Here is a 144,179-nt window from a genome sequence, read left to right on the forward strand (position 1 = left end):
GGGGTACTTTTCTTTGTTCAAAACAAACTTTCAGACCTTCAAGGTTATTTTTTAATCATATGATCTCTACCCTCCAGAAATTTATAATGTAGGTTACAGCCTAATTGGAAAAGCATAATGGTTAAATGATAAATTAAAATAATCCAGAGAAATCAAAAGCTGAATATGGGTAGATGTCGAGCAGCGGCGTTGAAAAATGAAACAGGCATATGCTCTTTATGAATTTAAAGGAAACACCAATTCTGAGGACCAAATGAGTGAAGAGAAACATCAGAGAGGAGGCAAGAGGAGGGGAGATTGCTAGCTGGACCTTGGATTATGGGTAGACTTGGTTAGAAAGGGAAGAGAGAATATTTCCTGGAGGTGGAACAGACAGATGAGGCAACGCCATGGAAGGGGATGCACTGGGAGGGTAGCCGACCTGCATGGAATATGTCAGACTAGAGAAGACAGGGGAAAACACATTTTCCTTACTTCTGAATGACCTGCTTTGGTCTCCTGTAAATATTTAACTTTATACCTTCCATTTCATGTTTCTGTTTTTTTAAGTCTTGGAAAGCACTGTTCATGGTCATCAAGGCAAGAGGACAAAATTACCCTAAGGAAGTGTCATTCCTGCCACCATGCTAACCAGCAGGATTGGATAAACTGACTCCTTGAGATTTTACAAACTGACTTGCAAGCACCATGATCTGAACTGGTGCGCTTAGCAACTAAAGTCTTTTCTAAATGATCAAATTTAATGAAAATATGGAGTGAACTTCCCTTTTTCCTCCCTACAGGGAGAGATTTTAAATAATTGTGTCCAAGATTAATTTACTGAAGGTTTTAGAAAATATTCTGGGATCTCAATTTTAAGGCTTGGTAGACACATTTTCTGAGGGTTTTGTGTACCTGTGGTACTTACAGATCCAACTCGCCTAGTCTGATTTCAAAAGATAAGTTTCTAAAGCACACATAAAGATTTCCACCATCAAGGTTGGGAAGCAGAAGCTTTGGTAATATGCAATACAGTGTTACGATTCCATCTACGTGAAAAGGTGTAAGTTAAAGGTGAGTTAGCGTTCTCCTCAACTCTACAGCATCACTTGGAAATACAGCAACACAAATAAGCAGGAAGTATATGAATCACGTGGCTGTGACATCATCGTCTGGCCTAACTGATTCAGTACCCATTGATGAGCATCACCCCTAAGCCAGGCACAGCGCTGGGAGCTAAAGACACAAAAGTGACCGAGGCAGCTGCGGTCTCTGTCCTCACTTGCTGGATAACGTGAGAGATTCACAAGTGAAACTTTACTAAACAGTGCCTCCTGTTTAGGGACAGACAAAAATCATTTTTGGCTTATCCCCCAAACTCTGGGAAATGGCCAAATCAGGAGTAAGTCTCTAATGCTCAACAGCAAAGCAGGTTCTCATTTTAAAGCACCGACGATGCCCCACAGGTGGAAGATAACAAAAGCATTTTGTTGGTAATTTCACTGACTAGTTTTTATGGTTCTGGTTGACATTTGTAAAATTTCAATTATATATCAGAGAGTTTTGCTTAGTTTTTTTTTAACGAACTCAAGATGTCAACCCTTCCTTGAGAGATTTGTAACAAATCAGCAGAGGCACTAAGAAGAGGAAGAAGGGCAAAAGCTGAGTAGAAGGAGGACACGAGTGATAGCTTGGTTTGCCTCTGATGTCACTGCACAGTTTCCAGATTTTGATCAGTCGCAATTGCCAGGGAGAAAGACAGGAGGGAAAACTAGATGAGAACAGGCCAGGAAAAGGAGTCCTGAGCTGACACAGATGAAGAAAGTAAACATCTAGAGCTTCAAAAATAAGAATGAAGCAGTTTCTGAGGAAAAGCCCCTGGCAAGAAACCATCCCAAAGTGGGAGGATTAGAAGGTTTAAAATGATGAGTGATTTCAGGGTGACGATAAAAGATCACTAGATAGAATATAACTTATGAACCTAACTTCATAAGGCTTCTACAATGGCAACAAAGATTTCTTTTCTTTTGGAAAAGGTAAATACTGACAATTTCTTTTAGTGCAAAGCCTTACTATCACTATTCACCCAGTTCTCCTGGGCTGAGAGGACCCTGTCTTAGAGGCAGATGACGGCTAAAGCATCTGGTTATCAGACACCTTTTTGCCTCATCTCTGCTGTTACATTAACCTCAAGACTACGGATGCAAAGATGGCAAATGGGGACAGTTACCCAGAGCAGGACTGTGAGACTCATGAAGGCGCCCTGCTCTCTGCTTTGGAGCCAGTTGAGCCAAGGTAGGCCATGGAACCTAGCAGCTCTTTGGGGGTTCATCCTCTCCACTCACAGTGGGTTTATACCCTTCCTCCACTCTTTTCCTTTTCTGGGGGAGGGGGACACTCGGGGATGGCATTATATACTTAATCATTACCGTTTACTTCTATTCCTTTTTGCTGTTCATATCACAACCAGAACTAACTGCATAATTTGCAGGGTCCAGTGCAAAATGAAAAATGTGAGTCCTCTTGTTCAAAAAGCAGGAAAAATTTGCTGTTAAAGGCACTACATTGTTTTCTCTTTCTTCTGTGTTCCCTCTCTTGGTGTGTCATAGAGCTTTTAATCTGCTTTTCGTGTTCTAAGTAAAACATAATTAATACTTTAAGCTACGAACATGGATGTTACCATTCATCTTTACATTGCACAAATACCAGTTCTGAATGCAATCATAAGAGCATTAACTCGTACGGGAAATCACCAAATTTACACAATTTGTATTTTGCAGCTTGTACACACATATGTACTTTGTTGTTACCAGAACAGTGAAAATGCTTCAAAGAATTAACTCAAAATTTCACTTCTTTTATTATTATTATTATTTTGTAGCCACACCATGCAGCTTTCAGGATCTTTGTTCCCCGACCAGAGGCTGAACCCGGGACCTTGGCAGTGAAAGCGCAGAGTCCTAACCACTGGACCGCCAGCGAAGTCCCTAAATTTCACTTCTTGATTCACACACTCTCTACATTTGGTTTACTAAGAGTAAGAGAAGGTGAAGGAACTCTACCGTTCCTTCTACGTCATCATTTTCAAAGTCGTTGGCTAACGCAAAGTAGTAACACAAATAAGAAGGGATATAAGAGGGTTATATATGGGGCCCTGTGAGACTGCAGAGAGTGCCTGCCCGCGATGTTGTTCCTGACCACAACCATACACAGTGTAGTTGTCAAGGGTGGTTACAGAACCAAGTTTAACGGGAGGTCATACAAAACCTTCCCTAAAACCTAACCCATCATGTTCCTAAAAACCATGGCGTTGCTAAAGAACATCTTTTAGTAAATTAGAAAATTCTTTAGATATTTTTATGTGACTTTTTTAAAGTAATTGCTCTGATTTCAATTCAAATGGCATGAAAGTAGTATATTAGTTCATTTTGTTTGTTTATAGATATTTTGTTTCCAGGAGTTTTACCAAACTTTTGGGCTGTAGCCAGATAAAAGCTATACTTGGGCTGACTCCCAGTTCTGAAGATTGTGGACCCAAGCCCAAATTTCAAGGTCAAGGACTAGAGACTGTTTGGCTGCTTGGAACATTAGAATTGAAAAGAGGGCCCCAGTGACCTCAACATTGAAGAGAGAAATTTTTAAGTCCATTGATTTGTAGCACCTCATTTCCTACCATTTTGAGCTTTCACAAGAGGAATCCATTAGATTTTTGGGATGGAAAAAATAAGATCCATTGCATGTAGAAGTTGATCTTTTTAAATCTCTGATTAACTATGAAGGCAATAAAGCCAGCAAGTCAAGGGTAAAGGGAAGATTAAATGATCTAGATCTACTAAGGAAATCTGGCCATAGAACTAAAGAGTAGATCATCATGAACTTGTATGTTTTGTAAATGACTATAGAGTTAATGCCAGTGCCATGACTCTGAGAATCATACTGTCTTGTATTTCATGAGTGTTTGTCACAGCAGTAATACCTCTTGAGTTATTGAGTCATCTTCTCTCATTTGGCCTAAGACTCTAGAAAAATGACCATACTATTCCCAGTGTCTCTGAAAGACAAGAGAAAAATAGCACTCATCTATATGAAGGGTGAGACTAAAAATTCAAACGGATAAGAATGATTACACACAAGGCACAGATGTGGGCAACGATAAAGCCAAAAGTAAATCCTGAGTTTCCTGCCCACCAAACCTATGCTCTCCATTCAAATACATTTTGGTCTGTACTTAGGTGGTTTTCTCTGTGGTCTTAAGTGGATTTTTACAAGGTCTGCAGAGTTTCTACATGCTGTTACATATGTTTTAGTAATGCTGATGTTAAGTTTTGCATGTGCTTTATTTTATTCCCCTAGTAGTCTTAAAAGTAGGACAAGAATTATTTAAAGGGGAAAAGAGATTATTATTTCAGTTTAAGAGTCCCAGTAGAACAGGGAAAACTTGGAAAGTGCAAAGAGTTCTAGATTCCTATTAAGTGTGACTCAAAAGCCACCCTCGGTTTTACACTATCTCTATCTACGATTTTACTTCTTCTTAGCATTTTTTTCAGACTTGCACAGCAGCTAATCCTCAGAAAGGAAAAGCCACACATGAAATTTAAACTCCAACACTTTGGCTACAATTCTTATAGGAAAACACCTTCCCCCTCTCCATGACTCTACTAAACTGACTACATGGAACAAAGTTCTCCCATGAATATTCACCTTTGGATAGAATCCAAGCATTAACTAAGAAATATATAGAAAATCAGGTGTGATCAGAAATAGATTATCTAGAATATGCTTTTGTGGTCCTTAGAAGCAACACTTCATGGAAGGAAACATATTATGGGGGGAGGAGGAATCCTAATAACATCACATCTAAATTTAGTTACCTAATTCTAGTAAATATCAAGGTATGCACAACGTGTACATCTATTCTATGAACAGGACTAGATTTTACGTTTCATTTTATGCAAAAAGGGGTCAGATATTCCAAGGGCTCCTCAAATTTTTCGCCCAAATAGAAATAAAAAATCAGAACTGTATGTATTTTATTTTCTTCCCAAATAAGAATAAAAAACAAGACTCTTATTTTCTCCCTGAATAAGAAATAAAGTCAACATTTTCTCCCTAAATTCTAACTAAGAAGAGAAAGACAAAAACTTACAGACAAAAGGTGTACAGAACCCCTTTTGTGGTCTAAGTCATGAAACCCTAAAATGTTCAAGTCTGAAAAAGTCAAGATCAGTGGATTTCACATATTTATTATTTTTTTTACTTAGAGCCCTAGCATATCTCCAAGGCCATATTGTAGAACAAAGGAAAGACTGTGGTATACAGCTGCCAGCTCACTTACTCCCATTTCAACTGCATAAGTTTTCCTTTTTATCAGTGTTATCTGGGAATCTAAAAAATTATGATAGAAGAAAGAATTTTGCCCCTAAGAAAACTGAAAACCGTTGATACAATAAATTCCCTCATTTTTTTAGGTAAATAAATTGAGACCAAGAGAGGCAAAAGTGACTTTTCATTATCATTTTGCTAGTCAACATAGTACTACAGATAAGTCTAGAAGCCTCAATGACCCACCAGCGATAGTATTTATACACATAAACTCGTGATGTCTGAAAAGCTATTGTCCAATTTCATGCACTACTTCTTCCTTCCTAATGTTCCATTTGCTTATTTCTCCTTCTGGTTGCTAAAGCAGACTGTTAGTCTACCCAGTGTCAGGTATTCCCTCTTCTTTAATAACAGAACCCTAATTTTATTCCAGAACATAATATGCCCAGTTCAAACACTACATTTCACAGCCTCCTCTGCATTTAGAGGTGACTATGCTACTGAGTTCCGGCCAGGGAGATGAAAGCAGAATTATCGTGTGGACCAGCTGAGAAGTCTCTTTAAAGAGAGTCAGCTCAGCTTCGAGCTGGGTCTTTTTACCCTTCCTCCTCTCTTCCTTTGGGAGGTCTGGGGTACAGACTCGATAGCTGAAGCCTGTAGTGGCAGGACAGGCACAGAAGGTGCTTTAATTTCAGATGATTTCTTGAGGCCTCTCACCAGCACTCTCTTATTTAGGAAAGTAAACCTTTGCGTGTTGAAGCCACTTTTGATTTCCACACATACCATATGCCTTTTCTCTGCTTGTGTTTTCCAGAAAACAACTGGTCTTTTTCTTTGCACTCATTATAAATACAAATGACTTCTCTATTTCATTCCTTCAGAGTCTCAGGCCTTGCAAGATAACCGAGTAATATTTTCAACGACTGACAATTAACATTTGCCCTTCCATATAGTATTTATCAAGGACACTCAGCATTTTGATGTAGAACCAGTCTCTTTAGTAGGGTTCAGAATTTTGAACAGAATGTAACTAACTGGACAGACATTTTTACGCTGGTGGGGGGCATGTTTCTTTTCCCCTTGGACTTCACCTTGCAGATAGCCTTCTGCTGAAAGGTTCTCTGTTTGAAAGCACAGGCTCCGGGAAAACCCAATTGCTTCCCTTTGAAATTGTTAGAAACTTTGAAATTCTACCAAGTGTTCAAGGCGTTTAGTGAAAATGATTTCCTTTCGTGTTTTTAGCACCTACCTAAATTTAGAGAATAACCTGTGCTTTCAAAACTTGAAATATACATACAGAAACTCTTAAAGTCATTGGATCTATCAATAAATATACTGTGTACAAAAGATACCTCTGATTTCAGAATCCTTGAGACACGGAGTGTTAGAGCTGACCATCCTTTGGGGAGTGGGGAGCACCTCTTCATCTCTCTTGTGTGTTAGTGGGCAGAACAGAAGTAGGACCTCAGCGCTATGCTGACTTCACTCTTCTTTCCCTCTCAGCACAGAGCACCTGCTTTCAAGGGTAAGAAAGACATATTGGGTATGTGTCAATAGAAAATAAAGGAAAACGAAAAACTAGGGTAAAGTCTACATCCCACACTGGCTTTTGACCTTTACGAACCTTCTAATTGCGATGACCTTTATTGCTTCACGTCATTCTGGGGGCATTCCATAAAAGAAGGAAGAGAAGGAATGTTCTCAGCTACCAGCAGTTAGTCCTTCCTGAGTCTAATTTCTCAGTGCGTCTATCATCTTATGAAAGAAACAGCTGACCCTTATAAAGGGAAGAATGACTTCCAGTTGCTATTTTGAAGGTCACTTTTTCTGGTCATTGGTTGGTGTCTACGTAGCCTAGACATGGTAGGTTTTTCCACAGCAGTGCTTGCAGAACACAAGAGGAGGAGCCTTTCTGTTCATTTCTCCCATCAGCTCTACCACCTTGAGGCATCTGGTTTTTCTCTTCATCCTCTCTCTCTCATCCTTTCTCGGATAAATAAACAGCCTGTGAGTACATAGGCAAAAAAAAAAAAAAAAAAGGTAAAGGTAGATACAGATATTAAAGTATCTGCATCATTTATAATAATGTACAATACATATATACAACCATACATAATTTTGTGTAAATGCAGAGGTAGATATAGATATTATAATATTTAATATTTGTTTTCCCTTTTTTACTCTAAGCCCCTTCAGGACAGAGAACTGATGAAATTTTTCTTTGTATCTGTTATACAGCACAGTGTCTGGCACCTACTTAGAGCAAGTTTCCATCATGAACACTGAGATTTTTTTTAATCCCTTAGTAGGTTTTGACACTCACTTTATCAGTTTTGTACTAGAGCTGAGTTCTTGCTGATTTATGCTGCGTGTTAAATTTATGTCAGGAAACCAAGAAACACGATCCATTCATCCAAAAGCCAACGATATCTACCGTGTCCCAGGTATGAGAGATTAAGACTTCACCCTTCAATATTCTTACAGGCTGGTAAAATCTGGGCAGCATTTTCCTCACGCATACAATTCTGGAGGTTCTAAGGACAGACTCCACAGTCACTAAGCTGTCTCATGAAGAGCAAGAGAACCCCCTGGAACAGAGGACTCACGTTGAAGCCAGAGCGAGCAATAAGATGGAATCAACAAAGGGGCTTCATTGATGAAAGCCCGTAACTATCTCCATGAGAACTTTGAACCTGTTCTGCTCAGCAACAGGGAAGCATGGACGATTTTTAAACATGGAAGTGACAGAATGCAAGTGGTACTTCAGGAAAGTGAAACTAGCAATGGGGTACAGGATCAATACGCAACAGAAAGTCACTGTGGGCAGAGACCAGTTTGTTGATGATTTCTGGTGTCAGGACCTGTGGTGAATTTGGAGTTGAAAGAAATGCAAATTCATTTCTTCAGACAATAGTTATTAAGCACCTTATTGAGGTCAGACTTGACATTAAGAATTGAGAATACATCTATGTTTCTGCCTTCCAGAGCATACATAGCAGTGGAAAGTACGGCAGGGTGTGAGTGTGAGACAGAAAGAGCAAGAGAGAGAGACAGAGACAGAGAGACATACATAGAGAGAGGGCAATATTTAGTGTAAGAAATGGAGAAGGAAATTGGGAAAGCAAATTTAGTATAAAAGATACAAACCTTACCAATAAGTTGCTCAATCTCACTAGAAATCAGAGAAATGTGTATTAAAACCATAATGAGAGACCATTAGATTGGCCAACATGTTAATGGGTTGACAATAGCAGATATTAGCAAGGATGTGAAAAATAGAAACTCTAATACATTGCCATCTGAGTATGTATTAGTGTAACCACTTTCAAGAACAATTTGACAACTTCTTACAAATTTAAAAGTATACATTCTTTAACCAAAATGAAAACCATGTACCTATCAACAGGAGAATGCAAAAACAAATAAAATTCTAAGCAGAAATGTAAATGAATGGACTGGAACTATATTTATCAAGGTGGATGAATCTTTCAAACATAATGTTGAATGGAAAAAGCAAGTTACAGAAAAAGATATGCAGAATATGCTTTATATAAAGTTTATAAACATTCGAGTTGATACTGTGCATTAATTTTACAAAGAAATGCTTGAGAATAAGAACATGTGGTTTAGGATAGAGACTTCTTTGAGGGGCGTGGGGAGATAATATTGGGGGTAGTATAGACAGGCTTCAAATTTATGGATCATTTTTTATTTCTTATGCTGCATAATGGATTGTGAGAGTTCACTGTGTTACTTTTATATCTTTCTGTGTACCTTACATACTTTTAAATAAATTTTAACAACTTTACCCATAATATGACATGCACATCACAGACCCCCTGCGACAGTCTAATACTGAGGAACTGGCTCAGAAAATTCCGGCCCTGCATGACAAATCTCCTTATTATTCAAGAAACATGGCTTGTTACTGGATATTCTGAAATTTCCAGGGAATTACTAGAACTTCCAAGAACTGCCACTCGGAGAACAGAATGAGGCTTTCTGATGTAAGGATATATTTGGGAAGTGTCTAAGAAATGGTCTACTTCTTGACCACATCTATAATCAGGAGTACCTAGGCAAGATACTGACTCTGATGATGCATGCTGGTGTCCTGTCTATAAACTGGCAAAGATATCATTAAACCTATTTAGGAACTTAACATAGGTGCAAGTATTTTACTTCCTGACAAAATAATGATGACGGATGGATCCGAGGCTTCCCTAGAGTGCCTCAGAGTCTCTAGAGATGGGGCTTTCACCATCAAAGAATGCTCTTCGCTGCCCCACTCCAAGATCAATACAAAGTCCAGCCTTGGATTTCACATTAGGTGGCCCCTTTCAGGCTCCCAGGCTCCCCTTCATGTACAAAATGGCTGTGTGGTCTTCTGGATGGTATCTCCCTCCAAGGACAGAGTCGGGTTTCCTATTAATTTATAAAATAGTCAAACTGTATTCTCAGCTGAAATTCCCAGCCCTGGGTGAGTCACACTGAAGATCCTGTTGAAGCCAGTCTGAGCTGCCTTCTCACGTTCACGGCCACAGAAAAATTAAGGGCTTAACATTTGGAATCTGACCCGCACTTTAGATGCATCCAGTGGACCTATGGGTCCCTGATCAGCTGAGGGTTTACTGCAGTGCTCTCTTGTTTTAATTAGAAACTACTGAAATCCACCCAAGAAGTACAACTGAAAACGAGTCTGGAGTTAAAATAAAATCAGAATTTTTGTGTTTTTCAGTGCGGGAGGCAAGTCAGGGACATTAGAGCCACTCAGTAAGCACTGAATAAATCATGTTCCCTCCTCTGGTGCAGAGGGACCCAGCACTTCCTCTCCTCGGCCCAGCTGATGGACCTCTATAAAAATCTTCACAGGCACTTAGGTCCCCGCAGGAACTGTGCTAGGATGAAATCATGGAGGGGCTGAGGACAGCAACCCCTCGCCCCATTCCCATGGCAACTGTCAATCTCACAGGAAGAGAAGAGATGTCTAGGGTTTGAGATTTCTCTTAGAATGCCTCCTGGGATGGAAATGCCTTATTAAATTTCAGAGATTCAAGTACTGAGACTCAGGGAGAAGGTCTGCTCTTCGATTGTAGGGAAGTGTGCCATTTTCCCCTTATTGGGCAACAAACCTTGGCCAACTGGTGGAATTTATTGGTTGGCATATTTTGCTCAAAATAATACAGAATTCTTCACATGAGTAGTGTTTCTCAGTAATGAAGTGGCCTATCGCGGAAATTCAAGCATTCTCTGACATTGTTGTAATTTAAGCAGAGGACAGATGTCTAATAAGCAACAGAGATACAGGCAAACAAAACAAAACAAACAAAAGCTCCAAACCGACTGAAGTGAGTGAGGTCCCTGACAACCCTGAGATTATACCTAGATTCCCCATAAATCTTGAGTTGAATCTACTAGGATTCACGACTGATGTTAGTATCCATTCAGGCAGACCAATCCTAGAAGAAACAAACTGAATACATGGGAAGTTCGGAGAACTCAAGAAGTGACACAGGGTATATAGAAAAGCAGGGGATATGGAACAGGGGTTGTGTGGAATCTGATTTTGTCTTTGTTAGTAGGTGTCTGAGCCACTTTGAACTAGTTATTTGAACACTCAAGCCTCGGTTGCTTCATGTTGTGTAAAATGAGGAGACTGGACCAGATGTTTTCAAGTACCTCTCCTTACTCTTGGAATCTAGGACTCACATCCTTAACAAGATTGACAGGAGAGAGCTACAGAGCCATGTCATGAAGAGAAGTTCAGCATTTCTAGTTTCTGAAGATTAGCCTCAACTAAAGAAGGTTTGGGGTAGAGGTAAATGATAACTGAAGTGACGAATTTTTCCACTATCTTCTTGTATTCTCCCTTTCTTTGCGTTCAACTCAGGATTTTCCGGAGAGGGATGAGGTATAGACACATAAGTGAATAACTATCAGTTAGTAAAAGTCTTCCCATCTATATTTTAGCCCATATAACATAGAATAGATCAGAATATTCTGAGGAGCATAAATTGCCCATGTCCTCATGTCTTCATAATCCATCATCCAACATGATGGTAAACAATAGCTGACAGCAGTTAAGTAGGGTCAGGAGACCTGGTGTTGTATGTAGGTGATCAAACCTTTCTTCTGAGGCTAAGTACCTTTCATATTTTCTTCAAAGACCAAACGACTGTTTCCGAGTCCATAGTTCTAGCAGGGGCACACTCATCGAGTTTAATCACCCCTCTAGAAAGAAGCTGTATTAAAAGAATAAAATGTTTCTGCCAATGTTACAATGTCACAAAATCCCAGAAGTCGTCAAAGTTCAGGAAGGGTCACATTCTGGTCACACAGGATAAATATGAAATTGGCTTCATTTCGTATCATTAAAACCTATGATAAGAAACTCAAAGATGACATGTATGAAGCATATTTGACAAATGAAAGTTTTATATTTCCAGTACCTTCAATATTTTTTGTCATTATTGAACTTAACACCATATGTGATATCTGAAATGAGAAATTGAGCCAATTCGGTACTGTCATTTTTATTTTATAATTAGGAATGGCGTATAATATATGGGCATTTGTGCCTTTTTTTTTTTTAAAGAGCCTGTAATTTTGAGCCAAACATAACCCCTAATTAGTACAGATTTGAGTTAACTCAGCAGCTTGTGAGTTAAGGAGGAAAAACTCAATGTCAAATGCCATTTCTTTTTTTTTTTTTTTTTTTTTTCAAATGCCATTTCTTAATTTAACAAACGTGAAATGTTTCTCCCCTCCGGTGGTGATCTCTGGGATTTCCTGGTACTTACATTTCACCTCAAAGAATTCCCACACCCCACACAAAAATCAGCATTACCTTTAATATTTCCAATATTATAAACCTTCTCTCGGGGAAATCTAGTTAGCTTTAGAAATCTAAATGTCTTCCAATATATTCATCTTTGAAGTAATGGGGAAAGACTTGTAAATCACTAAGCAACAAACACTATTTTTCATTTGCAATAAGTTTATGAGAGCAAATATTGTAGGCAAACTCTTTAAAATAACTCTTAAAAAAATAAGTTTGCTACCATACATTTTTTAAGTTTAGAAAAGACAATACCGTTCAAAATCCTTTTATTCTCCTTTATGTAGCTACATAGCCTCACTGTATATATTCATCTTAAAGATGCCTTTTGTTCTTTTTCTTTCCTTCCTTCTTAAACGCTTATCCTGGGTAGCAGCGGAGATGCTTTTATTTCCACCTACTCCTCCCACTGAGACACTTACTCTCCTCGTCATAAGGAAATAAGAGAAATTTCATTCACTGGAGATTGATCTCCAGCAAGGAGGGAGATTAAACTGTGGGTTATCATTCAATAATGGAAGATTCCTTTTATAGGTCATCAGAATACAAAATAAAACAATGCTGAGTGAGCCAATCTAAGCTCCACAAACTTAGAAAGTTTTTGTTTTGTTTTTTTGTTTGTTTTTTTTTTTTAACATCTTTATTGGAGTATAATTGCTTTACAATGGTATGTTAGTTTCAGCTTCACAACAAAATGAATCAGTCATATATATACATATATTCCCATATCTCCCCCCGCCTGCGTCTCCCTCCCTCCCACCCTCCCCATCCCACCCCTCCAGGCGGTCACAAAGCACCGAGCTGATCTCCCTGTGCTATGCGGCTGCTTCCCACTAGCTATCTACCTTACGTTTGGTAGTGTATATATGTCCATGCCTCTTTATCGCTTTGTCACCGTTTACCCTTCCCCCTCCCCATAGCCTCAAGTCCATTCTCTAGTAAGTCTGTGTCTTTATTCCTGTTTCACCCCTAGGTTTTTCATGACATTTTTTTTTTTTAATTCCATATATATGTGTTAGCATACGGTATTTGTCTCTCTCTTTCTGACTTACTTCACTCTGTATGACAGACTCTAGGTCTATCCACCTCATTACAAATAGCTCAATTTCGTCTCTTTTTATGGCTGAGTAATATTCCATTGTATATATGTGCCACATCTTCTTTATCCATTCATCCGATGATGGACACTTAGGTTGTTTCCATCTCCGGGCTATTGTAAATAGAGCTGCAATGAACATTTTGGTACATGACTCTTTTTGAATTATGGTTTTCTCAGGGTATATGCCCAGTAGTGGGATTGCTGGGTCATATGGTAGTTCTATTTGTAGCTTTTTAAGGAACCTCCATACTGTTCTCCACAGTGGCTGTATCAATTTACATTCCCACCAACAGTGTAAGAGGGTTCCCTTTTCTCCACACCCTCTCCAGCATTTATTGTTTCTAGATTTTTTGATGATGGCCATTCTGACTGGTGTGAGATGATATCTCATTGTAGTTTTGATTTGCATTTCTCTCATGATTAGTGATGTTGAGCATTCTTTCATGTGTTTGTTGGCACTCTGTATATCTTCTTTGGAGAAATGTCTATTTAGGTCTTCTGCCCATTTTTGGATTGGGTTGTTTGTTTTTTTGTTATTAAGCTGCATGAGCTGCTTATAAATTTTGGAGATCAATCCTTTGTCAGTTGCTTCATTTGCAAATATTTTCTCCCATTCTGAGGGTTGTCTTTTGGTCTTCTTTATGGTTTCCTTTGCTGCGCAAAAGCTTTTAAGTTTCATTAGGTCCCATTTGTTTACTCTTGTTTTTATTTCCATTTCTCTAGGAGGTGGGTCAAAAAGGACCTTGCTGTGATTTATGTCATAGAGTGTTCTGCCTATGTTTTCCTCTAAGAGTTTGATAGTTTCTGGCCTTACATTTAGGTCTTTAATCCATTTTGAGCTTATTTTTGTGTACGGTGTTAAGGAGTGATCTAATTTCATACTTTTACAGGTAGCTGTCCAGTTTTCCCAGCACCACTTATTGAATAGGCTGTCCTTTCTCCACTGTACATTTCTGCCTCCTTTGTCAAAGATAAGGTGACCATATGTGCGTGGGTTTATCTCTGGGCTTTCTATCCTGTTCCATTGATCTTTCTGTTTTTGTGCCAGTACCATACCGTCTTGATAACTGTAGCTTTGTAGTATAGTCTGAAGTCTGGGAGCCTGATTCCTCCAGTTCCTTCTTTCGTTCTCAAGATTGCTTTGGCTATTCGGGGTCTTTTGTGTTTCCATACAAATTGTGAAATTTTTTGTTCTAGTTCTGTGAAAAATGCCAGTGGTAGTTTGATAGGGATTGCATTGAATCTATAGATTGCTTTGGGTAGTAGAGTCATTTTCACAATGTTGATTCTTCCAATCCAAGAACATGGTATATCTCTCCATCTATTTGTATCATCTTTAATTTCTTTCATCAGTGTCTTATAATTTTCTGCATACAGGTCTTTTGTCTCCTTAGGTAGGTTTATTCCTAGATATTTTATTCTTTTTGTTGCAATGGTAAATGGGAGTGTTTTCTTGATTTCACTTTCAGATTTTTCATCATTAGTATATAGGAATGCCAGAGATTTCTGTGCATTAATTTTGTATCCTGCCACTTTACCAAATTCATTGATTAGTTCTAGTAGTTTTCTGGTAGCATCTTTAGGGTTCTCTATGTATAGGATCATGTCATCTGCAAACAGTGACAGCTTTACTTCTTCTTTTCCGATTTGGATTCCTTTTATTTCCTTTTCTTCTCTGATTGCTGTGGCTAAAACTTCCAAAACTATGTTGAATAAGAGTGGTGAGAGTGGGCAACCTTGTCTTGTTCCTGATCTTAGTGGAAATGCTTTCAGTTTTTCACCATTGAGGATGATGTTTGCTGTGGGCTTGTCATATATGGCCTTTATTATGTTGAGGAAAGTTCCCTCTATGCCTACTTTCTGCAGGGTTTTTATCATAAATGGGTGTTGAATTTTGTCAAAAGCTTTCTCTGCATCTATTGAGATGATCATATGGTTTTTCTCCTTCAGTTTGTTAATATGGTTTATCACATTGATAGATTTGCGTATATTGAAGAATCCTTGCATTCCTGGAATAAACCCCACTTGATCATGGTGTATGATCTTTTTAATGTGCTGTTGGATTCTGTTTGCTAGTATTTGGTTGAGGATTTTTGCATCTATGTTCATCAGTGATATTGGCCTGTAGTTTTCTTTCTTTGTGACATCCTTGTCTGGTTTTGGTATCAAGGTGATGGTGGCCTCGTAGAAGGAGTTTGGGAGTGTTCCTCCCTCTGCTATATTTTGGAAGAGTTTGAGAAGGATAGGTGTTAGCTCTTCTCTAAATGTTTGATAGAATTCGCCTGTGAAGCCATCTGGTCCTGGGCTTTTCTTTGTTGGAAGGTTTTTAATCACAGTTTCAATTTCAGTGCTTGTGATTGGTCTGTTCATATTTTCTATTTCTTCCTGATTCAGTCTTGGCAGGTTGTGCCTTTCTAAGAATTTGTCCATTTCTTCCAGATTGTCCATTTTATTGGCATAGAGTTGCTTGTAGTAATCTCTCATGATCTCTTTTATTTCTGCAGTGTCAGTTGTTACCTCTCCTTTTTCATTTCTAATTCTATTGATTTGGGTCTTCTCCCTTTTTTTCTTGATGAGTCTGGCTAGTGGTTTATCTATTTTGTTTATCTTCTCAAAGAACCAGCTTTTAGTTTTATTGATCTTTGCTATTGTTTCCTTCATTTCTTTTTCATTTATTTCTGATCTGATTTTTATGATTTCTTTCCTTCTGCTAGCTTTGGGGTTTTTTTGTTCTTCTTTCTCTAATTGCTTGAGGTGCAAGGTTAGGTTGTTTATTCGAGATGCTTCCTGCTTCTTAAGGTGGGCTTGTATTGCTATAAACTTCCCCCTTAGAACTGCTTTTGCTGCATCCCACAGGTTTTGGGTCGTTGTGTCTCCATTGTCATTTGTTTCTAGGTATTTTTTGATTTCCTCTTTGATTTCTTCAGTGATATCTTCATTATTAAGTAGTGTATTGTTTAGCCTCCATGTGTTTGTATTTTTTACAGATCTTTTCCTGTAATTGATATCTAGTCTCATGGCGTTGTGGTCAGAAAAGATACTTGATACAATTTCAATTTTCTTAAATTTACCAAGGCTTGATTTGTGACCCAAGATATGATCTATCCTGGAGAATGTTCCATGAGCACTTGAGAAAAATGTGTATTCTGTTGTTTTTGGATGGAATGTCCTATAAATATCAATTAACTCCATCTCGTTTAATGTATCATTTAAAGCTTGTGTTTCCTTATTTATTTTCATTTTGGATGATCTGTCCATGGGTGAAAGTGGGGTGTTAAAGTCCCCTACTATGAATGTGTTACTGTCGATTTCCCCTTTTATGGTTGTCAGTATTTGCCTTATGTATTGAGGTGCACCTATGTTGGGTGCATAAATATTTACAATTGTTATATCTTCCTCTTGGATTGATCCCTTGATCATTATGTAGTGTCCTTCTTTGTCTCTTCTAATAGTCTTTGTTTTAAAGTCTATTTTGTCTGATATGAGAATTGCTACTCCAGCTTTCTTTTGGTTTCCACTTGCATGAAATACCTTTTTCCATCCCCTTACTTTCAGTCTGTATGTGTCTCTAGGTCTGAAGTGGGTCTCTTGTAGACAGCAAATATATGGGTCTTGTTTTTGTATCCATTCAGCCAATCTGTGTCTTTTGGTGGGAGCATTTAGTCCATTTACATTTAAGGTAATTATCGATATGTGTGTTCCTATTCCCATTTTCTTCATTGTTTTGGGTTTGTTATTGTAGGTCCTTTCCTTCTTTTGTGTTTCTTGCCTAGAGAACTTCCTTTAGCAGTTGTTGTAGAGCTGGTTTGGTGGTGCTGAACTCTCTCAGCTTTTGCTTGTCTGTAAAGGTTTTAATTTCTCCATCAAATCTGAATGAGATCCTTGCTGGGTAGAGTAATCTTGGTTGCAGGTTTTTCTCCTTCAACACTTTCAATATGTCCTGCCACTCCCTTCTGGCTTGCAGAGTTTCTGCTGAAAGATCAGCTGTTAACCTTATGGGGATTCCCTTGTGTGTTATTTGTTGTTTTTCCCTTGCTGCTTTTAATATGTTTTCTTTGTATTTAATTTTTGACAGTTTGATTAATATGTGTCTTGGCGTATTTCTCCTTGGATTTATCCTGTATGGGACTCTCTGTGCTTCCTGGACTTGATTAACTATTTCCTTTCCCATATTAGGGAAGTTTTCAACTATAATCTCTTCAAATATTTTCTCAGTCCCTTTCTTTTTCTCTTCTTCTTCTGGAACCCCTATAATTCGAATGTTGGTGCGTTTAATGTTGTCCCAGAGGTCTCTGAGACTGTCCTCAGTTCTTTTCATTCTTTTTTCTTTATTCTGCTCTGCAGTAGTTATTTCCACTATTTTATCTTCCAGGTCACTTATCCGTTCTTCTGCCTCAGTTATTCTGCTATTGATCCCATCTAGAGTACTTTTAATTTCATTTATTGTGTTGTTCATCGTTGCTTGTTTCATCTTTAGTTCTTCTAGGTCCTTGTTAACTGATTCTTGCAATTTGTCCATTCTATTGTCCATTCTATCTCCAAGATTTCGGATCAACCTTACTATCATTATTCTGAATTCTTTTTCAGGTAGACTGCCTATTTCCTCTTCATTTGTTAGGTCTGGTGGGTTTTTATCTTGCTCCTTCATCTGCTGTGTGTTTTTCTGTCTTTTCATTTTGCTTATCTTACTGTGTTTGGGGTCTCCTTTTTTTTTTTTTGCAGGCTGAAGGTTCGTAGTTCCTGTTGTTTTTTGAGTCTGTCCCCAGTGGCTAAGGTTGGTTCAGTGGGTTGTGTAGGCTTCCTGGTGGAGGGTACTAGTGCCTGTGTTCTGGTGTATGAGGCTGGATCTTGTCTTTCTGGTGGGCAGGTCCACGTCTGGTGGTGTGTTTTGGGGTGTCTGTAGACTTATTATGATTTTGGGCAGCCTCTCTGCTAATGGGTGGGGTTGTGTTCCTGTCTTGCTAGTTGTTTGGCATAGGATGTCCAGCACTGTAGCTTGCTGGTCGTTGAGTGAAGCTGGGTGCTGGCGTTGAGATGGAGATCTCTGGGAGATTTTTGCTGTTTGATATTATGTGCAGCTGGGAGGCCTCTTGTGGACCAGTGTCCTGAAGTTGGCTCTCCCACCTCAGAGGCACAGCACTGAGTCCTGGCTGCAGCACCAAGAGCCTTTCATCCACAGGGCTCCTTAATTTGGGATGATTCGTTGTCTATTCAGGTATTCCACAGATGCAGGGTATATCAAGTTGATTGTGGAGCTTTAATCCGCTGCTTCTGAGGCTGCTGGAAGAGATTTCCCTTTCTCTTCTTTGTTCTCACAGCTCCCAGGGGCTCAGCTTTGGATTTGGCCCCGCCTGTGCGTGTAGGTCGCCGGAGGGCGTCTGTTCTTTGCTCAGACAGGACGGGGTTAAAGGAGCCGCTGATTCGGAGGCTCTGGCTCACCCAGGCCGGGGGGTAGGGAGGGTCACGGAGTGCAGGGTGGGCCTGCAGCGTCAGAGGCCGGCGTGACGCTGCAGCCTGAGGCGCGCCGTGCGCTCTCCCGGGGGAGCCGTCCCCGGATCCCGGGACCCCGGCAGCGGCGGGCTGCACAGGCTCCCCGGAAGGGCGTGTGGCTAGTGACCTGCGCTCGCACACAGGCCTCCTGGCGGCGGCAGCAGCGGCCTTAGCGTCCCATGTCCGTCTCTGGGCTCCGCACTCTTAGCCGCGGCTCGCGCCCGTCTCCGGAGCTCTCCCAAGCAGCGTTCCCAATCCCCCCTCCTCGTGCACCAGGAAACAAAGAGGGACGTAAAAGTCTCTTGCCTCTTCGGCAGGTCCAGACCCCTCCCCAGACTCTCTCCCGGCCAGCCGCGGCGCACCACCCGGCGCTCCGACAAAAGCCGGAGCCTCAGCTCCCAGTCCCGCCCGCCCCGGCGGGCGAGCAGACAAGCCTCTCGGCTGGTAAGTGCCGGTCGGCCCGATCCTCTGCGCTGGAATCTCTCCGCTTTGCCCTCCGCACCCCTGTTGCTGTGCTCTCCTCCGCGGCTCCCAAGCTCCCCCACTCCGCCTCCCGAAGTCTCCACCCGCGAAGGGGCTCCTAGTGTGTGGACACTTTTCCTCCTTCACAGCTCTCTCCCGCTGGTGCAGGACCCGTCCCTATTCTTTTGTCTCTGTTTAGTTTTTTCTTTTGCCCTAACCAGGTACGTGGGGGGTTCCTTGCCTTTTGGGAGGTCTGAGGTCTTCTGCCAGCGTTCAGTAGGTGCTCCGTAGGAGTTGTTCCACGCGTAGATGTATTTCTGGTGTATCTGTGGAGAGGAAGGTGATCTCCGCGTCTTACTCTTCCGCCATCTTCAACAAAAAATCGTTTTGTTTTGTTTTAAAAAGCCCCAGCCTCTCCAATCTGCTCACCCTCCAAGCATCCCATTCTCTCACTCTGAAAGCACCTATTGCCCTATGCTCTTTCTTAAGCCTTGATAAAAACCTAAAATTGTATTTTGGGGTGTATCTTGGGGTGTAAATGATAACAACACAAAGCATTTATTGTCTGAAAGGCCATTGGTATGTAATGGGTGGCGGGGGTGGGGGGGGGAGCTTTGTGTTACAGACTATCTGAGAATATCTAGTACAGCCACAGGTGGGGTGATTTGCCAGAGAACTGAGCCTTTTCATGCCTCTCTCCTCCGACCATAAAAGCTACCTATGCATGAGGCCAGCCCAGAACTGTATTTCTTTTCACCACAAGAGACAAGGTTCAAGGTTCAAGGTCTGATCACTTATTTACTATAATGTATTGATTTCATCTAAGTAGGAGGGAGGGGGAAGTTGAAAAAAATGAGAGATTTGAGCGACAGGGAGAAGATCCCTTGGTACAGCAGCATTCAAAGACCCTTCCAGCCAGTACAATAAAGACACCTAGTTTAGGTTGCGAACTACCATTCTGTGGAGCATCTTCTGAACTCCTGGTGTGTGATCGTGTCACGGTCTGTAAAGCTATCCCAAAGTTAATTTGGGGAGAAAGAGAACAACCTCTCAATCATCTGCTTCTCATATTCTTGTTTCACTTAGAGCTGGAAGCCCGTGAGTGATCGATCAGTCTGGAATATGAGGATTCATATTAACAATTTCATGGGGTTATAGCAACTGTTACTTTCTGTCCTCTTTGCCATGTACAATCTCCTAATGGTTTTAGTGATTGAGGAACTTAATATGCATGGCCAACAAGTGACAAAGAATGGAAACTTGTTGTGTTTTCTAGAAAGGTAGAGCAGGAAAATCCTTTGATTCTTTGATGGTTCCTGAAGGAAATTCTTTTCCCTACCTCAACCAGTTGTCAAGTTCCAAGCAAATGTAAAGATAAGGTCCTTTAGCCCTGTCCTGGTCTCAGCTAACTGGATGTGCTCTGTGGTTGCTGATGTGTAACTGGTCTGAGGTTTAGAGATAGAGTTGTCCCTGAAACCCTGATCACAGAAGCAGATGACCAATATGCTGACCTTTGTGTCTACATGTCAGGAGGAGACCTGTACTCCAGAGGTCAGGCCAAGGATGGTTGGTCACTTGGAGTAAGTAAGTGGAAAGAAGGAATGCTTATCATTTTATCCCTCCTGGAGAGGAAGCCAAGGACACATGCTTTCTATGACTAAGAGAACTAGGTCCAGGAAAAGACCAGGTTGCTTCGGAGTTGTTAATCTCAGGGAGCAAGAAAATTCTGTAACATTCCAAGAAAAGAAGATGAACGCGGTGCACTGGAGCTTCCTAACAGGACTGAGGTGTCTTTCCATTTCAGAGGCAGTCCTAAAATCCCCCGGCACTGCTTCCTCATTTGACCTTTCATGATTTGAGGCCTTAAAGCCACAAAGCTAAACTAAAATCCCTAAATACTTGGGCACAAGAGGATTTTTATCCTAAAGTCCATAGTTTTCTGGTTTTTGTTGGCTTAGCCTTATGCATAAAATATCTGGAACACATTTTTGATCATTTATAATTTACTCTAAAGGTCCAGGGCTAAAGCAACAGCAATTGCTCTTTGGGGGATTATTTTATGCATTGGAGCCTGGAAAATTAAGAACCTCTTTAAATTGAATTTAGTAAAATAAAGTGTCCAAAAGCAGTGGCTTTTAGGATCTTCTATGGTCTTATCATTTATAGGCTGATACAAAATCCAAATTACTATTACATATATAAAGCACAAGCATGAATTTATGAATAAATTTTATCCCAAGTTTTCAAAGAATTATCAGAAGTCCATTTATGTTTTCTTCAAGCTGCAGCTTGGTCATCTAGTCCAGAAAAGTTTATAATTCTTGTCCTCACTGTTTGTTTTCCTCTGCGTACTCCTGCATCACTCACTGATGTATGAATATTTGGGGCTGGAAATGGGAATCATGCCAGCTATTTTAAGTATTGTAGAAAGGGGTTTAATACAGAGTTTGGGGGTGCTCACAGAACTGTTGTAAGAGTTCGCAGAATGGGCTTTAGGCCGAGGATCTAGGACTCCCTCCAACAAGAATTCCTAACTGGTCCATCAGAGGGAAAATCTACCACCATAACATTCACTGCACGGGACACCACGGCAATTGCTGGGCTCAATACCTATCTGTAGAGCTGGCATTCAGACCTTTGGAAAGCATCACTAGCACCCCTTCAAATGCCCTGTCCATACCCACAAAGTTGGTGAGCAGACACTGCCACGTGGCTGTAGAAAAACCCATTTTCACAACCTGGCTTGAAGCAAAAATAAGTGTAGCAGCAATAGGAAGGCTCCTATCCCACTTCTTCTTTCCAAATCTCATGGAATGCCTCAATCTGGAAAAATCTAACTTGCATCCAGAACTCTAGTTTTCGAAGAGGCTGGGAGAAGGTGTTTTTCACCTTCTCCACGTTATAGCACAGAAAAGCACACTAGCAGTAATTTAGAAGACATGACGAGTGTCTGCTCACCACAGCAACCATAAACACATATGCTACTATTAACTGCTGTTTTGTTTCCTACTCTCACATTTGTTTAATTTTTCTTTTCTTTTTTTTTTTGCGGACAAGAGCATGTATCAAACTCCTACATGCCTTATAATACATAGAGAAATTCATGCTCAATAAATATGTGTGAACTGATTGCTTCACCAAATAATCTTTTTTCTTTTCTTAAAAACGTGTCTTTGAATGTGTTTGTTAAGAAACTGGAATAACTTTCCCCCCTTAATAAGTAGTATATTTTTAGCACAGTTTATTTAATTGACTTTTTTTCTTGATGCCTGAAGATTTGCAGTAACTTGAAGGCATCGTTCTGAACATTTATAATCATTGTGCAGAAAGAATGACAGAGGACACAGCTGAAGGAAGACGACATCCAGGCTAATGTGCACTGACTTCAAACCGTGGCTATTTCAAGAAAAGGACATTGATCCAAATCATCTTGCCATATTTTATCTTTCTACTAAAAGCTGAATGCTGAACAAATCTGGGTATTTTATATAAATGAGTATAATTCCAGCTAATTTAAACTTAAGTTTAACACCCTAGTACCAACATATTAAACTTCTATTCCAGTATCGATTGTCTGTCTAGCAAAAATTTTCCCCAAACCTTGTCTCGCATAAGTGAGTAGGTTGTCTACGGTGGCCACTGGGAGAAATCCATGAACCAAAAAGTCTGAGTGCTATAAAAAAGAATCACACTATCAAAGATTTTTAAATTGGAAAGGATTCTTGGAGATTATTCTAACATGAATCCCAGAAAGATACTGTGACTTGCCCTGGGTCACACACCTGGTAAGTGAAAAACCCAGATCATAAAGCCATGACTTCCAATTAGCTCAATGCTCTTTCCACCATACAATGGATTACGCATCTGTTCTTTTTTAATAGAATTGAGTTTTCACTCCTGGAAAAAGAAAATGGCTAAAGTCTACATTCATATTACTAACCTTTGGAGGATTCAAGAATTGTCAAACCCATTAACATATATTTTTTCTTGGGATATTCCACAAAACACACACACACACACACACACACACATATTCACACTACCATCTGGCTGAAGCGGTGATTTCAATGCGGACATTAATGAAGGTGATAAAGTTGACAGAAGGAAAACTCTCAAACTCCCTCCAGCTATGAGTTTCTATGAATTATAGTCTATTCCTGTAATGATACACACAACAAACTAGTTCTCATATTCACATACTGTAGTGGATTTCTAACATTCGCTTTGACTTAAAAATTGGGATCGTTTTGGTGAATTCAGTGCAGTGTACAGTGATATGAGCTCTCTGGAAAGGTTATCAGCTCTGTCCACACTGATGAGGGAATTGGGGAAATGAGCGTCTTGAACATCATGCATTGGTAGTAAATATTATGCTGGCACAGCAAATTGCTTCCAGGAATTGAAATATCATAGACTCAGTTCTTCTGGGAAGAAAGGCCACACAGTAGCCTTGGGGAGGGGGATGGATGAAGAAGCCGAAAAGTCAGTTCATGGGAAAATTCCCACGACGAGCAAAATGAGATCTTCTAGTATCATCTTTCTAGTTTTTGGTGGGGTTTTTAATCTTATTTTCATTGAATTTTGTAATTGTTCATATCTGCAAAGTTAGAGTCCATACTGATCAATGAAACAGAAAACAATAATCAGATGATCCAATGACCTATAGAAAAGCAACTCCTCCCAAATGCCTTCTTTGCTCTCTCTCAGCATAATGTCTAAAATAATAAATGTTAGCAGCAAAATAAGGTCCTTCCTTCTCTCTCAGGAGAAAATCTGATAGCAAATATGTATCCTACAGCACTGTGCTTACTAAACAGCATAAGGAAAAGTCACTAAGAAAATGCCAATAACACCATACACAAAAATAAACTCAAAATGGATTTAAGACCTAAATGTAAGGCCAGATACTATAAATCTCTTAGAGGAAAACATAGGCAGAACAGTCTATGACATAAATCACAACAAGATCCTTTTTGACCCACCTCCTAGAGAAATGGATATAAAAACAAAAATAAACAAATGCGACCTAATGAAACTTCAAAGCTTTTGCACAGCAAAGGAAACCACAAACAAGACCAAAAGACAACCCTCAGAATGGGAGAAAATACTCGCAAATGAAGCAACTGACAAAGGATTAATCTCCAAAATATACAGGCAGCTCATGCAATCAATATCACAAAAACAAACAACCCAGTCCAAAAATGGGCAGACCTAAATAGACATTTCTCCAAAGAAGACATACAGATGGCCAAGAAGCACATGAAAAGCTGCTCAACTTCACTAATTATTAGAGGAATGCAAATCAAAACTACAGTGAGGTATCACCTCACACCAGTTAGACTGGCCATCAACAGAAAATCTACAAACAACAAATGCTGGAGAGGGTGTGGAGAAAAGGGAACTCTCTTGCACTGTTGGTGGGAATGTAAATTGATACAGCCACTATGGAGAAAAGTCTGGAGGTTCCTTAAAATACTAAAAATAGAACTACCATACAACCCAGCAATCCCACTACTGGGCATATACCCTGAGAAAACCATAATTCAAAGAGAGTCATGTACCACAATGTTCATTGCAGCTCTATTTACAATAGCCAGGACATGGAAGCAACCTAAGTGTCCATCGACAGATGAATGGATAAAGAAGATGTGGCACATATATACAATGGAATATTACTCAGCCATAAAAAGAAATGAAATTGAGTTATTTGTAGTGAGGTGGATGGACCTACAGACTGTCATACTTAGTGAAGTCAGAAAGAGAAAGACAAATACCATATGCTAACACATATATACGGAATCTAAGGAAAAAAAATGGTTCTGAAGAACCTAGGGGCAGGATAGGAATAAAGATGCAGATGTAGAGAATGGACTTGAGGACACGGGGAGGGGGAAGGGTAAGCTGGGATGAAGTGAGAGAGTGGCATGGACATATATACACTACCAAATGTAAAACAGATAGCTAGTGGGAAGCAGCCGCATAGCACAGGGAGATCAGCTCAGTGCTTTGTGACCACCTGGAGGGGTGGGATAGGGAGGGTGGGAGGGAGGGAGATGCAGGAGGGAGGAGATATGGGAACATATGACATGTATAACTGATTCACTCTGGTATAAAGCAGAAACTAACACACCATTGTAAAGCCATTATACTCCAATAAAGATGTAAAAAAAAAAAAAAGTTATGATGGTTTCTCTTTCCTCTCAAAGAGTCCATCAACTTTGGCAAGCTATATTTTCTACTCATACCCAGATATGGCAAACTCAAATCCCCTCCATTGGACACTGGAGAATAGCTGTCAATCTCTGCTCACCAAGGAAGAGCTTTTTCCCTCTGGAACTTAGTTCTTTTGACATGTGTGCATCCACAACCCTCCAAATTATCCAGTTTTTTCTAGTTGTTTTCATGGGAGCAATGTTTTGTCAGAAACTTCTACATTCTAACTGGAAATGGAAATGCTTTTTTCTTTAATATGGGGAGCTTTCAGAAGCATAGTTGAAAAGTCAATGCCAGATAGTTCTGGAGCAGACACTAGGCTTTGAGTATGCTCCTGTCTGCAAATATTGGAAGAAACACATTCAAGACTGATAAACATGGCTGTGCTATCTCTGCTAATGTGTCCTTTAGACCTTGTGACATGTAACTACAGTGGCAGAAAACAAAGTGGTCTATTGTAACAGCTTCTAACAAAGGCTGAATTTTGTTATAATTGAAAAGTAGGTACAGCACAGATCATCCTGATATCTTCTAATGGTCTGTATGTCCTTATTTAAGTCTGTGTGAACTCAGCTGAAGCAAGTCTCAGGATATTATTATTATTCATTTTTTGGTGTCAATTCTTTTTTCTAAATATTGCACTTGAATAATAAAACCTGCAAGACTTTGCTTACTAATATTTTATAAATCTCCATGTAAAATGATTCCTAGATATATGTTTCACTCATTCAACTTAAACGTTTTCATTAGGGTAGTGCTTCCAAAGAATGCTGCACGGAATGCTGATTCCCGCTGATGACCTATGGAAAAGGTTCCTTAGATAAATGTGTCTAAGAAATACTACATAGTGAATCCCCTTTTTTGATATTTTCAATGAACACTTGTATATTAAGGGATCTAAAGAGTTATGCAATAACCCTTTTTACTTTGTTTAATTTGGCATTTCCACACTCTATTACAAAATCTCTTTTTTTCAAGTAATATCTATTAATATTCCTTGAATCTGGTGTTCTGTGGAATACGCTCTGGAAAATGTTTTTCTAAGACAGTAATGAAGTTAATAAAGATTATGTCTACAAATTCTTTAACTTAATTAAGGGACAGGCAGTTCTGTTGTTTTACATATAATACAGACTAGAAATCTCTATGACTTTTGCAGAGAGTTGAGATAAGGTCCACAGAATTTGGACTTTTCTTCTGTAAATATTGTAGTGTTTCTGAATGCTATGAAACTCGTTAACAAGGCATAATTACCAGGCTTTATTAGAATAAGAAGTAAAACAAATATTTAATGTTATGGACTCCAAGCATTTTTTAAATAGATTTCAAATGGCAAAGTGGTCCTTTTAAGAAGCATATCAGTCTGCATATCTTCCCTTACATCTGAAATCATCTGTAGTTATTAATTCTGTATTTCCTGAGATTTTCTGATCCTCTTGGCAAGATCTTTATGTCTGACAATATAATCTTAAATAGAAGCTGGGGCTTTAATTTCTATGAAATTAGGCGGACAAGTCTTACTAGCTAGAGTTTATTTTTAGCTATTATAAATGTCAAACTTTATCCAGTCAAGAGAATTACTGGAGTGTTTCATTGTGGATTCCATGTACAATGATGATCCAACTCTGTGATGTCATCCAGGAAATTTCCAGTTTTTAGAAACACAGTACAACAATTCTCTCACCTGATGGTTGATTCTGTTGGTGAAACTTGAACCTCTGAGCACTACTGGATGGTGCAGACGTTTCTTCTGCCTGGAACTTTTCCCTTGAATATTCCTCTTGGTTAAATCCTGCTCATCCTTGAGGTTTCCATTTAAATGCTTCTTTTTCAGAAAGAACTTATATGACCTCCCTCCCTTAAGTGATTCAGATCAGAGACTACATCTGCTCTCTCTCACAGCAATCTATTCTTTTATAATTCTATATTTATTTGGGGTTGAAATATCTAATATCCTTCTTTCCCACTAGACTCTACAAGGACTCTATGAGGGCAGAGATTTTTGTCTGCTTTTGTTTTTGTTTTTTTCACCACAGTATAAACAACGCTAAGAACAGTTCTGACACATAATACTCAGTAAGTATTTGTTGGTTGAAAGAATGAAGTGTGCATTCAAGCATCCTTCAGTTTCATCATATATTTTAATCCCCACAGAAACACATTTGAACTGCCAGACCTATTCAAGAATATAGCACAGTTCTGTTCAGAGTCATCCTTTGCTTCAAGATAAAATGCAAGCTATTGGATTGACGGTTTGCGATTCCCAACAAGCAAGTTTATTGTCATAAAAACTTTCCACAAAGTAGTCGTTTTAAATACAAAGATTGACCTTCATGTTAAGGTGGTCACATTCAATTGCATACCCCAAAGATTTAAGAAATTTGGATTTCTCTTGTGCAAGTTTCTTATAACCAGATCCTTCCTGTGTCATTGAAAAGTATGTTGGTTAACAAGAAAAAGGTCATGGTGAGAGAGACACAATTTGTATTACCTCTGTGCCCTTAATTAGATTGATTGTCACAGGGTGGTCCTTATATATTTAGATAAAACCGTGAGAGCCCTTCCCCATAGCAAAGGATTATGCAGATTTTCAATCAAGGTCATCTTTCCATTTGCCTTCTAAGAGTCTGTAAATGATAGACTGAGTGCTGGTGGCTGTTCAGTGCGGCATGGCTGCAGTGATACCAGATGCTAAAACTTGCCTGGAGTGCTGTAAAAAATAGCATTACTAATCAGAAGAAATGGTAACACAGTTAATTTGTTCCAGCAAGGTAATGGAAAAACAAAGAAAGGGAATGACTGCTGAAGAAACGTTTTCCCTAATGTTTTTCCTCCTACTTCTTTCAGATGTCTAAGGTGGGAAGTCGTGTTTTTCACTGATGCTGAAGATTGGGGAGGTATGCAGGACAAAGCCAGTATGCCACTGAAGAAATGCTGAAAATAGTGCTAGAAGGTTGGAAAAGAGATTCTCTATTTAATCTTCCTTCCTCCTCCCCTTAATAGAACATACTAGATGGAAATACTCAGGACTGGGAAAAATTCAGCCCAAAGATAAGGGAAGGGGTCTGTTCTTGTCTACAAAAAGGGCTATCATGAAAGGAGAAAAAGTTTGACGTCTGTCACTGCCAGCAGAAGGAAGATGGCGCTAAGTAACGGTGGAAAAGAAGATTCTGAGCCTTCTCTCTTCTGTTTTCTTCCTCTTCCCTCTCTCCACACTTCATAACCACAGTTCATATCGGGGAAGCTATCAACTGTTCTATAAATTTGAAAATTATCTTCAGGATAAGTTATCCTTATTAAATTATTATTATTATTTTGTAGTGCAGCAGGTGTAAAGGCAAGATAAAATGCAAAACAAATTTTTTTCTTCATGGCTTAGGTCCACCAGGCTTGAACTGACATAAGCTGATTCGTGTGAGATAAATGTAAAGGGCAGACCTCTATAATGAATAATTAGCTAATCAGAATTTTTACAGCTGCAGGTTATCTAATCCAATGCCTTCATTTTACAGATGAGGATCAAGTCCTTGGCTCTACTCAAAGAACAGCAATAAAAGTTCTTGGCTGCTTTAAGAGACAACTCAAATGGCCTCTCATTACCTCTTGCATTAAATGCAAGCCAATGTTAGTACTGGATAGAGATTTAATGGAAGCCAGAAGTGTTTCTAAAGTGACTTCTTGGACGCTGGCGTGCTTATCTCAGAGGCCGCAGTTCTTACTTCCTGAGTTGGCATTTTCTAAGGATTATTTTATCTGGTATTTGCATTTGAGATCAAAGGAGGATAGTGATAAAACGCATTTAGAGCATCCTTATAAATACCTTACCCTGTAGCCCCTTTGAGTCCTAAGATAATCCTCATTAATTTTTCTTCGTTTTGAATATTTTATTAGGAAGGTTCTTTTTGAAAAGCAGAGGGTAATAGAGAGAAAAAGGAATGCTGAATTGTAAAAAAGGAAATCCATCAACATCTATTTAACACAAATATTCTCTAAAACACTTTAGGGCACCCTTTTGTATGTACTAAGTTAACTCATTTGGTTCTTTCAACAACTCCATGATGTAGGTGATATTCCATTTATAGATGAACTAAACTAAGACTAAGTGATGAAATAATAAGCAGTGACCAAGTGGTTGATAAATTCAGATCTTTTTTCAATTCTCCTTTTACTACATCATCGTTGAAGCTTGGAATATACTGAGTAAAAAAAAAGATGTGAAAATAGGAGATGTTACAGACAGAGACAAAAAGAAACATCCTGAGTAACTGCCTGTGGAAGGGTAAGGACGGAACTTAGAGCAAAATAATAGGACCATGTCGCCTGAATGATGTGCGCGTTTCTTTGTTTGTATGCTCAGAAAATTCTCCATCCAGTTGGAGAAACAACTGTTTTTTACTGTGTGTGTGGCTAGAGTTTGAGAGTTAACATCCACATTTAAGTAGGAGCTCACTAATTAAACCTATTAACTAATGAAGAGCCCAATTACAGCTCTGGGAGAGGAGCTGATCCTTTGTTAATTAGTCCTCAAATAAAATGTTTCCTCAGTGGCTGAATATTATATAACCTTATAACATCACAAGAAATGCACAATGGACTATTTTCCTCCACCCAGGAAAAATATATCCATCAAATATATTAGTTCTTGAATGGTTATTTAGAACTATAGGCATCCAACTAAAATTTAGCAGGCATGTTTAGTTAGGATTATGTTAGTTAAGTATATTATTAGAATTAAGTATAATGTTAGAATTACGTCAAGAGTAGCCATACAAGAGAGAAATGTATTTCTCTCATTTAAAAAGAACTAAATAAAGTAACAGGGACCAGATTTGCCTTCCCATCTGAAACAATTAAACAATTAGACATCATGTATTTGAAACAATAGTTTTCAGACACTGACATCGGGCAACACAGGACAGTAAGCCCTAAGGGAGGGGAAACAAACAAGATGTCTCAGTTTACTGACTGGATCGAGTTTCCAGGCTGCAGTGCAGGAGGGAAAACCAGGTGGAGCCCAGAAGTCTGGCCAAATTAAGAAGACAGAGTTAGGCTAAACCGGTGAGAATTCATAGAGCCAAATATCAGAGAGGAGAGAGGTACACAGAGGAAGAGCTCTGAAGATCTGCAGAGGATCCCCCTCAGACCTTCTGCTGAGCATTGCTCACTGCATGTGTGTGAGGGGGAAGAAAGAACCACCTGAAAAGAGAAGAGGGAACAACCTCTGGAACTTACACAGGGCCAGGAATAGTTTGTGTTCCTTCCAGAAAAAAAGGAAAAGTTGCAAATTCATGGGGCATTGAGTAAAGTACTCAGAAGGGCATTATCTCGGCTAGACTATAGGCTGCTCTGGTCCCACTTCACAAATATTAAAAGCAAGCCTCGTGACTTCCCTGGCAGTCCAGCGGTTAAGACTCCACGCTTCCACTGTAGGGGGCAAGGGTTCGATCCCTGGTTGGGGAACTAAGATGCTGCACACCGTGCAGCATGGCCAAAAAAATAGTAATGATAATATAAATAAATAAATAAATAAATGTCTCAAAAGGGTCAAACTATTTCCAAGCAACTTACCTACACTTACGGGAAAAAAAGCTCAAAAATATTTATAAGAATACAAAAGTATCCAGCACAATGTAAAATTCACAATGTCTGGTATCAAATAAAAAATTACAAGGCATACAAAAAGCAGAACAACATAACCTGTAATAAGGAGAAACAGCAATAGAAACAGATTCATAATTACATAGGTGATAAATCAGCAGATGAGAAGATAAAAATGGATATCGTAACTATATTCTATGTGTCAAGAAAGTAGTGTAATGCTTGAACATATTAAGTAGAGACATGGAAAATATAAAAAAGACCTAAATAAAACTTCTAGAGGTGAAACATACAATATCTAAAATAAAAAAAAAATACTCTGCATGGAATTAACAGTGGATTTCACACTGAAAAAGTAAAGATTAATAGGCAAAAAGACGTGCAATAAAAACCATTAAAAATGATAGAAAAAAGACTGAAAAAATAGACAGCTCTTCAATGACCTGTGTTACAATTTCAAACAGCCTAATATATATGTTACTCTGACTGAGTTTTCTCTGAATTAATTAAATTTTCCACTGCTGGGAAGAATGTGAAAGCTAGACATAAATTAAATTATAGAAAAATAAATAATAGGATATCCCTGGGGAGAAAAATTGTAGGCAGTCATCAGGGCTGATATGCTATTCCTTAGTGACAGGAATTCAGCCTCTTTTTATCTTGTATTTTGGCCATGCATGACTTCCGGTCCCCAAGGTCACCTCAAAGTCCAAGATGCCTGCTGGAACTCTAACAATTACTTCCACATTCCAGAAATCGGGAAAGAGGATACTTCCTGGAACTTGCACAAACTTCTGTTTATAACCAATTGTTAAGAACCAAGCCAAACATCAGAATGTAGCTACAAGGGATGCTGGGAAATGAAACGTTTATTTTGGTTGGTCACATACATAGTAAAAATCAAGGGTTCTGTTACTATGGTTCAAGTGGACAATGGACTTTGGAGGAACAATAAACACTGTCTCCCATACAGTGAAATGGAAAGAAAAATATCAAGCAAAAACTCGCAGGATTGAGATGGAGATGAATGGATAAGAAATATAAGAGGGAGAGTTTAGTAGATAAATATATGGGAACAACACGTACAGCTCATACAGTATAACAACTCATGGATTAGATTCTTCACAAAAGCAAGCAATATTATTTTTACTGTAAATATCAGGAATACTTTATTAGTGTCTAAACTGATTCTAAAAAAGACTGCTAGGTGCTGAGGAAAAGTGAAACTATAAATAATTCCTTCCCATACAGAATTTGTAATTTGGTTTTCCTGTAATAGTCAAGGTAATGCTATTCTCTCCCAGTTATTTAGTCAATCATTCATGTCAGCATGGACTCATGGATATTTATTTTATACTTTGGATTATAATCCAATATTTTGTACTTTAGATTATAATCCAATTTATCTTGTTCAAATTGTTCCAGCTTTGGCCATTGGGAGCTCTTTCAATTAGTTCCCATGTCCTTTAGACATATTCCCATCATTGTGGCTTGTTTCTTCTTAAACACTTTATTAATTTTCCACACTACAGTCAATTACTTTTTAATACCAGATATAGGTTTTTGCACTTAACGCCTGTTAAATTCTGTTCTCTTGGCATTAGTCTACAATTCTCACATGCTGAAATAATTTGGCTTTTTCTTCTTTCAATTTTCATTTTAATTATCTCTCCACATGTTGGTTCATCAGCAAATTTGATGTCTTTTCTGTGTTCATTTAAACACTCAAGACAAGACTAAGGACAGAACCCTGTGGCCTCCTACTAAAGACTACTCTCTCTCTCTCTCTCTCTCTCTCTCTCTCTCTCTATATATATATATATATATATACACACACACACACACACACACACACACACACACACACACACACACACACACTTACTTATATATATATTCTATTTTTTCCCTCCAGCTTTCCCCTGAAGCCTTAATTAGAACTCTTTGGGTGCCTTATTCATTCAGATAAAAATGGACTTTATAATATTATCTTCCACCTCAATTTCATCCTCTTATTTACAAGAACAAATAAAAGAACAGGAAGTCTAAGGGGAGAGTTTCATGTGAAGAATAATAATTATGAGATGGTTCACAGGTCAGAAGGAAAAGGAGAGATTCATTAGGAGGAGAGACTCCAGAATTTTATCTCTCCTAGGAAGGAAACAGTTATCAAGTTTGGAGGACAAAAAGCAAGGAATGAAAGATAAATTGGAGTCACCTCCACTTCTTCACAGAGACGGTGTGACATCGAACCAGAAGAGAAATGGTATAAAAATGTTTCAAGGTCACATTCGTTTCTATGATGGTAAGGAGTAGAGAAGAAAGGGGTCATGCTAGGAATCAGCAGATAACAAGAAAAGCAACCACAGTAGAGATAAGCATGTATGTGTAGTTTAAAAATAAATGAATATTGCAAGCCTTTAGCATCAAAAAACCTCCGGTTACTTCAATTTCAGCTTCCACTACTATGTTGCTTGCTTTCTGATGCTTCTGAACTAGTTACTGCCTGAAGAGAAAACAGCACTTCTTAAAACGAAAGCTGTACTCCTGGATTATAGAATCCAGTGAGAACACTATCAAGGAAAAAAAAAAAGGCAGAGGAGAGGAAGATGGGGGGAAGAGAGAAGTAGGTGGGGGAGATTAAGAGGTACAAAATCTCCACTTACAAAATAAATGAGTCACCGGGATGAAATGTGCATTGCAGGGAATATAGTCGATAGTTATGTAATATCTTTATATGGTAACTAGTCTTATGGTGGGGATCATTTTGAAACATACAGAAATACCAAATCACTGTGCTGTGTACCAGGAACTGACAAACACAGTGTTGAAGGTCAATCATACTTCAAAAACAAACCAACTCATAGAAAAAGAGATCGGATTTGTGGTTACCAGGGGGTGGGGAGAGGGGGAACTGGACAAAGGCAGTCAAAAGGTACAAACTTCCAGTTATAAGATAAATAAGTACTAGGGATATAATGCACAATGTGATAAATATAATTAACACTGCTGTGTGTTTCACATGAAAGTTAAGTAAATCCAGAGTTCTCATCACAAGGAAAAAATATTTTTTTTAATTTCTTTCATTTGTACCTTTATGACATGATGGAGGTTCACTAAACTTACTGTGGTCATCATCTCATGATGTACGTAAGTCAAATCACTATGCTGTACACCTTAAACTTATCCAGTGCTGTGTGCCAATTATATTTCCATAAAACTAGAAAAAACTGGGATTGCAAGGACTTCTGAGGTCTTAGAAATGCTTCTCAAAGTGAAGCCAGCAAATCCAATGTAGGACCTGAGACATTCCCCAGAATAAATGTTGAAGTTTAATCACTGTTCAAGTGTGTTCGTTCAATGTGCTTAGGGGGTGATAGGTACCACCCACAGAACGCCTCCTACTACACACAAACTCTTATGTTTTCTCTAATTCTCGTAACAGCCCTCCAGGAAAGGTGTATTCTTTCCACTGACAGGTTTGGAACTGAGTGTCAGAATGTTTAAGGAGCTTGTGCATGATGGTAAGTGACAGCAGCAAGAACAATACCCAGGTCAATCTGGAAGCAGAGCCCTGTCTGAATCCCCTACATTGCACAGTTTTAATCCCAACCCAGCAACCCTCCAGGGACCTCAAAGATACTGAACCACTGTTAACACAGGACAGGAAACTTTGTGTCAGAAATTGACGTGTTTACCCCTCTGAATGCCATGGGATATAAAAATGAGATTCTGAGCCTTATATCTCAGTGTCCAAATTCAGATACAGTAGGTTTTGACAACGTGGCTTTTTGCTCTTACTGCTACATGTGAGCTTGACGTCGTCATATGTGTTTATGCAGCTCAGAACTTTTGGAGTCATAGCTCGATAAATATGTATTGAGAATCATAATCTTTTATCTGACCCCTCAAAAAAAAGTTTAGGTCAAAAGAAGTGACTTAAGAGAAGACTGATGCAAAGTCATAGAAGCTGAGACTTAAAATTAACTTTTTGGCCAACGGCAAGGAACATTTATATCATCTTGCAGCAGGCCAGAAAACCCCAAGTTCATTCTCAGGGCAGCAATTTTTTTCCCTTTTTGCCCATGGCTCCTCTGCAAGCTATACTTGTATCTTCAAAGGTCTAGGTGATATTTCAATCTTTCATTGATCCCAAGCTAATTTATCGCTAATAAAAAAAATTAAGAGCCAGCATATAACATCAGATCTCACTCCTTCTAAATTTGCTGAAGGGGGATTTTGTGTGTTTCTCTTCCTTGCACCTGCTAGAGAATATTTACCTGACCGGTAAGACTCTGAAATCCTGGCTGATTAACATTCTAGAAGAAACTTGACAGAACTGCTGTTCCTGAAAATTTTCACTAGCACATTCTTCTGAGAAGATAGCATTCTTCAGTCTGCAGTCTGAGTTTTCTCCAGTCTCAGCAGTCTCTTGGCTTGGGGCCACTGTAAACTGGGAGGTCTTTTGTTTTCTCAACCTCAGTTAAAGTTGATGGGTTTAATTGTTATTGTTTCACTCAGAGCACAACTGTCTTTATTACCATTTGATGCAAGCTGTGTATCTTGCCACTCAGGGTTCCAAGGTAGTGATCTCAGGAAATTTCTTTGACTCTGTGCTGGACTGTTCGCTTCATGCTCTTGAATTCTAAGTGATGACATCTCAACTCACCTTGCAAAGCAAGAGTAGGAAGGTATGCAAAGGAGACACTAGGGGGCCTTGGAAATCCCTTGGTTCAAATTAGATTCTCAAAGTATGAGAACAGGTCTCCAGAGCCATTTCAGTTACATGTATGTCCCAGAATCTGAACTCCACTTAGAAATATATAGAGACAGAAGAGATGCAATCATTGAAGCATCAGACGGAGTCATGCCTGATCTGTAAAGCTGACCACTTGGAAATTCCTTTCCTTGTCCCTGGGCAGATGAAATCTCTTCTCCCTCACAGGCGGTTCCCTTATGACTCACCCACCCCCATCTTCAGAGGACCAACTGGAGGCAGTGACAGCACCACTGGTGATCACCAGCATCCTTTCTGGATCAGTGAGCCCAGTGTTGTTTGGTGCCTGTCCTTTGTCATCATCATATTGCAACGTGGCAGCTCAGCTGTTGGTGTTTCCGTGCCATGCCCTGGCAATCAGATTCAGCGATATGCTATTCAAACTCAAAGAATTCAAAACCAAATTCTAGAATCTGGCAATATCAATTCTGGTTTATTTTTTTCTGTGATTCGTAATAGTCCCCCTTTTAAAATTTGCTCCATCGTCCACAGCCCTAGGAGACTGGTATCTTCTCTTCCTTAAGGTCTTTATCAGAACTATCTTCTGCTCATCATTGCTCAAAATTGCACTCTGTGATATCTAACTATTGGGAAGAAATCTAGGATTTTTTCATCCATTTGGAAAAGAATTGGGATTCCTGTCCCATGGTGAATGGCATGGCTGGATGGGGACCAGTGTGGGGCTTCTGATGGGAGGGGCCCAGGGCAGGGCTCTTCTTGCCCAGATTGCAGGAAGATTGTATCTTATCTGGAGGTTAGAGAAAACACTAGCCCTCTGCTGTATCCTCATTAACTATGATATATTTAACTGAGATTTATATAAAACTACTTTGGTATCTCTTCTGCAATCCCTGGATCTGTTTGTGTTCCAAGCTGAGTAATTACCATGAACATAAATATTTCTGTCTGCTTTGGTAAGCTCTTACAAGTAGAAAGGAAGGCTTGAGTTCTATTAACCTGTAAGTCTGCCGTTGCACTGGCTAAGAAATATGTTTGAATAGATGCCATGGGGAAGTCTGACCCCCAGTGGCTGTTATCAGCTGCTGCATATCTTCAGAAAGTCAATGTGACAAGAGTTCAAAGCCAACAACAGAATAGTGTCTTGAAGCTGTACAGCAATATATGTTGTTGCTTGGTCTTTTGGAACATGTTTCATTAGGAAAAATTGACATGTAACCATTAGAAGAAAGTGTCAATAGACACAGTGAATCAGGTTTTTTAGCTTCCAGAAACACAAAAATAAATTGTTCATACAAAAGAATCAGTTTACGTTTGGGAATAATTTCTATTTCTATAGCCACCGTCTACCCACATGTTGTCACTCTGGCTTTCTTATCTCCACAAAATAAAGTTGGTCAGCTTTTTCAGACAGTGTTTCAAGGGTGGCCCCGTTTTCATGTTATCCTCCATTTTTTCAACTTTTTATTTTAAAAAGGATTAGAGGTTCACAGAAAGTCGCAAAAATATTAGAGAGGTCCCATGTACTTTCCACTCAATTTCTCCCTATGGTAACATCTTCCATGAACTATAGTACAATATCAAAACTAGGAAATTGATATTGTTACAATTCACATACCTTATTCAGATCTCACCAGTTTTACCTGTGTGTGTGTGTGTGTGTGTGTGTGTGTGTGTGTGTGTGTGTAGTTCTATGCAATTTTACCACAGTCAAGACAGAGAACTGTCCCATCACTACAAAAGATCTCCCTCGTGTTACCGTTTTAAAATCACATTCACTCTCCTCCACCAAACCCCATCCCTAACCCCTGGCAATCACTGATGTGTTCTCAATCTCTGTAATTCTGTCATTTTGAGAATATTATACAAATGGAATCATACATTATGTGAGCTTTTGAGATTGTGACTTTTTTCACTTAGCACAATTCCCTTGAAATCTAGCCGAGCTGTGGTGTATGTTAATCGTTTGTTCTTTTTATTGCTGAGTAGTGTTCCAAGGTATGGATGTGCCATGGTTTGTTCAAACCACTCACCCACTGAAGGATGTCTGGACTGTACCCGGTTTTGGCCTATTACCAATAAAGCTGCTATGAACATTCGTACGTAGGTCTTTGCGTAGATGTAAGTTTTCATTTCTTTGAGATAAAGACCCAGGAGTGATTGCTAAAATACCCAGGAGTGTGATTGCTAAATCATTGGGTTCGTGTACGTTTAATTTTTTAAGAAACTGCTAAACTACTTTCCCGAGTGGCTTTACAATTTTACACTCCCACCAGGAATATACGGGATCTATTTCCTTTACATCCTTGCCAGCATTTGGTATTGTCACTATGTTTCATTTCATTTTAGCTGCTCTAATAGATGTGTAGTTATCCCCATTTTAAAACAAAATAAGGTATCATTTGGTTCTTGCCATCAAAACAGCTGCCCCAAGAGAAAAGCACAGGTCAATCTATGAACAATGCACATTCAGTTGTCTGGATCATGTCCGTATTTCCTTGTGATTCAACAACTTCGCTAAATCCTATGACGATAAAAGTTTGAGGATGAGATGGACTTTCAAAACACAACAACTTTTGAGTAGACTGGTTGGGTTCCCTTTTAAAACCATTTTTCTCTGGCAAAGTCAGAAAACATGACAATTACTCAATTAATTGTGTTGAGTTAGGCAGTGACTATACTGGAAAATGTTTCTGGCAGCGATCTAGAAATTAAACATGCTATCCTCTTACTTCTGTGTTTGCTTCTTGGGTGTATTAATGTTTCATGAGTCCAACCTATCTTTTTTTCAGTATGTTTGACCACTAAGTATAGAAGGGAGAGTTCTGTCGACTTTCCCCATGGGGACTTAGTTATGCAGACTTCCTATTGGTGTGTATTACCTCATTACTACTCAATGAGTAATTATTACTTGAAGTAATTATTACTTCACTTCCTGGGTCCAGGGCTCAGTGAAGTTTATAAGCCTGGATCCCAACCTCTGTCTTCCCCCAGAATGGAGCTCAGTGGGTCAGCTCCCCTGGTTGTCTAGTGTTGGAGGTGAGAAGCATTATTGCTCTGGGATCTGTTTTTCTGAGAATATGATTTCACATTCTGAGAATATGATCAGCTTTGCATTCTGTGCTCAAAAATTCCCTTCAAATATATGGGGTCCAATGGAAATCCTCTGAGCCACATTTTAGCTTTTATGTATTTCAATTATGAGGAAGAGTGATCTGGGTAACATGAATGCAACCCAATCCAGCCAGTTGGAATAAAGCAGCACCATAAATTTACTAAGACACAGAGAAACAGCCTGCTGGGAAGAGAAAAAGGACTACAGACCTCAATCAATTTAAACTATCACCATTAGAAAGGTCTTCAAATCAAAGAGGACCCTAAATCATAAATGCCTACATTTATAGACTCTCATTTGCAAGAAGGAAGAAAAAAGGCATAGAGTGGAAAAACCAGTTGAAAACAAAACTCCTCCATAATCTCCCTAATTTGTCACATGTTTACTTTCAGGCTATTGAAAAGACACTATCTTTTGAGGAGGAACATACAGAAATGTGCTTTTTTCCAGAAACTGTTTTGGTGGAAATGTGTTGATAGACACCAATCCTAGGAGATGTTTCCTTCTGCCCTGCCAGCCTGATGGGGATGGTAAACAGGAGGTTTTTTTTTTAAATCCTTTGAATCTAAAAAGCTTGCAGTTTATTGATGCCTCTTAGTAGATACTGATGACTAACCATGGAAATATTTTGCCTCCTGGTCAGTTTGAACACTTGTCTTCCTTTTCTTGGCACGGGGCGGGAAGTTTTCCCCAGGACTATCACGAGTCTCAAATCTCAGGTCCACAGTTGTCTGTGGCATGTGTTTTTTGCCCAACTTTTATCAAAGAACAAAGTTCAAAGGACATCGGAATCTACAATTCAAACAGTCTCAGAGGAAGACAAAACAGGGCCAGTTTTAATGAGAGAGAACAATGGGGAAAAAATTCCAATGAACAGTGCTGTGTCTTTTTTCTAAGACTCCTTGTGAAATAATGTGAGCATTCTCAGAACGCGTTTTTCTTTCTCTTCTCTCGAGTTATGATCGAGACTTCATTTTGTGTTGCTGTAGGATGTGAAGGTCTCTGCTGTTTTCCCCCATCTTATTGTCACTTCATCTGTTAAGAAAGGTTCACAGTTTTTTTCCTAGGCTCTTACAGAAATCTAGAGTAAACGAGTTTTGTCTTCCGGTCTGTTGATGCCTTGTTTATCATTCGTCTCATTCTGGGGCTTCTATTCTTTAAAATCTTATATTATATGCAGATGACTTAAGATCATTCCAATAACTTAATGATAATATAGCCAGGATCCCTAAATTCAATTAACCACATCCTTTCTTTAGAGAAAAGCATTATTCATACCTCTACTTCCAGAGGAGGGATTATCTTAAAAATCATACTACTACTACTAATACCCACTAAAATTGAAGATCCCAATTACTTTCTTAGGTGCTAAAAGTTCTTAATTACAAGAAACCTCAGAGTGATACATGAGGAGTAAGAAAAGTCATAACACATTTTTTTTTAATTGAGAATTTTCCCCCACTATCTATGCCTTCTGCTCCTCCATACTTTAAGCACTGCTGTAATTACCAATTCTCTATAAACTCTATTTTCTATTTCTTTTACAGTTTTGGTCTAAAATGTTTTAAAAATCATTTTCAGGGGCATGCTACTGAAGGAGTGGATTTAGGTCATCAGAAAGTTGAAAGGGAATGCTACTTCCTTCATTGCTTCCGGATCAATCAATTACCGTCTTCCTCTTTCTGCATGTGTTCACCACGCCTCGGCTACTCTATTTTCTATCAGTCTTTTTAATCACCTCACGTTCTTCATTTTCTCATTTCAGCCTGGACTCTGTAGGCCAGCCCTTCAACCTTTTTCCATTATCCTTCCTCTGAACCTGCCCAGCAAAACTCCAACTATAGTCAATTCAACCATCTGCCTTCACTACTTCTACCCAGTTGGTGCAAAATCCCAAAAACAACGGGATCAGAGCAGAACTTTCTGAACTCTGGCTGTACATCAGAATCACCTAGGAAGCTTTTGAAAAATACTCTGCCCAAAACAATTAAATCAGCATCTCTTGGGTTGGAAACTGGGAATAAGTATTTTTTAAAGTTCTCCAGGTAATTCTATTAGAAGACAGTTGAGAATATGAAATTACACATCTAGGCAGTTGCCAGTCTTGGCTGGACCTTCTTTTTTTTTTTTTTAAATACATTTTTTAAAATAAATTTATTTTATTTATTTATTTTGGCTGCTTTGGTCTTCGTTCCTGTGCTTGGGCTTTTCTCTGGTTGCAGCGAGTGGGGGCTACTCTTCGTTGTGGTGCGCGGGCTTCTCATTGAGGTGGCTTCTCTTGTCGCAGAGCACGGGGTCTAGGTGTGTGGGCTTCAGTAGTTGTCGCACGTGGGCTCAGTAGTTGTGGTGCACGGGCTTAGTTGCTCCGCGGCATGTGGGATCCTCCCGGACCAGGGCTCGAACCCGTGTCCCCTGCATTGGCAGGCGGATTCTTAACCACTGCATCACCACAGAAGACCCTTGGCTGGATCTTCATCTTCATTTTCCTTCTCCTCTGCCCTAGTCCCTTTTATCTTTTGATCTCAACTTTCTCCCTTCACTTCCTTAAAATAACTGATATTAGAAATAGATGCCTTTGATTTTTTACGGAACAAATCATCTCAAAATTTGTATGGAGACACAAAAGACCCCGAATAGCCAAACAGTCTTGAGGGGAAAAAACGGAGCTGGAGGAATCAGACTCCCTGACCTTAGACTATACTACAAAGCTACAGTAATCAAGACAATATGGTACTGGCACAAAAACAGAAACATAGATCAATGGAACAAGATAGAAAGCCCAGAGAGAAACCCACGCACCTATGGTCAACTAATCTATGACAAAAGAGGCAAAGATACACAATGGAGAAAAGACAGTCTCTTCAATAAGTGGTGCTGGGAAAACTGGACAGCTACATGTAGAAGAATGAAATTAGAACACTCCCTAACACCATACACAAAAATAAACTCAAAATGGATTCGAGACCTAAATGTAAGACTGGACACTATAAAACTCTTAGAGGAAAACATAGGAAGAACACTCTTTGACATAAATCACAGCGAGATCTGTTTTGATCCACCTCCTAGAGTAATGGAAATAAAAACAAAATAAACAAATGGGACCTAATGAAACTTCAAAGCTTCTGCACAGCAAAGGAAACCATAAACAAGACCAAAAGACAACCCTCAGAATGGGAGAAAATATTTGCAAACAAATCAACAGACAAAGGATTAATCTCCAAAATACATAAACAGCTTACGCAGCTCAATATTAAAGAAACAAACAACCCAATCCAAAAATGTGCAGAAGACCTAAATAGACGTTTCTCCAAAGAAGACATACAGATGGCCAAGAAGCACATGAAAAGCTGCTCAACATCACTAATTATTAGAGAAATGCAAATCAAAACTACAATGAGGTATCACCTCACACCAGTTAGAATGGGCATCATCAGAAAATCTACAAACAACAAATGCTGGAGAGGGTGTGGAGAAAAGGGAACTATCTTGCGCTGTTGGTGGGAATGTAAATTGATACAGCCACTATGGAGAACAGTACGGAGGTTCCTTAAAAAACTAAAAATAGAATTACCATATGACCCAGCAATCTCACTACTGGGCACATACCCAGAGAAAACCATAATTCAAAAGGACACATGCACCCCAATGTTCATTGCAGCACTATTTACAATACCCAGGTCATGGAAGCAACCTAAATGCCCATCGACAGACAAATGGGTGGTACATATATACAATGGAATATTACTCAGCCATAAAAAGGAACGAAATTGAGTCATTTGTTGAGACATGGATGGATCTAGAGACTGTCACACAGAGTGAAGTCAGAATGAGAAAAACAAATATCGTATATTAACGCATGTATGTGGAACCTAGAAAAATGGTACAGATGAACCAGTCTGCAGGGCAGAAGTTGAGACACAGATGTAGAGAACAAACATATGGACACCAAGGGGGGAAAACCACGGTGGGGTGGGGATGGTGATGTGCTGAATTGGGCGATTGGGATTGACATGTATACACTGATGTGTATAAAACTGATGACTAATAAGAACCTGCAGTATAAAAAAACAAACAAAAGAAACAACTAATACTAAACTTTCTCTAGGTTATTTGTATGGAAATATGTTAATATAAATGTTTCAGACATTACATGAAATTTCTAAAAATCTTATATGTTCTGGTATAATATTATAAGTCATAATTCTAGTTATTACTTTAAAATGTATATCTCAGAAATAACTCAATTTCCTTGTCAATGGCATTATTATGAATTTTCATCAAATCTTTAACTGTGGTCATTTTTAAGTCTTTTGTTATTTACAGACAGTTCTGGGTGTTCTCTGATGCTTTTGCAAAAATGTTCCTGTAAAAGGGTTTCATCTTCAAGGAATTCATGGAAAAGACTCTGACAAGTACAGGTTTCTGGTAACTGACTATACTGCTGAACTGAATGAATAAGCATTTTCAGAACTCTAATGGAAAACTGATGAATTCATAAAAGTGCTAACAAAAGATCAAGATTAAAAAAAATTAACGCCATGGGACTGAGTGAACTGATGAAGATGATTATAATTTTTGTGACTTTCTGTTTGAATAATAATAAAAAAAAAATCCCACAAGGACACAGAGGCAAAAAATATATACATCAATTTTCACTGCAAAGTAAAGGAACTGTTACAGTGGAGGATTACTGGACTGAATGTCAATATTATGACATAGTATGAGTGTGTTTCGTGTTTGGTAATTGCAATCATTGTTGCTTCTGTTGTGGTCATCCATTTACAATGCTTGGTGTCAGTTTATTTATCTCTTGTAAAAATAAAATACAGTGTGTGTGTGTGTGTGTGTGTGTGTGTGTGTGTGTGTGTGTGTGTGTAAAAATAAATTAATTAATTAACTTTAAAAAAGGGGCTCCCCTGGTGGCGCAGTGGTTGAGAGTGCGCCTGCCGATGCAGGAGACACGGGTTTGTGCCCTGGTCTGGGAAGATCCCACATGCCGCGGAGCGGCTGGGCCCGTGAGCCATGGCCGCTGAGCCTGCGCGTCTGGAGCCTGTGCTCCACAACAGGAGAGGCCACAACGGTGAGAGGCCCGCGTACCGCAAAAAAAAAAAAAAAAAAAAAAAAAAAATATATATATATATATATATATATATATATATATATATATATATAAATATAAAAGATACAGGAAGGGCCACACTCCTTCCAAAGCTCTACAAGAAAATCCTTCTTTGCCTCTTCCAATTTTTGGTAGCTCTTGGAGTTCCCTGGCATGTTGTAGCATAAAAGCAATCTCTGCCTCCACCTTCACAATACCTTCTTTTTAATGTGCCTCTTTGTCTTCTTTTATGTCTCTTAAAGGATACTTGTTATTGGAGTTAGGGCCTGATCTAAATCCAGGATCGTGTCATCTTGAGATCTTTTACTTAATTACATTGGCAAAGACCCTATTTCCAAACAAGTTCACATTCACAGGTACTGGGGGTTAGGACTTGGACCTATCTTTTTGGGGCCACTATTCAACACACTACAGATGAATATATAAAATCCTTTGCTATCTTTTTACTTTCTTTTGAGTTTCTTAACTCCATCGTTTCCTGACATGAAGGGGGGCTGTTTAAAAGCTTGATGACAATTTCATTGTCTTTTCTTTGTGAGTTGATCTTTTTGCCTAGATGCCTAAATGATTCGTTTTCCTTTAAAATATAAATATTTTAGTAAAATATATCTCAGTGTTGAATGTTTTGTATCAGTTTCCCCATATATGTAGAATGCCGTTTCAATATGCAGTTTTAAAACTTTAATTAAAGCAGTTTTTCTTGAATTAAAAATTGTATTAATTAAAAAAGAAAAAAGAAAGAAATAGATGCCTTTGGGAGGAAATTCCAGCTATTCCCTGCTCCCAATCCAGACCCTACCAGCCTACTTGACTACATCTGTTTTCATCCCTAATCCTTACCTTTCAAGTCAGAGCAACAGGGAATATTTTTTTTAATTGAAGTATAGTTGATTAACAACATTGTGCCTATCTCTGCTGTATGGCAAAGTGACTCAGTTGTACACCTAAATACATTCTTTTTTTTAATATTCTTTCCCATTATGGTTTATCACAGGATATTGAATATAGTTCCCTGTGCTATATATTAGGACCTTGCTGTTTATCCATTCTAAATGTAATAGTTTGCATCTACCAACTCCAAACTCCCAGTCCATCCCTTTCCCTCCCCCTCTCCCCCTCCCTTGGCAACACAAGTCTGTTCTCTATGTCTGTGAGTCTGTTTCTGCTTTGTAGATAGGCTCATTTGTGCCATATTTTAGATTCCACATATAAGTGATATCATATGGTATTTGTCTTTCTCTTTCTGACTTACTTCAGTTAGTATGATAATCTCTAGTTGTATCCATGTTGCTGCAAATGGCATTATTTCATTCTTTTTTATGGCTGAGTAGTATTCTACTGTATATATGTACCACATCTTCTTTGTCCATTCATCTGTTGATGGACATTTAGGTTGTTTCCATGTTTTTTCTATTGTGAATAGTGCTGCTATGACCATAGGGGTGCATGTATCTTTTTGAATTATAGTTTTGTCTGGGTATATGCACAATAGTGGGATTGCTGGATCATATGGTAGTTCTATTTTGAGTTTTCTTAGGACCCTCCATACTGTCTTCCATAGTGGCTGCACCAACTTACATTCCCACCAACAATGTAGAAGGGTTCAACAGGAAGATCTTTTTCAGTCTCAAATAATCTCACTGCCTGTGCTCTGGCTCCCATCCCCACCTACCTCTCAGCATCCTTACTCCATCTCTTTCTTCCATATTATTCTAAATGTTCCATTTCTCCTTATCTTCGAGTTTTTTCCCATCAACATCTAAACATACTCAAATTATCACCTTTAAAATACTGCCTCATCCATGCATTGTCCTCTTCCTGTCCTCTTTTCCTTTTCAGCTGAGCTTACTGAATGACAATTTCTAAGTTTTCTCCATTTTATCATGCTCTATTCACTTCTCAAGCTATTGCAAACTTAGTTTCCAGCCTCAAATATGATTACATATTCTCTCTGAGGCAATAATTAACTCTTCATTGTTAAATCCGAAAGACATTTTCTATCCTTATCTTTCCTGGACTCTCAGCATTGTTTCAGCTCATTACTTAATTTTTTGATGCTTTCTTTGCCCTTGGCTTCTGCACATTTCCTTAACGGCGTCCTGTTTTGGCCTTTGGTTTCTCCTTTTCTCTCTCAACACGTTTTCCTTTTGTAGGTTAATTAAACCCCCTGGCTGCAGTTACTGTTTACATGCCGATGACTCCCAAGTCACCTACGCATCCCACAACTCTCTCCTGAACTCCGGAAAAGCTCTATTTGGAGACCTCAAAAGGGCTTCCAATTCTTAGCAAAAGTAGATTCTCTCCTCTTTACCAAAGTCTACTCTTTCACTGTTACCAATCTTAGTGAACAGATGGCCACTACCCAGCTGCAAAAGCCAGAAATAGTCTTACAATTCCACTTCCTAGAATCTAATCTTAGTGCTTTATGTCCCCGTGCCATCGTGTAGGCTCTTCTCATTTCTTAGATTACAGGAAGACCATCATGGTGGGCTCCCTACTTCTGGGCTGGCTCCTATCTAATTGTTTTTCCATACTCTTCATTTCCTGTTCCTCTTCTTCTGGACGTGAAGATGTTCATTTGGGTTCTACTGGGAAGAAAAAAAAAGGGGGTGAAAAACTAAAGGACACAGAAAGAGAGAGTTTGAAGTGATGATCCACAGGCCTTATCTAAATTGCAAAAGAAACAGAAACAAAAGGTCATAGACAGATTAGAAGCACAGGAAGGTCATTGTACTAGAGATTCTGAAGTTGAAGAACTAGTGAAAGAGTGAATGAGCTGGTCAGGAGAGGAATTAAATGAAGTGCTTTCTTTTCACTTTTTAGATAGACTTAATTCCTACTTTCACTAAAGCATCCCTAGGTGGAGTCTGAAACATTTCAACACAAACCTGCAAAGGAAGTAGATAATGAAGTCTGTGAAGAATGGTCTTGATAGTAATTGGGTCAACGCTTATGGTATGAGAACCAGGGCCAATGGGAGGAAACTGGATCCTTTCTTACTACTCTATGTCAAGCACAGATTAAACACAAAAAGAACACCACATTGTTTTCCAAAATATAGTCCTCATGTGAATATATTTATAGAGAGACAATCCTTAAACTTCTGGAGAGCATTTGCCTTTCAAAAAATCTTAGGTAGATTAAAAAAAAGTGATTGGAGTCTTTAACCTTTGTAACTGTGAGTGAAGTGGTAAAAACCCATGACCACTTGAGAAAAAGTTGAAAATCCAAGCGTATCTGCAGAATTTCTCCAATTTGAGGCTGGCCTACCTTTCCAGCTTCAACTCTCACCCCAGCTCCCTTTACTGCTGACAGCCCAGTGAGACTGAATTACTTTTAATTCCCCAAACACTATATTGTTTTCTCATTCATTTTGGTGCCTTTGACTTTGCTTTAACTTCCTTCCACCTCAACCCTCTGTTGAGCTTGCTGTGCCAGGAAAATGTAAGGAACAGAGGAAACTCTGATTGAATGCTTTGGAAATAAAAGACAAGGACTGGGGTAGAAACACTGCATGTAGTAAGGCACCACTTGTAATCAGTGTTGTGATTTCTTTTGTTTTATCAGAGAACAGATTGAGTTTTAATTAAAATGAAAGAGGGAGACTACCCAGAGGCATTTCCGTAGCCTTGGATTTACAGGTGTTAATCTGTTTCTGGGAGAGTCCAGAGCTATGACTGTGTGGACCCTGGCGTGAGTGGGATGCTGTGCTTCTGTGGTGGTTAGGGCCAGCCTGCCAGGGCACACGGTGCTGGCGTGGGGCCGCAGTTCTCCCTTCATACTACCCTTGGTTCACCCTCCTTGATTCTCAGCTCTGTTCAGGATACCAGGTTCCATCACAGGTTAATGCCCGTCAGTCCCACCATCTAAACAGAGATTGGACTGCTTCCTATATTCTGACCTTGCTATTGAATTTCCCACCTACTCTGAAAATTGCAGATACACATAGAAAATCCCAGATGTACTTTCCTAGGTAAAGAGATGTGGAATTGCCAGGTCGGTGGTTTTATAGATAAGTCGGAACAGTTTTTTTTAAAGTTGTACCAACTTACATTGCTACCTGCAGCTTCTGGGTTTCAACTACATCTTCAACACCTGTTACACCTGCCTGAAAACTAACCTTTGGTATTTCCACGAGTGCTCATCTGCTAGTCATGGATTACCTTGTTTTTGTTTGCTAAAAAATATTCTTATTTTCCTTCAAAAATTTTTTATGAAGGTAAACTTACATACAGATTTTAAAATACACAAGTCTTTAGTGAACAGTTTGAGAAGTTCTCGCAAGCGCGTGCACCCGTGTAGCCAGCGCCCCAGCTGAGGTCCACAGCATTGGCCTCACGCTACAAGTGTCTGCAGCCTCTCTCCAGGCTACCTTCCCCACCTCCATAACCCAAATGAACGGCCATGTGGATTTCAATACCCACAGATACCACTGAAAAAACGGAATAACAGCACACACCCTTCTGCGTCTGGCTTCTCTTGCTCAGCATGCTATTTCTGAGACTTGTCTATAATGTCACATGTATCCGTAATCTGTTCCTTTTTATCGCTGAATACCAGTCCACTGTGTGAATATACCACAATGTATTTATTCATTCTCCTCTTGATGGACATTTGGCTTACTCCCAATTTTTGCTATTATGAATAAAAATGCAATACATATCTTTGCACCAGTCTTTGGATGGACACGTGCTTTCACTGCTTTGGGGTAAATCACTAGAAGTGAAACTGCTGCCATAAGATAAATGTATGTTTAATTCTATAAAAGCAAATGCTAATAACTTTCTCGAGTTGTGCTGTTTTATATTCCCGCCATACTGTATGAGAGCACCAGTTGCTTTGCGTTCTTTTCAACAATTGAAATTTGTAGTCAATTTAAATTCAGAAATTCTAATCAGTATGTACTGGTAATCACTGTAGTTTTAATTTGCATTTCCATAATGACTAAAGATGTTGAGTATGTTTTACGTGTTCACTGACCATTTGTACGTCCTTTTTTTTTTTTTTGAAGGATCTATTTTCATATTTTTCTTACTTTTAATGAGTTGCTTGCTTTTTGTTATTTATTTGTAAAAGTTTTGATTTGTACAATCTCGATATGAGTTCCTTCTGTCATATGTCTATTTTGAATATTTTCTCCCCATCTGTGCCTTGCCTTTTCATTTTCTTAACAATATCTTTTGATGAACAAATGTTTATTAATTTTGATGAAATCCGATCTCTCAAGTGTTTCATTTATTGTTAGTGATGTCTATATTCTAAGCAATCTGTCTACTTCAATGTAGAAAAGATAATCTCCAGGAAGCAAAGAGCTTTATATTTTAAGCTTTTATATTTAGGTCTATAATCCATCTTCAGTTGAGATTTCTGTATACTGTGAAATACAGGTCAAGGTTCACTTTTTTTCTATAAAGATATCCACTTAAACAATAAGACTGATAATAAGATTTTTCTTTCCACACTAGAGAACAATAGCAACTTTGTCAAAAAATCTATGTGTGGATCTATTACTTGACTTTCCATTAGGTTCCTTTGGTCTACTTATCTATCCTTAAACCAGTACCATACTACCTTGATTATAGTACCTTTATATTAAATCACAAAATAAGGTAATGTGAGTATTCAAACATTGTTCCTGTTTTTCAAGATGCTTTGACTCTCCTAGGACCTTTAAATTTCCATATAAATGGTATTATCAAGAAGTCATATACTGCAGTTAGTTGCATTTATAGTTTCTAAATTTCACATTTAGGTCTATGGTTGCTTTTGAATTAACTTTATGTATGGATCAAAGTTTCTTTTTTCTTTTTTCCTTTTGGGTGATTAATTGTTGCTGCACCTTATGTTGAAAAGACTACGCTTTCTCCATTAAATTGCCTTCACATCTTGGTCAAAAATTAATTAATCAAGTGACATTAGCCACGTGATGTACTAGTAAACTACAGGCCCTCCTTCCCCCACAGAGACAAAAAGTTAACAACAATATATGAATCACAATACCTCTCTGAGAACTCTAGAGACCAGTTGAGAAGTTACAGCATCCAGGACACTGTAAACCAAGAATGGATTCCAACACAAGGAGTAGGAAACCTTGTGGCATTTGGCATGGTCATTCGTTCACCTCTCCCTTATGCAAAATTGCACGAGCAAGTGGGAGGAAACCTTCTGTACCAGGGCTCCTCCTTCAGGATGAGAACAGATGAGTGGATCATCAGTCTAACATTCTGGCTTCTCTGGGGGCTTCCCAAGTGACTAGTTTCTGTCTTGTCCAACTCATAGTGCTGAAGGGACCACTGCTAGAGTTTGGGAGCTGCTGAAAACAGATATGAGCAAGACACTGAAGTTGAGGGAGATGCCAGGGTGAGTAAGATAAAGTTTGAGAGGTCCTAGAACCTCCAACTGGGGTGATGGTGAAGATCTTTCCCTGTATGAAACCACTGAGCAAAGACTTGGAGAGGTGACTGTTTTTTCAAATGCCCCAAACCCAGAAAAAACTTAAGAGGCATACAAATAGGGAAACATTGGGTCAATCAAGGAACATAATAAAATTCCAAAAACTGACTCTGAAGAGACACAGATCTGTGAGCTGCCTGACAAAGGTTTAAAATAACTGTAAAGAGGGAAGATGTCACATGCCACAGAGCAACTAAGTCCATGTGCCACAACTACTGGGCCTGCGCTCTAGAGGCCATGAGCCACAACTACTGAGCCCGTGTGCCACAACTACTGAAGCCTGCACACCTTGAGCCCGTGCTCCGCAACAAGAGAAGCCACTGCAATGAGAAGCCCATGCACTGCAAGGAAGAGTAGCCCCCACCCACAGCAACTAGAGAAAGCCTGTGCACAGCAACAAAGACCCAATGCAGCCAAAAATAAATAAATTTATTAAAAAAAAGAAATAACTGTAAAGAACATAAAGTTGCTCAATGAAAACTATAAAACATTCCTGAAAGAAATTTAAAAAGACAAATAAATGGAAAGACATTCCATGTTTATGGACTGGAAGACTTAATACTGTTAAAAATGTCCCTACTACCCAAAGCAATCTATAGAGTCAATTCAATTCCTATCAAAATCCCAATGGCATTTTTTACAGAAATAAATTTATGCAAAAACTAATATTAAATCTCAAAGGACTCCAAATAGCCAAAACAATTTTGAAAAAGAAGAACAATGTTGGAGGACTCACACTTGATTTCAAAACATATGACAAAGCTACAGTAATCAAAACAGTCCGATACTGGCATAAAGATAGACAAATAGATCTGTGAAATAGAATAAAGAGTTCAGAAATATACCCTCATGTATACGGACAAATGATCTTTCATAAGGGTGCCAAGACCACTCAGTGGGGAAAAGACAGTCTCTTCAACAAATGGTGCTGGAAAAACTAGGCATCCACATGCAAAAGTATGAAGATGGACTCTTACATTATACCACATAGAAAAATTAACTCAAATACATTAAAGAACTGAACATAAGATGTAAAACTATAAAACCCATAAAATAAAACATAAGGGAAAAGCATGACATTGGACTTGGCAATGATTTCTTAGATATGACACGAAAAGCACAGGTAAAACAATCAAAAATAGACAAATGAGACTACATCAAACTTTAAAACTTTTATGAAAACGTCAGAGTTTGTTTTTTGTTGTTGTTGTTTTGTGTGTGGTGTTTGACTATAGTAGAGTGATTTTTTCCTAAAAGTTTTCTCTCTTGTTAGGCTGCCCCTTTTCTGGTCCTTTGGTTTTTACTGTCATTGGTTTCTGTGCTTCCCACTTCCCCCATGACTGTGGCATTTATTGGTTGCCAGTTTCTTCATCTTCAAGTATGGAGTATATGAGGCAAAAAGAAAAGCAATAAAACTCACTACCATTAATTCCTCATGTTCCAAAATCCTTAGCCAGTGTCTTCTCTCCACCTTTGAGTCATTATATGTTTGTTTCATATATAATGTGCAATTTTAAGCTGTACTTAGTCAGAGGAATAGGAAAAAGTATGTCTACTCCATCTTCACAGAAGTGGAAATACTTATGTTTTGGTCTTACAAAATTTTTTAGTTATTCTTGATCCTTTGAATTTTCATGAAAACTATAGAATCACCTTGTCAACTTCTAGGAAAAAAAATTCTGGGCTTTGATTGGCTTTACTCTGAATCTATAGATGAATTTGGGGACAACTGCCCTCTTAACAATATTAAGATTTGTTACCCATGATCACCAATAGAGCTCTCTTCATATTTGTGTCATTAGTTTTTCTCACCAATGTTTTGCAGCTTTCAGCATACAAATCTTACAATATTTTGTTAGATTTATACCTAAGTATTCCCTATTTTATTGATATTTTAAATAGTGCAGTTTTTTTTAATTCCAGTTTTTAACTTTGTATATGTCCCTTGTATCTTTCAAGTTGCTAAGTTCATTTATTAGTTTTCACATCTTTTATGTTGATTCCTTAGGTGTTCTACATAGATGATCCTGTTGTCTGTGAATCAAGACAGTTTTATTTCTTCTTTTCCAATCAGGATGTCTTTACTTTTTTCTTGCCTAACTGCACTGTTTAAAACCTGCAGTACAATGTTGAGTAGAAGATGTAAGAGTGAATATCTATGCCTTGCACCCAACAGTATAGATCAGGCATTCAGTTTTTTACCTTTATGTATGTTATGTAAGATTTTTTGTATGTGCTTATCTGTTTGAGGATACTCTCTTCTATTCTTCCCTTGTTGAGGATTTTTATCAACACGTTACACTGCAATAGATGCTAAATGAAATTCTTTAGGCTTATGAAGAATTATATTAGTTAGAAATTTGGATCCATAAAAAGAATCAATGGGTTTAGGAAATGGTAAATATTTAGGTATCTATATAATACACTGGGGGTTTTTTCCTCTTTCTAAATTATTTGAAACAAAAATTGATTTTTAAAGAAAAATAATATTGTGGCATGTATAAATATGTAGTAGGAAAGTATATGACAACAATAGCACAAAGGATTGGAGGGATGAAATAGGAAGAATGCTATCGTACATTTCCTACATTAAAATGAGCTGATACAGTATCAATCTATATAACATCAACATATGGCAAGCTGTAATAAACTAATAATAATAAATTAATACACTGCTTAATTAATATTAACTCATACACGGCCTTAACTAATAAATAATTTTTTTCCTTTAACTAATTCATTTCCGTAGGCTCAACTTTCTGTCTCTCAAGCACACAAACAGCCTTAGTACTTTCTGCCTAGAACATCATTCCTTTCAATTTGGAGCGTCAGGCTCCGTCTTGTCATTTAGGTCTCAGCAATAAGTTACTCCTCAGTGATGACTTTTTTCACAATTAAGCTACAAAGCTCTCCTTATGTATATTTTATATGTAAGATTATTTTTTTAATGTTTATTTTCTCCCTGGCACCACATTTGTTTAATACCTCCTCACTACTATTCATTGCTCTTTGCACCTCTGGCTCCTGGCACAATGCTTATACAGTTGTCTCCCCTTATGGGGTATACATTCCAAGACCCCCTGTGGATGCCTGAAACCACTGATAGTATCAAACCCTATATATACTATGTTTTTTTCCTGTACATACATACCTATGATCAAGTTTGTTATAAATTAAGCACAGTAAGAGATTAAAACTGATAACAAAATAGAACAATTATAACAATATACTGTAATAAAAGTTATGTGAATGTGATCTCTCTCCCTCAAAATATCCGATTGTACAAACTTGATGCCTTTTACATCTTAACTATGCACTTACCACGCATTGTAACCATAACTTGTGTAGTTTGAGGGGAAACAAAACTAGCACAAATTTCTTTTTCCTTCTTCACAATCTCATGGATAAAAGAATTGTTCTCACTGTAGATCTTGGCAACCTCAGCATACAACTTTTTTCTGTCCTTATTAAACCAAGAACTTTCACCTTTTCACTTAAAAGGAGCACTTTTCAGCTTCTCTTTGGCATATCTGAATTGCCAGCCTCACTACTCTTGTGCTTTAGGGCTGCTGAGTAAAACAGGGGTTACCTGAACACAAGCACTGTGATAGCGACAGTCCACAGTCAATCTGAACTGAGAAGGCTCAAGAGATTAATGCGGTACGCTGACAAAGGGATGATTCACATCCTGGGGGAATGGATCTGGACGTCAGGAGACTTCATCACACTGCTCAGAATGGCATCCAATTTAAAAGTTACGAATTGTTTATTTCTGGAATTTTTCATTTAACATTGTTGGACCATGGTTGACCACAGGTAAATGAAACCGAGGAAAGGGAAACCATGGATAAGGGGAGACAACTGTTCTTTATAAGCCCCAAAAGTCTTCATTTCATGAAATTGGGCATATGCACCTGGGGCAGAACCAAGCTACAGGCATAGTCTCTAAGGCCATCACTGGAATCTAGGCTCAAACTGACGGGGAAGCCGCAGTGACTGTTTTCTCCTCGGCAGCCATTACACTCACCTGGCAAATCAAGACTAGTTGACTTTCCATCTCTTCTCCATTAAGTACTTTTGGTGAAAATTAACAAGCAGTCACATGATCAAACTCTGTGCATCTACAAATGCAAAGAGAAGAAGAAAGAACCACATTAATTTATGAAACTTTAAGTAATTTACAGTTGGCTCTAGCTCAAAATTATAGCCTAAGGAAAGAGGTTAATTTCTCATAGCTTTTAGCAGAAGAATTTTCTCTTTTGTAAATTTAATTCACACTTTTCGTGTAGAGATGGCCTTTCCTGGACTTCCTACGGCAATCCCAATAGCGGTCATCTCTCCTACTCTCAAGCTATGTGTGCTAATTTATTTTTTCAGATAATATGGCCACTATACCTTTTGGCATTTTTCCATAATATTTCTTATATCTAAATTGCTTCCTGCTACTGTCCACCAAATAAATTGCCCCTTCTTTTCACTTTCTTTCAGACTCTGATTACTGTATTTCTAGATAACTTTAACTGAGATTTATTGCGCACTTAATCTGTACCAAGCTTCATATTTAGCTTGTACACACTTCAGGTCATTGAAAAATTTCATGAACAACTATGAGATCGGTTTGTTCATCTCTTACTTTAACGAATGAAAAACTTGGGTGAAAGGGTCTTAAGTAATATTCCTAAGGCTACATATCTAATGAACGACCAAGCTGGGACCCAAAGTCAGGTCAGTCTGTCTTTAGAATTTGCGATTGTAATCACTAAGTGATGCTATCTCATTCATCTGTACTTAATTTATTTTTTATTTAGCCTTACTCATTTCCCACCCCAAGTCCCACTTGAACTACATTCTCTGTGTCTTTTACTCTAAATATTTCCTTTGCACGGAGATTTCATATTTCGTTTTCAAAATTCTTTATAGATTCTCCTCCCTTTTTTATTTCTTATATTGCTTAGCTCTTTTTTAAAAAAGAGACTGTGCCTACACTTTTCTCTTTGCCATGTGCTATTTTAAAATAAGGCTCAGAACTCCAGGAAGTTCTGTGGGAGTTCAGCTGGAAATCAGAGTTTCCACAACACTGCAGATATTCTTTGCAAACCCCAGAATTCTCCAGAATGGTAGCCTTTCTTAGGTGTTCCTCCAGAAAAGATGTCCAGGTTACCTCAGTAAGAAATGAAGCCTTCAGACAAAGCTGTTTGGAATGTGGTAGCAGGCCTTGGTATATCCACAGATTTCTCTAGAATCTTGAGGAACCTTACTCCCCTCACATTCATCTCTTGTTAGCAAAAGATACTCAGTGAATTCGTACTTGAGGACATAAATGGCCCGAGGACAATCTGTTCAAAACTCTTCTGGACTGCTTGTCAACTTGTGTGCAATCCAGGGCAAGAGCCATGTCTACCAAAGGTGAATCATTAAGCCTGGGATGGCCAGCAGGAGATCTGAATTCTTGTCTTGGCTACTGTTAAAAATAGCTGACTATACCACAGGCAATTCCCTTCAGCAGCCTGGGATTCAGAACCCTATTCTCCAAAAGTAGATAAATGCTAGCAATTAAATGATTTCACATTATAATACAATCCAAAGTCTAGTAGAGACAAGTATTCTGGTGTGTCTGTGATGGTGACTCTAAACCTGTTATCTTTTTAAAAACGTTTCCATATAATTGGCCCAATAATCTGCTAATCGTGACACCTGTGAGTCATGGAGAAGCTGCTATGTAGGCGGGTTTAGGCCACCTACAGTTCGAGCCACAGGGCAGCTTTGATTTGTTCCGCTGCAGACGAATTCCTACAGCCAGCTTTGACATTGGCCAAGGAGGCACAGTCTGCTGCCTGCTGCACACACAAAATTCTTGATTTTTTGATGAGAAAGGGAGTATTCTTTATCTTGTTCTCTCCACTGTAGTACTGACAGGGGTTAGAGAGGACAGACAGACAGCTTGTGGGCTGAGCGCTGCAGATGGCTGTCCTCCAACGCAAACTCCTTCCCTTTCTCTGCCAAGCAGACCTCCGTAGGGACGCTGCTAGGCCATCCAAGGTTTAGCTCTACTGACATGGGACTGGAAACTGGACAAGAAATGGAAATGCACTGTGACTTCCTCTGTCCTCTTCTGCTCCTTGAGCCAAATAGCAAATCAAGCTTTGGTTTCAAGGGGAAAAAATATGAGACTGAAGGAAAGAGAAGGTGTTAGTTTCTTCACCCCATTTCCCCACGCCTGCTCACTTGCGGTCACTACCTTAGTTACATGGAACATCTGTTTCCAGGTAACCTGACAGATCTTGAGAATAGCACCTTGGAATTCTGTCTCTTTTGGGTCCTTCTGAAATGTTCTCACAGAGTAATGTGGTTGCTTTTTTTTTTTTTTTCAACAAAATGTTTCTCCTTTCTAATTCAATTCTCTCTTTAGTTTGCTATTGGAACCAGAGACAACAATAATTTCGTTGGAAATTGAATCAATTGAGAAGCACTGGGAATGACTATGGTTTTAACCTCAGGTTGGGTTTCTTGGAATTCTGGGCCAAGTCCCTTTCCCAGTTGCTCAGAGGAAGTTTCAACGGATGTCATTGGAAATTGTATGTGTGTACGTCTGTGTGTAATTTAGGTCACAGTGGGGCCTTAAGGATCCAGAAAAAACTCTTGTTTCTTCTAGCGACTACCTCACTCTTCATGCCCAGCTAATATTTGGATCCATGTGGTGCTGATGAACCAGGAAACCATTCCTATCTTTCTCAGCTTGAGATCACAAAGCTGTTCCCCTTATGGGGGAAATCAGAGAGATTTTTGTTCACACATCAATGTTTTACAGGCATAGACCTTTCCAAAATACTCTTTCACACATTCAGGATGCATATTTAGATAATCAGCTGATATAATTCAGAAGAAAGTATTTATTCACGCTTTATGATTTTTTTACTTCAAATTTTAAGGGAAAATGATTGGAGTTACCCTCATCTAAAAGGGCAAAAAACTCTTAGTATACAACAAAAACCACACTTTAATCCATTTCCTTTCATTTAACCAAATTCACAATTTATCTTGCTTCATTCCAACTAAGCTCTAGTATTTAATGACGGGAGAATAGATGAAGCTCCGTATTTTCCTAACTTCTCCCAAGCCCATTTTATAACCTGTCCTTTTGTCTTCTTTCAACACAACCGTGGTTAATTGTGCAAGTAATATCTTCAAGGATGTGATGAGAAACTAATTTCTCAAGGAGTACAAGTTAATACGTTCTACCTCTATCCTCTACCCTAGTTCTTTTTCTCTTCCTCTTATTTGTCTCTCTTCCTTGGACACATTCAATCTATTTTCTTTTCTTCTAGGCTCTCCTTTGAATTCTCATACAATGTTGGCAGCTCCCTAATGGCTTTCCTAGTCCCATGTAGACAAGATACAGAATAATTCCAAAGCTGTGGCTCTAGTCTCTTCCTCCTCCTTGAAGTGCAGTATGAAGCATAGGATGGACCTGGTAAATTTAATAACTGCTCTTGTTGGATTAAAAGATCCAACCTGACAGTACTGGGTCTGTAGTTTTCCATAAATCTTCCTCACTCCCAGTGACCCTTTTTAAATTTCTGAAATATTGATTACTATTTATACTCATCCACCCCCAAAATAAAAGCAAAATTCAAAAATCCTGAGCAACTTCATGGTTCTAAAGCAGCCACAAAACCCATCATTCTGACTCTTCTGTTTCTTTTCAGGCATTATTTGGCTCTTGTTCTAATTTAAAACTCTGGTTTGCATCCAAATCTTAGTGAAAATTAAGCCTTTTTGTTTGTTTGTTTTTTGGTTTTTGGTTTTTTTTGGCGGTATGCAGGCCTCTCACTGTTGTGGCCTCTCCCGTTGCGGAGCACAGGCTCCGGACGCGCAGGCTCAGCGGCCATGGCTCACAGGCCCAGCCGCTCCACGGCATGTGGGATCCTCCCGGACCGGGGCACGAACCCGTGTCCCCTGCATCGGCAGGCGGACTCTCAACCACTGCGCCACCAGGGAAGCCCAAGCCTTGTTTTTTTCTTTCTTCCATGTTAGGTTTTTTTGCAGAGTATAACTTATTCAGTCTGGCAGGTTTTTTTGTTTTGTTTTGTTTTTGAAAAATAATTTCCCTGCTCCTCTGGCCCACAAGCTCCCCTGCTCCCAACACACACAAAATGTAGAATTTGTTCACTGGACCCTGTCTCAGCAGAATCTGTCCTCTGTGTTCCCTGTCTCATTTTAGTAGCTCTTGATGCCTCCTCTGTTGTCTTGTGACTGCTCACTCTAGGTAAGTGGAGGGGCACCCAGAGTGGGAATGTACGGAATATCCAGTGTCTAGTCAAGATTCCTTCTCCAGAAATAGTGACCTTCTAGGTATTACCAACTTCATCTCAGAAGGCAGTGGTTCATCGATTCTGGCTGCTGAAAAAGATACACTCCCTGAATGCAGGAATTCCTACCTGCTTTGTTCACAGCATTTGGAACAGCACCTGGCACACTAGATTTTCAGTAAGTATTCTGTGAATGAATGAACTAGATATCCATGAATGAGGCATCCATTTATGAATTGAATTTTGTTTTTAATTCAAAGGAAAGTTCAGCAATTTTAGGTCAAAAGGCATTTTCATGCTGCAATATTTAACATTTTAAGTGTTCTCATTTTCATCACTAACAGAGATTATATAAGAACCAACCAACAATCAAGTAAAAAATTGATTGGGCTTAGCCAGCTGAGGAACAGAGAGAGACACTTCTGGAAGAACCATCATGATGGCTGCCCCAAAAGAATCCCAAGTTCTATTAAAATATGAATTGGTTGGTGATGACAATACTGGTAAACTATATTTTCAAAGTGTCATTTGACTCATGAGTTTGAGATGTAGTCACTTTGATTGTTGAAGTCTATCGCCCCATGTTTCATACCAACAATAGACTTTTTAAATTCAATGAATTAGACATACATTTGGTAGCCTGAGAAATGGCTATCTGATCCAAGCCCAGCAAGCCATTGTAATGTTTGATGTGACATCGAGAGTTACAAGTGTGCACCTAAGCGGCACAGAGATCTGGTAGGAATATATGAAAACATCCTCGCCTTATTGCATGGCAACATAGTGCGTATTAAGGACTGAGAAATTAAGGAAAAATCCATTGTCTTCTAATGAAAGAAGAATCTCCAGTAATAAGAGATTTCTGCCAGAAGTAACTACAACTTTGAGAAGCCTGTCCATTGGCTTGCTAGGAAACTAGCTGGCGATCCTGACTTGGAGTCTGTTGGCACGGGTGCTCTCACCCCACCAATCATAGTCATGGACTCAGTTTTGGAAGTTCAGTATGAGCACGGCTTAGAGGCTGCTCAGACTACTATTCTCCCAGAGAGAATGATACCCTGGGAGAAAAGGAAGCTGAAGTCCGAGGTCTAGTTTTATAGGCAACTGTCTTGTGATGTCCAGTAAGCAGTGTGGTTGTGACTTTATTACACAGCTAACCAGATATATCCTTCATCCTTATGATGCTAAATGAATGGGATTTGAAATGAATGTGGCAGTTTAAAAAAATACCTTTATATTTTACTTCCATACTTGGCTGTTTGGACTCCAGTTGTTTCTTTCCTGAGTTTCAAATATAAGACTGCTGTGGTCACAGCACACACAGAAACACACAAAAAAATCAGTGGGTTTGGACTTTTCTTCTGGAATTGGACCATATATAGGTAAATAAAATATCACCAGGGAAAACCCCTAAATGTCCACTAGGTTAATAAATTAGTAAACCATGTAACAACTGATTTAATATTTTACAGTACTCAAAATAGTGATTATTAAAAATTTTAAACAGCATGAGAAAATGCTTATGCTAAGTTAAGTCAGACACAAATTGAATATACATATAGTCACAACTGTAGTTCAAAAATAAATAAGCCTAATGGGAAATATATTTTAAAAAGTTAACATGATGAGATTATGGTTAGCTGTTTTTCTTTTTCTTTTTCAATATATTTTTAAATTCTGATAATTAATATATGTAATTATAATGAAGGAGAAAACCTTTTATTTCAATTGACAAAAAAATAAATCATCAAGTGTGTAAAAATACTTTGAAAATTAAAAAAAAGAACAATGCAAAATAGCACCTCATCATCAGATTGCTGGGAAATATTTGCAAATGTAAAAAGTTGATTATAATTTATCTACATCATGAAAAGCAATTAACAGTTAGATGACAAATGCATTGCTTTGTAATGATTCAACAGCAAAACGAATTCAAAATATACTTTTCAGTAATCAAATCAGCACAATTGTGAAAAATTGTTCATGTCCTTTTTTGGTTTGTTTCCCTCATATAAGCCTATATTCCTGTGCTTTTTGGCCATAGCTGCATAAACTAATTAATATTTCAGTGGGTCTATGTACTACCCTAACCACACACCTCCCCCACCCCCAATAGTTCCCTGGTCTGAATTAAAGTAATTATTCTATTGGAAAAATAGTTCCAATAGCTTAGCTCACTGGCCCTGGCCTGATTATTGTGATTATAAGCTATTAACTGAAATCAATGCTATTGGCCACATGCTGGCTTAGTTACACAGTATCCAAATTTTTTGCCTTCTATTTGCATCTATTTTTGCAAGGGAAAAGAAAAGAATAAATGATCCTAGTCTATATTTTTAAACTAACCAAATGTATTATTTTCCACAAAGTTTCCTTCATTACACAATATTTTAAAAATCTCTATCCTTGTTTCCTGTTCTTTATTGTTCCTTCCATTCACTCATTTACCCTGCAGGCATTTTTTAAAGTAAATTTTTTTGTTTTAGAATAGATTTAGATTTACAGAAAAAAAAAAAAAAAACCTGGGAAGATAATGCAAAGTTCCCACATATATCACAGCCTGTTTTCTTTATTATTTAATATTATTTCTCTATTCTTTAGTACGGTGCATTAGTTACAATTAATGAACTAATACAGATACATTATTATTAACTAGAGTCCATACTTCATTCGCATTTCCTCAGTTTTCACCTAATGCCCTTTCCTGCTCCAGGATCTCATCCAAGATACTACATTACATTTAATTGTAATATCTCCTTAGATCCCTCTCAGCTATGACAGTTTCTCAGACTTTTCTTGGTTTTGATGACCTTGAGAGTTTTGAGGAGTACTAACTAATCACGTATTTTGTAGAATTTTCCTCAATTGAGATTTGTCTGGTGTTTTTCTTACAATCAGACTGGAGTTATGTGTTTTAGGAGGAAGATCACAGAGGTGAAGGGCTATTCTCATCACATCATATCAAGGGCACATATTAACCCCATGACTTATCACCGCTGATTTTGATCACTGTTGATTTTGATCACTGTTGATCACTGAGGTAGCCTTGTAGGGGCTCTCCTCTGTAAAGTTACTTTACCCCCTTCCCATTCCATACTGTCCTCTTTGGAAAGAAACCGCTATCCACAGGCCATCCTTAAGGAATGGAGAGTTATGCCCCACTTAGTAGAGGGCAGAGCATCTACATAAATTATTATGAATGCTTTGGCATGGGAGATTTGTTGAGTCTCCCTATTAATTGATTCAATACTTTAGTTATATCAATATGGACTCTTGGATATTTATTTTATACTTTGAGTTACAATCTACTACTACTTAATTTTGTTGTTGAAATTGTTTCAGTTTGGGCCATTGGGAGATCTTTCCATTGGCTCTGGTGTCCCTTTGATATACCCTCATCCTTGTAGAGTTTTGGTTTTTGGGGGGATTGGGGTTTTCTTTTTTTGTTTGTTTTTTGCACTTCCTTACTTTTTGATACTAAAAGATGCCCCAGGTTCTTCATCATAGATATTTTCTGCCCCAGTCTTAGAATTAGCCATTTCTCTAAGGAGCCCTGTTTCTGTCTATTGTAGAGTGGTACTAAAAACCAAATCTGGGTGCTAGGTGTGCTCATTGCTCCTAGGGTGTTGTTGCCCCCAGACCCTCCCAGCTGACAGAGCAAGGAAATATGTGTGTTATACTAACCGGTGTGTGTGTGTGTATCACACCTCTATGTATTTCTATTTGCAACTATCTTCATCTATATTAAGCTAAACACGAGTTTATACCTGTGATTTCAATTCTAATCCATTACCATATGAATCATTCTAGCCTCCTCTCCTTGATTAGCTCAAACTCCCACCCCAATAGTAAGAAACCTGGATCTTCCCATCACCATCTGTTTACTTAATTGTTCAATTTCAGCATACATGCACAGTGGTGTCAGAATTGTTACACCATACCCAGGCACTTATTTTTAAGTGGAGTTTTCGGGGTTGCATGAATTTGAGCTGAATATTTTTTAAAATAATCTTCATTACTTAAATTTCATTATATTTACCTCATAACTTAAATGTCCCTATTAGCATAAGCCTATGATCAAGGATGATATTAGCAATGGAAAACATCATAAATAATTTTAGTTCACTCATCCCCCCCCAATTTGATTGAGATATAAAACTGAGTCTGGAGAGATGCATACTCAAGTTCACAAAGATAAGAAACAGTTATAAGTTAGTATTTGGTACAAAGATGTATGTGTTAAAATTGATGCTTGATACACTATCTTTAAATTTCTTTTGAAAGTTCATAAAGATACATGAAAAGGCAAGAAATTGCAACTCTGCTGGAAAGTAATAATAAGAGAAGAAAGAATACTAGTAGAAACTTCAATAATTGTAGCCCCATGGAATTGGACAGAGAAAAATCCTAGAGTTTTCTTTACTTATGCACAGAACAAATGCAGATGGACCAGAAGATGATAGGAAAATATTTTGGTTCATCTTCTCTGATCATTCTAATTCTATAATAAAGGAGCATCAATGTCTGGAAATATGTCTCCTGCACATATCATTCTGATTATTGGAAATTATTTTTTAAGATATTTGTCCGGCAATAAAATCATCAATAAAAATATTGGGAGCAATAAAAAACAAACAAAAGCATAAGTAAGGAGATGCTTTCCTGGATGCAGAGCAAAAGATGAGGTGATAATTATGAGAAAGAAGTTGTTGACATGGAAACAGAGAATGGATATTTTGCCTATATTGGAAATCAGAAAATCATCTGTTTTTCAAAGTCTGGGCAGTCTAAGTCATAACTGAAGTAAAAATATAATTACTGGGATTATTGTTTACATATAAAATCATTGGCCACCTGGAAATTCAAAATAATCAACTAATAAGCTCCTAGAATTAATAAGAAAGAGCAGTAAGGTGACAGGATACAGAAAAACTACAAAGAAATTATGATCTTTGTTTATTACATAATGAAACATAATGTAAAAGTCTCTCAGTGCCAGTGGTGTTAGGGAACTGCTCACATAGTAAAGGGGAAAGCACAAACTTGAAAGCGAAATGGGCAATAAGCAGTCTTCAGGATCAAAAGGTTAGAAGACGCTGCTTTCAACGGAGGAACAGATTTTGACCATGTTGCACTGCCTTTTGTTCTCTGTGCTACCTTGAGGAAAGGAGGGACTAACTGTATTAATGGCTAACATTTATATGGTGCTTATGAGACAGATACTGTTATAAATGCTATATACATATTAACACACTTAATCCTACTGTAGACTTAAATCTACAGGGTCAAGAAGCTGGGAGAACTCAGCCATAAAAAAGAATGAAATATTGTCACTTGCAGCAACATGGATGGATCTAGAGATTCTCATACTAAGTGAAGTAAGTCAGAGAAAGACAAATATCATATGATATCCGTTATAGTGGCATCTAAAAAATGATACAAATGGACTTATTTGCAAAAAAGAAACAGACCCACAGACATAGAAAACAAGTTTATGGTTACCAAGGGGGAAGGGGGTGAGGGATAAATTAGGATTAACAGATACAAACTACTATATATAAAATAGATAAACAACAAGGATTTAAGGATTTACGGTATAGTACAGGGAATGATATTTGACATCTTATATATATATCATATATATATATATATATGAAACTAAATCACTTTGCTGTACACCTGAAACTAGCAGGTGTACACTGTAAATCAACTATAGTTCAATTATTTTTAAAAGTTGGGAGAACTCCAACAGGATAAACCAAAAAATCCATACCAAGACACATCATAAACAAACTTCTGAAAACTAAAGACAAAAAAAAAAAAATCTGGACAACAACCAGAGAAAATGGACACCTTATTTATAGGGGGGAAATTTTTTAGAATGACAGCAGGTTTCTCTTCAGGTAGTACTCATTTCTCTCCATTTTATAGGTAAACAAACAGAGGCGCTGAAACATTCAGGAACTTTCTCCTGGTCTCCGAGCTAGAAAGTGGAGATGCCAGGTTCTGTGTTCTTACCCTGTGCTTAGCCACAACTAGGCTTCCACTATTTTAAAGGTTCACATACATTCAAGCCCAAATCACCAGAACACCAATTTATATGGGGTTGTGGAGTCAAAGCCCCAGTTAGTAATAAAATGTAATTCTATCTGGAATGTTTTTCATACATACATGTGTTTCTTGGGACTCTCCTTGTAGTTTCAGAGAAACTGTGAACTGGTAGAGGACTCAAGTGTTCTAGATCCCACAGAGACTCAACTTAGAAATAGTAACAATATACATACACGATTTATAAACTTAACAAGAACCATGTGGCACCTATAAAATAAAAATAAAACACCAACAAACCAACCAAAAGAAATAAAAGAAGATTTAAGGAATTCCACTTCAGAGAACAGGAAGTAGGTGTACTTCTTCCTGTTCCTCCCTCTAATTACAACTAAAAATCCTAGACATTATGTACAAAGCAAACAGAGGGAGACTCTGAAAGGTAGAAAGAAGGCCGATAGGGTAGGGATCTCAGAACCTGAGAAACGATAGCGTGGTGAGTTACATTAATGGGCTTTTTGAGTTTGTTTGTTTGTTTGTTGCCTCTTAATCCCACTATGGAGCTAAAGAAGCCAGCAGTCTGGGACTGCCAAGTACACAGACAAAAAAATCCATCCCCAACAAAAGCCTGTTATCTGTAGGTAAAGGAAGAAGATAGAGACAGCCTAGAAAGAGAGAATGTTGAGATCATCTACTCCAGCCAAACACAAAAACAACAGTAAAGTGGCCCTACCCATGTCATTAAAGATTGAGAGCAAAGTCTAGACTTCCATCCCAAGAGTTTGCAACAAGGTTTTCCAACACCCCTGCAGAAGTAGTATCTGAAAAGGGAGCTGTGCCTTTTGTTTCCCAAAGAGAGGTAAAGGGGCCTTACCAGCAGGGCGAGGGAAGACCACAAGAGGAACCTGGACTTCAACACCTGCCCAGCATTAGTGAGTCATCCCTTCTTCTCCTTAACTGGTGGTGTCAGAAGAAGCCTAGTGGAGAGTCAGGACTTTTATTTTAATTGAAATATCATTTACTTACAATATGATATTAGTTTCAGATGTACAACATAGTGATTTGATATTTTATAGATAATACACCTCATAAAGTTACTATAAAATATGAGCTCTATTCCCTGCACAATACATTACATCTTTGCATCTTATTTATTTTATACCTCTTAATCCCCTATCTTGCCCCTCCCCATAGCCCTCTCCCCACTGGTAACCACTAATTTGCTTTCTGTATTTGTGGGTCTGTTTTGTTATATTCGGTCATTTGTTTTATTTTTCAGATTCCACGTATAAGTGAAAACATACACATTTGTCCTTCTCTGTCTGACTTATTTCACTAAGCATAATACCCTCCAGGTCCATCCATGTTGTTGCAAATGGTCTTATTTTTATTTTTTATTATTTAATCTTATTCTTTTTATGGCTGAGTAATAGTCTACTGTGTATATATATATGTACCACATCTTCATTATCCATTCGTCTGTTGATGGACACTTAGCTTGCTTCCATATATTGGCTATTGTAAATAATGCCGCCATGAACACTGGGGTGCATATATTTTTTCAAATTACTGGGGTTTTTTTCCTTTGGATATATACCCAGGAGTGGGATTGCTGGATCATATGGTAGTTCTATTTTTAATTTTTTGAGGAACCTCCATACTGTTCTCCATAGTGGCTGTATCAATTTACATCCCCACCAACAGTGCAGGAGGGTTCACTTTTCTCCACATCCTCGCCAAGACTTGTTATTTGTTGTCTTTTTGATAGTAGCCGTTATGATAAGTGTGAGGTAATATCTCATTATGATTTTGATTTGCATTTCCCTGTTGGTTAGTGATGTTGAGCATCTCTTCATGTGCCTTTTGACCATCTGTACGTCTTCCTCAAAAAAAGGCCTATTCAGGTCCTCCACCAATTTTTTAATCAGGTTGTTTGTTTTTCTGATGTTAAGTTGTATGAGTTCTTTGTATATTTTGGATATTAACCCCTTATTACATATATAGTTTGTAAATATCTTCTATCTTCCCCCATTCAGTAGGTTACTTTTTTTTTTATTGATGGTTTCCTTTGCTATGCAAAAGCTTTTAAGTTTGATTAGGTCCCATTTTGTTTATCTTTGCTTCTGTTTCCCTTGCCTGAGAAGACACATTCCCAAAAGACATCGCTAAGACCAATGTCAAAGAGTGTACTGCCTATGCTTTCTTCTAGGAGTTTTATGGTGTCAGGTCTTACATTTAGGTTTAATCCATTTAATTTAATCCATTTAATTTAATCCATTTAATTTAATCCATTTAATCCATTTTGAGTTTATTTTTGTGTATGGTGTTAGGGAGTGCTCTAATTGCATTCTTTTACAAGTAGCTGTCCAGTTTACCCCGTACCACTTTTGGAAGAGCCTGTCTTTTCCCCATTGTATATCCTTGCCTCCTCTGTTGTAGCTTAATTGGAAAGTCAGGATGTTTACTATCACCCTTCAGCAATGAAACCACCCCCACCATGGCGTCAGCGGAGGCGATGTGAAGAGGAGGACCCCAAGCCTGCCCAGCAGTGACAAGAACTCCCCAAGCCCAACTCCGCCCACTCAGGTGCAAACAAAGCTGAATGGAGACCTTTTACCTCCACCTGGTGGGAGCACCTTCCGCTGCCACAGCAGCGTTTGACAAAACAGCTAAAACACAAGGGTCAGATAAAAACCAGTCTCATGATACGAATATCCAAGATTCAATCAAAAGTTACTTGTCATGCTATGAATGGGGAAGATCTCAAGCTGAATGAAAATAGACAGTCAATAGACTCCAACACCAAGATGACAGAAATGGCACAATTATCTGACAAAGATTTTAAAGTAGACATGGTAAAAATCCTTCAACAAGCAATTACAAGCATGCTTGACACAAATGCAGTAACTGAAATGCAAAGCTCAGTGGATGGGCTCAGCAGCAGAACATAAGAGACAGAGGGAAGAGTCAGAGTACAGGACAACAGAGCAACAGAGATTATCCAGTCTGAACGACAGATGGCAAATAGACTGGAAAAAACGAACTTGCTTCTTAAGTATGAGAAGTTTAGTTCTCATACTTGTGGAACTATAACCAAAAATCTAACATTCATGTTGTCAGATAGCAATTATAAATGAGCGTGCAGCAAACAGAAGAGTTGGAAAATATGTGAAGCAAAACTGATATATCTGGAAGGAGACATAGACAAATCCAAAATCCACTCACTCTAGGTGGAGACTTCATCACCCCTCATTCAGCAAGTGACAGAACAACTGGACAGAAAAACCAGTAAGAATATGGAAGACCTCAACAACAACATGCGATAGTAGGATCTGAGTGCTATTTATAGAACATTCCACCCAACAGCAGCAGAATACATGTTCTTTTCAAGTACTCACAGAACATATAGCAAAATAGACCCTTGGCTATAAAAACAAATCTCAACAAATTTAAAAGAACTGAAATGCTTCAGAACATATTCTCCAACCACTAAAGAACCAAACTAGAAATCAGTAGAGAAGGCTTATAGGAATATTTCTAAACACTTGGAAACTGAACTATAGGTATTTATATAACCCGTGTGTCAAAGAAGAAGTCTCAAAAGAAATATCAAAAGCACATTAAACTGAGTGAAAGTGAAAACAAAACATATCAAAATTTGAAGGAGACATGTAAAGCAGAAGCAACAGGGAAATTTATAGCACTAAGTGCATACACTAGAAAAGAGGAAGGTCTCATGTTAATAATCTAAACTCCTGCCTCGAGAACCAAAAAGAAGGGGAACTAAAACCAAAGCAAGAAAATAAGTAAAGATAAGAGCAGAAATCAATGAAATTGAAAAAAGAAAAATAACAGAGAATGAAACAAAGAATTGGTTCTTTGAAAAAAATCAATAAATTGACAAACCTCAAACAAGATGTTCAAAGAAAAAAAAGAAAGACACAACTTACCAATACCAGAAATGAAATATCACTACTAATAATGCAGACACCAAAAGGATAATAAGAGAACTCTACACACATGAATCTGACAATTTAGACAATAAAACCCCCACAAATTACTGTATCTCACCCAATATAAATTAAATAATTTGAATAGCCTTATAAGTAATTTTAAAAATTGAATTCATTATTTAAAAATTCTTAAAAAGAAAATCTCCAAACCCAAAGAGTTTTCCTGAGAATTCTACTAAATATGAGAAAATAGGGGAAAAAAACACTTTTCAATTCATTTTATTACCCTGATACCAAAATTTATATTATAAATTGATAAAATGTCAACCTCTAAATATTAAAAAATAAAGAAAAAAGATAAATAAAAAGTACTTAAATAATTGGGATAAATAACAAGCATAAAAAAAGAAAACTAGAGACCAATATCTCTCATGAATATAGACACAAAAATCTTTAATGACACATTAGCATATAGAATTCAGCAACATATAAGAATTATATACCATATCCAAGTGAGACTTATCCGAGGACCCAAGACTGGTTCAATATTCAAAAATGAATCAAGGTAATCTTCAATTTTAACAGCTAAAGAAGAAATATCCCATGATCACCTTAATCAATGTAGAAAAACGATTTGACTAAATTCAACACTCGCTCATGAGAAAAATGCTCAGAAAAACAGAAATAGAGGCAAACTTCCTCAACTTGATAAAGAACACCTACAAAAAACTTACAGCTAACATTATCCTTAACGGTGAAGGAATGAAGTCTTTCCTCCTGAGCTCAGGGAAAAGGCAAATATCAGCTCTCACCACTTTTATTCAGCATAGCGCTAAAATTTCTATCCAGTGCAATAAGGCAAGAAAGGGCAATAATGACATACAGGTAAGAAAGGAAAATGCATGACTGTCTACCCAGAAAATTGAAAAAGAAAAAACTATTAACACACAGAAGAATTTTAACAAATCTTTAGAAAATTATGCTGCATGAAAAAAGTCAATCCCAAAAGGTACATACTAGGTAGTCCCATTGATATAACATTCTTGAAGTGGCAGAATGGTAGAAATGAATAACAGCTTAGTGGCTGTTGTGGATTAGGGAGCAGGTATGACGGATTGTGGCTATGAAAGGGCAACCCGAGGGATCTTTGTGGTGATGAAAATGTTCTGTATTCTGAGTGTATCAATGTTGATATCTTGTCTGTGATACTGATTATCGTTTTACTAGATATTACCAGTGGCAAAAACTGGGTAAATGGTACACAAGATCTCTCTGTATTATTTGTTACAACTGAATGTGCATCTATAATTATTTCAAAATAAAAACGTTTATTTAAAAAAAAAAAGAAAGAAAGAAATGTAGCTACATAGCACAAGCCTAAATAAAAGACCAAATTTTGCCTAAGGAATACTTTTGTCCTAATTAATGTGCAGACTTTGTACAAGTCACAATCCCTTATAATTTACATTATAAATTGATAAAATGTAAAACCTTTCTATATTAAAAAATATATAAAATTAAGAAATAAGCAAAAATTATAAAACATGCATTCAAATAAATAAGAAACACTCCAAATACCCCAATATAGCAACAGGCAAGAATATGGACAGTTTACAAAAGGGAAATGCACATGGTCTATAAATAAACATTATGAGATACTGAATATCCTTAGTTATCAAAGAAACATGAAATAAGACAATATTTCACATACCTTAAGGGTCTAGCAGAGCCCTGACCAAACTGTGAACCTTCCTACTCCACCTGGAATCCAATTTGCTAGATCATTTTTCCTCAGTAATCTACATGAATTCCTAACTACTCTCTGAATACATCCATTAGAATAATTTACAAGACAGTGTACTTCCCTTGACTTCTTGGCCTAGAACTTCCTAATTTGTCTTCCTTAGAATAACACTAGCATATTAGTTGGATATTTTCTAATTCCCAAGTCACTCCATCTGGGCAGAGCAATGGAGTCTAGGAAAAGGGCTGTAACACAAACCTCAGCGAGGTTACAGGTGTTTAGAAGAAATAATACCTCCATGGGCCACATCCCACACCCCTCCCAGCACTGGGTATGACACTCTCAGGAGCCTTCTGATGGCTGGTACTCTCCAGCTACAGGTCGGTATGTGCAAAGACAGGGTACCTCCTAGGTTTCCAAATTTTGAATGTGCTTCATGGTTTTATTTTTTCCTAAGATGTATCTCCATTTGTCTTGGTCAGTTTAGGCTCCTGTAACAGAGCACCACAGAGCGGGAGGCTTAAACAACCAACATTTATCTCTCACAGTTCTGGAGGCTGGCAAGTACAAGATCAAGGTGCAAGCCAATTCAGGGTCTGGTGAGGGTCCACTTCCTGGTTCGCACCTTCTTGCTGTATCCTCACGTTGCTGCTTATAAGGGCAGCAATCCCATTCAGGAGAGCTCCACCCTCATGACCTAACTGCCTTCCAAAGATCCCACCTCTAAATACCACCCCACTGGGAAACAGGAATTCAACAAATATTCAGTCCGTAGCACCATTAGAGGGAGTTGCTACCAGACCACATGGAGTTTCTTCTCTTAGTCCATGACAAATACGGAGAAAATGTTTAAAAAGCTACTAGACATTTTTGCCTGAGGCTGGGAACTAAACAGCCTGGCCCTGACATTTGCAGGATGCAGGACAAGAGTATAGATGGAGACACTTATACACCGTGAGCTTCTAGGCACTCAATGCAAGCCAAGCAGCCCTGACCCACAAGGAATCCCCTATCTCCCACCTCTACTGCCATCACACTTCCATCACACTTTCTGATCTTCAAGGTTAGAAGATCAGAATCAGATGTAGAATGTTCCCAGATTCCTTACAATTCTAAGCCAGACTATGGCAGCATTGAGAGGGCCAGTCTCCTTCTGCCCAGGCTCTGGACTGCAGCCTGCATCTCTCCCTCCTCTTCTCATGGTGGTTCCATCCTGTGCTGCAAGGGAACTTATGAATGTGCATGTGGACATGCGAGCCATCCAGCTTTGTACTCATCCCAGAAGTAGTCAATCTTTGGTCATAGTTCTTTGGGTGTAGGGATAGGCATGTCAACTTTGCCATCTGCTCTTTGGAATTAGAATGTGGTAAAGAGCCTGCACGGGCCCAGGAAGTGTTTGGGCAATGAACTGAGGTTCCAGTGCCCAGAGATGTTCTCTGCGTGAACAAGTCTTTTTAGCCCCAAGACTCTGCCCTGTCAGGAGGAGTTCAACTAGAAAGCAGAGTGGGGCTCTCAGGGGCACAGGGCCCAGTGCAGGGATGCTTCTTGCCAGATCTAGGGGTAATTTTGTAACTCAGGCTGTTGACTAATGATTCAACAAAGTCCAAGCAATCCGATTGGTTTCATTCCCATCCAACCACCAAAATGCTCTCAATGAATCACTGTGCATATTCAGTCTTTATCTTCTCAGTATCTTCTGCATTCACTGGGAAAGTGAGAGAGACCTGGAAGGTTTGGTGGGTGCTCCTTTTCTTTCTTTTATGTTTGGAAGGACGGTGGGGTAGGGGAGGAGATACGGAGGTCAGAGGTTCAGATGTGGAATATGGCTCTGTTTTGCTTTCTGTTGCAACATGATGGAATGTAAAGCACTGCTAAGATAGTAATGAAGGTGTTTCTCGTTCATTTACGCTTCATTGCTATCTTAAAAGTATGAGACTGCATTATGGTTCAATTCATTACAATTCACTTTGCCCTTCTTAGCTTTGGCATCATACAGTCTTTCACACATGGCATTTTCATTTCAGTATGATAGATGACATTCAAGAGTAACTCTGATTTCTTTTACTTGGTTCAATAATAACTTCACATGTTCACTGAATAAATAAGATATTGAATACTTTTTATGTATCAGGTACAGTGTTACAGGCTGGGAATAGTGAACAAGATAGATTGATACTGTCCTAATTAAATTTACAATCTAGTGGGGAAAACAGACCAAGGAAAAAGGGGGAAAATTATCCATTTTAATAAGTAGCCTTGAGGAGGGAAATAACACAAAAGACTGCAACGCAGAATAAATAGTGGGACCTGCTGGATCTACTTCAGGTCTTTGCTCAAACTAAGATCCCTTTTTTAAAGAGGACTTTTCTGACCTCTCTAGTAAAAACAGCAATCATTCTATTCCAGCACTTCTTATTTCCTTCTCACCCTTTATTTTCTCACACATACATGTACTCACACATGTAATCTGCGTACTTATTTTGTTTCTCTCTCTGCTTATATGTAAGTTCTATGAGGTCAGGGACTGTTGCCTTTCTATTAAAATGGTTGTTTTTATTTTTTCTTCTGGGACTAGAATCGTGCCTGGCACAGAGTAAGTATTCTATAAATACTTGTTATACTTGTTGAATGAATGAGGCAGTCAGGAAACAACTTTCTGAGAAAGAAACATTTAAACTGAGACCTAAACATGGGTCCCGTCATACAGACGGAGGGAGGGGAGACCTTTCCAAAGAGGAGGAGACCTTTCCAAGTAGAGGAAAACAGCAGATGCAAAGACCCTGAGGCAGGAATGAGGTTAGCATATCAGGGACTTAAGGAAGCCCATGTGTTGGAAGCATGTGTTATGCAGGGGACAGAGCAGAGGTTGGAGACACGGGCAGGGCAAGGTTGTGCTGTGTTTACAGACAAAGGTAAAGGTTGGGTTTCGTTGTAAATACATTAGGAAGAGACAGAAGCAAGATGTTAACATAATAATCTGATTTGGGTTTAAACATGATGGTAAACACTCTTGGTTCTGTGTAAAACAACTACTGGAGGAAGACAAAAGTGTACCCAGAGAGACAAGCTATGAGGCTACTGCAACGACAGTGATAATACAGGCCAATATTTACTGAGCACTTACTCTTTTCTGGCACGGGTCTAAGGGTTTTACATATTATTACATACTGTATAGGTAAAAATTTAGCTTAATTAATACATAGGTTCTATTTTTCCAATGATTTTTCTTAAGCTCTGCCTTTCCATATTATAACCTACTTTAGTATAAAATCAGATATAGCAAAATTTTTCATTCTTTTAAGGTTACTACGTTAGCATTTAATGGGGTTCCAAAGAGTACACCATGATTTTAACATATTCTTCACCATAAAAAATTTGAGAAATGTTCCCATAGATATTTAAGAACTACAATTGATTCTTAAACATTTGAAACTGGTGCTTGGAGGAGAATAATAATCTAGCCACATGTGGGAAAATCTGGATTAGGGGATATTCTACAGTGGGTATTCAGCTGGGAAATGAGGAGGGTAATCTAGCTATGAGGATGAGGAAGCCTAGATTATAGCATGACGGCAGTGGGAAATATGCATAAGAAGATAAGGTCAAGAAAAACTGCAAAAAAGAAAAGAATTTGACTGAATATGGGGAAAGTAGGAGAGAGTGAACTTAATTTTTAATTTTATTTATTTTTGGCCGTGTTGGGTCTCCCATGCTGCACTCAGGCGTTCTCTAGCTGTGGTGAGCGGGGGCTGCTCTTCGCTGCAGTGCGCGGGCTTCTCATTGCGGTGGCTTCTGTTGCTGCGGAGCACGGGCTCTAGGTGCACGGACTTCAGTAGTTGCAGCCCGTGGGCTCAGCAGTTGCGGCACGTGGGCTTCAGTAGTTGTGGCTCGCGGGCTCTAGAGCACAGGCTCAGTAGTTGTGGCGCACGGGCTTAGGTGCTCCGCGTCATGGGGGATCTTCCCGGACCAGGGCTCAAACCCGTGTCCCCTGCACTGGCAGGCGGATTCTTAACCACTGCGTCACCAGGGAAATCAAGAGAGAGTGAATTTAAAGATGTCTTCGAAGCTTTGGGAAATACACATTTCATGATATAGAGGGATGTGGTGGACACCGTTAATCCCTGCCCAGATCCCCTTTATGTGCAATTGCATCTATTCCCCAACTGCTGTGGGTGTGACCCTTTAAGGCTCACAGTTTTCCTCTTGTCTGGAGAAACGCCCTCAAGGATTGTCTGCAGCAGAGAGGCTGAAGCTGCCCTGCCCCCAACTCCAGGGATGTTACATCCTCCCTCCCAGGGCAGCTGACAGTAATGACTGACCAATATGGGACCTCAAGGTGGGACAACTCAGAGGAGTCATTCAGGCTTCAGAGCTCCCTGAAGAATCCGGCTGAGGCTGGACGTCAGCTGAAAACACATCTTTGCTTAGCTTCTGCCCCTGCTTTATCTGTTTCCCTCACTTCCTTACAGATTTCTCCTGGGAGCATTTCCTCAATAAATCACTAACACAAGAATCCCCATCTTAGGCTCTGCTTCTATGCTAACTGACCCCTGAGAGAGGAGTGGGGAAATACTGGTGCAGTGGACACAAAAGGGAATGTAAGAGCAGAGTGTGAATTTGGACTTGATAGATCCTATCGATCTTTTCCCAGGATAGTCTGTCCTGTTGGAGTACCCTTCACACCAGATGGGCAAAATAACAGCTGGAGGGGAACACTGAGAGATACTGAAGAAGGCAGGTGTGTTTCAAGTACATTTGATCAAAATTGACCTTCTGATATCAATTATTTAACTAGAGAGCCAGATATCCATTGAACCAGTCCTAAGTGCGTTTTCTTGAGTGACCCAAAATTTAAAATCTAAGGACTTTTCAAACAGAGAATGGAGAGCCCGTGAGCACCTGAGGGATCAGCAAAACCTCCCCAACAATTTTTCAAGTGTTTTATTTTTAGCACAACTGGATTTAAGTCATTTTGCAAGCGCTCTTCCCTTCAGTGCTTAAGCCCTTGGGTATTTCAAAGGAAATTTAATCCATATGTTTCTGATTCATTTACATTTTAAGTCATAAAAATGTTATTTTTATAAGAGCTGTTTGATATCCAAGAAACTTTCTGAGCCTTTTTTTGTTTCAGTCTCTTTAAAGTCTTGTTGGTTGGAGCCAGGGAGCAGACATGGTGTGTGATGCATCACCCGAAAATGTGATCCAGACAGACGCAACCATAAGCTGACCTCAGAGCAACGCCTGCCCCATCAGCCAAAAAATAATGGCAACGGGACGATCAACAAAACTGGTCTGGACACCAGAGAATCCTTGAGAAGCACACGGGAAGCCAATGGCAAATGATAATAAAGATTAAAGTGGAATTCATTAGTGTGTCACTGATGTGTTTGGTCATAAAATGACCAGACTATCAGACATTACAGCAAGCTATCATTCCTGGCAGCTTCCAAGAAGATCTGCAGACTTACTGGACCAAGTCCCATATCACCACCCAAATACTTTCTGCGAAGAAAATCATGCCTTTTCTCAGCATTGCATATAATAACCAAACATCAAAATAACAACATCCAAAGGGCTTTAGGTCATTTATTGCACATTTTTACTACAGAGTACCAGGCAGAGATGAAAAGGAGGACACAAATACACATTTCACGATATAGAATGGTGTTCGTGTTACGTTGTTAAAAAAGAGAAGTATGGCGACAAACCTGTACATGGTCATTAGGACCACATGTTTTATTAAGAAAAGAGAGACATCAAAAATATGTTTATATATACATACATTAAAATATTTGACGGTAATTATGTCTGGTTGGTAGAATTGGGATGTCTTCCTTTTCTTTGCTTGGTTTTTCTTTTAAACTTTTCTACAATTTGCATTGTGTGACTTAAAACAACAACTTTTGTCTGCACTTTAAAAATTGTATGGAATAGTATTCCTATAATATTGTAAGAGAGCAATGCCCTCTTTTTCTCCTCATTTCTGTTCCTTGGGAACAACAGTGCGTGGGATCCAAGCTGGACCGGGTGCTAAGGCAAATCACTGGATGATCGAATCATCTCAGAGTTGATGGAATGCAATTCTTCATCTGGAATGGCTGAATCTACGGTGACCACGCTTTCTGGACCCAAAACTGGTCACACCGTCTAACATGTAGGGGGTATACGACAGGATAGATGATTTTAAATCACAACAGTTCTCAAAATCCTAGGACAGATGGTTGTTCTGGCTATAGGGCACGTTGCTTCAGAAAGGAAGAAAAATTCTAAAAGGTAACGTAAGGCACGCTCTGAAGGAAAAGATAATGGCTGGTAATTTGTAAAACTGTAGCCGCTGGCCCTCAATGTCCACCAAGAAGGACTCTTTTGATTCTCCCTCATGTAAATGTAGACAGCATTTTAAATCCAAAGGACTATACCTTTCACATCTGTTGGCATCCAGTCAGGTGCTGTTTAAAGCACTCCCTGCACAAAATGTGCATGGCTGCCAATATTAATCATATAAATTCTCCCGAAACCTGTAAAATGAATGCCTTCTCCTGAAAAGCCAGTCTCTCTAATATCATCAGCACCCCATTTTCTCTCTTCTTTACTACCATCCCCACCAACCTCAGGGCTGGTTCGGAATCACAAGTCATTTTCTCTTCTGTTTAGCTGAGCTCATAAGAGCCTCTTTGATCATAAAGACAGGATAAAGCAAAGCAGACCCATCCTTTTCTGAGGCCCTGTTAGTAGAGAAAAGTTAGATAAATAATCCTTAATGCTTTCATTTTTTTTAAAAAAAAAAAAACATGAATCCATAGCCTTCCACTCAAAGGGAATAGGGTAAGTGGAGAATTCAATTAATTATCATAGAAAATCAAGTTATTTCAAAACCCTGGAAAGACTTTCTGCTTTAACATTCTGTGATGATTCTATTTAAATATATTGTATTCTCACCTTCTGGAATGGCTGAATTCATTTTAAACAGGCATTAACTTTGAAGCTCGAAAATGATGTAAAGTTTAACCGATTGGCCTGTCATGGTTAACTATACTCTCCTACCAATCTGCTCAACTCACAGGAATATGAGCTCTCAGTTCCAGGTCCCAGGCGACAGTTCTCTAAGGCTGGCAAATCTCTCCTCCAAAAGACAGCATTTTCTTTAAAAGTCCACTAGGGCCCTGGTTATAGATGGATGTCATGTATGTAGAGATAATGTCCACTCCAAATGAGACCGACATAAATTAACCTCAAAAGTCCCTCATCCTAAAGCAAAGCAATAGGATGCTTTCTTGATCCCCTGATCTGAGAAAAGGGGTGTGGGGGGGAGGGAGGGAGGGAGGGAGAGAGGAAGGGAGGGAAGGAGAAAGAAATTGATTTGGTCTTTGAGGTTTGTGCCCAGTGCTCTACTACTGTCATTGTGCCATGGGTTTTGGATTCAAATGTCACCAAATCAGTGGCAACCAGCATTAGATTTGATGTGAAATATTGTTACAGGTTGTAGGTGCCTAATAAATATCTCGCCATATTAACTAATGATTCACTCATTCATTCAACAGCTAACTCAAGAACCCACTAAAATGGCAGCCATTAGGCACTAAGAACAGAGATGAGAGACACAAAATCCCTGACCTCCGAGGATAAATGCACTAGCAGTTGGACAAACAAGCCAATTAAAAGAAAAACTCAGGTGGGTCGTATAAAACAATGAAAACTGTACTTGGTACTGTGAGAGGAAAGGTAACTTTCCCAGAAAAGCTGGTACTTGAGATGAGTTTTGGGGGGTTTGGGGAGGTTTTTTGTTTGTTTGTTTCTGGCCACACCACGCGGCTTGCAGGATCTCAGTGTTCTCTGACCAGGGATCAAACCCAGGCCGTGGCAGTGAAAGCCCGGAATCCTAACCACTAGCCCACCAGGGAACTCTTGAGATGAGTTTTAGAGAAGGATTAGGAGTTAGTCAAGCCAAGGGTGAGCGGCAAAAGAGGAGTCTGTGTAAACACTGGAAATTAATGGGTGAATGGATTTTTTGGTGTTTTTTGGTCAGTGGGTATTATATACCTACCAGTTAGAGCTGGTGGGCTTACAGATCCCTCCCCCACCAAAAAAAAATAAAAATAAAACATAAATAAGAACTAAACTGTGATCACACTTGTATTTCAAAATGATTAATTAGAAAAATATGTTTTGGTTTGTTTACAGAACCAGTGCCCCTAATTCTAAGAAAATAATTTTTTTTTTCATCATAAGTCCAAAGATGTTTTATTCTATGGCTGCTATGAAATCATCTACAACCAAGCTCAGACTTTACTGGAAAGCAAATGAGAACGTGCGCCACGTTTGAGGGCACTATACTATTTCTTAACATAGAATAGTATGTGTTTGAAAAAGCACAGACTTAGCTTTAAAACCCAGCTTAACCGCGTAACAGCTGTGTGACTGAGCAAAGCAGCCTTTCTGAGACTTGGTTTCCTCATCCGGTTTTTGAGTAGCAAAAATTCCTTTCCGTTAATAAAGCTGTCGGGAGAATTACATTCAACCGTGTATATGAAGGTCCTACTACCTGCCACTTAGTGCATGTTAATTGTTTCCTTCCCCTTTTCTTGGGGACAGGGGGTCTGAACAGGGGCAACGAGATAACCCTAGCTCACGATCTTCAAAGCAATGCTCATGTGCAGGCAACACTGATATTTGCTTAGCTGGCCTCATGTAAGTCAGCCAAGCCAGACTCAGTCTGATCATGTTCCTTTTTACCAGCTGCAGAAAAAGTAATATTTAGTTATGGATCTTGGATGCCAGGAGAGAGCTGGCGCTCACCATTTCATTTACACAGTGGAGAGACACCTGCAGCGTAGCTTGTAGAAAACAATAGAATTGTTATAAAAAATATCTCCCCTGGCAGCAAAGACACTTACAGTTAATGAGCTAATAAATATTGTCAAGTGACCTTTCCCTTGCCAAGTATTAAGTCGTAAAGAGAGGGGGAAGGGAAGGATTAGAACTGCGTGTTTGCTACAGAGTTCAGATTCGGCTTCTTCTGGCCAACTTCTATTACTATCGACCATATTTTAGGCGTGTCAGTCCACTCATTCTGACTGTCGGTCCACTCATACTGCCTGACACTGCAAGTTCTCTAGGGCAGAGACCTCCTTCTTCTAGGCTGGCGTCTGTGGAGAGCACAGTGTTCTTCTCCATCTCGGTAATGGACCTTTGCAGGATTACTTCTCCTTACGCTGCCAGTGGAGGATGGGGTTAGGTCCTTGCTGCAAAATCAGCCATTTTCAGTTTCATATCCAAGTCTCATTTTTCTCCAGGGACTGATATGAACACTTGTTCTTAATATTTGCTAAAAAATACAAGAATTTCTAACTTCCAATCCTGACACTTCATTCTAGATACGTGGACTAGTCCAGGTCCCTTTATTTATTCATTCATTCATTCATTCGTTTATCCGTTCATTCATTTATTTGCTTGTTTGTTGTAGCACAACGATTCAGATCGTATCTTCCGATCATTTTGATTATCCTGAGAACAAGATCCGAACTTCTCACCTTGGCTTTAGGAAGCCCTCCCCGATCTGCCTTCTGACCTACACACTCCCTCCCATTCACTCCTTCCAAGCAGGCCACCTCCCTTCTGTTCCTCAAACATACCAGGCAGCTTCTGGCTCAGGGCCTCCGTGCTCGCTGTGCTCTGCGCTTGAATTCTCTCCTTCCTGACCTTTGCACGTCAGGTCCCTTCCCGACTTTCAATCCTCAGCCTTCGTACAACTTCCTCAGTCTGGTCATGCTAACCCGCTCTCCAAGGCGGCCGTTCAGCCTCTTACCACAATTTCAATTTTTTCGTCTAGCTCCATCAGAAGTCTCTCGATCATTTCTTTACTTGCTTATTTTTTTTGGAATTTGTGTCTTTTTTAACTTTTATATCCCCTTCCCTGGAGCAGTTCCTGGCTGCTCAGTTAATATTCATGAAATCAGTGAATGAACAATGGCCTGCCTTCCTGATGTGGGGCTCACCAATGTTCCCCTATCCTCCCCACTGTCAGTTGTTTGGTGAAATTCTGTGATAGTCTGACAGTCAGCAGTTTGGAAAGAAGCAGCGGTTTCTGTCTGAATGTGGGCCTGGCTATGCCCTGAGAACAATATAGGGTCTCGTTTCCTGGAGGGCCTGGTGACAGAGCTGATCCAGGAGGCTGCCATATGGTACATTGATATGCACCTGCCGTGAGAACACAGTCTAGAGCACACACTAGAATAAACAGGAAAATTATGGAAAATGACTGGCAGCAGAGAACCTGACATTCTGCCTTGAATCTCTGAGGGAAAAAAAAGCCTAAACTGTTGGAAAAGTCTACATATTAACTGGCACGTCAAATACCTCCCCCAAGCAACACTCATTTGAGAAGAAGGAAAAAATCTTCCAACATTTTTTAGAGCTGAATACCAAGTACTTTTGCTTTATTACATACAGCGGGCCAAATTCTCACTCTGTGTACACATCCAAAATGCATGTGTGTGATGCACCGTACCTGGAGGGGTAAGCTAATAGTCACAGCAGAAAAGATAAACAAGCGCATCTCTTAGTTATGGTTATGTTTACACTTCTAGCTTCCAGGCAACTTAATTATCTGATTTTAATGCATATGTCCTTGTCAGAAGCTATCAGCACCTGGCAAAACGGACTCAGCCCAATGTCTTGATTTTAAAGTACAGCATGTCAAGCAAAAGAAATGATAGAAATATTTTTGTCGGGCTTCCCTGGTGGTGCAGTGGTTGAGAGTCCGCCTGCCGATGCAGGGGACACGGGTTCGTGCCCCGGTCTGGGAAGATCCCACATGCCGCGGAGCGGCTGGGCCCGTGAGCCATGGCCGCTGAGCCTGCGCGTCCGGAGCCTGTGCTCCGCAACGGGAGAAGCCACAACAGTGAGAGGCCCGCGTACCGCAAAAAATATATATATATATTTTTGTCCTCTTTTTTTTTTTTTAACACATGAGAACAAGATTCCAGACAGGTTACATGGAAGCTCTTTGGGGGAGAAGCAACCTTCTCCCCCAAAGTTCTAGAAGTCCAGAGCTGAGACAAAGTAGAATACATGTTATAGAAATGTAAATGCACATTAATTTACTCATTAACATATTAAAAGTGAAACTCCAAATTCAAGCCACAAGTTTGAAATAGAAACATGCAATTCAGTTAATGGAGGGATTTTACCTACCTCATGTATTAGTTTATTCTATGACACAGAATTTGGACTTAAACTCATATATACATAAATCACATATATATATTGTATTCTGCCTTTATTCCCTAACTTGATTTTAAACTTGATAGTTACCAAGTTGCAACGCTAGTCAAGCCATTGCTTTCTTCTATGACTTGGTTTTCAATCTGAGTATTAATGAGTGGCTGTAAAGCACTTAACAGTCATAAGAGCCACACACAGTGTTATCTTAATGTAAAGATTTTCAAAGGATGAGTTGAAAGTTACAAAAAGAAAAATGCTGAAGTGGCATATACCTCCCACCCACTTTTCTTGTAGCTCAGTTGTCTAAGAACACTGACATTATTTACAAAAACTATGAATTATCAAGAAGATATAAAAAATGCCAAGTTGCTTAAGCAGAGGCATTTTAACTACACAGATGGCTGGAAAGATCAAAGGCCACATATGAAGTCATTTTTGAGTACCACTAATACATTAGAGAACTTTAATCACTTAGTCTAATTTTAAAAGTTTTAAATGCTCAATAATAGCTGCTTTGACCATAAGAAAAGAGAAGGAGGGGAGAGGAAGGAGAAGAAAGTAAAAGAAAAAAGTCGAAAACAGATTAAGTAGCCCTCTTTGCAAACCAAGGCAATTAAAGAGACATCTGAGAATGAGAAATGAAGGAAAGAGATGAGCTCTTGAAGCTGAAGTAAGTGACTGTGATGTCTGCCTTCTAGAAGCTGGACTCTGATATCACCCACTACTGGTGGCAACACCAGAATTTCTATAGGGAAGTGACTTAGGAACAACCATCCTGCTGGAAGCAGCAGCTAGGAGCTCGTCTGGGCGCTGCAATCACACAGAAAGCACATTACTTTTACTGTAAATTATATCTTTATTTGGGTGGCCTTAGGGCATTGATAAAAGCTGGAGGGTCAAAAGCACCTTCACATACATACAACTCGCCCTTTAGATCTGCCACTGCAGTTTGAATATACACATACCGCCTTATATACTGTATGTAGTGGAGAAAAAACAGTTGGTGCAGGAATTTGTGAAATGAAGAAAAACTCCTATCTTATTAGAGCTGGAAGGGACTCAGACATCCTCAGGTCTGTGATCTGAAGGTCACAGGAGGAAGTGAACAAAATGCTGATAGTTACTGAATCTGGGTGACAGGAACATGGGGGTTTTGTTATAGTATCTTCACTAATTTATGCATATTTTTAAATGTTATAATAAAAGTGAATGAAAGAAAGAAGGATGGGGAGAGAAAGAGGGAGGAAGGGAAAGAAGGAGGGAGGGAAGGGAGGAAGAAGGGAGGAGAAGGAGAGAGAAAAAGAAAAAAGGAAGAAAAAGAAAGGAAGAGAGAGGGAAAGAAAGAAGGAAAGAAAGAAAAGAAAGAAGAAGACAGAAGAAAAAGAAAGAAAGGAAGAGAGGGACAGAAAGAAAGAATAGAAAGAAAGAAAGGAAGGAAGGAAGGCAGGCCTCAAGTCTTATGGAAAAGAAACACTGGTAGCTCCCCCCTAAACCAAGGATAAAGAGTGACCACAGCAAAGGACTCCACACTCCACACTCTGCGCTTACACGTCTATGTAAACCAGGACCCACCGTCTGACCGTACGTTTAACATGGATGGGTCTTTCACTTTCGCAGAAACTGTCACACCAACTGCCTCAGCTCTTGGGAAGAAGTGACTCCTTTTGAGAGGTTCAGCAATGAGGGTCTGGATCTACCCAAAGGTAGAAAATCAGACAAATCAAACTGCCCCACGTGTTCAGTCCTCTGTCCATCTTTTCTGTGCCACTCGAAAGGCAAACACATCTGCCGCCCAGCTGCACAGCTTCATCACGGACAACCAGATGGGCTCTTATTTCATGGATTCTAGTTGCAATCCTTGTACAGACTCTTTTATTTTTTGAAAACCCTTCACTACTCAGCAGTCCCAGAAATGCATGTCAGCTCTTCATATGCCAAATTACTCACCTGCCATTTCAGAGGCCAAGTTCAGAAAGTGTTTAGACGAGAACTTAGAGGAACTTGACTCAATGAGGAGCGGGAACTGGCTCTTCGTGGCAAACTGAAACGAGCAGACAGACCTCCTCGTATTCCATGCCAGGTGTGGTTTTTCTCTGCTGCTGAGTACTTATCTGGCCCTACATAGGCTAAAAAACCTCTGGGAATGTTGGTGAGGCCCCTTGGAAGTAATTTTATACAAGGTCCAATCAATTCACTGGAAGGTTACTAAGAGCCTGCTAGGTGCCAAGTACTGTGCTATGAGCTGGAAATATGGTACAAATGACCTCAAGAAGGTCAACGTCAAGTGGGTAAGATTAAGAAAGAGGTCAGCAATGATAATCCACTGTGGCATGTATTACAAGGTGTTTACACAAGCGCAATCACAGGAAGACAGAAAGAAAAGGCTACAAAGAGGACATGGCATGTGAGTTGCGTCTTGAGGGGTGACAAGGCAGGCGCCTACTGACGGTATGGGAAGGAGAGGAGGAAGCACTGCAGGAGGAAGGGACAGCAAGAAGCGAGGCCCTGGCCCACACACAGGTGTGAAATGCACACACCCCATCCATTGGGTGGATCAAGCTTCGGGCAAACGTTACTATGTGTCTTCAATGTTCCTAAGCTGGGTGGGGATGACGCAGACAGGACTCAGAAGTGGTCCCTACACAGAAGGGCTCATTGTAAAGTCTGCTCAGAATTGCTGGTAAGCGTCTCAGCTCGACTCAGACTGGAGGTCAGAAAGGTCTCCGCTCCTGCCCTGGGCAAGAGCATCTCACACAGAAGGAACTCAAGCCCCCCAGGACCAAGGAGCTGAAGGAACAGCAGGGCCAGGCAAGCCTTAGGGACAGTTTCTGAGTCAGCACAGTACGGCTCTGTCGGCGCATCCTCACCCCTTTCACTGGATTCTCCCAGATCCTTTCCTTTCTAAAATCTGCTTCTTGACCACCCTCCCCCTGCAAACACACACATTCACCAAAGACCCCACAGCGGACTTTCCCCTGGACTGCCTTTCCCAGCAATGCCTCTGACTCAAAACTGTGTCCCTCCCCCAGAAAGTCCTCCATCCCCTCCACCATGAAGACCTCAGCCCAACGTTAAGAGGAAGATGAGCAAAGTGAGTAGGAAGATGCGAATGATTACAATTCTCTCAATCTCCCTGAGGCCTCATTTGTTTTTTGTTTTTTGTTTTTTTGGCGGTACGCGGGCCTCTCACTGCTGTGGCCTCTCCCATTGCGGAGCACAGGCTCCGGACGCGCAGGCTCAGTGGCCATGGCTCATGGGCCCAGCCGCTCCGCGGCATGTGGGATCTTCCCGGACTGGGGCACGAACCCGCGTCCCCTGCATCGGCAGGCGGACTCCCAACCACTGCACCACCAGGGAAGCCCTGATTTTTTTTTTTTTTTAATAGCATCATTTAACTCAAATTATAGGTAGCATTTCAGGCAGTCTGGAAGGGATGTTTTAGGGTGGGGACTTGTTTCAACGGTCCTTAGATTCCACAACCACACAGGCTCCCACACCCATGAATAAACTTGGCCCTGGGAACAAAAAGAAGAAACAGTTCTCCCACCTGAGAGGAGACAGCCTCTGCTGTTCTCTGTTTGGGATCCACCAGTTTATGGGGAGCCCTGGGCTGGCCTGGGCAAATCTGCATCTCTTCCTGAAGGGCTGGAAGGCCGGTTGGAAGGGGGCGGTGGCAGTCAGCTGCCCGCAGCATGGTAAGCACAGCTCTGGACCCGCGTCTGCCCCGACCAGTTCCCAGCCTCGGAGCCCAGCCTGTCCAGCCAGGGGCTCAGAGAAGCCTGGGGCCCTCAGCCGGAGCACCCTCCTGTCCCCCTTTATTCCCACTCCCAACCTCACTCTATCCTCTTGTTCCTTCCCCAGGGGCCCGGCACTCTGTGGATGTTCAGGGAAACCTGGTCCAGACTCTAGCAACCCCTCTGCCGCCCACCAGGCGCAGCTCCTGCCCTTTCTCAGGTTCTCATAGGAATCCGATCAGGACTTCCTAGCAGGCCTCCGAATCCCAGGCTCTTATCAGTGGTGAGCCAAATCCCATATCTCCTTCTGGGACACAGCCCTAGCAGAGCCATCTCTGGCCCACAGCCCACCCCAGCTGGGCCTCCCCTGAGTAGAGGATTTATCTTTGGGGAGCTGAAGCGCCAGGCCCTCCTCAAAGCCTCAGGTTGAATACCCACTGATAAGGTTCGGCCACATCCTAAGGGGCGTCTCCTGGTGCGCGGGTGAGTGGTCCTGGAGGCCCGTCCTCCAGCAGCTGGGTGTGGCATCGCCTCACCATCCCTCAGAAAAGGCAGCTGCGAAGGAGATGGTGACCACAATCCTCCCAAACCGGAGGATCGGGAGTCTGGGACGCTTTCACCTCTTTGTTTCTGCAGTTTCGGGAAAACAGACAAAAGTCATCTCGAGGGGTGAAGGAAAACTGATCAGCTGACGAGAACTCAAGGAGACCTCGGCTGTTTCGCAGGCTCATTCGTTTATTTTCTGTCCAGTCACCCTGACAGCCCCTACTGGGCTCGCTTCCCTTCCCTGTAAACAAGCGGCTCTAATTAAACTCGTTCTGTTGGATAAAGGTATATAACCTTGAAGGGCCCATAAAAAATGGCTTCCCTCTGAAGACTTCCAAAAGCGCGTGGTCCCTTTGTCAGGCCCTGGACGAGGTTAATTTATGTCGTCGCTATCTTACTCTGAAGAACTCGAGTTACTGCACATCTGCTCTCTGCCTAATCTTTGCAGGAACATTGTGGTGGTCTCGTCAGCTCAGAACACCTAGTGGTCTCTTAACTGTTTCCTGCCCCAGATGTCCAGGCTTTCGGATCTGATTCTCTCTCCGCCCGTGCCCCCAGAGAAGCTTTCCACTGCCTTTCAGGCAATGTCCTGGCTGTTCCGCGTCCCCGGACTCCAGCTTGGGGGGACTCCCGCTCCCAGACACGCTGACTTCAGGTAGAGACTGGGAAGCCCGGCAGGAGAAGAAAGCAATTATCCCTTCATGTTCAAAATGGAGGGAAAAGATGATATGAGAGGGGAAATTATGCAAGAAAATATGGATGCCAGACAACGCTGTTCTTCAGTCTGTGGTTGCAATTAGAATTTTTTTAATTGAATAGAATAAAAATATCAGCGTATATTACATTAGTAGAGGCATTCTTTTGTAGAACCTTTGCTTTAACTGTATGTGTGTGTGTGTGTGTGTGTGTGTGTGTGTGTGTGTATTTTCTGGGTTATACTTAAAAATTCCTTCCTATGAGTTGCAAAGTAGTTTGAAATCCTGGTGTAGTGCATCTGGAGCTGTCTCAGTTCTACGGCTTTAACATTTCCCATCAATGTGACTGTGACCAAGTCCATTATGGTCTCCGAGTCTATTTTCTCAACTACAAATTGGGAGTGGTAACAATATGCACCATATTAGGGTGACTGAGAGGCCCCAATAAGATAAAGTGTGTGTGAGCTTTACTGCAAGGTTCTATGCCAATCGAAATCCACCTCACACCCCAGGAAGGGCTTCACGGAGGACGCCCAAGTTTGGTACCCGATGAGAGAAAGGGAATCACGGAGGAAGCCTCAGGCTCAGGTGTGGCTTCAGGACCTCACACGCTGCTTCATTTATTTAACAACATTTACTGAATGCCTTCTATGCATCAGTGACTATTTGAGTGACTGTGGATAAACAGACAAATGCTCTGACTCCGTGGAGCTGATGTTCCAGTGGGGGGCAGCCAAATTAAAAGAAAAAAATTATAGCGTGTGACATGACGTTGAATTCTCTGCGGAAAATGGCCTACAAGTAGACCAGTGCATTTGTTAGCAATTTTATCTAAGATCCCACGTGATTTTTTTAGCAAGTTTTGGTGGCTGAAAATGTTGGGAAACCACTGTATAACTTTGCTACTTTGGGGTGATGTGGTATGTAAGGTACCCAAAGACCCTTTTTGCAAAGGACACCCTCGGAATGTGTTCCCTTTAAGAGCTCTCTGGGATAATCCACCTTGGGCATCTTTTGATGACATCACCATCAGTTTTAATAAAAAGCAGCTTTAAATCAACAAGAAGGGCTTCTTGTCTAGAAGACAAGTAAACACATGGAATTTGTTACCTGAACTAGTTGTAGAGCCAAAACATAGACAGGTTCAAGACAGGCTTAGATAAATACATGGATAATAAATGTTTAATGGCATTTCAAATTTTTAAAAGAGATCTCACGAACTATATGGCGTCCTGAGAGCTCATGAGTACTCCTGGCTTCTTTGTACCAAGCCAGTGGCTTACGCACCATCCCCATCATCAACACTATATAACTGCTGTCTGGTGACTTAAGTCCCGGGTCTCCAGCTTTTGTGATAACTTTTAGCAGCCAAGTTCAAAGGCTGGGAAACCAAACCTAAGGTTGGGAATCCTGGATACTCAGCCTCGCTTCCAGTTTTCATTTCTAAGTCAGTTCACATTTCTAAGACCCACACTCTCCTTTACAAAACTAGTCTCATTGACCTTTGAGGCCCCACTGAGTGAAGGAAAAACAAAAAGAGAAAACCACTGATATAAAATTGTATCATGAGAGGGACTTCCCAGGTGGTCCAGTGGTTAAGACTCCACACTTCCACTGCAGGGGGGCACGGGTTCGATCCCTGGTCACGGAACTAAGATCCCACATGCTGCGTGGTGTGGCCAAAAGAAAAAAATAAAATAAATAAAATTGTATCATGAGATCCTATCCATTTTGGAGGAGAAATCAGCACACTGTTGCCATGACGCTTTATGAGGTAACAACGAGCGTGTGAATTAACCGTGCTGGAAGATCTGACCCTAGGTCTTACACACTCAGAATCTTGAATTTGTCAGCACATAGAAGGTGGAACTGTTTCTCAAAGGCAGTGCTCATTAACCAAACTGAGATTTACATATAAAAGTGAAATTCAAATTTTTACTAAAAAGGCAAAAATATATCTATATATTGCCCTATGGTCTAAAACAGGGTCAGCAAACAATGGCTTGTGGGCCAGCTCCGCCTGACGCCTGTTTTTGTAAAGTAAGTTGCGCTGGAGCACATCCAGGCCCTAGGCTTACGTATCGTCTGGGGCTGCTTCCCCCCCAGGAGCAGCAGAGCTGCGTTATGGCCACAGAGCTGCTGTGGCCTGCAAAGCTGAAAATATCTGCAATCTTGCCCTTTACAAAAAAGTCTGCCGAACTCTGGATGTGAATATTTTTGTTAATACAATTAACACATTCTCTCCTTTAAGTAGTATAAACTGAAGTGGGAAGTTTGTTTAATGAGCATAGGAACAGAACAGGTGGGCTTCCTTGGGTGATGTGAAGGACTAATTCTCAGCTGAGAAAGTATAAGACATAGTTGTCTATTACAGAGGAGCCATAATATTAAAATCCACCAGACAAGCTTCTTTGTCCTTTGGGCTGTGCTTGAATGGACCCTGCCACACTTTTCTTCTGTCTTTTGTTATTGTGCCTCCGTTGCTAAAGACTCCCCATCAGATTTATGTAGCAGGCTAACCCTCAGGCTTCATGTAGCATGAACAAAACTGGTCCTGTTTCCTCCCTCCACAGAGCCAGCTCATCACAGTGACACAGCTGAATGGAACACAGAAGTGACTCCAAAGCCATGACGTGAAACATAGCTATGGACTCGGTGATCTCAATGGTGGTAAAGGATGGCTACTCCTGGCAACACAGCCAACTTCTGAAAATCATCTTTAGCTCCCTCACGCATGTTACACTGCTAAATCTTCTTTCTCCTTTTTCAAAATTCCATTATGCTGTATGTGAGATATCTTCATCACACAGGCAGACCGCCTTTCTCATTTCAAGTTGTATTTCTCTAGGTATCACCATGTCTTTTCTTATGTACACCAACTTAGTGTCTCCTAGTTCTGTTCTTCACTCCTCACCAAGATGCTATGGCTAGGGAAACAAGAAAAGAAAGAAAGAGAGAAGGGGGGGAGAAAGAGAGAGAGAAAGAAAGGAAGGAAAGAGGAAGGAAGGAAGGAAGGAAGGCAGGCAGGCAGGCAGGAAGGAAGGAAGGAAGGCAAGAAAAAAGGAGAACAGAAACAGAGAAGAAAGCTCCTAATTTGTAAATCTTATTCCTGCCATATTTCAATAAAGTTGTTACATGTTGACTTGTGTCCTCCCCCTCCAAAAAAAGATGTTGACGTCCCAACTGCCAGTACCTCAAAATGTGACTTGTCCATTGTTGCAGATGTAATAGTTAGGGTCAGGTCATACTGAAGTAGGGTGGGCCCCTGATCCAATATGATTGGTGTCCTCATAAGAAGGCAGCCATGTGAAGAAAGAGACACACAGAGAACACCATGCAACAACAGACACGGAACTGGGGTGATGCAAACCAAGAAACCAAGCAATTGCAGGTAAACACCAGAAGCTAGGAAGAGCCAAGGAAGGAGGCCCCTCTACATTTCAGAGACAGCATGGCCCTGCTCTCATCCTGACTTCAGACTTCTGCCTTCCCGTACTGTGAGGCAATACATGTCTGTTGTTTTAAGTCACCCAGTTGGGGTGTTTCATTACAGCAGCCATGGCAAACTGATACATAAATACATTGAACCAAGTCTTGTAGCTCAGGGCCAGACTGTGTGCCAGACTATCAGGGCATTGGTTTGACAGCTGAACCCATTCTCTTTTTCCCATTTTTGGGGGGCTCCTCATGTTCGGCCCCACTTACTTTCTGCATGTAAGATGGCAGACATTTTGCTATAAGAATTATTTCCCATCTACCTCGATAAATCCTTTTTAGAAACATTCTGCACTAAGCACTGTGTCTAGTACAAGAACACTTTCCTAAAACAATGTGTGGAAGTACCTCTTCTTAGACATTTCTAACACATGTCAAGTTCTGTCTTCCGTGGGTGTGCAGTGGGTTAAGAAACTAAAACACTCGTCCACCCACTCCAAGGCCTTTCTTTTCTGTGACTGTGATTTACCACACTGCCCATTAACCTCAGCATCTGGAACCAGGCCACACTCCTCCCCCAAATCAGACACATCCTTTACGAATGGACCAACATCCTTTAAGAAACATCGAGACTCATGCAGATTCTGGCTCAGTCACTGGTAAATAACAGTGATGATGATGACAGGAGTCTTTGGCTTTTTAAGCCATAAACTTAGCTCCAGAGTTTTGATTCATAGCTGGATACGAAACACTGTGGGAACTTTGATTAGCAGGTGGTCCCATCAGGTGGGTGAATTGTTTCTACTTTCTCCATAGTTATTCACAGTTCATTTTCCCTTCAGGATTTTTTAGGTAAGGGCTTGGAACTCTAACATGTTTGGGTTTTAAATTCTGGAAGGCACGCGGTGGAAATTTTTGGCACTCTCTTCTGAGTGATTTATGTACTGCTCCCATTGGATGATCTGTTTTATGCATGTGTGAAGGACTGATGCTCTGGAAACGTTTGCTTCAAATTTGCATGTGTTGGCCCTTCTGCACCCTGCACTTCACACTGAAATGAAAAAACTCCTTCCCCGAGAGATAGTTACACTACTTCCTGAGGGAAAAGATCTTGAGATCCTTTCACCCCTTTTTTTTCCCACTGGTAAGCATCATCAAGAAGCCAAGAGTAGGAACTCTGATTTTAAGATCAGCTGGGAAGATACCCAGCTAAAATAACTTGGAAATATGTTGGGAATTTCAAAAACATGATGTGTGGAGAAAGGATAATTAAAACAAGAATCTCTGAGGCCTCCAGAAAGCAGCAAAGCAGCAAATTCTGCTAAGGCATCTGGTAAGAGTTTCTCTTTGATGATAGCAGACGATTAGTGGCTCTTCCACTTCTGAGAATGAACATTGCCCTTGTTAAACAGAAAGAGCACTGTGAACAAGTCACCTCCAAATCACCCTGAAGGTAGCGGTGTTGAAGCATCAGCCCTCTTGGAATAACTCCTGCCAGAGTCATCCTCTAGGACAGTGACAAACATGCTGGCTTCATAAAGAATGGTATCAGTCCCAGAATTTAGAATTTAGAGCTGGAAGATGGCAGAGATATTCCACTGGGTTTTAGACAGGCCGTTGAGTCTATCCATTGGGCACCCGTCAATAAATAAGATTATGTCATCTTGATCTTTCACTATCAGTTGGGAACCCCATGGGGTATAGGGTCAAGCCCACTGGGCAATAATCAATAATAGCCCCGTGCTAACAGGGGTCAGGTCTGGCAGTCTGGTTTGTCAACAGGAACCCTGTATTCACACAAAGAACTGAGTCTAGCTTATGAATAATCTTTCTTCATCTAGGGTAACAAGCGATTTTCTAGTGGCCCATCCCCAGGCTTGGTGCCATGGGAGAGATCAATGCACCCAGATGCACCCCTATGAAGGCAAAGACTAGTCTGGGTGCTCTTCCAGACAGCCTTGCATCAATTAGCGTCCATGAGGCAGACAGGTGGCACATTAACGAGAGTTCAAGCAAAGGAGGCTGAATGAAGAAGCAGGGTGAAGGGAACCACGAGGGATGCTGACATGCTGGGAGGAGCGACAGCAGTGATCTGTCACCACCCTGGAGCCTGAGAGAACACACAGAGGGAGTGGCACTCCCGGAGCCTGAAGCGTTGAAGCCGTGGCAGAAGGTGCAGGTGCTTCTGCAGCAGATGATGGCGCCACTACTACAACTGCAGTGAAGCAGGAGGGACCAGGAAGTGAACAGGGGCCTCCTTTCTCTTCCTAGCCTGCAGTCTGCTGGGGCCACTCTCCTTTAGTCCGAGCTCAAGGCAAGCTCTCCTTCAGTCTGAGCTGGGAGAGGTGACGGAAGCAGCGTACAAAGAAAATCATTCTGGCCATGGGGTCCCAGATGGACTGCACTGGGGAGCAACTGGAGGTATGAAGACGGGTTAGGAAACTACTCAAGCTAAGAGGTAGTTCCGGCATGAAGTGATAAGGGCTCAGACTGCAGTTATGACAGTGGGAAGGGAAGGACAGGGCAAACTCAAGAGACATTGATGAGGATGACAAGCAGGCCTCGGCGACTAATTGAAAGTGTAGGGATGGCTGAGGAGAGGAGGAAACAACGGTGCTCAAGAGGTTTGCAGCCTAATTGACTCGGAAAATGATGGTGTTATAGAGAGATGTGGCGAGTTAGCTGGAGAGGGGGAGGCTAATAATTTACTGAAACAATTATGATGATTTTAAGGTTCCGGTACACCATCTGGGATGATATTTATTGGAGGTATTCTTCTTCACACGAATACCTCACCTGGGTTCAAGAGCTCATAAATGGCCTGGCTGTCCACCATTTCCCCAAACCCCAAACCTAAGACATCCTCATCAATCCTTTCTCCATTACTCCCAAATTAATCAGTCTCCAAATCCTATTCATTTTACTTTTGTTGTCTCTCAAATCTACCCACTTTCCCCAATCCCATACTCTTTATCTTTGTTTCGACCACAATCATCTTTCACCTAGAATTCAGCGATTCTTTACCGAATGGTGTCCTGCCCCACCCCCATCATTTTCCACAAAGAAGTCAGCCAGGATGGTCTTTCTAAATAAGAAATCAGATTCTGCCATCTGCAGATTATATCCCTTCAGTGGCTCCCTTGGGATAAAGCCTTAACAGAACATGATAATCTTCTCATAGTTGACACCTGTTTCATTGTCTGCCCTCATCTCTCATCATTCCATGTCTCACCTTCTATGTCCCAACCACACTGAGCTATTGACATTTTCTTGACTGTGTCACACTCTCTCTCACTCCCAACCTTGCACATGACTGCCTTCTCTGTCTGGATTATCTTCCTTCTTTCACAACGCATCATTCTCGACATCAAACGTCAAAATATCCCTCCTCCTTCAGGGAGACTTTGCTGACATCCCAAGGCCATTCTGGGTATCTCTTTTCTGTGTTTCCTCAATATTTTATTTGTCCTGTATCATTGCTTGTAACACTGTGTAGAATTAATTGCTTATTTGCTTATGTGACTTCCACTCTAGATCTATGTGTCTAACCACAAAAAAGTATTTGTTTAATGAATGAATAAATAAAGCAAGTAGACACATTGTTCTCTTGGTATTTAAATCAATTCAACAAGCTGGCACTGTATAACTACTATTTGCCGTGCCCTGTGCTGGAGGTTGGGTGTATAATGGTGAGTGCACTCCTGCAGACAAGAAATGTACAATCTAGTATAGTAGAGTCAGTGATAAGTCAGCAAATATATTACACAAAGTGTTCAGTAATATGGAAGGGTCAGATGAGTGCAGTGGAAAAGGCCTATACTTAAACTCAGATTGAGGTTCAAATTTATTCTCCAATTTTTATATGACCTTGAACAGAAGGCTGAACCTCTTAAACCCCAGTCCTTTAATCTATAATGAGGACACAAATCCTATTTTAGACCTTATTATGATTAAATAATAACCATGGGGCATCATAGGGTTCGTAGATGTTCAATAAATGCTATTTTCTTCCTTTACATGTTTTGCTGTTGTGTTTGTGCTGTCATTGTTCGGGACTTAAAACATCTTCGGATACACCTTGTTAAAACGTAACAGCGGGTGAGGTGTGGGGATGGGGCAGAATTTAATCACAGAAAGGGGCTCAGATATTTCCTGAGAGCTTTTGCTAGGGGAAGAAGGAAAGGTCTCTGGGAAGGATCCAGAAACTGAGGCAGAGACTCAGTGGGTGGATGTGCACGGGAGGGGGAACTGGGATCTGACTGGCATGTTGGCCTATGACTGATACTGGCCTCCTCACTTGAAAATCCTAGGAGTTCCTAACGTCCACAGAGTTTTCCAGCCACAGCTAAGACCCATCTACTCACAGCTCTCACACATTTTCTCCTTCTTTCCAACCAGCTCAAAAGGACCTCGATGTGACCAGCAACAGCAGCAGCAGAGCAAAGCTAAAACTGCAGGCTTGCCTCTAGCTAACTATATTTCTTCACAGTGTCTTTTTTTTGTTTCTTCTTGAATCCATCAGCTCTTTTCCTGGCCCTATTCCTGCCTTAGTTTGAGATCTCTGCTAAATTTCCCCAGATCAGGGATTTTAACGTAGCAGTGGGTTATCCCCAGTGAGCAACGAGGGCAAAAATTGAGTACAAAACAATAAAATGGAAGTAAGAAAAAAAAAGAAACCAAAATAAATATCAAAAGCAAAGAAAGGAAGAAGAAAATTGGACTCTATTTACAGATGGCGTGAGTATTTGTGCTGAAAACCTCAAGGAAATCTACATGACAGCTACTAGAATTAATATGTAAACTTAGCAAGGTGGGAGAGTACAAAGTGAAGCATCCAGAAGTTAATTGCATTCTGTACGCCAGCAGTAAACAACCAGAAAATTAAATAATAAAAATTCGATTTGCAAGGGTACCTAAAAACAAACAATATTTAGGAATATATTTAACAAGAGATATGTGAGAACTCGTCACTGAAAATTATAGAACATTGCTCAAAGAAATTAAGGAAGAATCACATACATGGAGAAATCATCCATGTTCATAGGTTTATTGGAAGGTTCCGATTCATAGTACGTTAAAATTCATAGGTTCGTTGAAAGATTCAACTGTTAAGATTTCAATTCTACTCAAATTGACTGAGGGATTCAAAGTAACCCCAGTCAAAATCCCAGCCAGTATTCTCCCTGAAATTGACAAGCTCATTCTAAATTTTATTTGGAAAGGTGACAGCTCTAGAATAGCCAAAACAATTTGGAAAAAGAAGAACAAGATGGACCTTGATAGTGTAAGAAGAACTTATGCTATCTACAAAAATCGAGATAGTGCAGTATTGACAGAAAGACAGACAAAAGGAACAATGAAACAGAACAGAGTCCAGAAAGAGATCCACACATATATGTCTAATGGTACTGGAATGACTGGATATCCATATACAAAAAAAAAGTGTCAACTCAAACTATACACAAAAATTAACTTGAAATGATCATAGACCTAAATGTGAAGCCTAGTACTATAAAATTTCTAGAAGAAAACAATGGAGAAATTTTAGTGACCTTGGGTTTTGTGAAGATTCCTTAAATAGGAGAGAAAAACCATGAGCTATAAAAGAAAATGCCAGTAAGTTACTTTATCAAAATAAAAATTTGGGTCTTTAGCGCTTCCCTGGTGGTGCAGTGGTTAAGAATCCGCTTGCCAGTTCAGGGGACACAGGTTCGAGCCCTGGTCCGGGAAGATCCCACGTGCCGTGGAGCAACTAAGCCTATGCGCCACAACTACTGAGCCCGAGTGCCACAACTACTGAAGCCCATGTGCCTAGAGCCCGTCATCCACAACAAGAGAAGCCACCACAATGAGAAGCCTGCTCACCACAATGAAGAGTAGCCCCCACTTGATGCAACTAAAGAAAGCTGGCATGCAGCAATGAAGACCTAATGCAGCCATAAATTAATTAATTAATTAATTAATTTTTAAAAATTGGGGTCTTTAAAAGACATTGTCAAGAAAATGAAAAGACAACCAAGAGAATGTAAAAAATGTTTGCAAAGCATATATTTAACAAAGGACTTGTATCCAGACTATTTAAAGAACACTTACAATGCAATAATAAAAAGACAAACAATCCAATTAAAAAATGAGTGAAAGAATTGAACAGACACTTCACTAATGACAGTATACAAGTTGCATGAAAAGATGTAAATGACACTAGTCACCAGGGAAATGGAAATTAAAACTACCGTGAGATTCCACCATGCACCCATTAGAATGGCTATAATTAAAATGGACAAAACCAAATGGAGGTGAGGATGCTCAGCGACTGGAATCCTCATACACCCCTTCTGGGAATATTATATGGCTCAATCATTCAGAAAAAAACCTTTTGGTAATTTCTGAAAAAGTGAAACATATGACCCAGATGTTCCACTCCCAAGTATATACACAAAAGAAATGAAAACATATGTCCACACAAAGACTTGTACACAAGCATTTATAACAGTTTTGCACACAATAACCCTAAATTGGAAATCATCCATAGCAGCTTTATGCACAACAATCAAAAATCAAAACCAATCCAGATGTTCACCGGCAGGTTATGGATAAACAGAAAGTGATACATGCACATGGTGGAATATTATTCAACAATAAAAAGAAACAAACTGCTAAATACACAACAAAATGAATAAATGTCAACATCATTATGTTGCGTGTACGATGCCAGACATAAGAGTATGATTCCATTTATATAAAAGTCTAGAAAATTAAAAAAATCTGTGACCAAAAAGCAGCTCTGTTTTGATTGGGGCCAAAGTAGAAGAAGGGAGGGACAACAAAGAAGCAAGGAGAAATTTGGGAGAACGATAGAAATATTCTCCATCTTGATTGTGGCAGTAGTTCCACATGTGTACACACTGAGTTGTGCATTTTAAATGGATGCATTACATTGTACGTAAATGATATCTCAATAAAGTTGATTTTCAAAAACAAAGAAGGCTAGGCCAATGCTATGTGTCTCCATATACCTACATCTCTACATATAACCACCAATCTCTGGAATTTGAACTTGAACTTTCCAAACATCAGCTACCTCACAGTCTCATAGAATGAGGAACGCATTCGCTGTCCATTTTCCTTTCCTTCCTGTCATGCATACCTCCACATTTCACTCTGTCTACCACTCCACCCACAAAATAAAAGTGTGAAGTTCCCTTCTGACTAATGCAACAACTTTAGACTCCCCCTGAAACAACAAACACAGCAGCACGTGTGCATGGCGTATGTGCGCCCTTTCCCCCAAAACATCCCTTTATGGGGGGCGCTATACAAGGAAGCAAGTGATGTAATCATTATACGTGATAACTAAATGGTTAGAGGACAGGAATAAAGAATTGTAGGAGTTAACTATGAATCTGTGATGATACATAAGTCATGTCACTTTGGAGTGGATTATTGAGGAGGAAGGGGACAACCATTTTCAGATTAGCTGCATCAACACGGGTGTGCAGGGACTTCCCTGGTGGTCCAGTGGTCAAGAATCCGCCTTCCAATGCAGGGGACTCGGGTTCGATCCCTGGTCGGGGAACTAAGATCCCACAACATGTCGTGGGGCAAGTAAGGCGGCGTGCTGCAACTACTGATTTCTAGCGCCTCAACTAGAGAGCCCGCCTGCTGCAAACTACAGAGCCCACACGCCCTGGAACCTGCGCACCACAACTAGAGAGGAGCCCGCGTGCTGCAACTAACACACCGTGCAGCCAAAAAATAAATAAGTAAATAAAATGTTAAAAAAAAAGAGAGAAAGAAAACCACTGGATTTAAAAAAAAAAAAAAAAAAACTGGTCTACAAGGTTTCACGGGTGTCCTGCACACCCTCACCTTCAGGTCACCTGCTACACAGAAGCTCAGCTAAACTAGCTTGTTTCCTTCAGTCTAGCCCAGAGGTCCCCAACCTTTTTGGCACCAGGGACCGGTCTCGTGGAAGACCGGTGGGGGTGGGGATGGTTCAGGTGGCAATGCGAGCGATGGGGAGCCATGGGGAGCGGCAGATGCAGCAGCTCACTCGCCCCCTGCTGTGCGGCCCGGCTCCTAACAGGCCGCACACCAGTACTGGTCCATGGCCCGGGGGTTGAGGACCCCTGGTTTAGTGAGTATCTTCTGCTAGTGGGGATTCCTTAAAGCTGCAATTAGTTAGCCTGATCCTATAATTTGCTGTGTTCCCAAAGCCAGTCACAATAATTCCTCCTGATTCCAAGAAGGTATGCCCAGCATCTAGAACATCTTTCTGCTATTGTCCACATACCCAGTCCTATTATTCTGACCAGCTGATGATTGATATTTGTGTAGGGTCTGAGTTCTGCTACTCGTGTCAATAATATTTGCTGACTCAGAGAAGCATTACTGTAGTTAACGTAGAGGTCTTGCTAACCTCTGTCTCTTTCTGAAGGCCAGTTAGTATTGCTTCTGAGTTAGGGCATTGGAATCATGAAATTTTGCTGAATACGGTCGTAACATTTAATTCCTGCCAGTTACCCTCTGGTCAGAAGTATTAGAGGTCTGCAGATGGTCTGGCAAGGTTTCTAGAAGCAGTAGAAACCAGCAGCTGACTGCACAGCTATATAAAATTAAAAGCTGTTTCAAGATATGTACCATATGTACATGTACAAATCCATTAGGTAACATGGTGATCTTTTTGCATTATATGGGTATTAAATGCTATGGGAAATAAGGGACAATCAGAGAAATACATTGGCAAGGAAAAGAGAGAAACATGTATTGAAATCTTAACCTAGGATGGTTGCTTCCCAGTTTTTTTGTTTTTTTGTTTTTTTTGCGGTACGCAGGCCTCTCACTGCCGCGGCCCCTCCTGTCGCGGAGCACAGGCTCCGGACACGCAGGCTCAGCCGTCATGGCTCACGGGCCCAGCCGCTCCACGGCACGTGGGATCTTCCCGGACCAGGGCACGAACCCGTGTCCCCTGCATCGGCAGGCGGGCTCTCAACCACTGCGCCACCAGGGAACCCTGCTTCCCAGTTTTAATAGGATATATTTCAGTTAAGAAAACATGGAGAAAACAGATGCAAGACTTAAAACTCTAAGAAGACTGGTCAGTAACAATGAGTGAAAATAGCAATGCCTCTTTTCTAGAATCCTTAAAATATATTAGTATCTTGTTTTAAATTAGAGAGAGACTATATTAGTCTTTTTATGACAATTATGACAGCAAGTCTAGCACTATGGTTTTCATTTTAGGAGTGTTATAGATCTGCATAATATTGTAGGAGCAAGGAGTATGATCCTTATACCCATTGAAGAAATTAGTGATAAGAAGTTAGACTAGCAGAGAAATGAACGTTCAAAGGGAAACTTTCAAAAGATAATGAGATATTTGAATGAATTCAAGGAAACCTGTTTACCAGCTGTTTGGCTAAAAGTTCATGTAAAAAAATTCAGGGATGAGGCCTGCACTATTTGAAACTCTATGTGTCTTCAGGAGACCAACACTGGGATTAAAACTGAAAATCTTTCATCACTTTTCCGAATATTGGGACAATATGGTGTTCAATTGTAATCCATATGTTTAGCATTTTTAAGGTCAGGTTTCCTCCGGGTTTCATGAGCCATCAGGGAACCTCTTCTTTTAGTTGTGTAAGCCAAGGTGACACTGTAATGAACCAGGGTACAAGCCTAGTTTTTACACACTTTTCATGATCTCTCTCCACGATCAGAGAAGGATCTCTCTGGTCTGAGTCTGCCTGACACTGATGGCATGTGTGGGCAGGTCTGCTGTACGCCTGCCTGGTCTGCAATTCTAGGTGATGCTGGGGTTTTAGAGGAAGAACGGATCATACTCTGACCCTCTCTGAGTTCAGAAACAAAACAGAAATAGACACCAGAAGGATCAAGGTGGGGAACACTGAGAGTGGCAAAGAATGGTTCCCCGCCAAAAGGAATTGTCAGCGGAAGTTTTCCTTTAGCTCAGGTTAGATTTCAAAAGACATTTCTCTAAGCGAAAGTTAATATTAAATTGGAGTTCAGAGAGTAAACTAAATTTTTTAAACACTGTAATCTGAAGCCATCTCTTTAGGGTAGCAAAGTTGAAATCCATATGCTAGCAGATGATCTTTGACTTAAAACAATTTTAAAGGACCGATATCACACTTTTTAATACTCCTTGTTATTATTAGCTCTATTCAAAAACACGTTTCTCACAGGTTCTTTGCACACTGTTAAATGTGCAACAAAGGTAGACGCATTTATTTTTAAGTGAGGAGAATTTTCAAGGACCTTAGGCCTCACTGTTCAGTTTGTACAATAAGTGGGTGGGACATTATATGGATGACCCGGCATTCATGGGTCGCGCTGAAGAATAAATCCCTTAGAATTAATTCCTATCTTTTTTCTTGAATTTTGGTACCTGGCTGTTTTTTGCAGTGGCATCTTCCGTCTTTTATCCCAGTTTACAGTTCTATTTTGCCCCCATATCCACGTCTGGTATTCACCACAAAGTTGTTGAAGAAGTTATTATTGAACAAATCATTGTTGAATCAAGGAATTTTCTACCATAAAGCAGCAAATTAAACACTATGTCTAAGTTATTGGCATACGGAAAGATGAAAACCCACAGGCCTCGTAAAAGAACCTTTAGGCAGCAAATTTTTTACTGGCTTAATTTTTTTTTACCTTTAAAGTTTTCCTTTCTTCTTTTTTCTGGAGATAACTGGAGTTTGTTGCTTAATTTTCTAGAGTTTTCTCAAGCAGCCTTCCCCCGAAGTCCAACGCTAGGGAGGCCGCACAGGTGAGCAGACCGGCGAGCGTGTGATTGAGGCGTAATCTTGAGTCACAGCCACGGTCCTGGTTAACTCGTTCTTGAAGGAGCGGGAGGGGGAAGGGGGAAGAAGGGGGGGACCCTGGTTGGGGTCAGGGGGAGACGGTGGCTGGGGTGGGGAGGGTGGTACAGAGGACAGCAGGGCCAAGGGCAGGGGTGCTGGCGGCACGGCCAGCCGCAGCGCGGCCGGCGTTTCCCGGCCGGGTTACTAGCGTCGCCCGTGAGGCGCCTGCGCGTTACACCCAGAGCCCCGCCCCACGCACCCGTTACGCCATCATCCGGGCCAATCAGAGTGAGGAGGTCCGGCAGTGCCGGAGAGTCTTGGCCCAGCTGGCTAGAGGGTCAGTGCCACAGAATTCACGAACATTCTCAACCGAGTCGTGACCCGACCTCCCGGTCTGAAGACTGACGGTTTTAGCATTGAATCCTGTTGCATCATGGTGACCGTGATGGGTAGTGACACGACCAGCAAGCTGGGCTTCGAGGAATTCTAGTGCTTGTGGAGCGACATCAAAATGTGGCAAACAGTTTGACGTTGACCGTTCGGGGACCATGGGCAGCGGTGAACTCCCCAGGAACCTTTGAGGCAGCAGGGTTCCGCCTGAATGAGCATCTCTACGACAGGATCATCGGACGCTACTCAGATGGGGGAGGGAACATGGATATTGACAGCTTCATCAGCTGTCTGGTCAGACTCGTCAGATCTCTGTGCCTTCAAACCTCTTGACAGACGTGGCACCGGACAAATCCAGGTGGACAGCCAGGAGTGGCTGCAGCTGACCATGTATTCCTGAATGGGAGCCCCAGACCTGCCCCCTCATTGCCTCGCCGCAGGACTCACCTTGGACTCTTCCGTGTCTCCCAGGGCTGAGGCTGATGGCAGTCACACCTTCACGGGCCTTTCAGTTCTCCCAGCCCTTGGCATCCAGCTTCTCAGTCAACAGCCAGGGCCCACAAGCTTCACCACGCCCTGCCCGAAGGGTGACCCCAGGCCAGCACACCCAATCTCACACCCACTGCGTGACCCCTCTCCCGCACCAGTGCCATGTCCAACACTTGCGTTGCTTCCACATCCCAAGGGCCCTTCTCTCAGTTCTGGGAGGATCAGTCCAGTCCCTACACACCCTGGCATACCCATTCAGTTACCACCCGGAGAGCCTGAATTCCAGGCCATAACAGGCCCATATGCCCCAGTGCCTTTGTCTGTACTCTGCTCCCAGCCTGCCAGGCCCAAAAGGACAAAAATGTACCCCAGTGGCTGCTCTCTCTGAAAAAAAACAGTCCAACAACTTTTCGCAGTCACTATAAACTCATGCATACCTCAAAGCCTTTTTGAAGAACTAACATACAGCTCAAGATTTTAACACTGCTATTTTGTGCTACAATTCAGATTTACTTAGTTAGCTCAGAAAAGTTCCCTCAGTACAGAAATCCATAGTCTTCCCCCCCGCCTTTTTTTTTTTTTTTTTTTTTTTTTTGCGGTACCCGGGCCTCTCACTGCTGTGGCCTCTCCTACTGCAGGGCACAGGCTCCGGACGCGCAGGCTCAGCGGCCATGGCTCACGGGCGCAGCCGCTCCGCGTCGTGTGGGATCTTCCCGGACCGGGGCACGAACCCGTGTCCCCTGCATCGGCAGGCGGACTCTCAACCACTGCGCCACCAGGGAAGCCCCTACCCCCCTTTTTATCTTGGGAAGTGATGGAACAGTGTAGAAGTTGCAGGACCTGTAACAAACGGGGTATTTGATCAGGTACTACCTAAGGACTAAGTACCCAGGGTTTTTGTTTTGTTTTTCATGTTGTATCATATCACCCAAAGAAGGAAGAGAACTTTGAACACTCTTCCTGAGAATAATTAATGATTGATTTGCTATGCTTGGAAGGTGTAATGCATTGAGTTCCAGAGGACGTGCCTATCCTTACCAGTGGGCAGGAGAAAATGTACAAATCTTTCTGAAGAAAATATCTCTGATTGGAGATCCTGCTAATGATCATGAGAGTGCTGTTTTGGATTTAAAGTTTGTTCTGCAACTCAATCCTAAACAGAAATTCTATTTTAATAAACAGGCAAAGACTAAGAAAAAACTACCTTATCAAGTGTGTGTTTGTAAAAACTCCACATCGCTTCCTTTGCAGGAATAGTCTTTGGCAGTAATTCTCATTCTGTCTCTGATGTTCATTAGATTGTATAACCTTGGATGAATCAATAGCCTGTAAAATAACTCAAAAAGTTGTTTTCAAGATAATATAAATGTAAAGATGTCAGACATTTAAGCATCATGTCTTGAATAGCAAAGCTATTCATTAAATACTAATTTTCTTTCTCTTCTCTTTTCTCCATATGTAGCATTTAAAACTTATTTTGTACACCACTTGGAATTTTATGTAAGCTTTGAGAAAATGCACTTTAATATCTGTGCTTTAGGAACATTGTGAAAGAATTTACCCCAGTTACAGGCCCCATTTACAAGGTGAACAAAAGTATATAACATTGTGTGCAAATCAGGGCCAAACCTCTTTTGCAGGTCTTGAGACTAGTTAAGTATTCCCCACACTGAAACACTGCACGTTGGCCTGCTTCACCTGATCGAAGTGATGAGAGGTTAAAATCAGTGTGCAGAGCGCTTTAAAAATCTTGGGCAATCTTGAGCATCAAAAGAAAATCATTATCTGTTTTACCTTCCTTCTAATAGCATACTTAAGAATGAAAGTACATTTGGATGAAATCCAACTGAAAGAAAGTCCCCTCTGAAATGAGGATTCTGCCATTTCGAAGATTGTTGTGCGTATACTCAGCGGGATATTGTGCCATAAGCTTGGCATGAAAAATTGAAGTGAATAATGGGTAAAAGAAAAAGTATTCTTCAAGTTTAAAAAAATATTTTTCTGTGCAGAAAGGAAAGTGATTGTGAAATTTGAAGTTCTAATCATTCTGGCTAAAGAACACATTTAAAGGGCTACGTTGGGACCAACATAAATGTGTCTTTGTTTTGGGTCAGGGTTTAATGCATAAAGGCCTTCAAAAGAACAACACCTAAAACTGTGAGGCATTCCCCACTCCTTCAGAGTGGCCCACCAGGCAAGAATCCATCAGTGTGTCGGAGTCATTGAAAAGAAAAGGCTTAAAAAAAAAAGAAGAGGCTTATCCCAGATGTGATGGTTAGGGATGACACTCAGTTGCCTCCACAATATTTATTTCCAACCATTTCCTTCATTACTTACAGAAACTGCCTCCTACCAGGAAGAGTGAAAACATCTGAAATTTGCATTCCAGCCTCCCTTTGGGCTAGTGCACGGGCATGTGACCCAATTCTGGCCAATGTGTTTGAACGGGAAGTATTCTGGAGATAGAAAGCCCTTAGAAATGTTTTCCTTTCCCTTCAGTTAAAAAGGTACATGGGGCTTCCCTGGTGGCGCAGTGGTTGAGAGTCCGCCTGCCAATGCAGGGGACACGGGTTCGTGCCCCGGTCCGGGAAGATCCCACATGCCGCGGAACGGCTGTGCCCGTGAGCCATGGCCGCTGAGCCTGCGCGTCCGGAGCCTGTGCTCCGCAATCGGAGAGGCCACAACAGTGAGAGGCCCGCGTATCGAAAAAAAAAAAAAAAAAGGTACATGTATAGGGACTTCCCTGGCAGTCCAGTAGTTAGGACTCCACCTGTTTCCACTGCTGGGGGCATGGGTTTGATCCCTGGTCGGGGAACTAAGGTCCCACAAACCACATGGCATGGCCAAAAATATATATATATATATATATATATATATATATACTGTTTTTCCTTTTCCCCTCTAATGTCCTGAAGGTGAAAGCCAACACACCTAGGATGTCCCAGCAGAAAGAAGATGGAAACACCTGGGTCCTTGATGGCTTCATCTCAGCTCCAGACCTCTTGTTAAGTAAATCCATAAATTTCCTTATTGCTTGAACTATTTTAATTGAGGTATACTTTACTCACAGCCTAAAGCATTCCAGTTGACATAGTTCTTGTTGAAGGTTGAAAAAGTACTCTAATCAAGGCTGATAAAGCTTGAAAAAAAAAAAGCAAGAGACTCCCCATGTGGTATGACCGAAAAACTACTGAAACACACATCCCCTACCACTTCCCATTCTTTATCTAAAATTCCCACCGGTAGAGGCTTGGTGATGTAAGTTCATCACATGAACAAACTTTGACTTCCTTTATGTGTCAGGTTGCCAGATAAATATTTGGGACATACTCATGTTAAAAATGTATTCATCATTTATTTGAAATCCAAATTTAACTGAACATCCTGTGTTTTTATTTGCTAAATCTGGCAACCTTAACTATGTGTCATCCTGTGGTAAGCTCTGGGTTTAAAACACCATTACCTATTTCAAGGAACTCATCTCTTTCGAAGACTGTAGGTGATTCTTCTGTGCACACTGGGTAGACACACGTGATTCTTCTGTGCACACATGCCTAAGAAACTCTCTGGTTCAACTCTACATTCTACAGACCAGGAAGCTGAAGCCCTAAGAGGTCACATGGTTTGCCCAAAGGTACACAGCTGCTCCAGGGCAAAGGTGGAAATGGGTCCCACATTTCAGGGTTCTTTCCAGTGTACCTCTTTCCTGTGGCCCCTTCACCCCTGCTCCTGAAGGCTTTTTGTTTTAGGATGAAACGGGAGACTAATATTGTTTGACTTGGTGGAGAGAGGGAGACTTATAATATAAATAATCTAATTTCCTTTGATAAGGAAGACAATTGCATTTTAGTCACTTTCTTTTTTTCTTCTTCTTTTCTGTGTTGGCCGCGTTTGTGCGGCATGCAGGATCTTAATTCCCTGACTAGGGATCGAACCCACACCCCCTGCCGTGAAAGCACAGAGTCTTAACCACTGGACTGCCAGGGAAGTCCCCTTGGTCACTTTCTTACACGGAAGAGTATTTTGAATAAGAGGAGAAATACACAATTGTGGAGCAAGAAAATTGTCTCCAAATCTACAGAAATACTTTCTTGAAAAGAAAATTTTCCAAATATTCTTTCATATAGGTAATATACATCCACACATATCTGTCGTATGCATAGGTGTCATATGTACAGTTATATGTCATATATGTAGCTAATTACAATAGATCATATAGGTGATATATAACTCAAAGCCACATCAAGACTTGTTGTAATTTGCAAATATCAATAAGGAAGGCTTTCCTTTATTACCCAGGTATCCTTAGCTAATATTTTGGTCGAGATTGCCAAGTACCCAGCCTCTGTAAGTGATGAACATGGTGACTCTCCAGTTGGGAAGTCATTATTCCTTCTGAAAATAGGCAGCATGGAATAAAGCTCTCTGGGTAGGCTGCTATATTATCACATTTCCTACTCATAGATCATCAGGGCGGAAGACTCAGAGTTTTTTCTAGAAACCTTTTACATCTAATCCAATTCTCTCATTTTGCGCTAGTCCAAATCATGGGATTCTGTCAGTGGAGAAGATGGAGACCACATTAAGTCAATTCTCTGTAGAAGATCTTAAATCTAGCATAGGTTGCTTGTAAATCTTCTTTTCTCATGTTTCTTATAAGCCAAATCCAATTATCCTAAATGCAAAGAATAAGGCAAATTTCACATTAAGAAACAATCTCAGAACATATACCTAGACTATTGGGCTGTACTAATAAAAACAAAAACAAACAAACAAAGAAAACTGAAATTCCAGAATAAATAGGATAAATTCAGTGGATCCTTGGAATTCCTTATAACGGCACGTGACTCAAAATCTCAATTCTTTAGATATAGACATTCTCAATTAGTCTATGCAATTATCATGTATTAAGTCTTTTCAAGGTCTATCAAGTTGACTCTCCAAGTTGTGCATTCTTTCTCATGGAATGTCCACACATGACCATATCACAAATAACAGCTCTCTGTCTCAAGCTACCTTACCTCAGGCAGGGAAGGTCTTTGTGAAAACCAAAAGAAGCTCCTGTTTGAAAAAAGAGATTGCGCACTGCAACTTCAATCTTCCCAATTATTCAGCTTTTTAAGAGTTCTCCCTTGCCCTACCTCCAAGCTACTGACATTTTGGCTGTTTCCAAAATTCAAATCTATTCTCCAAAGACAAGAGCCCACATTCATCTCATTGCATGCATTCTGTTATGCTTGTTGTTTTTGTTAAATGAATCACATTACCTTATAGTCTCACCTTGTGTAGATGAGAACATTATTCCATGATAAGAATTTCTGTAATGGAAATGTTAAAAGTATACCCTTGAGACTTCGACCTCCAGTATAGTGGATTCTGTCTTACCTGCTTGGACATGTTGTATTGAATTGAGGTCACAGTTATGCAAATAACATTCCAGAGATTTTTCTCCCACTGAAATAAAGGGGGCTGTTCAAGCTTCTGTCTCTCCCATTGGTTAGGAACTCTGACTCCTGGACCTAGAGAGCTCTCCAGTCCTAGAATGAAGCTATTGTTAATCAAGTGACTTCTGTGAGGGCCTCAATCCTCTCTCCCACCTCCCTGCACCATTGCCTCTTAGTCAGCATGACTCAACACTTGACTAAGAATGTTCTACTTGAACTTTGATTGATTTCAGAAGAGTGGCGTGTCTTAAATGTTGACCATTTACTGATTCACTGTGAAGACAGAATTCCTGAAAACCGTGAAATAAAGTTTGAAGCCAAAAATGTGACCCAAGAAAACTGTGTAAACATATTTTCTTAGAATCCTTGACATCTATGAACTTTTCTGTCAGATCTCAGCTCTAGATATTGGATTACTATGCACTAGTAAGTCTTTGGGAGTATTTCTTCTTCTTCTTTCCTAAAACTCCCTGGCCATTAGAAATTGGTCTCTTCCTTATCAAGCCTATCTATGTATATAAATTATGAAATAATTGTTGATGAAAAGTCTACTATTTCATAGTTGTAAAGAGATCCCTAGTAGGCAATCATCTCAAACATTCCAAGTAGGACTGAGGACCAGACACAAGCTGTACTTACAGCTGATGTTATACATGAGTGTATTGGGGACAGTATTTCCAGGCATGATTCCGGCACCCACAGACCACTGTATTTCACTCTGAGCAGTGTGAGCTGCCAACTTGGGAGTGTTCTTTCTTTCTCAAGAGATTAAAGAGAGAGAGAGGTGTTTCGTTCTTTAAAATACTATGAGAGTGAGTGCAGGTATCCTCCAATTTTCAAAAGTTCTCTCTAAGCCACTTTGCTTTTACGAAAAACCTGCATTAGTACCTATTTTATCTAATAGAAAGAAATCTGAAGAGGATTTTCGCTTTTACGATAAAAGGTAAAAAGCAAAAATAGCATTCAGCGTTTGCTTTTTGGGGTTTTTTTAAATTAATTTTTTTTAATTTTTGGCTGCATTGGGTCTTCCTTGCTGGGCTTTCTCTACTGTGGGCTTTCTCTACTTGTGGCAAGCCGGGGCTACTCTTTGTTGTGGGCTGTATTTAAAAAACAAAAACAAAAAAACAAACAAAACCCCCTGAAATTCCAGAATAATTTCAGGGCTCTTATTGCGGTGGCTTCTCTTGTTGCGGAGCATGGGCTCTAGGCGCGTGGGCTTCAGTAGTTGTGTCGTGCGGGCTCAGTAGTTGTGGCGCACGGGCTTAGTTGCTCTGTGGCACGTGGGATCTTCCTGGACCAAGGATCGAACCTACGTGTCCCCTGCATTGGCAGGCGGATTCTCAACTACTGCGCCACCAGGGAAGACCCCAGCGTTTGTTTTGCATTGAGACTTAGTAGAGGCATCTGTGCACCCAGAATAGGGAGAATGGCCCCGTCAAGCTCCTTCCCCAGAACCACACTCAGGATCTCAGCAAGCGGCCGCCATAGCTTTGAACTGTGTCTGTGAGCATCTGTGCTTTATCTCCATTTATTTTGTGCCTCCATTAGCAAGATGTGTCCAAAGGTAGTTGCTTCTTTGCTTTACAGCATCGTGGCTCGTGAAAGGGTCCATAGGAACTCTACTTTCTGATAGCTGGGGAAACCTGTGAAGGTGTACTGGAGGAAGTGGAGATGCATGGAGGGGATAAATGAGATGATAGGAAAGCAGAATAAACCAGAAAAGCCAGTGTTTGTTTAGCGTCAGTAAATGCTACTATGAGTGTCCCCAACAAAGAAGTCCTAGCTTTAAGTTCAGTTACTTCCTGTCATGATAGTTAATATGAATTAAAATAAGAATTAATAATCATTCGAATATTTGTTCTTATTACTACCTAAATTCCATCCATCTAAGTGTTCCGTTGCCAAAAGCAACCCCAAAGAGATGACAGGAGAAGCAGCCCTCTCTGAGTTAAACCTAAAATTATTTCCTCATTGTCATCCTACCCACTTCCTTTTGAAGCCAAGTTATCTAAACTCTTTTGGAATTCATTTATCTCACAAAGTGTTTAGGCAATTCAGTTGAGAACAAAAATATGTTTAGTTTTTTTTTTGATAGAATTTCTCACTGACTTTTTGTTTCTAAGAGTGTATCCTTTCCATTTGCTTTAGTGTAATTATTTTCCTTATGGAGGTGATTGTTTTGAAATGAGGGCTAAATAACATTGTCTCTAGATATTATTGCTACCTTTAGCTGATATTCAGACAAGGAGGACAAACAGCTTTCTCAAAGATAGTGCTGTTATTATCACTAACTTCCATTTACTAATATCTTTCTTTAACTAATTAGTATTTAACTGGTGAATAAATGCCTCATTAAAACAATTCTGATAGGCTCATAATGCCATCTAGTGGTCAACGTTCAAAATATCATCCCACGGGCCATTTTCTTTCTACCCATCAAAATACGGTCTTTATTCTTGAAGAAGTAGCTCCAGTTACTAACCAAGAACTATTGGTCGGTATCCCTGGACCCTCACACAAAGCCATGACAGCATTTCTAACATTGATGCAGTCTTAGGGAAAATTAACATCATCCTGTGTGCCTTGGGCTCCTAACCCATTTGGTGCGTGGAGCCACTGCCACTAGAAAAAAGGAGAGTTGCACGAAGTGGTAATTCAATGCACTAGTGCATCCTCATTAACGGCATGCTAGGTAAGGATACAAGTATAATCATTCAGTTCTCTTGAATACCTGAAGTAATAAATGATATCTGTACAACATTTTTTTTCTTTTTTTTTTTACTGTATGAGAATTTTACAATTTTACCTAATCCTAACACCTACTTTGTGACTAGGATGGAAGTACTTATATTGCACTTGAGGGAACTAAAGTTAATGAACATTAAGTGACTTGATCAGAGCCAGGCACCTACACAATGCTCAAACTCAATCACGGGTTTTCAAAATCTCAGTGACTCGAGCCACCAGCACATGAAAAAGGCTGATAATTCAGGACAAAGGAGACCTTTTCTCAGAAATGCAGAAGACTGAATATATGCTTATCTATTAATGGGATTTACTACTTTAGAATGTATATAAGGAAAAATATATGGTTATCTCAATAGATGCTTAGAAAGCGTTTGATACAATTCAACTCCCATTCTTGATAATAGTAGAAGTCTCAATAGATAGTAAAAGGATGCCACCATAGCTTGATAAAGATTACATAAAAGAATCCTATCACAGTCCTCACATATAATAGTGAAACCTTATAAATGTTTTCTAAATCTTGGCTTTTGAGTTTCGAGGATTTGGAAAAATACAATCAGAGCAATTTTTTCCCCTGAAGTGGGAGAATAAAAGCATCAAAGAAATAAGGTAAACGAGTTACATATCCATTGAGACAGAGCCTCTCACCATGCCAGAGAGGAAGGGGAAAGGAGAAGAGAAATAATAGAAGCTCTAGCAACATTTGAGGAATCCAGTGCCAGTGACCCTGGACTGCTCTCCATGGACCTTCCCAGGTAAGGGTTCTAAGACAAGGCCCCAGAACTCCCCCTGCTGCAAGAGGATTCAGAAGCACTTGAGTAGCAGTGCTTGGGTGGTGAAGGGCCTTCTGCAGCCCCACCTGGTTTCCTACTGCAGCCCAAGGGGAGTTTGGGAACAGTGGGATAATTTTATATCTGCTTTTGCGGGATGCAGGAATAGCTAAGAAAGACACAGATCTGGAGAGGCCTCTCTGTCACTGACAGTGATCCTTCTGGATAAGGATCAGATGGAACTATGGACGTGTCAGGATGGAGACCCCCGATGGTTCCCCATAATGTAGTACCTGGCATTCCCTGAAGAACCTACAGACAATCCAGGAAAAAGTGTCAAGGAGACATGGAATTTTAAAAGAATATGTTTGTGCCGTAAGAAAAATTAGACCAATTAAGTTCAGTTATAGAAAAATTACATTGTACATGCATAGTTTAGTTCATACTTGGTACTCATACATGCAAATGAACATGCAAATGAATAGATAAATCTCTGGAAAGACAAATGACCAGAGAGTAACAGAGGCAGGGCTGTCTCACATAATTGTGCAGGTACCATTCCCATTTTTATTCCATGTTATCTTATATTAATGAGAAATAGTATAATATAGAGGTTAAGAGTTCTAGCTCTGGAGACATTCTGGGCAAGTTACTTCACCTCTGTGTACCCTGCTTTCCTTAAGCAAAATGAAGATAATAACATAAGCTACCTCATAGAGTTGTTTCAAGAATTGAAGAAGTACATGTAAATTTTTTTAAACGCCTGACATAGAGTAAGTACTCAACAATGTTAACCTTTATTATTTTGCATTTTGATGAAAATATATTTGAATGTTACTTATGTAAATTTTAATATGAAGTGATTTTATAATAAAACTGAAAAAAATGTAACAACCCAAAGTAGAATATTGAAGATACCAATTCAGATTCAAAGTAATATTTAGATGGTATCAAATAGATAGCCAGCCCTTACATTAAGAAGACAGGAGTATAACAATGATGATGTTCGATTTGCAGAGGTTAGAGAGAATTTTAAGAAGATCAGAATTTGGATTGAGTCTTGAAGATTACAAATGAGCTCTCTGTAAACTCTGCCTGCTTGGGACCCTCGTGTCAGCGTCTGTGGGTGGGTTGCTTTGTAAGGGCTCCTGGTGGCTTTCTTCTGTGTCTGTGTTCTCCCTTTCTCTCTCTCTCTCTCTCTCTCTCTCTCTCTCTCTTTCTCCAGGGGACATGCCTCCTATTTCATTTAACAACCTTCCTAAACTGGACACGTGATAAGCGGGAAGGCCTTCATGAGTTACTTCAAACCTAATGAAATAATGTGGAATTTTGACCTTTTGAAATGATGCTTTAGCCTAATAAATCTTTACACCCTGATTCTCATTCCTTCTGATTCTCTGGCTTTCTATGCTGGTTTAGAAGATATTCAGGTTCCCAGGACCTTGCTTTCTTTTGCTATTAGAGGTGATAACTTCAAGGTTATTCTGTTGTAATTATTCCAAAGTGGGAAAGCCTGAACAATAACCTCTAGTAAGGAGTGATGCAACAAGCCTCACACAGATGGCAGGGCTCACAAATTAAAATTATGTACAGAAAGGGAATGTTTGAATATAATTCTCTGTTCCTTGGGAAGAACAAAAAGAACCCACATAAAGTTACTCACATGGTTATGTTTGGAAAACATAAACCAAGCCAAGTGGACACTATGCAGCTGCTTTAGTATCTAATATTGTATATAATATTATTTTAGTACATTAATAATGCTTGTTTATCGTAAAAAATTTTTGTTTAGAAAATACAACTGAGAAAAAGTAATAGAAACCGTAATATGACCACTGTTAATGTATATTTTTCCAGACATTTTCTTATGCATAATTTTGCAAAAGAAAATGAAATTATATACAATTTATACACATACAATTTTATAGTCTCCTTTTTAGGCTGCTTTTACTTCAGATATGGTGAAGACTTTTCACACTTTATTATTTTTTAAAACTGCAGTGTATTCTATTAACCCTCTAAATAAATCTCCCCTTTCTAATAAATATTCAATTATTTCCAGGTTTGCATCCATATACAAAACACTGCATTACACATCTTTGTTCACACTTGTTAAAATATGTGCTTAAGATAGAGTCTTTAAAATTGGGATTACTGAGTCAACGGGACACACATTTTTCTCACCTTTCTATTACCTGGAAAGGTTACACCAGTCTAAACTGCTGACAACACTGTCTGAGAGTAATTTCATTGCTTTAGGAGCTTCTCTATGTCGAAATTATGTGTAGTTCTTTGTGCCGCTTCCAAGATCTTGTCTGCTGGGATCCTGGCAGTGATACCAGAGTGAGCCAGTGATTCTTACTCTTGTGCATAAACCCAACCACCTATGAGTTTCCTCTCTTCCTTTCATTCTAAGAACAGACAACTTCAGCAAACTCCTAGCCTATGGAGAATCTCTAAGTGAAGTAGTGATCTGAGTCCAAAGATGGCCACCAGCAATTCGTCCTCTCATTCTGTGCACTTGCCTCACCTACGATACAAAGGCGGAGTCTCTTTCTCCTGCTCTTGTATCTGGGATAATCTTGTGACTTGCTTTGACCAATAGAATACGATAGAAGTACCATCATGACAGCTCTGGACCTAGGCTTTCAGACACTTGGCATCTTATACCTACTTTCTTAGAGCCTTTTTCACCACCATGTAGAGAGACCTGGCTCTCCTGATGGAGAAAGAAGGAGATATTGCAGCCTTGTGGACATCCCAGTTTTCCCTACCAAGACCCCAGACACATGGGCAAGGCTGTCTTTTATATTCCAGTGCTGGCCAAGCTCCCCTCTGAAATCAGCCTCATGTGTGATCCTCAGCAGACGCCATGTAGATGAGGAAAACCGTCCAACTGAGCCTAGCCAAGCACAGAATTATGAGAAATAAGATAATATTGTTATTTTTAACCACTATGTTTTGGAGTGGTCGTTACACAGCAATAGGTAATTGAAACACCAGCTATCTGTAGTTTTTAAAGGCTAAGGACATGGCTTTCATGCACAGCTGTGGAAAAGACTGCTACCCGCCTCCTACCTTACTATATATTCCTTATTATTTTCTTAGAGACCTCTTGAGTTTTAGCTGGCTAGATGGCCATCCAGAATAAAAAGTATATTTCTCAGTCTTCCTTGTGTTCAGTGTGGGCAATGTGACTAAGTTCTAGCCAAGAGACATAAGCAGAATTATCAGATGAGACTTCCAAGAAGTTTCTTAGGTGTCTTTAAAGGGAGGGGACATTCCTCTCCCTTCTCCCATTTTTTTTTTCTTTTTTCTGCTGGCTGGAATGCTGAAATAATGACTGAGGCTCAGGCACCCATGTTAGACCCTAAGGCACCGTAAAAATGTTGTAAAACAAAAAATAAAAATAATTTGGCCCTTGATGATGATCCACCTGCCGTGAAAGTTCTGGACTGCCCACATTCTGACTCTTTTTATGAGAGAGAAACAAACTTCTACTTTGTTTCAATCCATTGCAATTCAAGGTTCTCTTGCTGGTTTCCACGTGTTGTCGAAACGAATTCACAGAATTTTCCAAATTTAATGAAAGAAAACGAACAAATCCAAGTATTCCAGAGAATTTGAAAAGAAACAAACAAAAACCACCAGAACCAGAACATGTCACAGTAAAAATGCTGAAAATCAAGGATAGAGAGGAAATCTTGAAGGCAGTGAGAGTGAAACATACGTATCAGCAGAATTCCCTTCAGAAACTATGCAAACCAGAAAATGGTAGAGTGACATCTTCAGAGTATTTAAAGAAAAAAATTGTCAACCCAGATTCTCTACCCAATAAATATATCTTTTTTAAATGAATAAAATAAAGACTTCTTCAGACAAACAAAAGCTACGAGAATTCATTGCCAAAGACTTGCACTGCAAGGGATGTTTAAGGAAGCTTTCTAGTTTGAAGGAATATGATACCAGATGGAAATGTGGTTCTACACAAAGAAGTAAAGATATCTAGATACGGTAAAAAGGAAGATAAATATAGAAGACACGTTTCTTTACTTTTAACCATTTTAAAAGATAATTGTCTAAAGCAAAAGTAGTAGCAATGTATTATGCACTGTGGAGTTTATAACATATATAGAAGTAACATGTATAACAAAGATAGCACAAAGATTTGAGGGAGGAAAGAAAAAGTATACCATTATAAGTTGTTACACTGTATGCAAAGTTGCATAGTATTTGAAAGCAGCCTCTGATAACTTAAGGATGTATATTGGAAATCCCAGAACAGCCACTAAAAAAATAAAACATGAAGTATAAGTAATATAAGGTTCCACTATTGTAAATGGGATTGTTTTCCTAAGTTCCTTTTCAGATAGTTCGTTGTTAGTGTACAGAAACACAACTGATTTTTGTATGTTGATTTTGGATCCTGTAACTCTACTGAATTCATTTATTACTTCTAATAGCTTTTTCTTATGGAGTCTTTAGGGTTTTCTATATATAAGATCATGCTGTCTACAAACAGGAACAATTTTACTTCTTCCTTTCCAATTTGGATTCCTTCCCTTCCCTCCCTCCCTCCCTCCCTCCCTCCCTCCCTTCCTTCCTTCCTTCCTTCCTTTCTTTTTTTTTGCCTAATTGCTGTGGTACCTGTAGAGTAGATATACTTGCCTTCTTGATCTTAGAGAAAAAACTTTGTCTTTTACTGTGGAGTATAATGTTAGCTGTGGACTTTTCATTTATGGTCTTTATTATGTTGAGGTAATTTCTTTGTTGTTTGTTGAGCAGTTTTATCATAAAAGGGTGTTGAATTTTGTCAAATGTGTTTTCTGCATCTATTGACACAATCATATGCTTTATTCTGTTAATGTGGTATAGCATATTAATTGACTTTCATAGGTTGAAACATCCTTGGATCCCAGGGATAAATCCCTCTTGGTCATGGTGTATGATCTTTTTAATGTGCTGTTAAATTTAGTTTGCTAATACTTTGTTAAGGATTATTGCATCTATATCTATCTATCTATCTATCTATCTATCTATCTATCTATCTATCTATCTATTCATCAAGGATGACCTGTAGTTCTCTTTTCTTGTGGTGTCTTTGTCTGGCTTGTGGGTAATGCTAGCCTCATAAAATGAGTTTGGAAGCGTTCCCTCTTCTTCATATTTCTGAACGAGTTTGAGAAGAACTGGTGTTAGTTCTTTAAATGTTTGGTAGAATTCACCAGTGAAACTATCTGGTCCTGGGCTTTTCTTTGTTGGGAGGTTTTTGATTACTGATTCAATCTCCTACTAGTTATAAGTAAGTTCAGTCTTTCTATTTCTTTATGATTTTGTCTTGGTAGGTTGTATGTTTCTAAGAATTTATCCATTTTTTTCTGGGTTATCCAGTTTGTTGGTATACAATTGTTCATAGTAGTCTCTTACACCTTTTCTTTTTGGGTTGGTTGTAATGTCTCTTCTTTTATTACCAATTTTATTTATTTGAGTCTTCTCTTTTTTCTTAGTCTAACTCAGGGTTTGTCAATTTTGTTTACTTAAAACTCAATTTCATTGTTTTTTTCTATTGTTTTTCTATTTTCTATTTTATTTATTTCTGCTCTAATCTTTGTTATTTCTTTCCTTTTACTAACTTTGGACCTAGTTTGTTCTTTTCCTAGTTCCTTGAGTTGTAAAGTTAGGTTGTTTATTTGAGATCATTCCTCTTTTTTAATGCAGGCATTTTAACTTCCCTCTTAGTACTGCTTTTGCTGCGTCACACAAGTTTTGGTATGTTGTGCTTTTGTTTTTGTTTGTCTCAAGGTATTTTCTAATTTCCTTTTGATTTCTTCTTCGATCTAATGGCTGTTCAACAGTGCATTGTTTAATTTCTACATATTTGTGAATTTTCCAATGGTCCTTCTGTTACTGATTTCTAGTTTCATACCGTTATGGTCAGAAAACATACTTAGTATGATTTCAACCTTTTTAAATTTGTTAAGACTTGTTTTGTGACCTAACACGTGATCTATCCTGGAGAAAGATCCACGTGCACTTAAGAAGAATGTGTACTCCCCTGCTGCTGGGTGGGATGTTCTGTACATCTGTACACGTCTGTTAGGTTCATTTGGTCTATAGTGTTATTTGAGTCCTCTGTTTCCTGTTCTGGGTGTTCTGTTCATTATTGAAAGTGGGGTATTGAAGTCTGTTATTATTTTATTGCTCTCTATTTCTCCCTTCAGTTCCATCAGCATTTGCTTTATATATTTAGATGTTCTTATGTTAGATGCATTTACATTTATAATTGTTATGGCTTCCTGGTGGATTGACACTTTTATCATTATAAAATGTCCTTCTTTGTCCCTTGCAACAGTTTTTAACTTAAAGTCTCCTTTGTCTGATATAAGTATAGCCACCTACACACTCTTTTGGTTACCATTTACATGGAATATCTTTTTTCATGCCTTCACTGTCAGTTAGTGTGTGTCCTTAAATCTAAAGTGATGTTCTCGTAGTCCGCATATTCTTGGGTCTTATTTTTTTAGCCATTCAGTCACTCTATATATTTTGATGGAACTTTTAACTCATTTACTTTAAAGTAGTTATTGATAGGAAAGGATATACAATTGCCATTTTGTTAGTTGTTTTCTGTTAGTCTTATTGTTCTTTTTTTCTGTCTCTCCTCTTGTTGTCTTCTTTTTGGTTTTGTCATTTTTTTGTATTGATATGTTTTGATTCTTTTTTCTTTTCTGCAACTTCTATATAGGTATTTTGTATGTGTATGGGGGGGCTTATATAAAATATCTCATAGCTATTACAGTTTATTTTAAGCTGATAACAACTTAAGTTCAATCACATGCAAAACTTCTAAACTTTAATGACTCCTCCCCCCAACACACACACTTTATGTTACTGTTGTCACAATTTACATTTTCTGATTTCTCACCAAGGAAATCTGTCCATAAGCTATTGCTGAATTGTGTTTATGGGAGAAAGGAGGGTCCAGGGCTTCCTACTCAGCCATCTTGCTGATGTTACTGCAACTCAATTCTCATCTTTATGCAAGTATTTATTATTTATTTTCTCCTAACCTGTATAATATGACTAGTTTTCTTGGAACATTCTGGTATTTAATATAGCACAATACAATTTTTAAGGCAGCATATTAGCTATTAAATTTGCTGCAAATACATCTAAATGTGTAAACCCAAACAACTGGAAGGAAAGAAAAGTAGTGAAGTAAGACAATCTGTACATGATATAAATTAAGGAGTCTTGATAACAGATGAACGCTTGTGAAGGTCCTCTTTAGGTTCTTCAGGGTCTTAGACAGTGATGTGTTGATTACTATTTAACGATCAGGGCTCCAGAATTGGTTGAACAAATCCTGATTTGGAATGTTTGCTGAATCCTGCGGTGTAAATCCTCCCACCTAGGCTGATTCAAACTACCAACATGATGTCATTGAATGAGGAGCTTGGAAGAGATGTGAAGGTATGCGTACAACTCACTCTTAAGAACTAGCAGAAGCCACCTTCAGCACATTTTAACCCCACCGGCCTCTTTTTTTTCCTTTTACTCTCTGATTCAACCAAGTAGAAATATATTTCTTTGTGCAAAAGTCTTGCTCTTAATATGTAATCATTACTTAAGTTTTTGTGTATGCATTTACACTGTATATTTTTCTACTTATTAACAATAGACAAAACTTTTTAAAGAACATATAATAGTTTGCAAAATCGAATTCATGTATTAATGTGCATCTAACCTATATTTCTCTAGATGTTTATTTGTCTATATAGGTCATGATAAAAGTTTTATGACAAAAATATTTGGGTATAAAAGGATATTAATTTTAAAATTCTAAAATTCCTCAGAAAATATTTATTAATGCCTATCAGCATATAGTAATCCATGGGATCGAAGGAGAACAGAAAAGAAGGATTCATCTATGCTCACCTTGGGTGAAATTAACATGATCTGAAAGGTGAATCATGGAGAAAATGTTTGTACTATCCTCTGGGCTCCATGTGTATCCTTAACCATATAATGAAAAGTTATTTTAGAATTATCTGTGTCTTTATTCCTCCTCTTCCCCTCCCTATGGTCCTGCTGTAAAACTTAGCAGTATAGCTAAGTAGAGACACATTATTTTTTATTAAAGTTAATTCATAATTTTACTTACAAAAGTAAAGGCAAAATTGAGAAATGAGATGCTAAAGATTACATATTTATACATAAAGTATGAGAATATAGTCGGCTTATAAATTCAGCTGGTGTTAGAGTAAGAAGGGTTAATAAGGAGGAACGAGACTGGGTCATTTGCAGAGACGCGGATGGACCTAGAGACTGTCCTATGGGGGAAGTAAGCCAGACAGAGGAAGACAAGTACCGTATATTAATGCATATATGTGGAGTCTAGAAAAATGCTGCAGATGAACCAGTGTGCAAGGCAGAAACAGAGACAAGACATAGAGAACTAACGTATGGACACCAAGGGGGGAAAGCGGCAGGGGCAGTGGTGCTGGTGGTGGGATGAACTGGGAGATTGGGATTGACATGTATACACCAATAGGTATAAAACTGATAACTAATAAAAACCTGCTGTATAAAAAATAAATAAATAAAGTAAAGTTAAAAAAAAAAAGAAGGGCTAATACATTCCCATTTCTCTCCTGTTAGAGGCACTACCATGGAAATTTTAGAAAAGGATTGCAGTAGTGAAACACACATTGTTCTACTGCAAATGTTCCATGTTGTATTTAAGAAATATGCCATTGTAGGTACCCAGTGTACCAGTGGATCTCTCTTACTGTTTGCTTTCTTTGAAGTTCGTATTAGTGCTTTTGTTTCATTTCATTTTCTGTAGTTGAAGTCTTTGGTGATGTCTGGAGGATTTCACCTGAAGTCATTTTGTAGAAATAAAACTGTCCTGTAGAAGATCTGCTCTTCCTTTTCCTGTTTTAATATTTCCTATCATCTCTCCTGTATTAGGACAAGAAAACGTCAGTCCAATGAGGTCAACGGGTGTGTTCAAGGTCACAGACCCAAATCAGTAGCACAGTGGTGACTACAAGGCAGTACTTTGGATATTCAGAAAGAAAGGGTTTGCCATCATCCTATCGCTGAACTCGGGGTGAGGTCCCAGTCTAGGTGGGTGAGTGAGTGACTGTGATGGGGCCAAGTATTTTAACATGTTCGGGCCTCAGTTTCCTCATGTATAAAAAGTGGAAAGGACATGGACTACATCATTTGTTTTCAAACTTGGGTGGTGTCTCAGTGACCTCCACCAGAAATGAGGGAAGAAGGAGTTCAAAAGGCTTTACTCCCAATTCAGTCACAGTGGTTCTCCTTTTAACTGTGGTATGTATTGAGGTCATAGATTTTTACTAAAAGAAGAATTGCATATACATAAACATCCATGTATGTGTATGTATATATACTGGACCATTATATATCTTAAATTCCATGATAGTTATTTTTTCTCTATATTTATTGTCGAAATTATGAAGCTTTAAATCCTGCTAATAGTAATAACTTTGATGACTACAGGAGTATAATATAATATTTGATGTGAAAGACAAGGAAAAACAATGTTGGCATGTCAGTGGTAGAAAAAAAAGGCATCATTAACCTATATGTGTGTATCATTATTAAAACCTGCAACAGAAGTGATAACGGAATTTTGAATAAATGACTCAAGGAATTTCCTTCATTTAAAATAAAGTACCCTCCCCCCAAGTAAATAAAATAACATAAAAATAAATAATGTGTGCCAACCACAGCAATCATTGTGTTGCAGCCCTCCTCCATTCCTGTTAAACCCTTTTCAGACCTCATGGCTGTAAGTGGAACATGCAATTGAGGAGAATTTAACTCCCTTTAGAGCTCACCTCTAGCACGATGAAGGAGCAAGGTCCACAGGATTCTTCTTCAAGAAGATTCTTCTTCAAGGAACATTCTCCAGGGGTTTAAATTTATTTCATAGGTTGTTTTCTCCTTTTTCCCTCTGCAAAGGTTTTTGTGAATTTAAAAAGTTACTGTTTCTCTACTGGATTGTATTCAATTTTAATCTTTTGAGACCAACTGTCCCTGTACATGAAACAAAAAAATCTTAACAAAAGCTTTTATGTCTTTCTATATTTAATTTAGTCTATGACAAATTAAAGTGGGACATTTCTTTCTCTACTTGGAATGTTTTCATCTAATACATAGACTATTCATAGACCTGTCTCTGGAATCTTTTTTGCCTTCACTAATGACATTTTATATGCCAGCCAATTCACATTAACGTAAACAGCAGGAATGAATCCCTATGTCATCCATCTCTTAATTATTTTGTTCTGACTACTTAAATCATTCCGGTTACTTATAATACATGTCAGAAGCAATTTTTTAGATCTAGGAAGAAATTAATGGTTAATATTATTATGAGTATAATCTGTAAACCCTGGACACTATAAAGAAAAGAGCCAACAAACACCCTGCAAAAATGTAAAAGACAAAGGCCGCATAGGGTGTTCATATTACTAAAAACATCATTACTCTTACAAAATATACTCTAGGACAGTGACTGGGATATTATGATGTAATTGCACCAATAATTAATACTAGGCCACAACAGTGAGAGGCCCGCGTACCACACACACACACACACACACACAAAATTAATACTAAAGTACTCTTGCTGAGATACAAAATTAATTTGGAGACGTCTGGAATCATAGATCTCACATCTAGAAATGAGCTTAGAGTCCATTGAACCAACTCCCTGTTATTACAGCTGATTTTACAGCTGAGGAAACTGAAAACCAGAGAGGCAACTTTCAAGGTCATCCAGAAATTTACTGGTAGATCTGGGGCAAGGATCCAGGAATATGTTTTGGCTCAAAAGTACTCATGAAAATGAGTAAGAATGACCCAGGGTTTGTACTACTTAATAGCTGTGGGAGGAAGGGCAGTTTACTTGACCTTTGTGAGCTTTACTTTCCAATCAGAAGAATGGGCGTAATTATCACTGCCTCCCAGTGTTGATGTGAGGATCATTTGAAGTAATTAGACAGGAGCGTAACTACTGGAACACTCATACATATTTTGGTATCCAAAACGGAGCTGTTGTTAATGAGCCCTGCAAGAAACCAGAGTATAACGGTGCCCCTATTGGGGAGCACTTTACTTCTGACCAAAATTAAAAACGACAGATATGGATACCCCCTCCGTTCCTCGGGATGCCTTAAAAGCAGGAGATTGGTTCTTACAAATCAATGCTTACTCTAGCTCTGACTCTAACTTTAACAGCTGTTTCATCTCTCCTAAATAGAACTAGCTGTACCACTGAAACCTGAGTATATTCCCTGGGACTGACGGTTTTTTTCCTAAAGCGATAAAGGAGCTTATTGGATAAAGGTTAATTGCTAACTGTGGTGTGCTAATGATACCATATTGATGAAATTACGGCTCACTGATAGAAAAAAGTCTCCCAAAGCACTGGAAGCTGGAGGGAAGTTCTAAACAATAGTTATTGATTTGTTTCTCTGAGGGCCGCTAAGGAGCACAAATGACTCAGAAGAATAAAAATGATCCACAGAGTTTCCATTCTTTTATAATTCATTTCTTTGCTTCCAATGTTCTACTTGCCAATAGCCAATTATAATTTTAATAATTATGTGTCTCAAAATCAGTAGTTGATACCTTGGAGAAAGAAATACTACAAAATAATTTATTCCCTTTCATCTCCTTTGTTGAGAGTGTGTTATAAAGGGTAATAATCAGACAACAGATCCTAAACCTCATGGCTTTCAGACAAGTGAAGCACTAAAAGAGTGGTGGATTGAAAGTATTTGAAATCAGTTAACTTCAGAAAATGCCCCACGACCCTTAATTCCCAAGTTAGGCTTTATTCTTACTTGGATTTGGCCCTAGAATTTATCTCCACAGTTTGTTCCATCTTCCAGTAGAACAACCCCTACTCACTCTCAACACCATTTTCATTATCATTAGCTCATATTGACTGAGCACCTGGAACCAGGCTCTGTTAAATTCTGTATGTGTCATTTAATTATCATATCCACCCTAGGAGCTTAGTATTACTGTCTCCATTTGATAGTTGAGGAAACTGGAAGTCAGGGAGGTTGTAAGTTCCCTTAAGTTCACAGAGTTGTGATACCAAGCAGGGCCCTGTGGGGCTCCAGGGCACAAAAGCCTTTCTGCATCCCCCATTTCTTGATTACAGGAGATAAGCTTCGTTCAGCCTCCATGACCTTCCCTCAGTTCCAATGGGCAGATTCAAGCAGCTGTTAATTAGGGAAGGGAGTGGATGCAGAGACAAGGGAGGAACAGTCAAAAGAAACAATAGTGCAGCCTTGGGGCAGGTTCCTGGTTCCCCCTCAAGGGATACACACAACAATATCTTTGAGCTGTTTTGCAGATACTGAAACCCCCCGCCGGGTGGCAGAAGTTAACTGTGTGCTGCCCACAAGCAAGGAGACCCCAGATGGGTTGGAACCAGAAGGTTGAGGATGCCGACTCCCACTTACCTCACCACCAGCCAATCAGAAGAACGTAGGAGCTGATCATGCCCTCTTTGAACCATTACTATGAAACTTCTCACTACCCTCTCCAAGGGAGGACACACAGTTTTGAGGGCATTGGCCTTCTGTGGCCCCCTCGGCCTGGCAAAGCAATAAAGCTATTCTTTTCTACTTCACCCAAAACTCTGTCTCTGAGATTTAATTTGGTGTCAGGATACAGAGGCCGGATTCGGCTTCAGTTGGTGATGTCAGAGCTGGAACAGGACTTCTGCATCCATGCACGTGACCCAGGGCTGCAGTGTGAAAAACATTCTTCCTTTCCTCTTGCCCAGATCCTTTCCCAGGGACCTAAGGTTTTTCAGACTAAGACTTTCATTTTTCTGTGAAACTCGTTCAGTCCAACAGAGAGATCCTTACCAAGTTCTCTGCATGGCTTTAGTACATATTTTAATCTACCCAATTATTTCAGTGTTTGGTACAAACTTAGATTATATATTACCTAAGTTTGCTCACTTACACCTAGAAATATGCTAAAGGATAAATGAGGAAAGAGCAATGATTTATAAGATCAAAGAGGGAGGAATAATTAGTTATAATTTGAGGGACTCACACAAAGGAGATGAGCTTTAAGCTTCAGATATATATATATATATATATTTATATATATATTTAAACTTATATATATTATATATATATATTTAAGCTTCAGATATATATATATATAGATAGATAGATAGATAGATAGATAGATAGATATATCTCCAAAGGGGTCCAAATCTATTCTGTAGTCTAACTCCCAAGCTCCAGAATTGAAAGATATCAGCAGTTATCATTCTGCTAATAAAAGGTTTTTTTTAATTATCTGAATATTCCCAATAAACAAGCCAAAAACGTTTATGACAGATTAATGGAGAGGTCATTGTAAAAGGAGCCAAGCTTCATCAATTTATTTTAGATCTGAGACTTCAATAGTTTAGGGAATCAGGGATGCAATCTGTGGCAATGACTGGATCAGAAAGAACAGAAAACAAAAGGCACAGTTCTTGAGCATATAGCATTTCACACCATAGAGCTCTGCCATCGTGAAATTAGGAAAGTACATAATTAAGTCATATACACACCCGTCATATGCACAAACTATGTTACGCATTCTTTAGTGAGTGTTCATAAGAGTTCTCCTCCAGTCCCTCATAGCACAGGTGAGAAGAAAACAGTGGCTGCAGTCATGAAAACACAGACTTCCCAAGCTAGACAAGACTTTATTTTCAATCTAGGTTAATGCCATTCTCATTATATGATGAACACAAGATCCAGTGAGGTCCAGTGATGGTACAAGACCTCACAGCCACTTAGTGGTTCAGCCAGTACTGCAGCAACTAATCTTTTGGGTTCTGATTCACTGCCCTTTCAGCCTCACCTTGTTTTTCTCCATCACCTTGTGTCCTCTTGTAGTTCAGGATGGCCATCTGAAACCATGTCATCTCTTCCTCCCCAAGAGGTTATCTAAGTAGGAGATCATAGAGGAGCACAACTCTGTTTACATCATGCATCAATTTTACTCACGTTTATATTGCTACTTTACGTTCACAAAAAAACAAAACAAACAAAAAACCCCACACATCTCTCAAAATGATCTCTGCTTGCAGAGACCAAGAGACCTTTCTAGTGAGTTTCCATAGAAACAGTTTCTGAAAGCAAAAAATATGACTCAGTTTTGGCTGTGGAGCTACATGTGTCCTCTTACTTCTTACTGGGGTGTCTGGATCTCGAGGGGCTCTTATACATGCCCTCTTCCTGGAGTTTCGGGTGTCAGTTACTGTCACTCTCCGCTTGCTCCTACTTGCCTCACATAGCAGGTCCTTCAGCATGAAATTAGCAGGAGTGTAATCAGAGGAGATTTGAGACTCCTTTTCTCTGCCTAGCAATGAAGAAGCCCATGTGAGACCCCTAATAACCTTATTTTGCTGAATTATGAGCTGAACTTCTTTAATTGAATCTTACATTGTTCCCCAATTAAAGAAACCTCTCACTAGCTAAGACTTACTGGTCCCTAAGGCTGTGTACTGGCTTTATTGTGCATTTCTGGGGCATTTCTGGGTACCTTGGGTCACCGCTGTACTTCCCCTAAAGCAACATTTCTTAGAAAAATGGGACAGCTGAGGTATTTGTTAGAAAAGCAGGCTCCTAGAGCCCACCCAGGCCTACCAAATCAAACGTTGCATTTTTTCCAAGTTCCTCGGGTAATTCTAATGTGACCTAAATTCTGAGATCCTCTGCTCCAAAGATAGCAAGTGGAAAATTGGGGCAAATTCTGTCAGGAAGCGGATGCTCTAAAAGCTCGCTACATCAGCATCACCTGAGAGCTTGTAAGAAACGCAGAAGCTCCATCCCCACCCCAAGCCTAACCAACTAGAATCTGCATTTTAACAAGATCCCTCGTTAAAGTCTGTATCTTAACAAGATCCCTGCACAATAAAAATTGAGAAGCACTGCTCTAAGAGATTTTGCCTGAAATTCATTTCTCTTGCTGAAATCCCTTGGATAATTGCCAGTATCTTCCCTTGCCTTTTATGAGTTACTTAGAGCTTTAGGCAAAAGCTGTCTTTCATAAGAGGATTTCAAGAGATGCCAGGTTCCCCAGGGCAGCCCGAGGCACTTCTGTTTTAAGGCAAATTCTCAGAGTTCTGGCTACAAAGAAGATAGCCTCCGCCCATTGCAGACAGGCCTCCAGGAAAGTGAGTTTGCCTGGGGAAAGGCCAAGCAATAACTTCTTTGCCCAACATCCTTGAATCTGGTTGAAGGTTAAAGAGGTAAAGCTCTACTCCTGTGTTTATTTCCCTGTTTAACTCACTGAAAATCTTGAGTAGATTTCAAATATTAATCCCAATTAAAGGGGTCATATATAGGTCTAAGATGTCCACAGTGCTGGCAACACAGCTTATCCAGGCCTGATTCTCCTGTTAAATTGCAATTTCACTTTATTCTCCAGTGAGATCAGTTATTAACCAACTTGGCCAACTTCTTTTTACTATACCTATTTTCCACGGTGTGGGGGAAATGACTGGTCTTCAGGTCAGAAATTCTTTCTTATGTATTGGTTATATTGTGAGGCCTTGAGCAAATAACTTAAGCTTTCTAGGTTTTTTCCTTTCTTTACTTACAAAATCTGGGTGATAGTGCTTAACGCAAACTGTCCGGTGTTAGGGTTTTATTTATTCTTTTCTTTTTTAGGATAAAGGGAAAATCTTTTTGCAAGTATATTTTACAGCTGTATGGTGTTTCACAAATGTGATTTTTTTTTAATGCCAAATTGATGAACTTCAAGTCACAGCTCACAGATTTCTATTCTTTTTCAAATATTCCTGGACCCCCTGCTTTTCTCCCTCTTGTGATCCACTAATATGAAATGTAGATCTACACTGATACCTGCGATGCCTGCCAGACACCACCTTGCACCCTCCATTTGCTGTCCTTTATCTTTCATCTTCCAACCAGACTTCTGTAATGCAACCCCGTTTATGCCAACTCAGTCACTGACAGTACGTTTTGCAAATGAGATCCTTTGGGATGCTAGATCAGATACTCCCCTGAAGTCTAGACACCTTCCAGGGAGCCTACTCCATTCATTATTCATGCACGGGTTTGTCATTTAGTCACCCAAGAGTTTTTAGGATAAAAGCCTTGCCTTTTCACTCCCTTTAGATGGTATAGATTAACAAATCAGAGTAATTCCTGACACTGGCATAGTGCTTTATATTTTGTACTGGACTTAACAGGCAAGATCTCATTTTGACTTTCATTTTAGAAAATCCATAAGATCTACAGGGTAGGGATGTTTGAACCTATTATAGAACCCAAAAACAACTTGCCCGGAAGTCACTAGCTAGTAAATGGCAGATGTGCGTCAAACCCAAATCTACAAGCTCTGACCATAACCCTGGGTGTCTTAGAGCATGAATGAGGGTCAGGCTGAATTTGCAAAGCAGAAAGTAGAGTGGAAATAGGGACCCTCAGCCCTCAATATCAATTCTTTCCAAATGTTCTCTCTCTCCCCTGGGCTCCCAGAATGCTATTTTTATATTTTCATTTTTGTACTTATCACATTTTGTAATCTCTTTTTACGAACCTTTCTTTACTAGTGTAAGAACTCCTGGAGGGAAGAAAACATAGCTTCTTTATATTTGTAGCTCCAGAACCTAGCACAATATCTGGCACTTAGTTTCATGTAGTACATGTTTGTTGGATGAATCTCAAGAGTTTGTGTATTTTATTTCCTGTAATAGTGGAAAGTATTTTGCTCAGTAGTGAGAATGAGCATCACTTCCAATATTTATTAACAGTTTGGGCTTCCCTGGTGGTGCAGTGGTTGAGAGTCCACCTGCCGATGCAGGGGACACGGGTTCGTGCCCCGGTCTGGGAAGATCCCACATGCCGCGGAGCGGCTGGGCCCGTGAGCCGTGGCCGCTGAGCCTGCGCGTCCGGAGCCTGTGCTCCGCAACGGGAGAGGCCACAACAGTGAGAGGCCCGCGTACCGCAAAAAAAAAAAAAAAAAAAAAAAACCAAAATAGTTTACATATCTTCGCTGAACTATCTATTTTAGTTTTATACCAATTTTTCAATTGCAAAATTATATGAGCTCTTTGTATTTTAAGGATAGTAACCATTTGTCTTTCCTATTTGGGGCCAACATTTTCCCCAGTTTGTTGAATATCATAATCATGTTCCATATTTTTTAGATGTAAAAGTTCTGAAACTCATATATGGGAAATTTCTTTCCTTGGTTTTAAGTTTTGAAAGCCCCTGTGTTTAGAAGAATGCCTGACACACCATGAATACTCAATAAATATTGGATAAAGGAAAGGGTGAATGAATTAATGAAATATTTGACCCATACTGACAAACAATAGCTTCATTCTTTTTCCTACAGATGCAGGTCAATCCTTCCAATCATTCGAATGTAACTTGTAACTAGAAGAAAAAGTTAGCATTTGTATTGATTTTCTGGTGGTAGCGTATTGTCTCCCTGAATGGAACCTCTTACAAGGCCCAAGATGCTGCGTTTGTGTACATCCAGCCTCCCATGGACACTGTAGCTATTTTCCATCCCACAGGATCAATGGTTTTTGGTAGTCGTTGTACTTTTTTTAATGGTAACTTCACCCATTATTTAATAAATGTTTAAAATCCACTTCCACCTTTCCTCAGCATCTACCTGGCTTCTTCTCTCATCTTTCTTCTATTAAAATTTTGAGCATGCATCCATGATAAAAAAGGATAATTAATTGAAGGTCAGTGGCATGAGATGTAAAAAAAGAAAAACATGTCTTGCTTCTCAATATTTTCTCATGAAATCATAGTGATACAGTCTGTACTGGGGAGGAAAGACATAAGTCAGCATATACATGGGCAAATAAACTTGTGTCCATGGAATGTCTGTGGAGGTGTCAATGTTCATTCATTAGAACTGCCGCTCTCCCACGGGACCGCATAGCCTGTTCATAATGAGCGGCGCGCTCTCCTCCGGATGTTTTCCTCTTTGGGGCACATACAATTCCATAACCCTGAAATGCTCCAGTCAGCTTTGCGCTTTGCTTGACAAACATTTGTCCTGCAAGTTTCAGTGCAAATGTTGCCTCTTCTGTCAAGTTGTCCTGATTTGTTTACATTGAATTAGGCCCTGTGTTTCCTCATTACGACAGCACTAGGTGCATATTTACTTCATAACTTTCAAAACATTGTTCTTGAATAACAACTTTTTAACATTTGATTTGGAAATAATTATACATTCACAGGAATTTGCAAAGATAGTGCAGAGCAGTCACCTGTACCCTTCATCCAGTTTCCCCCAGTGGTTATATCTTACAAAACTATAGGAAATTGACATTGGTACAATGTGTGTTTACAGTTCTATGCTGTTTTATGACATCTGTAGACTCATGAAACCACCACCCAGCCAAGTTACATAACTGTTCTATCACCACAATGATCTCCTTCATGTTACCCTTTTGTAGTTAGACCCACCCACCCCACCCCCCATCCTGAACCCCTGGCAACTGCTCATTTCTTGTCCATCAGTATAATTGTTCATTCTGAAAATGTTATATAAATGAATTATACAGTATGCAACCTTTGGAGAAAGGCTTTTTTTTTTTTCACTCAGCATAATGCCTTTGACATATCACTGATAGGTGAGAGACTGTGTCTGTCATTTTGGTTTTTATTTTCTGTTTGTTTCATCTTTTTGTTTCAGTTTTAGTTGATTTTTTCCAGCATTCATGTAGGTTAATTGAACTTTTTTTTTTCCATTTTGATTTATCTATAGTGTTTCTAAGTATATCCCATTGTATAACCTTTTTAGTGAAGACTCTAGGTATTACATTATATATGCACCCTGTCACAGTCTACCACAAACATTTTGCCAGTGTGAATGAAATCTTACCTCTCTTTACCCTCTCCCATTTATAATATAATTATCTAAAAAGTTTCCCCTGCATACATTGATAACCATATCAGAAATTGTTCTAATTTTGCCACAATCATGAAATATAATTTAGAAGACTAAAGGAAAGCAGATTATTCTAATTCATAGTTTTACTCTCTTTTTCTTCTTTCCTTCCTGATGTTCCAAGTTTTCTTCTTTTTTCATTTCCCTTCTGTTTACAGAACTTCCTTAAGCCATTATTTGAGGGTAGATCTGCTGACAACAAATTCTTTTAGCTTTCCTTCTCTTGAGAGTGTCTTGATTTCCCCTGTATTCCTCAAGGTTGTTTTCACTGGCCATAGAATTCTGGGTTGACAGTTCTTTTCTCTCATCACTTGAAAAATATTGTGCCACTCCCTTCTGCCTCCACGTTTTCTGATAAGAAATCTAACTTGAATTGTCAAATGAACTGTTTTTCTCCCACAGGTAAGGTGTCATTTTTCTTTGGCTGCTTTCAAAAGTTTTCTTTGTCTTTAGTGCTCAGAAGTTTGATTATGATTTGTTTTGGTATGTATTTCTTTGGGTTCATCCTGTATGGGGTTTTCTCAGCTTCTTGAATATGTATGTTTATGTCTCTTGCCAAATTTGGGAAATTTTTAGTCATTATTGTTTATTTTAGTCCCACTCTTTCTCAGACATGAATGTTACATATTTGTTATAGTCTTACAGGTCCCTTTGGCTGTGTTCTTTTTTTTTTTCCCCCAGTCTATTTTCTCTCTGTTATTCAGATTTGGTAATTTCTATCTTCAAGTTTGCTGAAACATTTCTCTGTCTTCTCCATTTTGCTTTTGAGCCCATCAACTGAGTTTTTTATTTCAGCTTTGGTTTTCCTTTCTATATTGAACTTTTTGCTGAATTTTTCCCCAAATATGTTCATAAATGCTCCTTAAAGCATTTTTATCATAGTTGCTTTAAAAATCTTTGTCAGATAATTATAACATCTAGGTCATCTTGGTGTTGGTATCTACTGATTGTCTTTTCTCATTCAAGTTGAGACTTTCCTGGTTCTTGGTAAGGTGAATGAGTTTTGCTTGAATCCTAGACCTGTTGGACGTTATGTCGTGATACTCTGGTTCTTATTTGAATCTTCTGTTTTAGCAGGCCTCCTCTGAAACCACACCAGCAAGAGAAGGTGGATGCCACCTGCTTAGTGCCCAGTGGGGTTGAAGTCCACATTCTCCACTTGGCCTCCATTGACATCGTCATGGGGATAGGAGTGCCTAGTTACTACTCCCCAAGTGACCTCCACTGACAACATGGCAGGGAGAGTCCTTGTTACTGCCAACGGTAAAGTTTCAGCTCCCTGGTTGTCCAACTCTTTCACCACCCTGGTCAGGGGCAGCATGAGGGATGACTTGCAACAAGCAGGCAGGCAAGGTTGGGGGTCTAGGCTCCGCACTCAGCCTTGGCTGTTGGGGGTGGGATGACGTTTGACTTGAGCAGAGGTTTCTGCGAGTTGTCTGTCTTCCGAGGCTGCCCCTTTGCTGAGCCCTTGGCTAGAGGGACTAGGCTTTTCTTGCTGCTTTTATGTCTATGCTGGCTAGCATTTCTGGCATTCAGTCCAGGATACATGAGGCAAAAAGAAAACGCAGGGAACTCACTGCTATGTTGCTCCTTAGATCCTGAGGTCCATGGCCAATCTGCCTTCTTCTCTTCACCTTTCAGAGTCTTCTTATGCTTGTATATATATAATGTTCAGGGATTTTAGCTGTACGTAGTGGGAGGAATAGGGAAATGAACATCTACTCCATCTTTCCAGAAGTGGAAGTCTTAATTTCTTATTTTAATTATAGTAACATCACCTAGATTTTGGATCCTTTGAGGACAAAGTTTGTGCTTTGTTTTTGTCCCTAGGATGTACAGTCAAATGACTGTGTTTTAAAGTAACTTGAAAAAGTTACTTTATGCCACCAAAAGAACTATTTTATCTCACTTTTGGGTTTTAGGAGCTGCCTTTTAAATTTAATTTTGATTTATAACTATGTAAAATATTTAATGGGTCCTCAATCAAGGGTATATCAAAAAGTCTAGCTTTGATATCTGTCCCCACCCTACTTCCTCCTCCTTAGGTGACCATTTTTCAAAAAGTATAAACTTTAGCCTCCATTTAAAACAAATAAACAAATATCAACCTATGTATTCATATAACCTCCTTCTTAATCAATTGCTTGCCTACTATATACATTTTTCCCTACCTTGCCTTTTCACTTAATATTGATATATTGGATATATTAAGATATAGAGATATTCCTCATCCTTTTCTCCAGCTGCAGAGTACTCTATTGAGTAGATGTATTATTGTTTAAATTCAACCAGCACAATAAATAGCCTTGTCCATATAATCGTTTTTTTTTAATTAAAAAAATTTTTTTGCCTGTATAGCTTTGGCCTAGATTACTTAGACAAAGGAAAATTCATATGTAAATTTGCTGGATATTGCCAACAAATACTCCATGGGTGTTATGACAATTTGTATTCCAAGCAGAAATGCAGTAAAGTGCCTATTAACCCAGAACCTCATCAAATGCATTGTTAAACATTTGGATTTTAGTCAATCTAATAGGTGAGATATTGTATCTCAATGTAGTTTTAATTTGTATATCTTTTAAACTGAGCCAGTTTAAGCTTTTTCTTTAAATATGGCTAAGAGCTATTTCTATTTCTTTTTCAGTGAACTGTCTACCTACTTGCTTTTCCGTCAGGTTGTTGCCTTTTCTAAACTGTTTCTAATATCTTTTTACATATTAGTGTTATACACCCATTTTACGTAAAATAAACTGCAAATTTTTTCATAACAATATTTATTAAACATTCACTGTATCAGGGCTTTTTGTGTTACCAGTGACCAAAAAAAAAGTAACACATACTTTAAAAAGAAAATGTGGGAGCTGTATAACTGAAAAGTCCAAAAGTAAGACTGGCTTCAGACAAGACTCAATTCATGGGCTCACACAACAAGCAGCTGATGTCACCAAAGACTTTTCCTCCCCCTCTATTCTCTTTCATGCTCTTTTAATAATTGCAAAATGGCTGCAGTAGTTCCAGCCCTCACATTCTCACAGGGCCCCATCTAAGAGAAGTGTAAGTGTGCCTCCTGGTATTTCCAAGGGGAAATGAAATTTCCTCCTGCCAAATTCCAGCAAATTTCTCCTTGGTTTTCTTTGGCTTGGACTGACTTACATGCCCATTTATGACCATTTGCTGTGACAAGGGAAATAGGATACTGAGGAGATGAATCAAATCATTACCATCCACCCCTGTAGCTAGGGGGTGATTAGGAGTCATTCTCACCCAAATACCATGACTGAGAGTGGGTTAGAGGTGGTTTCCCAAAGGCCATTTGGAGTCTTACTTTTCAATGGAGAATGGTTATTAGATGGCCAAAAAGTAATTCAGTTTCACCTAGGGGGTGTCACATACTGTACCAAACACTAAGAACACAAAGCTAAAACAGCTCTTTGGAAGGTTCTTCATCTACATTCTTTGACGTACTCACTTGACCTGAGGACTCTTCTCCCAATGGATGTCTCCAGCTTGTTTTTATACATCACATACTCTTTCATTTCTTATATTAATATTCTGTCTCAACATCGTCACAAACTACAACTGAAGCAATACACAATGTTCCTAGAAAAGCATAGAATTTGGAGTGAGAATCCAGCTTTGAGTTTTTAACACGAGTAATTATGTGATCTTGATCAAGAACATGACTTTTCAGGACCTCATGTCTTCATCAGAAAAGAAAATAATGATTATTATCATCATTATGATTATACATAACATTTAAAAGGCCCTTGCTATGTGCCACGCTCTGTTTTAAGTACTTTATTTATTTTTGGCTGCACCGCACAGCCCGTGGGATCATAGTTCCCCAATCAGGAATTAAACCCAGGCCCTCAGCAGTGAAAGCGCAGAGTTCCAACCACAGAACCACCAGGGAATTCCCTGTTGTAAGTACTTTAAATGTCTTAAGTCATTGAGGCCTCACAGCAACCCTTTCAATAAGAACTTTTATTAGATCCATCTTATATGTAAGGAAGACCAGAGATATATAAATTTTTTATTGGAGTATAGTTGCTCTACAATATTGTGTTAGTTTCTACTGTACAGCAAAGTGGATCAGCTATACATATACATATATCCCCTCTTTTTTGGATTTCCTTCTCATTTAGGTCACCACAGAGCATTGAGTAGAGTTCCCTGTGCTATATGGTAGGTTCTCATTAGTTACTTATCTTATACATAGCATCAATAGTGTATATATGTCAATCCCAATCTCTCAATTCATCCCACCCTTCCCTTTGCCCCCTTGGTATCCATATGTTTGTTCTCTCTGTCTGCATTGCAGCACTATTTACGATAGCCAGGACATGGAAGCAACCTAAATGTCCATCAACAGAGGAATGGATAAAGAAGATGTGGTACATATATATACAATTGAATATTACTCAGCCATAAAAAGGAATGAAATTGGGTCATTTGCAGAGACATGGATGGACCTAGGGACTGTCAGACAGAGTGAAGTAAGTCAGAAAGAGAAAAACAAATATCGTATCTTAACACATACACGTGTCATCTGAAAAAATGGGTATGGAAGAATAGAGATATTAAGTAACTTGCCCCAGGCCTCCTAGCTTATAAATAGAAGAGCTGATATTTGAATCCAGGTTCTCTGACTCCAATTAAACTTTATAAACAGGTGAAATTTCTTAGCACAAAGAAGCTGCTCAATATATGTTACTACCAGTGAACCTAAATAATAATTATTCTACTTCATAGGGTGGTTGTAAAGTTCACATAAGATAAAGTCTGTAGAAATGCTTCATAAAAAGTAATTTGTTGTACAAATATAATATATTATAGTTCTTATTATGATGTCTCCTCCTTTCCTAAATCTCTCCAGACCTTGGGTTAACATCTTCTATGGGCATTCAGTCAGTCTCATTTTTTATTAACGCTTCTATATTTCCAATTAACATAGCTTGTCTTTTGTAAACCCCTCCTCATGTTAAACCCTTTAGCATCTCCTTAATTCTTCCTTTCTGCTCATTTCTTCTCTTGCTGTCAACCTTTTCTCTGTGGGGCTCACATTCCCAGACTTTATGATAATGAGCACATCCTGACTACATCTGCTCTGGTCTCTTACTTTCCTAATATAGTACATGGGAGTTTCAGACCTGGATTAATAGTTGCAGTAACGTTTTATTATTTTTTTTCCTTCTGGAAATGGTATAACTTTTCAATGCTTCTAGAAGACCTCTATATAATTATAGGGCTTCAGTTTCCTTTTGTAGGTATGATTTTGAGTGGTTTTGCAATTTTCTTTAGCATGGTTACTAAGAAATGAGTTCAAAAAATATGTATTTAATACATATTTGATAAATATAATACACAAGGTAAATGCTATACAAGATGCTGATAAAAGATTAGTTTTACATACTTCCCAGAACTATCAGTAGTGAGAGACTTCTAAGGTTGCTACCAAACTGTCAGTCCTTGTAAGAGAAACTTGTCCTCCTGAATTGGTAACTCCCATGCATCTTCTTTCTTTTATTCATTTTGGAGACTCCAGACTCTAAAGAGATTGTGTGTGTGTGTGTGTGTGTGTATCTGAGAGAGAAGAGAGAGAGAGAGAGAGAGAGAGAGGCCTGCAGGGCAATATTACAAACACTTGAAGAATTCTAATGCTAAGAAAACCACTGCAATCAAAAATCAAAATACTCAATATGAAATTCTCTTCATTGAACAGTTTGGTGAAAACTTTAAAATAAGTACATTGTGTTTAAGGAAATAAACCAAGGCATAACTGCCATCTTGAAAAGAACATTAAGTCTTGAAACAACGTAAACAGAAATGAAACAAAATCATGTGGATCAATTGATTTCAAGAATCAGTTAGACAATTTGAACATCAAACTTACATTAATCCTTGAAATTTTAAAACTGCAGTAGGTGGGATACATTCTAACTTGAAATCTGTAAAAAAGCTAATTAGTGAGTTTGGAAATGGTACTGAGATGCTTACCCAGAATGCAGTCTAGAAAGTAAAAGGGAAAAAAATATTGAGAAGTTAAGAGACATGAAAGATAGATTGAGAAGCCTAATATCTAATGTTTAATAAAAACTGCAGAAGCAGAGAAAGGAAGGAATGGTGGTAGGCTACCTTTGAGAATTAATTGCTAGGAATATTCCAGAATATTGATTAAAAACTGAATTTTTAGATCAAAAATTTACCTCTAGAATCAAGCAAGAAATAAAAATACAATAAAAATAAATCCATACCTTGGTCACATAGTGAAAATAAAGAATAAAGAGAAAATCATAAAAATTAGCAAAGGAAAGTTATTGATAGACTGATAGCAAACATCTCATCAACAATGAAGTCCAGAGGCAGTAGAGTAGTATGTTCCAAGTGTGCATGAAAATAACTGTCAATCTAGAATATTACATTCAATCACATTATTCTTTAATATTTAGAGCAAAATCTTAGGTGAAGACTAAAAAACTTTATTTTGACGTTCACTAAAAGATATAACAGTGATCTTTTTTCCTCTAACCCTATCATTCTACTTGAGAAACACTTCTTGGACCATGCTGTCTGCCACTATCTAGATCAGGCTTTATAAGAACTTCTGAGCCTGGGAATTCCTTGGCAGTCCAGTGGTTAGGACTCAGCACTTTCACTGACGAGGGCATGGGTTCAATCCCTGGTTGGGGAACTAAGATCCCGCAAGCCTCACAGCGCAGCCAAAAAAAACAGAACAAAACAAACAAACAAAAAACTTCTTAACCTTTCTTCCTAGTTCAAATCTCTTCTTATTTCCGCTTATTCTACACCTGTCAGACAACTCTTTATAAAATACAGATTTGGTCATATTACTGCCTACCACCCTCCCCCCACCCCCCCAGACCTTTTTCTTTTTTTTTTTTTCCAGAAGGATATAATCTGTGAAAAAACAAATTTCAAATGAGTAAATTTTGAAGATCGAATCAACTTTATACAATGATTCATGAATTGGGCAGCATCCCAGCTAGCAAGTAGAAAGGCACTCTGAGGACCTGTACAAAATGGAAGGTTTTTAAAGGCAAAAGGGGAGTGAGACAAGGAAGTCAAAAACAAAAGGAAGGATTATTTCAGGCAAGGTCACCTTGTCACCTGAAGATTACCTCATTAGTGTGGATCAGGAAATTCCAGGCCAATCGGTTTAAAATGTCAAGCCTGGAAGATACAGAAACTGTAATTAGGTTAGGTATTAAATCTTGGTTTGCTGATGTGGGGCTGAGCACTAGTGACTCTATTCGGGGCCTGTTGTTTCTTATTTAAAATAAGTCAAAAGTTTTAAACCTGAACTTCAAAGTCTCTGCAGATCTTTCTAGTCTCTGTTCCCACTATTTATTTACTCACAGGATCAACTCAAAGGTCGGTGTCAGCCAGGTCTTCTGATTTCAGACCCTAAATAGTGAGAAAACAAGTCATGTTGACTTTATTTTCTGACTTTCTGGAGAATTCACTCTACGTGTATTGCCTAAGCCCTTATATTTTACAGGAAGTCTTCCTGTTAGACACAAAATTATGAGAAATCATAGCAGAGATTTCTGATACGCATTATATTACTAAATGGGCCCAAAGCCCATGAGGAAAACTGGTCCTTCCCATAAATATTCTCCCTATATTACTGCACAGAGTTATTTTCCTGAGGTTTTATGGCAGGGAGTCTTTTATTTGATATTTTCAGAGTTATAGGGTGTTAAGATATTATTCTGCATCCTATACTGTTTTCAAGGTACCTTTTCTGTCTGTCAACTTTTCTTATCTTTATGGCTCCTAATCTTTGTAACCAGTCCCATCAACAAAATCAAGCTGCAGAAAATAAACTACAGATAAGGCTCCCTGACATGCTAATGGGATTTTCACTGCTTCCCTTGAATTTTCTATGTCAATAATTTTTGCTGCCAGAAATTTCCTTTTGATCCTCATATCAGAAAATCCTTCCATGTGAATGGCAACTTACCACATTAAAATATTTAAAAAAGCAACTTGTTAGCAATTCATTTTTCCTTTGGATTGTATTGCCTTTCACATATCAGTCATTTTTTATCTTGGGATCACTCTTGGCACTTGTGTAGTTAAGGTGTATTATTTGCTCATTTTTTTTTGTCCTTATCAATAACTTATTTCAGTTAATTGGTCTGAGGGCTTATTAAGGTTCCTTCACCCCAGACCATCAGGAATACACTATAAATTGAATCCAAAATGTATGCAGTATGGTACTTCTTGGTCCACAACACCTTCAGTAGATCTTTTTCAAATTTTATTTTAAAATTTGAATAAACTCACTCTCACTTCTTATGTCACCTCTACTCCCTTCAGTGGCTAGGGATTGAGATAAGTGATGGAATTGCTGAGGCTCTGTGTTTACAAAAGTCTTACGAGGCAGTTCTGGTCTACTGAATTATATTGGAAGTTGCTTGCTATAAAGGTACAGCCAAGGTACCCCATCATGTACCTCTCCTCCAGTGTCCCAGTTCTCAGTTCTCCCTAGCAATCCAACAAGAAGGCTCTTGGTACATCTCAAATCCAATATGTCCCTCACTGAGCTTTCTGTCCTCTTTCATTACACATCCACTCCACCTCATAACCTCTCTATTCTCACTATCACCCCCAATCTTGGCCTCCAGAATAAAAGCACTGAAACCCATCTTCAATCTAGTCATACTTACATTTCCAACCTTATTTACCATTGCCCCCTCCATAAACCACATACTCCAACCAAACCGGACCATTGGTTATTCTCTTATGACAACTATTTCTTAGTTCTATTCTCACGCTGCACCTCCAGGAAGTAACTCTATTCTCTCTCCTCCATTTGTTTATGTCCAAATCCTATCCATCCTTAAAAGTGGAGTTCAAATGCCTTGTGCAAAATATTGTGTCTTATAATCCTAGAAGTATCCTCTCTTCTCCAAACTCCTCTGGCATTTTTTCTATATTTTTCTTTCATACATGCCACTTCCTTCTGTAACTTTGGGGGATTGATGAACATACCTTATTTGTCTTAGCAAACTGCAACTTCTTGAGGACTTGATCCATTTCCTTACAAAATCATCTTTTTTTACTCTATACAATGACTGACAAGTACTTTTCACAGAGAAGGGAGGCACTGTCATGCATTTTCTTAATTACTTCATGTAATAACTCTATAAGCTCATATTATTTTTGGCCACTTTATAGGTAAGAAAATGTTTCATGGGAGAAGTAACTTGCCCCTTAGATGGGTTAAACAGATATTTAATGATATTGAGTAAATAACTGAGCAAATAGATCACTTCGTGTGAGGTGTAAAGGGATTTTATACTAAAGGAAAGATATGCTTCATCTGCCCAAAAAAGTTCACAAGCACAGTGGAGAAAGAGATCTGTTCTTGTTTTATTTTGTTTTTGTGAATTGTTTCCATGGGTAAGTGAAATTGCCATGCTTTCCTATCATTTGCTCCTGTGATGATACAAGTGTCACAAAAATACTAAGTCAGTAAGGATAAAGAGAGGTGTAAATTTACATATGCAACCAATTTCCCGTAATGGTTAGACATCACCCCTCTCAGCAATAGTCTTTTGAGTAAGCACTTTTAGCCAGCTGCCAGTCTAGAAAAGAGGCAAACACTTTCTACTTTCTGGAAAAATGCATGAGTCTTCCAACTGTGACTTAGGTATTTTCCTGATGATTGCAGATGGGTGAAATGACTGATGGCTTGAATTCATCTTGATGAATTGCAAATTGATGTTCACCATCACACCAGGCTTTCTGAGTGTGGATGCCAAACAGAGAAGTTTCCCCACTTTTACCTTTTAAAAAAGAGCTACCTACAAAGAGGGGAGACATTACCTGGCAATGGAAAATGCTCCTAGATTCTTCATAGGTATCGCGTTAAGTGTGGCTGAAAGGTTGGCACATCCTGGTCCTTGGACTGGAGATTTGTCAAAGCTGGTTGAGATCTGTGATTTCCTCTAGTCCAATCTCATCATTTTACTGCTGGACAAAGTGAAGTGACTTGCCCAAGATTACAAGAAACACAGTGACCAAGGCTCCAGTGTTGCCTCCAAGAGCAGAAAGTAGAGGAAAATTGAAGAAGCTGCTATGTTAACTGTAAGAGAAAACGCTGAAAAATCAGTCAAGCTCAAACCCAGTGTCGGGGATCCTTACATCTCTTCTAGGAAAAGAGCATGACCTTTGCACTAAGAATTACAATAAATTTTCTGGTTCTGCCAATTACTGTATCCTTAAGCAAAGCAGTTTCCTCATTTGTGAAATGTGATTTTTACAGTTATTTCCTTTACAGGGTTGTATGGAGGGTTACAAGAGGTAAAGTATTGAGACAAGGTCTGGGAAGCAGTAAACCATCAATAAATGTTGGTTCTACCTTCGATGAGTTTAAAGTTGAAATTCAAAAAAACAAAAAAAAAAAAACAAAATTAAGGAATTGAAAGAGAAAAAGAAAGCCAAGCAATGTCTTTTTCAATCAGTAGAGTCCTGTGAAGACAATCTGAATCATATTTCGTCTCTTGGACAAATAACAGAGGATATAAAGGAATTAATATAATATAATTTTTTATTAAGTGTTTAAGACGTATTGTCAATCCAAACCTGGCCTTTTTCCCTTTGCCCAGAGAACATTCTAGCCACAATAGAACTTGGAGCACGATCAATCTAATATCTTCAATAGTTTCTGGTGTGTGCATACTTTCACATAACTTTGTCTGAAAGGCTCTCCGTGGAGTCTCTCACCACCTTCATCTAATGGGCAGCAGCTGCCTGGAAACAATCCTTCTATATTACTCACCTTATCAGACCACAATAAAACACCTCCCCTCATTCTACCCTGGGAAGACTATCTGTTCTTTTGCTATTTGTAATGTTGACAGTCCCTTTTAGGGTAGTTTTTCCTACACCAGATGGTTCTGGCTTTTTAGCGTTTTTCACTAACTAGCTAATTCCTCTCTGAGTTTATCTGAATTTTAGTTTGTTTCTTTATGCACAATTTTCTACTCTCTCCTGGCATCCTACTTGGCAGTGATAATGAGAAGCAGCTGTCTGGCCTGGGCAGTGACACAGAGACACTGGTGTCATCATCATGGCTCAAAGCTTGTCATACCCACCTAGCTCAGCCCACTCCTCTTGTTGCTTTTGTAGTCAGATTTCTGATTCAAGCACCATATCAGTTTTTGTACTTTAAAGGGACCATTGTTTTTTTCTGCTGTTCTCCCATGGGATACCCTTTACTGGATATGGGGAAAGGGGGTAGGCAAATGATGTGAGTTTGGTCTCTGTACCTTTGTAATTTTTAGAAAGCTCAGCCTTCCACCGTATCTATTTACCTATCTATGCCTCGTTCTAACTCCTCAACTGCCAGAGTGATTATGATAAATCTCTGAGTCAAACTGATAAAGAAATATTTAATACTAAGAGAAAAAGAATGGAAGAAGTAGCAAAGGTAATTACAAAAAGATCCCAATATTTGATGCCCTAGTGGCTCTAAAATGTAAGATAGTTATCTAGATATTTACTACTCAGTACTGGAATTTAAAGTAGAGATGATGTTAATCAAAAGTATTGACTCATGGACCTTTTTGTCATCTTCTCTATATATTTGATATTGAAGTATAGTAAAATGAAACCACTCAGTGGACTCACAGTTATAAATCCTGGTCTCAAGTTCTGGATCTGGCCTATGTAACTATGTAACCTTGCATTATGCATACACACACATATTTTATATGTATATATGTGTACTATATATATATGTATACATATAGCTTGAAAAAATGTACAGCAAAATTATAATTATAATAGATGTTTCAGAGACAAATTGGAATCATTTTTAACATTCACATGTGAGAAATCACGAATAATGCAACAAAGGGAAAAGTAATTTAAAAAATTTAAATACTCTGAAAATAGTTGTACAGTTGTATGTGTGTCAGAAACTAGCTATTCATCAAACCCAATTTCTCCTCTTCTTGGGCTCAAAGACAGACTGTACTTCCCAGTATCTCTTGCAGTTAGATCTGGCCATGTGATTAAGTTGGGGTCAATGGTATATGAGTGGAGGGGAGGCGCACCACTTCTAGGCTTGACCCATAAAAACCTCCGCCATGAATCCTTCATTCTCTTACCTCTTCCAGCAAGGACAGCCAACTTGGAAACCACATGTTGCCGATCTATGAAGCATCACTGCCTAGGAGATGCTGTCTGCCAATTAGAACACCTGTTTAAGAATGACATGGGCAAGACATACACTTATTGGGTTAAGCCTGAGATGGGGGGTTTATCAGTTAAAAACAGCAGCAGTGACAGATGGTAAACTCAAGGGTCAGGTTGCCAAGCTGCTGGAAGTGGCATTAGTCTGATATTAATTGGGAAGAGCCCAGTGCTGACAGTTAACTGTGAAAACAGGCCTGTATGAGGCTCAGCCAATGACTGGTTGAGACATAATCTGGTCAAATCAGCAGTGCCAGCAGGGATAAATTTTGAGGTCCTTAGAGAAGACTTCTGCCAATCCAACAGGCCAGTAAAGATTCCTGAACCATAAACAAACAATTCAGAGGGTTGTGATGATCCCTTTAAAAGAAAATGTTTGCTTCTGGGTATGTCCATTATGGAAAATATTCCTGTGAATTCTACATTAGAATTTGAATACCTGGAAATATCAAGAATGGCAGGTCTCAGACTGTCTCCTTTAATTTAGACTCAAATTTTTATATTTCTGTGAAGGCTTAATTGACCATGGAACTAAAATCGTGCACAGCTACCGGTCAGCTTTTTTTTTTTTTTTTTTTTAACCCCATCAGACTTTTATTACAATAACAATTTTACAACATAACAGATATAGAAAGCAACCAACATCTCTCCATAAATATTTTCCAGTTCTTGTCCATATGCATTTCAGTTTTACAAAGATATGGTCTAGCATAGTGTAATTTCGCACTTTCAATTTTTTACTACACATTACAAGATAAGTACTTTCCCTGTCTTCCCTTTTAACAGCTGCTTAATGTTTCATGGTTTGTATCTGTGAACTCATTAATGATTCAGCCATTGTTGAATGTCTGAGCTACTCTTCTGGTTTAATAATTACAGATAACTGTGAAGTGAAAATATTCATAAATATGAAGTCATCCTTTTTTTAATAGAATAAATTCATCAACACTAGCTAAATATTGACATATGTCGTGAATTTTTAAAATTTATTTATTTATGGCTGTGTTGGGTCTTTGTTTCTGTGCGAGGTCTTTCTCTAGGTGTGGCAAGCGGGGGCCGCTCTTCATCGTGGTGCGCGGGCCTCTTACTATCACAGCCTCTCTTGTTGCGGAGCACGGTCTTTGTGGCACACGTGCTCAGTAGTTGTGGATCGCGGGCTCCAGACGCACAGGCTCAGTAATTGTGGCTCACGGGCCCAGTTGCTCCGCGGCATGTAGGATCCTCCCAGACCAGGGCTCGAACCCGTGTCCCCTGCATTGGCAGGCAGATTCTCAACCACTGCACCACCAGGGAAGCCCTGAAGTCATCCTTTTTTAAGCAGATTTTCCTTGGATAATCTGGAAATCTTGGATTTCCTTGGATAATCCAAGAATGGAATAGAATAAATGTGTTAAGAGATCTTGAGACACAGTACCAAACTGTTTTCCAAAAGGGTAGTACCTATTCATCCAGGCACAGGCAAAGGATTAGATTTCTGAATGACATGTCAAGATCTCTAAATTAGGACCTGGCAATCTCCGTTTTCCATCTGGGTTTTTTTGGACATTTTAAAACCACCCTATGCCATTAGAAACAGTGGCTATCCTTGGGCGAGGAAATGACTGAAGAGGAAGCAAGCAAGGTTCTGTGGCCCTGCTTACGTTCTATTTCTTGATTTGGAAACCGATTAGTCAGATGTGTTCAGTTTGTGAAGGCTAGGAGAGCAGGACCCTTCAGATTGGAGCACTTTCCTCTATGTACGTCATACATCAATAACTGTCCAAGAGATATGCTGCAGGAATTTCATGAGAATGTCTGTCACATTGCAGAAAGACACACGAATGCTCTGGAACATTTTGCCAGGCACCGCTTTGGATTGGATTGGAATTATCTATATACGTCATGTGTTTTGCTACGTACCATCAAGGATGTTCCAAAGCAGCGAGTCCTGCAGGTGTTAGGAAACTGCCCCGAGTCCCAGATGACCAAACATTCTTTGTTTCCTAAACTTTGGCAGCAGTCTGATGGAGGCACTGTTAGGAAAACCAGATCTGTCAACCTGGAGCTTACTGTTTCTCAAGTTAAACTTTGGGGAACTTACCTGGTGACAAGGCCCAGCAAGGTTAGATAACTGTCCTGAAACCTGCAGCTAACTAGTGGTAGAGCTAGAACTAAACCCAG

At 39.5% G+C, this 144,179-nt stretch overlaps 1 pseudogene across 1 annotated transcript; it reads left to right on the forward strand.

The window, feature by feature from the left end:
- The first annotated feature begins 2,188 nt into the window (after positions 1-2,188).
- LOC309977584 (calpain small subunit 1-like) lies at positions 2,189-101,723 on the forward strand (annotated as a pseudogene). The gene is made up of 4 exons: positions 2,189-2,274; positions 83,318-83,403; positions 85,293-85,395; positions 100,977-101,723. The product of its transcript is annotated as a calpain small subunit 1-like (transcript).
- Positions 101,724-144,179: the final 42,456 nt, after the last annotated feature.

Source organism: Leucopleurus acutus (genome assembly GCF_964270905.1).
Source record: "Leucopleurus acutus genome assembly, chromosome: 21".
Classification (NCBI taxonomy): domain Eukaryota; kingdom Metazoa; phylum Chordata; class Mammalia; order Artiodactyla; family Delphinidae; genus Leucopleurus; species Leucopleurus acutus.